Source organism: Pan troglodytes, chromosome 3 (assembly GCF_028858775.2).
Source record: "Pan troglodytes isolate AG18354 chromosome 3, NHGRI_mPanTro3-v2.0_pri, whole genome shotgun sequence".
Taxonomy (NCBI): domain Eukaryota; kingdom Metazoa; phylum Chordata; class Mammalia; order Primates; family Hominidae; genus Pan; species Pan troglodytes.
Window position 1 is genome coordinate 88,780,396 of NC_072401.2, and position 144,179 is coordinate 88,924,574.

The window sequence follows — 144,179 nt, forward strand, 5'->3', positions numbered from 1 at the left end:
TAAGGGGAGAGAGAGGAGGTGGTCTTTCACTTAATTCAGCAGGTAGAGCCAATGGGCTAGTAAAACATACTTTTTTCAGTTTCCCTTTCTTTTCTTTAATTTCCTCCATTTCCTGTTCATCACATTCAGAATCTGAGGGTAGTTTTTTACACTCATCCTCCTCTTCCTCATCTGAATCTGCCTCATCATCTGTTTGAAATGGCTCAAGAGCTGCTTTTATTAGCGCCCACATTGACCAGACCAGGACTGGAATTTTTGCTCGACCTTTATACACTTTTTAAAAACCTCCACCAATTCTCTCCCATTCATCCAACTCCATAGTCCCTTTTTCTGGGAACTATGGGCAAAACTGCTTTACTGCATTAAAGGGTGATAACAAATTCTGAGTACTAACTTTCACTCCTCCTCTTTGTAATAAATGCCTTAAGAAATTTAAATAACTAGAATGTCTGCTTTTTCTTTGTCCCGTTGTTACCCTCGTTCTTCACAGTGCTCAGCTTTCCTGCCGAGCTTCTTTTAGACATCTTTGGGTGTCCTTTGATGATGCGTCCTCTGCTTTCACACACTCTAGTGTTCCTTCACCGGGGTCTTTGTTGCCCCATGTTGGGCCACCAGGAATGTTGGGATGATTAGTCCCAACACCAGATCGTGGGGGCGACAAAGTCCGGCAGAGTCAAAGGATTGAGAAAAAGTTTGAGAAGGAAAGTGGACCAGAGGGCCATCGTGATTGTGGAGGCTGTGAAGGCCCTGAGCTCTGGGAGCCCAAGCTATTTATTGGTAATCCAACAAAGAAACAGGTCGTGAGAATGTGGGGGTCGAAAGGGCAGGTGCATGATCTACAGCTGTGATGGTTTAGCATTCATGTGGAACATCTTCTGCTACTTGAGATAATGGGAATACAATCGATCTAGGAGCCTAGGAGGGCTAGAAGCAAGGAGCCAGCAAGTCTAGACACATTCCGGAGGACATTATGTCAGACATGCAAGCCCTGCCTCAGTTTTTTTCCCAACACTCAGCTTTTTCCCAACAAGTAGTGGAAAGTTTCAGAAAACTATGATCGATAAATTCAATGACCAATAAGGAAACACCTTATTAGAAAATTATCTAAGTTTATACTCTAAGAAAATAAATTTATGAATGAGATCATAAAATTGTCAAACTAGCATTGGGAGTAGGTATATACCGTTACATTTTTTTCTGCCTCATAAGTAGACTAGAATTTAAACCTGAATATCTTATCTAATAATTTTGCTATGTAGAAAGTCCAAACTGTACAATTTTTAATCTGAGATTTGAAAGAGATTGAAATTAAACTCTGCACCTGAACTCAGTGCTGCTTCCCTCTAATTTATTTGCAGTTTTCTGTTATTTGGTGCCTCAGGTTAAACCTACTGGGAGAAAGTGGTTCTGAACCCTTCATATACTATCCACTTTTGTTTTGTTATCCTTGCTTTCCTCTTCAAGGCTACTGTGGATATTCATTCTAGCTTGATTTACTTCATGTAAAAATATTCCCTTTTGTGGAGATAAAGGAGTAAATAAAAGGGTATGCAGGTTTATTTGTCCTTGACTTATAACCCCGAAGAATTAGGGTGAATGTGCTTAATCCAGTTCCTTTTTCTTACTATTGAGTTTCCTTCATCATGAGTTGAAACCACTCAACACTCCTCCTTTTTTGCCACCTTTACTGTTTGCAGCCTTACAAGTCACATTTAGCCTCTTGATTTCCCTGGAGTTTTATAATGCTCCCAGAACACTTTGTCCTATGATCACTCCCATATGAATTATAGGTCTATTTACTGTGCGTTAACCATCTACCTACCAGTGATAACCTCTGAGTTCACTGCTCTTTCATAAACAGGAAGATAAGTCCTCCGAGAACTGCCAAGTTTATTGTTATCGTGCAACGGTAAAATAGTTACATATTGGAGACCAATGTGCAGAGAAGAGACTAGATAAGGCCAAAAATTGCTTGTTTGACTTGGCTTTTACTCAGTTGTCTTTATCACTCATTCCTGTGGCTATATTCATGACTTTGATATCCTCAGTTCTGCACAGCATCCCAATCTCAGCTTGGAACCTCCCCTTCTCTCACACCCCACCCCTCCCCCACTAGCCTTCCAGCCCACTCACTTGAGTGCACCCACTAGAGCAACTACTTGACTGGTGTCCTCCAATCAACTAACTTCTACTTTCCACTACAGATTACCTGACTCAGTTCCTCCCTTCTCCCCTTATTCAGCTTAGAACCCATGGCCCTTCATTAGAATCATTCTCCCGATGCTTGATCCCACTATTGGACTCTCCTAGCAATGCTCTAACCCCTAGTTAAACCCCACTCTCTTCTACTTTGTGTTTGCACCACGAAGCTGAGCATTCCTGAAACAAAACAGAAAACAGCCTCAACCATGCTGATTGAATTCACATACACAAATATCAAAGGATCGTTAAATACTCCCTGGGAGGAAATTTCCTATGATGTTTGCTTTCCCACTGTCTAAAAGAGATTATATCACACATTGTCTTGTCTCCTCATACTGTCTATACTCCCTTTTCTTCCCTCACCGTCAGCTGACCACTTTGTCTCCATTGGCATAAACAGAAGCAATCACAAGGAATGCCCTTATCTCCCAGCCACCAAATCAATCAAACTCTCTGTGGATGTATGTCCAGATAACTCTTGTCCTACTTCTTGCAGCACTGCTACTATACACAGTAATTTTTATTTGATGCAAACCCACAGTTTTCAGTTCTTTCTCCAGCTATAAATATTGATGAGAGGTTACTTATGGAACCTTACAGAACTCACCAAAAGGAAGAAAAATTACTAATTTAAAACATGGAAACTGGTAGTCTCAACGTGAGCAAGCTAGCATGGTGGCCTGCATTGTGGCGGGGTATGGGGTTGCAAGGAGCCTAGGCCGGAGTCTCCAGGCTCAGGGCTGGCCTCTGTTGCTTGCAGTTCTTGAGTCCCTAATTCATTCCTCCAAGGGGAAGAATAAATCTTCTGAAGTTTCAAATAGGAAGAAAAGTTATGTTAGAAAGGAGAAAAGTACTCCACATTCCAGAGTTCTATGTTGGAAGTATTCTTTGTGTTACTACAGCTGAATCATATGCCAGTGAAAAAATCAGCCAGTTTCTGGGGATTTGCATCTAGAGATCAGGAAAAGGACTTGGGGCTACTTTTATCCTTAGGAATGTTATTGAAGGACAAGGTGTTAAGATTTGCTTTCAACTTTATAATCCTCGAATCCGGGAGACTCAAGTGGTCAAATGAGAGAAATGGCTGGATGATAGCTTGCTGTAGTTACGAGATGCTTTTCCTGAATATGGCACTATTGATGTGAATATGAAGCCAGTAGCACAAGAGCCTAGCCAAGAAGTTCCTGTTAATAAGCTGAAAGTGAAAATGAAGCCTCAGCCCTGGTCCAAATGCTGGGACTGTCCAAATTTTAATATTTAAGGAATCATATTTGATCTTTGTTTCACTGAAGAACAAATGAAAGCAGCTTAGAAGTAGAGACAGCTGTGGCTTGAATTTGATACGATGAGGGAATATGATGCTTCAAAAATTGAAGCTGCAATATGGGATGAAATTGAAGCATCCAGAAAGTCCTGATTCTGAGAATGAATTTGGTTACTTGCAGAAGATATATTGGCTCTAAGAGGACATATTGAGAGACCAATTTAATTTCATTTATAAGAACACAGTCATTAAATGAACTAAGCATTCATTGTTTCATCAGTACTTTTTTCTAAAATAAAACTTGCACACCAGTTTATTAATCTAAAAAAAAAAAAGAATTATACATGCCAAATGGTCCAATATCCATTCCCTTACTGGAGGCACAGTTACAATAGGAGTCAGAGCATCACCAGAATGCTCTTTAATGAGCATGGAATCTGAGCAAGGGCATAGGTGGAGTGATCTTTTTTAAATTGTGAAATAAATCATAAGCACAACAATGTATGATTTACAGAATAATAAAATGGACATTTACATAACCATCATCAGGTTAAGAAATAGAACATTTAGGCCGGGTGTGGTGGCTTACGCTTGTAATCCCAGTACTTTGGGAGGCCAAGGCGGGCAGATCACTTGAGGTCAGGAGTTCGAGACCAACCTGGCCAACATGCGGAAACCCTGTCTCTACTAAAAATACAAAAATTCGCCGGATGTGGTCACGCATGCCTGTAATCCCAGCTGCTTGGGAGGCTGAGGCAGGAGAATCACTTGAACCCGAGAGCTGGAGGTTGCAGTGAGCCAAAATTGCACCACCGCACTCCAGCCTGGGTGACAGAGTGAGACTCAGTCTCAAAAAAAAAAAAAAAAAAAAAAAAAAAAAAAAGAAATATCTGAGAAGGTTAAGAAATAACATTGAATAAGATCTAAAACAAAAAAGGAAACTATTCCATATTTTGTTTTTCAACTAGCTGTTAAATCAGATAATTTTATTTTCTTTATATAGCAAATATCAGTTAGGCTGGTCCAATAGTAGAGGGTTATCAGAACTTATTAACATTAGTGTCACTAAAGTTGGTGTACAGCCCTGCCCCTGCCACCCCCCCACCCCGTGCCAGCTAAATTTGACTGGCTTAAAAAAAAAAACACCAAAAAACAGTCCATGAAAGCTTTGAAAACTACTTACTTTCAACTGCAAAAGCACATTTTCTGAAATTTCTTTCATGTAACACATGGTAACATTTGCAACGACTGTCTTTGAATAACTTTCTCTTGCCTAATAAACAATTTGAGATAGAATTAACAAGACCTTTTTTAAAAAAATAAATGTTGGCTGGGTGCGGTGGCTCACGCCTGTAATCCCAGCACTTCGGGAGGCCGAGGCGGGTGGATTGTCTGAGGTCAGGGGTTCAAGACCAGTCTGGCCAACATGGGGAAAACCTGTCCCTATAAAAAATACAAAAAAATTAGCCAGGTGTGGTGGCGTGAGCCTGTAATCCTAGCTACTCGGGAGGCTGAGGCAGGGAAATTGCTTGAACCAGGGAGGTGGAAGTTGCAGTGAGCCAAAATCGCACCACTGCACTCTAGCCTGGGCAACAGAGTGAGACTATTGTCTCTAAAAAAAAAAAAAAAAAAAAGTTCTGTTAAAGGATGGTTTGTTGGGGTTTTTCAAATGTCTTGACAATGTCTCAATCCCATTTTGGAACACACAGTATGTTGACAAAGGCTTGCTTTTTTTTTTTTTTTTTTTTTTTTTACAAACTAAGTATTTAATTTTTGGTTCTTGTCTTGATGGAGCAAGGTATATTAAAGATTTATCAAAATTTACACTGATGAACTATGACCTGTGAAGACAGATGTTACATGGACTACAGCACAGAGCATGAGTTAGGAAGACACTTAAGGAAACCTGTGTAGTTCTCTACAGCCCCATGGGAGTAGTTCTATGTCTGTTAGAATAAGACTATAGTTGCACCAGTAGATTCTTTAAGGAAGAGAGGAGAGTGGGAAGAGGGAACCTGATTTTCTGAGCAATTAATATGTGTCAGACCTTGTGCTAGCGGGACTGCATAAGGATTTTTGCTTGTTCTTCGTTTTATGTCTAGTGACCCCTATTCTTCCTTCAGATCTCATCTCAAGTGTTTCTTAGTATGTGGAGCTTTCCCAGACTTGACCAAATTTGCCTATCACAAATTCCTAGAGCACCATGTACCTCCTATCATAACATGCATCATAGTTGCAATTTGACATTTATTTGCATGATTATTTTTACCAATATCTATCTCCCCAGCGAACTTGTCAACTCATAAGGGCAGCCCAAATCAACCAGTGGTGATTGGTTTTGCTTCCCATTGTAGCCACAGTATCTGCCACAGTGCTTGTATGTATCAGGAATTTAATAAATATGAAGTGGACAAATGCATGGTTGAAATTTAAGCTTATAGTCATATAGATCTACATTTGAATCCTTATGTAGCAAACTGAATAAAACCTCAAAAGATATCAGGTCTTAATCCTTGGAACCCATAAATGTTACCTAACATGAAAAAAGGGTCTTTGCAGATGTAGTTAAGAATCTTGAGATGATGAGATTATCCTGGTGGGCACTAAATGAAATCACAATTGTCCTTATAAAAGAGCAGGAGAGGCTGGGTGCAGTGGCTCATACCTGTAATACTAGTGCTTTGGGAAGTCAAGGCAGGTGGATCACCTGAGGTCAGGAGTTCAAGACTAGTCTGGCCAACATGGTGAAACCCCATCTCTACTAAAAATACAAAAATTAGCTGGGCATGGTGGTGCATGCCTGTAATCCCAGTTACTTGGGAGGCTGAGGCAGGGGAATCGCTTGAACCTGGGAGGCGGAGGTTGCAGTGAGCTGAGATCGCACCACTGCACTCCAGCTTGGACAACAGAGAAAGACTCTGTCTCAAATAATAATAGTAATAATAATAATAATAATAATAAGAGAGGGAGAGGAAAATTTGATTCAAACAGGAAAGGGGAAGGCAATGTGACCACAGAAGCAGAGATTGGACTGATGTGGCCACAAGCCATGGAATGTTAGCAGCCACCAGAAGCTCTAAGAGGCAAAGAATGGATTCTCCACCAGAGCCTCCAGCGTGAGCATGGTCCAGTAGACACTTTCATTTTGGCACAACGAAATTGATTTTGGACTTCCAGTCTCCAGAACTGTGAGAAAATAAATTTCTGTTATTTTCAACTACTAATTTGTGGTAATTTATTACGGCACCCATAGAAAACTAATACCTCTGACTCTAGAAATTATTAGATAGGCTTTGTGAAGTTGGGCAAGTTATTTAACTTTTCCGAGTCTGAATCCTTATCTCTAAAATAGACAATCACACCAACCCTCCTGGGGGTAACTGTCAGCTCTAAATGTGGTAATATGTGTAAAGTATATAGCCAATTGTAGGTATCACATTGCAAATGCTTGAAAAAAATAATTACAATTTTTTGTTAGACATTTTATAAAACTTATCTTCTTTAATTCTTATAGCTGTATGGTGTTGATTACCGTATCTCCTCATCGTTATAGGTAAGGAAACAGGCATAGAGAAGTGAATGTGCCCAAACTATGTAGCCAAAATAAAAAAAAAAAACCACCATGAGCATAAGATTTTTGAAATACTTTTAGATGTTTTTATATTTGAGTATCTTATTGCCCTGAGGCACTCCATCCATTGAAATAATGGTTTCTGTGCTTTAGGGGGAAGAACAGATATGAATAGGAACAAAGAAGCAACTGTCAAATGGGATTTTTGAGTCTCCAGCATAGGATTAATCTTGAAAGCCAGGCTTTGTCAAGTGAGAAGGGGTTTAAAAAAATCCTTCTGCATGCATTAACTTATCAAGAAGCAGGACTGGTGAGTGTGAAGGGTTTCTTTAACTGAAAAAACAGAAGATATGACAAAAAAATTTTTTCCATAAGGAAAGAGAGAGAGGGAAGGAAGCTACTTCTGACCCAGTGAATTGTGGGAAATAAGAGGGAGATGACAGTAGTAGAACCAAGTATTAGTCGGGTGTGGTGGCTCATGCCTGTAATCCCAGCACTTTGGGAGGCTGAGGCGGGTGGATGACTTGAGGTCAGGAGTTCAAGACCAGCCTGGCCAACATGGTGAAACTCCGTCTCTACTAAAAATACAAAAATTAGCCAGGGGTGGTGGTATGCGCCTGTAATACCAGCTACTCAGGAGGCTGAGGCAGGAGAATCGCCTGGACCTGGGAGGCGGAGATTGCAGTGAGCCGAGATCGCACCACTGCACTTCAGCCTTGGCAACAGAGTGAGACTCTGTATCAAAAAAAAAAAAGCAAGTATTAAGAATCCAGTACCCTGATCCCACACAATGCCCATTTGAATGCTGCTGTTTATCCAGTTTCAATGTTTATAACATCTACTTCTCTATGTTGTGAACAATAAAGTTTGGTGGAGTTTTAATGGCTTCTCATTGCACTTGGGATAACATCCTAATTTCTCAGAACGGCCCGTAAGGCCTTAGATGTTTAAATCTTCAGTCAGGATTTTTACATAAAATTAACACAATCATAATGATAGGGTTTATTTCCTTGATTAGTCCAGAAGCCAGCTGTCCAGGGCCAGTGTATCTACTTGAGGAAGTCATAAAAGACAGGCTCCTTCTTGCACCCAACTCTGCCACCCATACCGTGTGGCTTTTGTCAGTATTGGTGTCAGGATAGCTCCTCCTTCTCTAGGAATTATGTCCTCCTTTCAAGCTGGAATAAAGGAAGGAGGCGAAATGGCAAAGGGTAAATGGTGCTTATGAAATGAGCTAATTCCTTTTTACCAGGAAAACAATACCCTTTCCGGAAGACCCACACAGTAGACTTCCACTTTCATCTAATTGACCAGAAAGAGCCACATGGCCCCTTTAGCTGCAGAGAGAACTAGGGAGGTAAAAGTTAAAACTAGGCATATTTCTACACATAATGTGGAAGAAAGAATGAATGGGTATTGGGAAGCACCCAGCAGTGTCCACCATACTGGCCTTAGTACAGATTTTTATGCCCCTAGTTTACTATGCTTTAGTTTATTGGCCTTTCTATTCCTTGATTATTTTATTTTATTTCATTTTTTTTGAGATAGAGTCTCGCTTTGGCGCCCAGGCTGGAGTGCAATGGCACAATCTCGGCTCACTGCTACCTCCATCTCCCGGGTTCAAGTGATTCTCCTGCCTCAGCCTCCTGAGTAGCTGGGATTGCAGGCAGCACTACCACGCCCAGCTAATTTTGTATTTTTAGTAGAGAAGGGGTTTCACGTTGGTCAGGCTGGTCTTGAACTCCTGACCTCAGATGATCCACTTGCCTTGGCCTCCCAAAGTGCTGGGATTACAGGAGTGAGCCTCTGTGCCCGGCCTCCTTGATTATTATTTTTATTTCTTTCCTACCTCAGATCTTTTTTTCAAGGTACAGTCTTATCTGCCTTGAATGCTCTTTTCCCAGCTTTTTCAATGACTGGCAGCTTCATGTCCTTAGGTCTCTGCACAAATGTGACCTCATCAGAAAAGACATACTTCCCCTGCAATCTAAAGTAGTCACTTCTCCCTCAACTATCCTGTCCCTCAGCAGTTATCTATTTCCTTCACAATACTTTTCCTAATCTGGAATTCCTAGTTTATTGGTTTACTTACTAATGTTTATTTCCCTCTCATATAAAGTAAGCTTCATGAGAGTAAGACCTTGTCCATTTTGTTCACAACTGTATTCATGGCACCTGGGGTGGTATGCTTGGTAAATAGTATTATTCGTCATTATGGTATAATGTGAATAAATGCAAACCTGAAAGAGGCAATCCTTTAAGATGGATCCCACGTGGCTAACAAATTTTAAACAGAGCCAAGTGGCCATTTGCCTACTAAAGGTCACCCACATACTCTGAGTTCACTGAAAACTCACACCTCTATTGAACTTTGGGATTTACAGAGCTCACCTGAACCAACCAATAAGCTCAGCTGTGCCAACCAATCAGAATTAAGCTAGCTTGAATCCCTCATTTGTGTAAACAGACCTAATTAGTAATCTGGGTGGCAATTTTGGTTATAAAATCCAAACCGTCTCTCTGTTCTCTGGAGCACACTTCTATTTTACCCCAAAGCCTGTGTTTCCCTGGTTTGCAAACTGTTCACTGGAATAAAGTCTCTTTCCTCCAAATTCCTTTTCAGAGAATGTTTGTTTACAATGACTAAATAAATGGAGAAAAAAAAAAGAGAATGTGTTAGGCCATTCTTGCATTGCTATAAAGAACTACTTGAGGCTGGGCACGGTAGCTCAAACATGTAATCCCAGCACTTTGGGAGGCCAAGGAGGGCAGATCACGAGGTCAAGAGATCAAGATCATCCTGGCCAACATGGTGAAACTCCATCTCTACTAAAAATACAAAAAATTAGCTGGGCATGGTGGCATGGGCCAAGTAGTCCCACCTACTCGGGAGGCTGAGGCAGGAGATTCGCTTGAAACCCAGGAGGCAGAAGTTACAGTGAGCTGAGATCGCGCCACTGCACTCCAGCCTGGTGACAGAGTGAGACTCCATCTCAAAAAAAAAAAAAAAAAAAAAAAAAAAAGAATAAAAGAAAGAAATACTTGAGACTGGGTAATTTATAGAAAAAGTGTTGTGGGAAGTCAGGGACCCTGAACGGAGGGACCGGCTGGAGCCGTGGCAGAGGAATAAATTGTGAAGATTTCATGGACATTTATCAGTTCCCAAATAATACTTTTATAATTTCTTATGCCTGTCTTACTTTAATCTCCTAATCCTGTTATCTTCGTAAGCTGAGGATGTACGTCATCTCAGGACAACTGTGATAATTGTGTTAACTGTACAAATTGATTGTAAAACGTGTGTTTGAACAATATGAAATCAGTGCACCTTGAAAAAGAACAGAATAACAGCGATTTTTAGGGAACAAGGGAAGACAACCATAAGGTCTGACTGCCTGCGTGGTTGGGCAAAAAGAGCCATATTTTTCTTCTTGCAGACAGCCTATATACAGACGTGCAAGTAGGAGAGATATCACTAAATTCTTCATCACTAATATTCCTAGCAAAGAATATTAATATTAAGACCCTGGGAAAGGAATGCATTCCTGGCGGGAGGTCTATAAATGGCCGTTCTGGGAATGTCTGTCCTATGCGGTTGAGATAAGGACTGAGATACGCCCTGGTCTCCTGCAGTATCCTCAGGCTTACTAGGATTGGGAAACTCCCTCCTGGTGAATTTTTGGTCAGACTGGTTCTCTGCTCTCGAACCCTGTTTTCTGTTAAGATATTTATCAAGGCAATATGTGCACCGCTGAACATAGACCATTAACAGGAGTTCTGATTTTGCCCTTGTCCTGTTTCCTCAGAAGCATGTGATCTTTGTTCTGCCTTTTGCCCTTTGAAGCATGTGATCTTTGTGACCTACTCCCTGTTCATACACCCCCTCCCCTTTTGAAATCCTTAATAAAAACTTGCTGGTTTTGCGGCTCAGGTGGACATCATGGTCCTACCAACATGTGATGTCACCCCCGGCAGCCCAGCTGTAAAATTCCTCTCTTTGTACTCTTTCTCTTTATTTCTCAGCTGTCTGACACTTATGGAAAATAGAAACAATCTACGTTGAAATATTGGGGGTGGGTTCCCCCAATAGAAAAGAGGTTTAATTGGCTCACGGTTCTGCAGGCTGTACAGGAAGCATGGTGCTGGGCATCTGCTTGGCTCCTGGCGAGGCCTGAGAAAGCCTACAATCATGGTGGAAGGCAGAGGGGAGCTGACATTTTGGCGAGAGTGGGAGCAAGAAAGAGGTGGACGAGGTGTCATACATCTTTAAACAACCAGATCTTGCATGAACTCACTATCACAAGGACAGCACTATCACAAGGGATCCACCCTCATGACCCAAACACCTCCCACCAGACCTCACCTCCAACACTGGGGAATACATTTCAACATGAGATTGGAGGGGAGAAATATCCAAACTATATCAGGGAAACAGTTGGGATTCTGAATTACTCTTACTTTTAACATACTCATCAATTCTAATAATCGCATATGTCATTTTCCTATTTAAAAATTCTCATTTCTCAGTGTTCTTGGTCTGTCTCACCAACTATTGCAAGATGCCCTTGAAGTTGGTATATGCTTCATAAATTTTTAAAAAGTCCTTACTTCTCCTTAAATTCTGATGACATCTGTTTAACTAATTTAGGATGTGGGTAATTTGATGAGGAGATGTTTTGTTTCTACCCAAGAGCAGGTTGCAGAACATGCATTCACTACACCTGAGCAGACGTGGAGTATGCATCCCTGAAGGGAGGAACCCAGGAGATCTGGCTGTCCCAGCTAATTGCAGTTTTGTTTCAGTGCCATGGAACTGGTTTTGTTTGTACAGTTGTTTGCACAGGTTCATCAAACTAAGTTCACGCTAGCCTCCCCTTAGGGAATATGGAGTTATAAGACTAGGGTCTGAGGAGCTTCCTGTGAGAACTACTTTCTGTTGCTCCCTTTCTTTGATTGTTGACTTTGTAACTCACTGCTTTTCTCCTGTCTTCTCTCGTGACTAATTTGTCAACAGACTTTGGACACGCTGAACTTGATGAACAGAGCCGGTCTAATACATTTCCAGTTTAAGCAGTGATTAACAACACTGAGAGCAAAGTTTATCTGACCAGAGGAAGCCGAGTACTGATATTTATCTTTAAAATGCACATTTCAATAATAGTACTTCTCAACCTGAGAAAGCAGTCAAAATAAACAAAGCTGGACACTAGTTAAAGCAGTAAGGACAGACTTTATTCAGTGATGCTAGTCCAATAGGGAAGAGAGTGTAATACAAACTAATCCCACACTTCCCTGAAACAAAAGGCTGTGGTATGCAAAAAGGAAAGGCACAAAAGGATCTTAAGTTTTGGGGGGTGGCAGGGGGGCACGGTGGTTTGTTGATTGATGTGATTAGGCCATTTGGGTTTGTTAACTGGCTCTTATCCAGAGGAGAAACAAACTTCTATCTTTATGATAGGAGGCAGTGGTGCTAGCTAAAGCAAGGTACCGGTCTTGTACAGGGACTAGGAGCTAGAGTGAGTTATCTTTCTGAATATTTGCATTTCAAAGAGATGGCTCCCAAGTCTTTGAGGAAACTGTGTTGGGTGGTAGACTTACATCACCAAGGGTAGAGAAACAAGCTTTCTAAAGTGACTGCTCTAAGAAGGGGTTCAGGGACCTATCTGCCTATCATCAAGTTTTGGCTGGAACAAACAGTAAATTCTCCAGGCATTGAGTTTTGATTTCAGGGAAGCATTTTAACGGGATCTGAGGTCAGCCTAGGGACAAGGCCTTAAGCTACTGGAAGCTATGCTAGAGTATAATCAAATCTCTCATTGCCGAGAAAAGAACTTTTATATGAGGAAGGTGAATCCTTTTAAATTATCAGGCCCAGAGAGACATTAAAATGAGACAGCAATTACATCCTACTCCCCACTTTGTTATGCATTCATCTCTTTAAACTGCTTGCTATAGCCACAAGTAGCTAAAAATTAACCTAATAATGGTACACTGGACACTGTAACTCGCACCCTATAGCTTAACGTATAGCCAACCACTAACCAATGCTATTTCTACAAACCAGTAATTCTTTACAACTTTGTATCAGTCAACTCCCTGTCCCCTTTTTGCCTTTAAAAACCTGATTGTAACAAAGGTGGACAGGAGTTCACATTTAAGGTTACTTGGGTCTGGGTCTTCTGGGCAGCTGTCCTCACTTTGGCTAAATGCTTTAAATTCTATTTCGTGCCTCAGCGTCTAGGTTGACAGTGTAGTTTGAACAGTCAATACCTGTCAAGAGTTCTGCAGTTTTCAGAACAATGGTTGTTAAAATTTGATTAATCTGGCTTTTAAGATGGTCAAAGTTTTGTAACGTCGGTGTATTGGAACCACACCACAGAAACAGCGGATCATCTCAGTAAAAGTCAAATATTTGCCACATCAATAAGCTAATATAAATGAGGTAAGCCTGATTACAAGCTGCTTTGGACAGTCTGGGTTTCCAACTTTGTTTGTCGGTTTGGCTAATTTTTCCCTCTCAAGTTTATTATCCAGTATTATGGGTGTTGCCCTCTGTTCCTCCTCCAGCATGTGTGCCTATTTTCATAGCTTTTCTCCTCCACGAGTTTCCAAGGGCCACAGCTGGTCCTAGCAAAGCCTTGTGAATGAAATCCAGCAATTGGAGCAGACAACTTGGTTAACAAAACAAAAACAAAAAACCAAGAAACGCTTCAAGATACGAGCGCTGAGTCTCTGGACTATCTCCTCTTGCTGTAACCGCCCAAGGGGTTCACCTTTCCCGCTTCCTAGACAGAGCTGATTCATCAAGACAGGGGAATTGCCATAGAGAAAGAGTAATTCATGCAGAGCCAGCTGTGTGGGAGACCGGAGTTTTATTATTACTCAGTCTCCTTGTGCATTCAGGGAGCAGGGTTTTTTTTTTTTTTTTTTTTGATACGTAGTTTCACTCTTGTCGCCCAGGGTGGAGTGCAGTGGTGCGACGTCGGCTCACTGCAACCTCCACCTCCCGGGTTCAAGCGATTCTCCTGCTTCATCCTCCTGAGTAGCTGGGACTACAGGCGCGTTTACCACCATGCCCAGCTAATTTTTGTATTTTTAGTAGAGACGAGGTTTCACCACGTTGGCCAGGCTGGTCTTGAACTCCTGACCGAAAGTGATCCCGCCTCGGCCTCCCAAATCAGTCATAATTTTGCAAAAGCGGTTTCATTCCCATAACCAAGTATTATTCAAAATATGGCCAAGACCTGCGTCCTTCCGCAACAACTTACTCCCTAAAAAAACTAGGACAGGGCCAGGCGCGTTGGCTGAGGCCTGTAACCTCAGCACTTTGGGAGGCCCAAACAGTTGGATTATTTGAGCTTGAGAGTTGGAGACCAGCCTGGGCAACATGGCAAAAATCTGTCGCTACAAAACATACAAAAATTAGCCAGGTATGGCGGTGTGTGCCGGTAGTCCCGGCTACGCCGGGGGCTGAGACAGGAGACTCGCTTAAGCCCAGGAGGTTGAGGCGGCAATGAGCTAAGATCGCGCCCTTGCACTCCAGCCTGGGCGACAGAGCCAGACTCTTGTCTCAAAAAACAAAAACCCAGGGCAGCAAGTCTCTCTCAAACCCCTTGGCTTCTTTCCCACCTATTCCCGTTCCAGTGCCTCGTCTGTTTCACGTTTCCTTTCCTCTGACACTTTCTTGGTAGCTCCCTGCGTCCCCAAGTAAGCCTGCGCAGACTGGGAAGTCTGGGAAGTCGAAGGAAGGCGCTGCGAAGCCGGCAACGCACGACCTTTGCTTTGCGGCGCGGCCGTAAAGCGCCATTATGCACAGAGAAAGTTACGAGGTTCGTGGCCGCGGTTCCCCCAGGCAGCTGGCGCTGGGGGCTTCGGCGTCACGTGCTGGTCTGGATTTTTCTCGATGCACTGGGGAAAGCGGTGGACTCTTATCGTGGGAGGGCTCTTGATCTGTGATTTATAGATAGGCACAGCTACTCCCGTTCGGGAACCCAACGGCAGACAGGTCCTAGTGCCCATCAGATACCCGCGGCCGGGACTCGGAGCTGTGGGGTGTGGGGAGGCGGAGGCACCAACTAAGAGCGACCTAGCATCGCAAAGCCGCCCTCGGGGCGCTGATGGCCAGACGCCTCCTGGGACAGGCTTTAGCCGCAGTGTCTCTCTCTCTGGCCTTGGCCTCTGTGACTATCAGGTCCTCGGGCTGCCGCGGCATCCCGGCGTTCAGGTATTCCACCCTCCTACTACCGGCTCCTTTGCCCTAGACCTTGAGTTGGGGGTGGGAAGCAGCTTTTTTTTCTGGCGTTTTCTGTAGGCTTTGCTTTGCCTCCCGGGTTTTTATAGTCATATACAAGTTTTCAAAAAGGCTCTAAAATGTTTTATCTGCCTTTTGAGGAAAACGAGTGGCAGGGACCCTTCTTGACCTCTGATTTTGAAATTTGCCATCCTCCGTAAATCATTGTTAGTATCACGAGAGAGTTTAAATAGCAATTGTTTGGGGTGGTGGTGTCCCGTGCCATTTTTTTATGGTTAATACTTAAAACATTATTATTAGTATTAATACATGTACTTAGTTAAAACAACTTGAAAATGTAAAATGAAAAGTAAAATCACTATTCCCCCTGTCCCCTTTCCAGGGTGGACAATATATTATATTTACTATCTACCTCCTTTTTTTTTTTTTTATAATTTGTCTATTGTGGATAAATTTAGGGATTTATGGTGTCTTACACTGCCTCCTTCTGTTCTTCCCTTCTCCAGTTTTTATTCTTTGAGTTAGTAAACACAGGGTCCTAGGTGCAGCAGCCTTTTCTTATTTTATAGATATTAAAAGTCTTGAATCTACAAAGATGATAATTAGAAAAAATATCTATTTCCTAAATAATTTACTTACTGTTGGTCAATTGTTCTGTGTCTTTTTGGTCCTGTTTCCTTCTGTTGCTTTTTCTCGAACATGTGATGGGCACTGGTTATCTGTCTATATTTTGATTAATATGAGTAATAGGTCTTGTTTTCAGTACATGGGTCGCTAATTGACTTTTGGCTCTGTACCAGGTTGCCTAGATAGGAAGGTTTCAGTTGAGGGCATGTGAGCAGGTACCAGATGGGTAGACTGGGAACCTGCCTTTTGCTTCAGGCTTTGCAGTAGTGGTGGAGCAACTTCTCTACAGAGTATAGCTGTTTATTTCCTCAGTGTGAACTGTAAAATTATTAAGGCTAAGTTTCTGCTGTGTACTCTTAACACCAGTATTCACAGTAGGGGTCCTACCCCTTCATTTCTAAAAAAACTTTTGATTTTATCTTGGAGACAAACATAACTATTTTGGACTTTTTGCTTGGAGATTGGGGAGGGAGGAGGACTGAGTGATTTCCATGGTTATTGTCGCGCTGCCAGTTTATGATCCTTGGGCCCACTGACTTCAAGCTTGAAACCTCTAGCTCGGCTCAGCTTGTAGGAATAGCATTTCTCCCTAACCTTTTGGTGCGTTTTTTTTTTTTTTTTTGAGAAGGAGTTTCGCTCTGTCGCCCAGGCTGGAGCGCAGTGGCGCGATCTCGGCTCACTGCAACTTCCGCCTCCTGGGTTCAAGCGATTCTTCTGCCTCAGCCTCTTGAGTAGCTGAGATTACTGGCACTCGCACGCCCGGCTAATTTTTTTGTATTTTTAGTAGAGACAGGGTTTCACCATCTTGGTTAGGCTGATCTGGTCTTGAACTCTTGACCTCGTGATCTGCCAGTCTCGGCCTCCCAAAGTGCTGGGATTACAGGCGTGAGCCACTGCGCCCGGCCTTGGTGCATATTCTTATTTTACTTTGTCCTACTCTGGTTTGTAGGTCAATATTCCAACTACTTTTAATTTTCCTGAAGTTGGTTACCATCTGTCATTCACTGGTGGCATTTATTCCTTCTCCTGGTATGGATTTTATTTCCCTTTATCTTTATCTTATTTTAGTGGGATTTGAGGAAGGAAGGAATACACGTGTGTGCTCTCTGGAAATCTCTAATGCTCTTTTTGTTAGATGCCAGCAGAACAATGTAAAGTTGCTTGGCAGTTATTCTTCGTTTTTGTAACTCTGGGAACCCTACATGAGGCAGGTATATCCAGAACCAGAGACTGTACTGACTTGAAAGAAAAAGCCAACAGTTAACAAATGTGCCAAGTACCTGGTAACTAATGTGGCAGAATAGCTTGAACCGGGGAGGTGGAGGTTGCAGTGAGCTGAGATCATGCCACTGCATTCCATTCTGGGTGACAGAGTGATACAATGTCTCAAGAAAAACAAAAAAAGAATTTTATGGCCACGCACAGTGGCTAACACCTGTAATCCCAGTGCTTTGGGAGGCTGAGGCAGGAGGATCGTGTGAGGCCAGGAGTTTGAGACCAGTCTAGGCAACTTAGCAAGACCCTTGTCTCTAAAAAAAAAAAAAACGGGGCCTGGTGGCATGCATGTGTAGTCCTCACTATCAGTAGGATCAGAGTAGGCTCAGAGACTACTAAGTGATCAGTAGGATTGCTTGAGCTCAGGAGTTGAGTTTGAGGCTGTGGTAAGCTATGATCGCATCACTGCATTCCAGCCTGAGTGGCACAGCAAGAGCCTGTCCCTAGTGTTCTTTTCCTTTTTTTTTTTTTTTTTTTTTTGAGATGGAGTCTTGCTCTCGTTGCCAAGGCTGGAGTGCAGTGGCGTGATCTTGGCTCATTGCAACCTCCGCCTCCCAGGTTCTAGTGATTCTCCTGCCCCCGCCTCCCTAATAGCTAGGATTACAGGCGCCCATCACCATGCCTGGCTAAGTTTTATATTTTTAGTAGAGACGGGGTTCCACCATGTTGGCCAGGCTGGTTTTGAACTCCTGACCTCAGGCAATCTGTCTGCCTTGGCCTCTCAAAGTGCTGGTGATTACAGGTGTGAGCCTCCACGCCTGGCCAAGACCCTGTCTCTTTAAAAAAAAAAAAAAAAAAAAAAAAAAAAGAATTTTACCAGTCTTTGATAATTTGGAAAAACCCAGAAAGTGACAGTTTTGCACTTAGTTTTTGTGATTACTAGAAGGTTTCCAATGTTCATTTTCTTTTTTTCTTGCTCTGTCACCTAGGCTGGAGTGCAGTGATGTGATCATGACTCACTGCAGTCTCAACTTCCTGGGCTCAATGATTGTCCCAGCTCAGCATCCTGAGTATCTGGTACTACCGGTGCGCACTACCAGGCCTGGCTAATTAAAAATTTATTTATTGTTTGTAGAGATGGGTCTCCCTATGTTGCCCAGGCTGGTCTCAAACTATTGGGCTCAAGTGATCCTCCTGCCTTGGCCTCCTAAAGTTCTGGGATTGTAGGTGTGAGACACTGCTCCCAGTCATCAAATGTACATTTTCTAGAAAAAAGGTAGTATATTACAAAGATGTAGTGAATGCTTTTACATACCACAACATAACAAATCTTCCAGAAGGATCTACTGGTGACGTGTGTAGAATATTGTTTTATTCCTGTGAATGCATAAAACATATGAATGAACTAAAAATGAAATAGAGATAGTAAAACATAGTGTTAAGAGCCTGGAATTCTAAGACAGCTTGCCTAGGTTTGGATGCTGATTTCTACTCTCAATTGTGTGACCTTGGTAAACTTATTTACCTCTCTGGGTCTTAATGTTCTTATTTCCTTTTTTTTTTTTTTTTGAGACAGTCTCTCACTGTCGCCTCAGCTGGTGTGCAGTGGTGCAATCTTGGCTCTCTGCAACTTGCGCCTCCAGGGTTCAAGCGATTCTCCTGCCTCAGCCTCCTGAGTAGCTAGGATTACAGGCGTCTGCCACCATGCCTAGCTAATTTTTTTGTACTTTTAGTAGAGACGGGGTTTCACTATGTTGGCCAGGCTGTTCTTGAACTCCTGACCTTGCGATCGCCTGCCTCGGCCTCCCAAAGTGCTGGGATTACAGGCGTGAGCCACTGCGCCTGGCCTTAATGTTCTTATTTATTTAAAAAAAATTGAAAAAGGATAATATGGCCTGGTGTGGAGGCTCACACCTGTAATCTCAGCACTTTGGAAGTCCGAGGCAGGAAGATTGCTTGAGCCTAGGAGTTCAGGACCAGCCTGGGCAACATAGAGTGAGACCCCATCTTGACAAAAAAATAAACAAAATTGGGAGTTGCTCAGCCTACCCGATTTACCAAACGACTCCCTTGCCAAAAAAAACACAAAAAACTAAACCAAAAAAAAAAGCCGGGTGTGGTAGCACATGCCTGTAGTCCCACCTACTCAGGAGGCTGAGGTAGGAGGATTGCTTGAGCCTGGGAGGTCGAGACTGCAGTGAGCCATGATTGTACCAATGCATGCCAGCCTGGGTAACAGAGTGAGGCCTTGTCTCAAAAAAAAAAAAAAAAAGTTAAAAAAAAAAAAAAGTACCTGAACTCAGTTGTGAGGATCAAGTGAGTTAATTTACAGTGCTTAGAACACTGTCTTACACATAGCAATCACTGTATACATTTAGGTGTGATTATGACAATGATTGTTGCAGATTTTATTTCAAAGCACCATGTCAGTATTGCATTTTTAAAAGTTTACCAGTCTTAAGAATTGGTTTTTGCCATGTAAATGGACCTTATCAGCTACTTAGTTCCCATTTGCTAGGCCAAATATATTTCTTGCACTTGTTCAATAATACAATACAAAGGTCTAGGCTGTATATGTGTGTATTACAAGTATTCTTTTTTCTGGTACCTTACAGTGTATCACATTTAAATAGCATATATAGATAGCAGTGTTAGCACTTCTTGATGTGATAAGATGTATAGCCTGAATTTTTGCACAATTAAATTTGTTTTAGAAAAGTAAATAATCCAGTGTGTAAATCTGCCTGGTCAAGTAGGTAGATTTGTGGAATTCCATAAACATTTTATTGCTAAATCGGGGAACAAAGAGCCTTAAGTTATTTAAACATTTTTGGTACGTGGGTGGGATGGAGTGGAACAGGATTAGTGTTTCCTGTTGGGTATTTAATTAATGGCCTTAACTTTTTTCTTGCCCTACTCCCAAACTATGAAACATAACTCATTTTGTAATAGGGTTCAGTTAGAGATTAGGGTTCCATATGTTAAAATTTTGCTTTTTAAAACACCTGAAGTCTGTTTGCTAATTTTGATAAATGTGTTTCATATATGTATTCATTTTTTATTGAGTATGGGTTTAAGGTGAGTGAGGGAGACTTTATTTTCAGAATATTCATTGTGTAGGTTTCCTAAACTGTGGCAGCTGAGGCAAGAAAGTCGTCATAATATGAAAGTGACTGAACCTACTGCTTTTAGTAAAGTTAGTCACAAATCAAATACTCGCTCACGTTACACTAGTTTTCAGCCCGTCTGGGGATATTAACTTCTTTATTAGTTAGGTTTTCCCTCATTTTTGGGTGTTTTACAACACTTTACAGATGTAAAGTGAGTGTAAAATGAAATAGTCATTGTTACAGAGTCTTTAAATGTGATGAAAGAGAACAGCTTGAATAGTATATAAAACTGTAGACACACAAGAATAGGAAAGAATGAAACCAGTTAAAAATCCAACTGAGTTTGTCAGTTTCTTACAGAACTCAACACTTATAATTCAGCAATCACACTCTTTGGTATTTACCCAAATGAATTGAAAATTTATGTCCACACAAAAACCTGCACACGGATGTTTATAGCAGTTTTATTCATAACTGCCAAAACTTGGAAGCAACCAAGATGTTCTTCAGTAGGTAAATGGATAAATAAACTGCGGTACATCCAGACAATGGGATATTATTTAGTGCTAAGAAGAAATGAGCTATCAAGCCATGAAAAGACATGGAGGAATCTTAAATGCATATTATTAACTGAAGGAAAGGCTGTATGATTCCAACTATATGGCATTCTTGAAGGCAGAACTGTGGAGACAGTAAAAAGATCAGGAGTTAGATGAATTGCGGTAGCACAGAGGACTTTAAAAAATAGTCATTTTTTTAGAGCAGTTTTTAGGTTCACACCAAAATTGAGCTAAAGATAAGAGATATCCTGTATACCTCCTACCTCCACCCATGCCTAGCCTCCCGCATTGTCAACATCCCTACAGAGCCACGGAGCCATACGTTTGTTAAAATTGAACCTACATTGACGCTTTATCACCCAAAGTCCTGTGGTTTATGTCAGGGTTTACTCTTGGTCTTGTACTTTATGGTTTGGACAAATGTATAATGACATGCATCAACTCTTATGGAATTGTACACATAAAATTCACTGCCTTTAGGGCAGTGAAACTTGCGTATGATACCTAATGGTAGGTACATGTTTACACTATATACACCGAAGAGGGACCAGGAGGAAGTCTAGTAAGCAGTTCTTGTAAGTCAGGTTAAGAATTTTAATTTAAAAAGTTTCTTATTTTTTTAATGAGTCAGGATCTCACTATGTTGCCCAGGCTGGAGTGCAGTGGCATGATCATGGTTCACTGCAGCCTTGACCTCCTGGACTCAGGAGATCCTCCCACCTCAGCTTCCTGAGTAGCGGCAACTACAGGCACATACCACCATGCCTGGCTAACTGTTAAAATTTTTTGTAGAGATAAGGGTCTCACTGTCTCACCTAGGGTGGTCTTGAACTCCTAGCTTCAAGCAGTCCCCCTGCCTTGGCCTCCCAAAGTGTTGGGATTACAGACATGAGCCACCGTGCCCCACTGAGAAGTTTCTTTTTATAGATATATAATTATGTAATTTGCCCTAATTGCATAAATTTGATCAGGCATACCTCACTTTATTTGGTATATTTGGGTAGTCTTTTTTCCTTCTCTTTTTTTCCTTGTTTCCTTTTCTCCTTTTTCTTCAGTTTTATTTCTTATCCTTTTTAAATTTGTTTTTCTTTCTTGTTCTTTTTTTTCTTATCCTTTCTTGCAACTCCCTTTCCTTTTCTCCTTTTCTCTCTCCCCTTTTCCTCCCCATCTTTGCCACTGTCTCTTCTTTCCCCCTCATCTCCTTTTTCTTCTCTCCTGTACTCCCCTTTCCCCCTCCCTTTTCTTTTCGTTCTTCTTCCTTTCTTTTCCCTCTTCCTGTTTGCCTCTACTTCTCTTCACATCAGCACCTTATTTCCTAGCCCATATTAAGAACCTGATTATATGGCTCCTTCTATATATGTTTATATAGTAAATAGTAGAGACAGTTGTGGTAAGCAGAATAATGGCCCCCCAAGTATGTCCACATCCTGATACCTGGAACCTGTGTATATGTTGCCTTACATAGCAAAAGAGAGTGCAGAGGTGGTTAAGGTTAAGGACTTTGAGATGGGGAGAGCATCCTGGAAGGTGCGCCTGATTTAATTGAGAGTCCTTAAAAAATGGCCTGGCCGTGATCAAAGATATGATTACTAATAAATGGTCAGAGATTTCTATGTTGCTGGCTTTGAAGATGATGGAAGGGGGCCATGAGCCACAGAATGCAGGTGGAATGAGGATTCCCTCTAGAAGCTGGGAAAGTATGGCAAATGGATTTTTCTCTTGAGCCTCCAGAGAGGAATGCAGCCCTGCTGATAAATTGTCTTTAGCTGAGTGAGACCTGTGTTGGACTTCTAACCTACAAAACTGTAAGACAATGAATTTTTATTGTCTTAAGTCATTGAATTTGTGGTGATTTGTTGTGGCTTCAGTAGAAAACTAATACATTATATACATGCACTGAAATATACTTATTTATTTTTTATGTCATTGCTTTATAAAAATAGTACCATATTATAGGACTTTACTGAATCTTTTTTCAGCAATGCCTTACAGAAATACAAATTGTTTGATGTCATTTTTTTTATTAGCAAGTAAATTTCTCCACATCCTTGCCAATACTTATTTTCTGTATTGTTTTTTTGATAGTGATCATTCTAATGGGTCTGAGGCAGTATCTCATTGTGGTTTTGACTTGCTTTTGTCTAATAATTAGTGATATTGAGCATCTTTCCATGTGCTTATTGGCCATTTGTATATCTTCTTTGGAGAAATGTCTATTGGAGTCCTTTGCCCATTTTTAAATTGGGTTGTTTTGTTGTTGTTGTGTGTAGGAGTTCTTTCTATATTCTGGATATAACCAACCCCTTATCAGACATGTGATTACCAAGTATCTTCTCCTGTTCCATGGGTTGCTTTTTCACTCTTGATTGTGTCTTTTGATACCCAGAAGTTTTTCATCTTGATGTAATATGTAGTCCAGCTTACCAATTTTTTCTCTTGTTGCTTGTACTTTTGGTGTCATATCCAGAAAATCATCGCCAAATCCAGTGTCATGAAATTTTGTCAGCATGCGTTCCTCTAAGATTTTGATCATTTTAGGTCTTATGTTTAGGTCTTTGACCCACTTTTAATTAATGTTTTTATATGGTGAAAGGTAAGGGTCAAACTTCATACTACTTTTGCATGTGAATATCCAATTTTCCCAGCACCATTTGTTGAAAAGACTGCCCTTTCCCTGTTGAAATGGTCTTGGTACCTTTGTCAAAAATTATTGTGAGGATTTATTTCTGGGTTCTACTTCTATTCCACTAGTCTATATGTCTTTCTGTATGCCAGTATCTCAGTGTTGGGATTACTATAGCTGTGTAGTAAGTGTGAGACCTTGAACTTGTTTCTCCCTTTCAAGATTGTCTTGGCTATTTGGGGTTCCTTGAGATTCCATATGAATTTTAAGGTAGAATTTTCTCTTTCTGGAAAAACATCATTGGGATTTTGACAGAGATTGCATTGAATCTGCAGATAACTTTGAGTAGTATTGACATCTTAATATTTTTTTCCAGTCAATGAACATAGGATGTCTTTTTATTTATTGGTGTCTTTAATTTCTTTTAGCAGTATTTTGTAGTATTCAGTGTATAAGAGTTTTGCTTCCTTAAGTTTATTCCTAAGTATTTTATTCTTTTCTATGCTATTGTAAGTAGAATTTTCTTAATGTTCCTTTTGGATTGTTAATTATTAGTGCTTTGTTTGTTTGTTTGTTTGTTTTTGAGATGGAGCCTCGATCTCGGCTTACTGCAACCTCTGCCTCTGGGGTTTAAGCGATTCTCCTGCCTCAGCTTCTCGAGTAGCTGGGATTACAGGCACACATCACCATGCCCGGCTAATTTTTGTATTTTTAGTAGAGACAGGGTTTTGCCATGTTGGCCAGGCTGGTCTTGAACTGCTGATCTCAGGTGATCCACTAGCCTCTGCCTTCCAGAGTGCTGAGATTACAGGCATGAGCCAGTGCACCCAGCCTGTTAGTGTTTTTTAATGTAACCATTTTTGTGTGTTGATTCATACCTTGCAACTTTGCTGAATTCATTTATTAGTTCTAACAGTTTTTTCATGAATTATCTTGGGTTTTCTACATAAAACATCATGCGATGTGTAAATACAGGTTGAGTATCCCTTATCTAAAATGCTTGAGACCAGAGCGGTTTGGATTTCAGGTTTTGGAATATTCGCATACACATAATGAGATGTCTTGGAGATGGGACTCAAGTCTAAACACAAAATTCATTTATGTTTTATATATACTTTAAACAGGTAGCCTGGAGATACTCTTATACAGTATTTTAAACTTGTGCCTGAAACAGTTTTGGTTGTGACCCATTACATGAAGCCAGGTGTGAAATTTTCTATTTGTGGCATCATATCAGCACTCAAAAAATTTCTGATTTTGGATTTTTGGATTAGGGATGCTCAACCAGTTTTACTTCTTCCTTTCCAATGTGGATACCTTTTCCTTTTTTTTTCTTTCCTAATTGTTCTGGCTAGAACTTCTATTTCTTTCCTAATTGCTCTGGCTGAACTTCCAGTATTATATTGATTAAAGTGAACATCCTTGTCTTGTTCCTGATCTTAGAGGAAAAACTTTCAGTCTTTCACCTTCACACCATTAGCTGTGGGCTTTTCATATATGGCCTTTATTATGTTGAAGTAATTTCCTTCTATTCCTAGTTTGTTGAATATTCTTAAATCATGAAAGGGTGCTGAATTTTGTTAGATAATTTTTCTGCATCAATCAAGAAGATTGTGTGTTTTTTTAAAAATTTTGTTAATGTGATACATTATGTTGATTGATTTTCATTATATGGAACCATCATTGGATTCCAAGAATGTCTCCCTTGGTCATGGCATATAATCCTTTTCATGTGCTGTTGAATTCTGTTTGTTATTATTTTGTTGAGGATTTTCACATCAGTATTAATCAAAGATAATGGTTTGTAGTTTTTTTATAGTGTCTTTGTCAAGCTTTAGTATCAGGATAATGCTGGCCTCAGAGTGAGTTTGGAAGTGTTTACTTCCTCTTTAGGTTTTTGGAAGAGTTGAGGGAATATTGGTGTTGATTCTTCTTTAAATGTTTGGTAGAATTTATCAGTAAAGCCATCTGGTCCTGGGTTTTTCTTTGTTGGGAGTAAATAGATACTTTAAAAAAATTCACCTTTTAAAATTATTTATACAACCCCATCCAAACTTTACTACCTATCCTGCAATGTTTATTTTTTCCTTTATGGTCATCAGCCCATCCAGGATCATTGATTGCTTCTAATTGTCATGTCTTTTTAGTCTTAATCTATCTGGAAGAGTTCCTGCACCTTTCTCTATCTTTCATGACCTTACCAATTTAGAGAGTACACACCTTTATTCTGTAAGATGTCTCTTAACCTGGGTCTGTCTTGTGTTTCCTAATGTCCAGATTCATGTCATATATTTTTGGGAGAAATACCTCCAATGACTGTTGCGTGCTTCTCACCGTATGAGATCAGGAGGCACATGCTGTTGACTTATTCCACAACCTTGGTCAAGTGGATATTTGCCCCGTCAATCATTTGTCTTAAGAAGGGCAAATTGACTGGTATTGTGAGAGCAGGGGAAAGGAGCTATCATAATTTTACCATGTCCTCAGAATCTCCTTTCACACTTTAGATGTCCTAATTTAAGGTCATCAAGAATTCGTATTTTATTTTAAGAATAATGAGAAGTCATTTAACTTTTTAGGCAAGATGAGATATGAAAAATTTTTGTATATGCTGTGTGGTTAGGGTGAAGGTTAGTTGGTTTTTCTTTTGCATATGCTATCCAGTTATTTCATGCCTGTATATTTTATTTAAATTTTGCTCTAAAGGTTACAATTTGTATATTTACCACAGTCTACCTTCAGATTATATTACATTAGTTCATTTTCAGTGTAAAAAATTTTTCAATAATTTCTATTTTCCTGTTTTTCCTTTGAACCATTTTTGCCATACGTTTTATGTGTATGTTAGACTATAGGTGATTTTTAAAAAATATATTCGTTTACATAGACTTTAAACAGTTTTCTTTTATATATATATATTTTTTTGAGATGGAGTTTCACTCTTTCACCCAGGCTGGAGTGCAGTGCCACAATCTCGGCTCACTGCAACCTCCGCCTCCCGGGTTCAAGCAGTTCTCCTGCCCCAGCCTCCCGAGTAGCTGGGATTCACCACACCTGGCTAATTTTTGTATCTTTTAGTAGAGACAGGGTTTCACCATGTTGAGCAGGCTGGTCTCGAACTCCTGACCTCAAGTGATCTGCCCTCCTTAGCCTCCCAAAGTGTTGGGATTACAGATATGAGCCACCACACCTGGCCTACACTTGTTTTTATGGTTTGAGTTTTCATAACAAACTTCCCCTTCCACAACAGATAGCACACAAGTAAGTTTGTGTCCTTTTTTTTTTTTTTTTTTTGCCTAAAATAAATTCAGTGAGTGGGTTCCAGCTAATAAGATTTAGCTGTATGTTAAAAAAATGTATATTTGAAAATAATCTCTCATAGATGTTGGACCTTTAGACTAATATGCATCATATTTGAATTTTCTGATTCTTAAAGGTTTTTGAAATTGGAAAGTATGTTTTTGGGTCTTTGAATTAGGTTCTTTTTTTTTTGCTTTTTTTTTGAGATGGAGTTTTCGCTCCTGTTGCCCAGGTTGGAGTGCAATGGCGCGATGTTGTCTCACTGCAACCTCTGCCTTCTGGGTTCAAGTGATTCTCTTGCCTCAGCCTCCCAAGTAGCTGGGATTACAGGCATACGCCACTGATTTTGTATTTTTAGTAGAGACGGCATTTCACCATGTTGGTCAGGCTGGTCTTGAACCCCTAACCTCAGGTGATCCACCCACCTCGGCCTCACAAAGTGCTGGGATTACAGGCGTAAGCCACTGCACCCGGCCTAGGTTCTTTAATTAATATGTTTTTTGGTATTTATGTAAAATGTTTTTCTTTTTCTCCCCCAGAAACTCGTTTTCATCTTCTTGGTTTCATCTTAATACCAACGTCATGTCTGGTTCTAATGGTTCCAAAGAAAATTCTCACAATAAGGCTCGGACGTCTCCTTACCCAGGTTCAAAAGTTGAACGAAGCCAGGTTCCTAATGAGAAAGTGGGCTGGCTTGTTGAGTGGCAAGACTATAACCCTGTGGAATACACTGCAGTCTCTGTCTTGGCTGGACCCAGGTGGGCAGATCCTCAGATCAGGTGAGCAAATAAGACAGCGTTAGCTGGGAATAAGACTTTTAGAGAAGGTAATGGTTTTATTTGTAAAGTATCTTTTTGACACCTGAAAATAATTTCAATCCATGCTTAGCTGTGTTATAACTCAGTTTCCACATTTGCTTGAATTCTTGCCAAAGATAAACAGTTCATATTTGTTTATTCTTTTGGGGGTTTTATTGAGGATACTTCCAAATAGTTAAATCTGTTTTGATTTGAAATAACAAATAACATCAGCTATATGTTATGAAATAACAGCTAGTACTGTTATATTTGTTTTGAAATAACAGCTGATGGTATTTGTTTTCATGTGTTCTATTTGGGTTATCAATAGAACATCCTTTGTGGTTATTTTCCAACATAGCTAGACTTGTGAAAATATTTTTCGGAAAATTCTCCAGGTTACTAAGAACAGGATGATGATAAACCAGTGTGAAAAAATAGAAAAGGGATGGATAAAGGGGAGTGAGAGGGGGAGAATGAGAGAGAAGGGGCTCTCACTAAATTCATAGAAGTGCCGCATTGATTAACATTTTATGTTTATGTTTCTTTTATATTTTCCAGCTTTATTGATGTATGATTGACAAGTAACTATATATATTTAAGGTGTACAATGTGATATTTTGACATACATATACATTGTGAAGTGATTACCACAATCAAGCCATTTAAAATAATCTTACATGGTTACCTTTTTTGTGTGTGTAGTGAGAAGAGTTGAGATCCACTCTCAGCGAGTTTCAAGTATACAATACTGTATTATTACTATTTTTGAGACTGGTGCTCTCATTCTCTGTCACCCAGGCTGGAGTACAGTGATGTGATCACAGCTTGCTCCAACCTTGAACTCCTGGGCTCAGGTGATTCTCCTGCCTCAGCCACCTGAGTAGCTAGGACTATGGGCATGTTCCACCATACTTGGCTAATTTTATTTTATTTTTTAAGTAGAGATGGGGTCTCACTGTATTGTCCAGGCTGGACAAGAACAGTATTATTAACTGTAGTCACCACACTGTACATTAGATCTCTAGAACTTACTCATTTTGCATAACTGAAACTTTGTACCCTTTGACCATCATCTCCATTTTTCCCATCCCTTTATGTTCCTTTTCTAACCCAGGGTGGAATGCAGTGGTGTGATCATAGCTCACTGCAGCCTTGATCTCCTGGGCTCAAGTGATCCTCCCACTTCAGCCTCCTGAGCAGGTGGGACTACAGGTGTGTGCCACCATGCCTGGCTAACTTTTAAATTTTTAGCAGAGAAGAGTTCTCACTGTATCGTCCAGTCTGGTCTCGAACTCCTGAGCTCAGGTGATCCTTCTGCCTTGGCCTCTCAAAGTGCTGGGATTACAGGCATGAGCCGGCACGCCTGGTGATTTTTTTAAAAGGGTGAATCTCTAGAGTCCCAAGGGTATTGCAGCTCTGGTTTTATAATTTCATGGTTTTTATCATTTAATTCTTTTTATTTGCATGTTAGATGGCAGATTGGTTAGAAGTCTTAAGAAAATGTATGGATCATTGAAATTGGAAATTATTCCCCAAACAGACCACAGATATTTCTTTGCTCACTCAATGGAATTAAAGCAAGAAAAAAGTGAAACCTGTGTCAGAACTGCCCATGAACTATCCAGTGCTATGTAACTCTTTATTCACTGTCAGTGCAATTATGGCAGGGATTTTATAGTGGTGAGGAGAGTAGTTTAGTTATGTCTGTTTAAAAATGTTTTTGTTGGGCTGGGCACAGTGGCTCACGCCTGTAACCCCAGCACTTTGGGAGGCCGAGGCGGGGCGGATCACTTGAGGTCAGGAGTTTGAGACCAGCTTGGCAAACATGATGAAACCCTGTGTATACCAAAAGTATAAAAAATTAGCTGGGTATAGTGGCATGTTCCTGTAGTCCCAGCTATTCAGCAGGCTGAGGCAGGAGAGTCGCTTGAATCTGGGTGTTGGAAGTTGCAGTGAACCAAGATAATGCTACAGCACTCCAGCCTGGGTGACAAAACGAGACTCCATCTCAAAAAAAAAAAAAAAGAAAGAAAGAAAAAATAATTTTTTTTGTGGCATGATATAAATATAGTAAAGTGCGCATTTCTTTATTTTTATTTTATTTATTTATTTTTTGAGATGGAGTCTCGCTCTGTCGCCCAGGCTGGAGCGCAGTGGCGCCATCTCGGCTCACTGCAAGCTCCACCTCCTGGGTTCACGCCATTCTCCTGCCTCAGCCTCCCGAGTAGCTGGGACTACAGGTGCCCACCACCATGCCCAGCTAATTTTTTGTATTTTTTTAGTAGAGATGGGTTCCACCATGTTAGCCAGGATGGTCTTGATCTCCTGACCTCGTGATCTGCCCACCTTGGCCTCCCAAAGTGCTGGGATTACAGGCGTGAGCCACCATGCCCGGCTGTAAAGTACACATTTCTTACATGTGAAGGTGTGCAGCTCAGCAAAATTTTACATTTACATAGCTCTGTAACCACTGCCCAGATCAAGATCTAGAACATTTCCAGCATAGTATGTCTGTTTTTAATTTACATCATATTTATTATGCAGCTTGTGGGGCAAATTCACTGCTTTGTGGGTTTACTCTGATAAGAATATTAATCAGTGTGCATTTGAAGAAATTTAAATTATTTTGAAATAGTAGAAACATCATCAGAAGAAATCTTATTTTTGGAATTACATGGGAGCAAATAGTTTTCATATTGTGCCCACAAACAATTCCTTCTTGCTAATAGACCTTCTTGTAGCATGAGGTAGGAGCTCTAGCTTTTCTGCTGGTAGTCCTTCCTGGAGGGGTTAGTAAGTTTAATAATAATATATATCTTTGTACTGTGTGGTGTTTTGGTTAAAACTTTTTTTTGCCTTAAAAATTGTTTTGAAGGAATAAGATGGATTTGTGAAAAAAAAAAACCCTTAAAAATTTATTGTTTCAGGAATACTTCTTATGGATAACAGATTGACTTGCATTATTAAGCTGTTGGTAGTTTTGAATCATTATTTCTTATTTTACATTGGTATTCTCATTACAGTGAAAGTAATTTTTCTCCCAAGTTTAACGAAAAGGATGGGCATGTTGAGAGAAAGAGCAAGAATGGCCTGTATGAGATTGAAAATGGAAGACCGAGGTAGGTACTGGGAGCAGAGCATCTTACAATAATGAGTCACCAAAAAGTATAAAAGATAGTTCATATTTATCAAATCCTTGTATGTGCCAGATGTTGTACAAATTTATTTACATATGTGATGTAATTAAATCTGCACAATAACCCTGTTGGTGGATATTTTTAATTGAATTTTACAGATAAGGAAAGAGAGTATAAGCAATTTGTATACAGCTAGTAAGTGGCAGAGGCAGCGTTTGAATGCATCTTTTTGTAATTGTATCTTGGAAACAGAAATAATTGAATACATTAACAGAAAGAAAAATTGGTCAGCAGATATTTATTAAATGGTATAGTATCTTAAAGTAAGAATTTATCCAAACATGTAAGAGTAAAAATAAAGATAACCCAATAATTCGGGTCTTTCTATACTTTTTAAAAAATAATTTTTCTATACAACTCAAAAATTATCCATTTTCCTTAAGATATTATAAAAGTGTATCAGCCTGTTCTCACAGTGCTATACAGACATACCTGGCCGGGCACAGTGGCTCACGCCTGTAATCCCAGCACTTTGGGAGGCTGAGGTGGGCGGATCCCCTAAGGTCAGGAGTTTAAGACCAGCCTGACCAACATGGAGAAACCCCATCTTTACTAAAGATAAAAAATTTAGCCAGGCATGGTGGCGGGCACCTGTAATCCCAGCTACTCGGGAGGCTGAGGGAGGAGAATTGCTTGAACCGGGAGGCGGAGGTTGCAGTGGGCTGAGATTGCACCACTGCACTCCAGCCTGGGCGACAGAGCGAGACTCCATCTCAAAAAAAAAAAATAGACATACCCAAGACTGGGTAATGTATAAGGGAAAGAAGTTTAATTAACTTACAGTTCTGCATGGCTGGGGAGGCCTCAGGAAACCCACTGTCATGGTGGAAGGCAAGAGAGAAGCAAAGGTACATCTTACATGGCAACAGGTGACAGAGAGTGAATAAGTAAAGGGGGAAGAGCCCCTTATAAAACCATCAGATTGGCCAGGCACAGTGGCTCACACCTGTAATCCCAGCACTTTGGGAGGCCAAGGCGGGTGGATCACCTGAGATCAGGAGTTGAAGACCAGCCTGGCCAATATGGCAGAACCCTGTCTCTACTAAAAATACAAAAATTAGCTGGGCATGGTGGCGGGCACCTGTAATTCCAGCTACTCGGGAGGCTGAGGCAGGAGAATCGCTTGAACCCAGGAGGCGGAGGTTGGAGTGAGCCAGGATTGTGCCGCTGCACTCCAGCCTGGGCAACAGAGTGAGACTCCATCTCAAAAAAACAAACAACAAAAAAACCATCAGCTCTCATGAGAACTCACTCACTATCATGAGAACAGCATGGAGAAACTGTCCCCCATGATCCAGTCACCTCCCACCAGGTTCTGCCCTCAACTTTCGAGAATTAAAATTTGAGGTGAGATTTGGGTGGAGTCACAGCGCCAAATCATATTAAAAAGTTAGAAAGAAGTGTAAAAATTAGCATGTACCAAATAAAACCAAAGAAGGATCACAGATTTGAAATCATGGTTATCATCTTATAAAAATGTTACACTTTGTATTCTTGGTGCCTGTAAGACAAGGAAATGGTAGTACTCCTCTCATCTCAACCTGGTCCTTCAGTTTTGCTAAGTTCTTTCTTTGGTCATAACTTATTCACCTTTCTATGATATTGAGTCTTTTTAAGTCAAATTCTCCTTGCATTTGACTGATTCCTTAGGTTCTTTTATAGATACAATTATAAAAATATTATGAAAAGATAGGTAAGATATATAGATGGAAATGCAAGATAGATTGTTCTTTTAATCAAGTCTCTTTGACTAATAGAAACTAACTTTAGCTTGCCTGAGCAAAAGTAAAATTTATTTTAAGGCTATGCTATAGGAATGTCTCAAGGAGCTCAAAGCAAAAATGCAGCTAACTTGAGGAAAAGATGGAATTCGAAATCCATCAGGACTCTCTCTCTGCTTCATTTATGCTTTTGTCTATATTTTTGGCTTATTACTCTCTCTTTGCAAATAACCATCTGTGCTTTTCAGGTTTCAATATAGTCTGTGTGTCCATTCCAGTTTCCTGTTTCCAAGTTATGGTCTTGGTCATCTATACAAACTAATCTGTCTCTTTATGGTGGCCTTGATCACTTGTGTTCAGGGGTGTGTGGTTACATGGAATAAAATATGGTTGCAGGCCGGGCACGGTGGCTCACGCCTGTAATCCCAGCACTTTGGGAGGCTGAGGCGGGTGGATCGTGAGGTCAGGAGTTTGAGACCAGCCTGACCAACGTGGTGAAACCCTGTCTCTACTAAAAATGCGAAAATTAGTTGGACGTGGTGGTGCATGCCTGTAATCCCAGCTACTCAGGAGGCTGAGGCAGGAGAATTGCTTGAACCCAGGAGACGGAGGTTGCAGTGAGCTGAGATCATGCCACTGCACTCCAGCGTGGGTGACAGAGTGAGACTCTGTCTCAAAATAAAAAAATGCATATATATATATATATATATATATATATATATATATATGGTTGCTGGCCACTCTGCCCCTCCTCCTGTGAATTTGGAAAGAATTATTGTCAGCTGGGCAGGTGTCTTGTCTCTTCTTTCTGTTGCTATTTGCAAGTCTTGCTGAAATATTTCTGAGTCTAGTACAAAAACAATATAAAAATTCATTCAATTTTAATAACAGTCACTGGGAAAAAAGAATAAAAAGAGATGGCAAAAAGGGAAATTTTGGCAAGTTGTTTATTTACTTTCATATAGTGGGAGGGCAAGAGATACAGCACCATGAAGTAGAATTACATGTTAGAACATTTTAGTAGTACATAATGAAAGTTGAACATTTAAAGAATGTTTACTGAAATAAAATGACACAGGCATGAGTATTGATAGGTTTCTCTGACAAATTTTTAACACTGGATTGTGGCATCAGGTTAAATAGTTGGCATTTTTATAAAATTGTATTTTAGTCTACTTGAAATCTATGAAATAGTAATACTAATACCTTATCATATGCTACAAATATATATTATTGATAATAAAAATCCAGAAACCATTGAGGAAAAAGGGATTTAATGTAACAAGGACAATTTTAATAGGAAGGGTTGTAGGAGAGTAGAGTAGGAAATGAGAATAATGAGAAAGTGAAGAGAGATCTAGGTGTTCCAGAAGAAACCAGGAAGGTTCCAGTTTGAATTTGGGAGTATAGGTGAAAACTGAAACAAATCATCACATTGTAGAACCACTTGGGGTATGAGAGCCTCTTTCTGGATCAAGTTTAAAGCATATCACATGCACAAAAGAAAAATTAAATAGCAGTGTCATGAAATACATGACTTCAGCACCAGATATGTGATAGTTCCATTGGATTTGTAAGGACTTATTCTGTCTTACTGCTTATGTTCTCTTCTTTTGGGTTATATCAAATCAGGTTAAAAAGATGAACACATTCAATTGATTTTATGCTTTTTTTGTTTTTCCAGAAATCCTGCAGGACGGACTGGACTGGTGGGCCGGGGGCTTTTGGGGCGATGGGGCCCAAATCACGCTGCAGATCCCATTATAACCAGGTAAGAACCAATAAAAAGCATATCAGTAGCAAAGAGCTAAGTGATAGAAAAATTGCAGACTGTAGCTATGTTTGTGTATATATGTATACCTGTGTGTATATACATATGTATGTGTTTGTATATATATGTATGTATACAGTCATGCATTGCTTAACAATGAGGACACGTTCTGAGAAATGCATTATTAGATGATTTTGTTGTTGTGTGAACATCATAGAGTATATTTACATAAAACTAGATTGTGTAGGTACAATTGTATAAGTAGTATACACCTATGCCATATGCTATAGCCTATTGCTCTTAGGCTACAAGCCTGTACAGCATGTTACTGTACTGAATACTATAGGCAACTGTAACACAATTGTAAGTGTATGTATATCTAAACATAGGGAAAGTAGGTAAAAACACGATATAAAAGATAAAAAACCATACACCTGTTTCGGGCACTTACCCTGAATGGAGCTTATAGGACTGGAAGTTGATCTGGGTGAGTCAGAGTGAGTGGTGAGTGAACATGAAAGCCTAAGACATTACTGTCCCCTATTGTAGAGTTTATAAACACTGCATACTTAGGCTACACCAAATTTATAAAAAATATTTTCATTTTGTTAATAATAAATTGACCTTAACTTACTGTAACTTCTTTATAAACTTAAACATTTTTAAAACCTCTTTGGCTTTTTTATAGTAACAGCTTAAAACACATCATGCAACTGTACAAAAATAGTTTCTTTTGTTACCTCCTTATTCTGTGAGCTTTTTTTAATTTAAAAAAAGTTGTTTCTTCTGTTTGTTTTTAAACTGTTTGTTAAAAACTAAGGCACAAACACACACATTAGCCTACGGCTATACAAGGTCAGGATCATCAATATCACTGTTTTCCACCTCCACATCTTGTCCCACTGGAAAGTTGTCAGGGGCAGTAATATGCATGGAGCTGTCATCTCCTATGATAATAACACCTTCCTCTTGAATATCTCCTGAAGGACCTGCCTGAGGCTGTTTTACAGTTAACTTTTTTTATAAGTAGAAGGAATATACTCTAAAATAATGATAAAAAGTGCAGTATAGTAAATACATAAGCCAGTAACATAGTCACTTATTATCAAGTATTATATACTGTATGTGATTGTACTCTTATGACTGGCAGTGCAATAGGTTTGTTTACGTCAGCATCACCACAAGCATGTGAGTAATGCATTGGGTGAGGATATTGACAATGGCTTATGACATCATTAGGTGATAGGAATGTTTCAGCTCCATTGTAATCTTATGGGACCACCGTTGCATATGTGGTCTGTTATTGACCAAAACATCATTATGTGGCACGACTATACACACACACACGCCTGCACATGTATATTCCATAAATATGCATGCAGATGTATATATAATTGATATTTTAAAGGGACTTTATATAAAATCATAGTGATGCAATGTAAGTATAAAGCTGTACTTATATGAGTAGGTTAGGCATTATATAAAGAAGGTTAATTCTATTTGTGCATCTATTTATTGAACATCTATTTGTTCTCAGCATTGAGTAGACACTTTGGTAAATATAAAAAAATCTAAGAATCCTAAGTTGGTTCTCTGTCACTGAAGAGCAATGGCTTTAGTTGCAAGATGGAAAATGTGAAGTAAGAAAACACGTTAAATGTGATCAAATAATATGGGTGATTCAGGATGCTTTAGAAGATTAGAAGATTGGATGTGGGTCATGACTGTGGTAAACTAGAGCACCCAAGAAAGGCTTTATAAAGCAGGTAGATTTGAGCTGAACTTGAACCTTGGGTAGGGAGACAGCAGGAAGCCTAAGAAAAGGGTTTGTAGTAATATCTGAGTAGAGACCAGCTTGGTTGAAACAGAATATTCTTGTAGAAGAGTAGTGGGCGAAAAATGAAACTTAAAGTTAATTTTTGTGCAGTTTTATTGTGGAGAATTTTAAATGCCAAAGTTAGGAGTATGGACTGGAGCCATTGAAGGTTTCAGAACGGGGGAGAGGCATTCTCTTCCTGAGGCAGACCTATGTGGTAAGCCAAATCATATTCCAGTCTCTTGATGAGCATGAATCAGAATTAAGAAGGTCAGTAAATCTAACGTTTAGATGTGCTTAGCTATCTCCACAGGAATCATCTTTCTAATGTACCTGAAATATTGTCATATTTGTCATCCTTTTAATTTTTATTTTTTTACTTTTAGAATTTCTTTGCTGACCATCTGTCTCCCCACGTGGAATTGTCATGTTCTTTCTTTAAATAATGCAAATATCCTCATATTGTTACTTTCTTAGTTTTGATATTTTGGGGGCTTTTCTTCAAGGAGACTCTGTTTTTCTTTGATCTGAGATATAATAATAATTTGATAGTTTAACTCTTTATATATTTTTTTATTTTCAAGTTACTGGAAGAGGCACCCATACTCACCCGGTCTTATTTTTTTACTTGCCCTCTTGATTCTCCTGCCAAAAAGGATCTTTACCCAACCCCAAATTTTATCTTCCCTCCATCCATCCATCCACTTACCCACCCATTCACCTACCTACTTACTTAACTACTGATCAGCCTACCTCTCCATCCACGTACTGTTAGAACCTCTATGGTTTAAATGAGATGGAAAGAGTTAATAAAAAAAAAATTAATGGCAGTGTTAGTTTCTGATTTTGGTGAAGCTGGCTAAAAACAGGAAGGTATGAAATGTTTGAAACAGGAATGTAATGCTAGTAAGGGGACAAGAGCAGAAAAGGGAAGCCAGAGTTTTGAAAGTTAGAATCTAGTTAGCTTATCTTTATCTATGGTGGACCAAATAGTGGCTGGGAGTATACATGGTGATTGTGTATCAAGTTGTTTTGAAATGGTAGACTTTTTTAGCTTAACTCTGTCATACAGATAAGAGAACTGAAGGCTTAGAGATGGTCCGAGGCTATAAGAGAGCCCACAGGTGGCAGGGTCTGGCTTTCAACTGTACTCTTAAGTTGATGTTCTTTGTTATCTCAATAATGCATTAATTAATAATAAATAGTAATGCATTAATAAATTGATGAGTTCCTCTAAATAGATGAGAGGCAGCAGAAATGGAACAGAGAAGAATGAAAGATGTTGAAGGAAGATTCAAGCCTTAGATGAATTGTTAAAAGTATTCTACTTTTAGACTAGTCTATTCCAGGCATCCTGTCAGTGCTATCATTAGTTTTTCTATTTGTTTTTCACAGAAGCCCCTCCAAGTAGGTATTGATATATCTATTTTGAGGATTTGAAAATAGAGACTCACTGGGGTTAAGTTACTTGCCTAAATGTTGTAGATCTGACATCTGAATCAGGGGTAAGTGGCTTTAAATACTGTACTTTTTCTGTTACACCACTAGTGAGTCTTTACTATACTGTACTTTTTATCATTGTTTTAGAGTATATTCATTCTACTGGAGAATCACCCAGGCACTTTCAGAGCCAAGATTTCACCCCCCTTTCTTTCAAGTATGCACTTCATGATTCAAAACAGCGTTGTTCAGGATTTCATAAACTTTTTCAGAAGCTCCGGGGCAGGTGTTAAATTTTCAGATTCCCAGGCATCTCTCCTAGAGATTGTCCAGGTACAATTATCAAAAGTTTCTTCAGATCCTCTAGAGTCAAAATGAGTTGGGAAGTGTTAATATATTATTGTGAATAAATTCAGGTCAAACAATTGATGACAATTTCATTTTCTGTTCACTTTTGGTTAAAGACAGGAAGGTACATACTGTTAGAACTGGGGAGGGAATAGCAATAGGGCATAGAAATATTACTGCTATTCAGTAAATGTTTATTAGGTTCATCAATTAAAATGATGTATTAGTTCTGTTAGATCAAGAAATTTTGTTTTAAAATTGGTGATAATGTATTTAATACTAATAAATAATATAGCAAGAAGCTACTCTGCTTAAAATCCATACATTTGTCCTTCGGAATAAAATCTGAGAACATATGCAAGCTGCTGATCATCTCTCTGATCCTGCCTTCTCCCCAGTAGCATCTCTCTCTTTTTTTTTTTTTTTTTTTTTTTTGAGATGGGTCTTGCTATGTTACCCTGGCTGGTCTTGAACTCCTGAGCTCAAGCAGTCCTCCCACCTCGGCCTCCCAAAGTGCTAAGATTACAGGCAGGAGCCACCACACTACACCTGGCCAGTGGCCAGCATCTCTCTCTATTCTGTTTCTCATCCTTGTTTCATAGTCACAACTGGCTGGCTGAAGAGCAGTGGCTGTATTGAGTCTTTGTTTTCCCAGCTCCTTGCATGTGATGTGTAGTAGGTGCCAGTAAATGTTTATGAGTGAACATAGCCACCATTTGCCTTCTTATCTTTCCTTTTTTTTTTTTTTTTTTTTTTGTGAGACAGATTCTAGCTCTGTCGCCCAGGCTGGAGTGTAGTGGTGCTATCTCGGCTCACTGCAACCTCCAAGTGATTCTCCTGCTTCAGCCTCCCAAGTAGCTGGGACTACAGGTGCACACCACCCCGCCCAGCTAATTTTTTGTATTTAGTAGAGACAGGGTTTCACCATGTTGGCCAGGATGGTCTTGCTCTCTTGAGTTCGTGATCTGCCTGCCTCGGCCTCTCAAAGTGCTGGAATTACAGGCGTGGGCCACTGCTCCTGGCCGTCTTTCCTCTTATCTAATTAGTGTAAACATTCTGCTTGTTCAGTTTAAGTAGATAGTATAGTAATTAAGAACACAGATTCTGGAACCAGATTGTCCAGGTTCAAAGTTGTGTTTACGCCCTTGTTAACACCGTAGTCTTGGGGAAGTTACCTAACTGTTTTGTGCCTCATTTTCCATACCTGTAAAATAAAGATAATAAAACAACTATGTTATAGGGTTGTTTTGAGGCTTAAATGGATAAATACATTAAAGCACTTAGAACAGTGTTTTATATATATATATAATAAATGCTATCTAAATGGCTTTTAGAAAATAAAAATAAAATCCATACTGTCTTCTGTCCTGTCATCATCTTTTACCTGGATCATAGTAGTAGCCTCCCAGCTGATCTTCTTTGAGTCCAGTCTTGCTTTCCTCCAGACCAACATACATGCTTTTGTCAAAGTGAGTGAGCTTTCTAAAATACAAACTGGTTATGGTTTTACCCTGCTTAAAAACATTCTCTGGCTCTCTAAGTAGACGAATTAGATGAATCTTGTCGTATAAGCCAGTTGCCCACTTTTCTGGTCTATCTTTTCCCTCACTGATGCCCATGGTGCTAGACCCCATATGAACATTCAGTTTCTTGAACACATTATTTTATTTTATGACTTTGTTTCTTGCTTATGTATTCCCCTTTCTGGCATTTTAAAAACAGATGTGCCCTCTTGTACTAATTATTATTTCATTTCTGTTTAATATACTCATCAAACTATCACCCTTCTGCTAATTTAGAGCCACTGCTAGACTATGAGCTCTTTCATGGGAGGAACTAGATATGGTAGATATGGTAGTCAGCTACTATATAAGGAAATTTGGAAACTCATATCCATACTAATATTTTATTGGGTTTCATCCAGAGTAATACTTATATCATAGACCTTCTTTTTTGGTTTAGCATTGGAAGTTTTTTTTTTTTTTTTTTTTTTGCCTGAGAGATCATTAGGACAATTCCTAAAATTGGGCTGGAGGTTGATATGGAGGTGAGGAAGGGGAAGGGGAGATTTATTAATATCAACATCTCTGGCAAAGAGAGTGTGGTTAGAAAAAGTGTATTCTGAAACTAACATTGCCTTGATACTTTCTACAAAACCCATAAGCAATTCAATTTAAAATATAAAATAAAAGGATAGAGTTTTTTTTGTTTATCAAATCAGAGGGCATAAAGATTGAGAAGCAGGGCCGGGTGCTTACACCTGTAATTGCAGCACTTTGGGATGCCGAGGTGGGAGGATGGCTTGAGGCCAGGAGTTCAAGACCAGCTGGGTAACATAGCAGGAGACCCCATTTGTAAAACAAAAAAAATTAGCTGGGCATGGTGGCCCAACGCCTGTAGTCCTAGCTACACAGGAGGCTGAGACAGGAGGATTGCTTGAGCCCAGGAGTTTAAGGTTACAGTGAACTATGATTGCACCACTGTACTCTAGCCTTGGTGACAGAGCAAGACCCTGTCTTTTAAAAAAAAAAAAAAAAGATTGAGAAGTACTGCTTTTGACACCAGCTAAACTGGGTCATATAATCTGCTTTTCTCTTAGCACAGGGTGAACTGTTAAAAGCAAATTTTTTTTTTTTTTTTTTTTTTTTTTTTTGAGATGGAGTCTCACTCTGTCATCCAGGCTGGAGTGTAATGGCACGATCTTTGCTCACTGCAGCCTCTGCCTCCTGGGTTCAAGTGATTCTCCTGCCTCAGCCTCCTGAGTAGCTAGGACTGCAGGCACCCATCATCATGCCTAGCTAATTTTTGTATTTTTGTAGAAACAGGGCTTCACCATGTTGGCCAGGCTGGTCTTGAACTGCTGACCTCAGGTGATCCACCCACCTTGGCCTCCCAAAGTGCTGGGATTTCAGGTGTGAGTCACCACGCCTGGCCCAAAGCAAATCTTACCATGCCTTTTTCACTACCAGTAATTTTTTTTTTCTTATTTTTAGATAGGCCCTCTCTCTGTCGCCCAAGCTGGAGTGTAGTGGCACCATCTTATCTCAGTGCAACCTTAAACTCCTGGGTACAGTGACCCTTCTGCCTCAGTCTCCCAAGTAGCTAGGACTATAGGTGCATGCCACTGCACCCAGCTAATTTTTTATTTTTTGTAGAGATGAGGTCTTCCGTTGTTGCCCATCCTGGTCTCGAACTCCTGAGTGCAAGCAATTCTCCCAAAGTGTTGGGATTACAAGTGCGAGAGACTGTGCCTGGCAACTACCAGTAATTTTTAAAAGGGGATTCATAAACTTATTTTTTAAAAAACTTTGATAACCTTTTCTTTAAATTCTATTCTGCTACTTCTTTTTTTGTTAATACTTTAAGTAGTAAAAATTGTTTATATCCTGAATTTTCATTACAGATAATGTAGTGACTTTTATGTAATGTAGACATTTGTCCTGGTTTGTAACAGTGATGAATATAGAATATTTCCAGTAAAAATCAATAGTTTTAAATAAAACTAGCTGATTTGAGATAAATTTATATATACTCTGCTTTAAAGAAGAAGTCCTTGTAACTTTGTCTCAAGTTTGAGATAGAACCTTAGTTTTTGTTGTAAATCCGTTATGATTTTATATTACTATTCACAGATGGAAAAGGGATAGCAGTGGAAATAAAATCATGCATCCTGTTTCTGGGAAACATATCTTACAATTTGTTGCAATAAAAAGGAAAGACTGTGGAGAATGGGCAATCCCAGGGGTAAGCATTAAAATTAGTGTTTAAGTTCCTTTTAGTTGCTTTACTTACTACAGGGTTATTGTTTGTGAATCTTTTCTATTCCATTTTCCTCTATTCCTTCCCACTTCAATTAGTAATTCTTATGTTTTTCATCCCTGCATGAAGTGTCATTGTCAGCAACAAGTTTAGGATAATCCAAGACTGTTAGAATCTGCGTGTAATTCTGACACCTTTGGGAAATAACGTGGGCTTTGAAGTTAGATGTAGGTCTGTGTTCTGGCCGTTCTACTTGCAGCTGGGTGATTGGGAGTTCAGGCCCTCATCTTTAAAATAAAGAGATCTATTTCACAGGATTATTAGAGATCACATTTAATAGGCATTCATTATGTTGGGTCCCATTTCAGAATTTAACCTCCACTCCAAGCCCAAGGTAGTATTTTTAAGCACTTTTTGGTTGAATTCTGATAACTTTTGACAATATTTAAAAAATTAGCTTTTGTTATTTACTGTTCCGTGTAGTTTAAATAATTTCTATAATGTTATCAAGATGAGTATACTTTTGTTGGCTTGTAGTTTGAATTTATGGCAGTGGTATATTTGAAGTGGCCATTTATTTTTTATTATTTATTTATTTATTTATTTTGAGACAGAGTCTCACTCTGTTGCCCAGGCTGGAGTGCATTGGCGCAATCTTGGCTCATTGCAACCTTTGCCTCCTGGGTTCATGCAATTCTTGTGCCTCAGTCTCCCAACGTAGCTGGGATTACAAGTGTGCGCCACTATGCCTGGCTAATTTTTGTAATTTTAGTAGAGACAGGTTTCACTGCGTTGGCCAGGCTGGTCTCGAACTCCTGGCCTCAAGCAATCTGCCTGCCCCGGGACCTCCCAAAGTGCTGGGATTACAGGTGTGAGCCACCACACCTGGCCTGAAGTGGCCGTTTAAAATGTTTATGTGTGTGGTAGAGGGTTTTATATTTTATACCATATTGTGAAATGGAGATAGTTTGATATGAGGATGACTCTTTATAAAAACATACAGTTGTCTGCAAGAATGTTTTTTTCTGTGTAGAATAAAAATGGAGTGGAAATAAGGATCTCAGCCGACTCTGATAAAAGTTTAGGCTAATTTCTTTTTCTTTTTCTTTTTTTTTTTTTTTGAGACGGAGTCTCACTCTGTTGCCCGGCTGGAGTGCAATGGCATGATCTCAGCTTACTGCAGCCTCCACCTCCTGGGTTCAAGCAATTCCCTTCCTCAGCCTCCCGAGTAGCTGGGATTATAGGTGACCACCACCACACCTAGCTAATTTTTGTATTTTTAGTAGAGACAGGGTTTCACCATCTTGGCCAGGCTGGTCTTGAACTCCTGACCTCGTGATCCACCCACCCTGACCTCCCAAAGTGCTGGGATTACAGGCGTGAGCCACCGTGCTTGGTGAACTTTAGGCTAATTTCTGTGAGCCAAATAGTCAAACTTCACTTAGGTTGAAAGCAATAACGTAATAATGATTTCATCATAGAATCTTGCATTTTTATTGTTATTTAAAATTCTTATCAGGAAACTGCTGTCATTGTTATTTTGACAGTTATTCATCTAATCAGTGTATTTTTAGTATCTTCCTTTTGTCAGCTAATATTTTAGACACTGAGAATACAACAGAGCAACATGAACAAATAACCTCTGTCTTTTGGTGCTCCCATTCCAGTTGGAGAGACAGATAATATAAGATACATAAGTTAAATATATTGCATGTTAGAAGGCAGTAAGTATTAAGAAACAAAAGCAAGGTAGAGGACTAGGAAGTGTTTGAGAGTTTGCGATTTTAGACAGGGCAGTTAAGAGAAGGACCTCCCTGAGGAGGTGCATGTTAGGTAACTATCTGAAGGAAATGAATTAGTGAACCATGCAGATATCTAGAGAAAAGCATCTTGGATAGAGATAATAGCAGGTGCAAAGGCTCTCAGCGGGCAGCATGTTAGGCAGGTCCTGGGAACATTGAGGAGGTCAGTGTGGCTGGAATGGAATGAACAATGGGGGAAGAATCAATGTGCTGTGTTATTTCTAACCTCCAGTCCTTTTTCCTTAGTTCGAGTTTGGCAAGTACCAGGAAATTGGTTTGATTGCCATAGGCTAACCTTGGACCAATCACTGTGGCCAAATACATGAGGTATCCTTATTGGCTCCTTCTACTAGCAACAGATGGTTTAGAGAACAGTGTATCACAGAGAAATGGGGATCACTATTATAGGCAGATTGAATAATAAATGTTCACTCTACTACTCAATAAATATTTGTTGAACAAATCAAAGCTGATCCCTTTTTTCAAAATTTTTAATGTGACTCTTAGGGGATGGTGGATCCAGGAGAGAAGATTAGTGCCACACTGAAAAGAGAATTTGGTGAGGAAGCTCTCAACTCCTTAGAGAAAACCAGTGCTGAGAAGAGAGAAATAGAGGAAAAGTTGCACAAACTCTTCAGCCAAGACCACCTAGTGGTAAGAAATAGTGTTTCTGGGAGGGATTTAGTTCTGTGGATTGATGAAAATGACTTAAAAGTTGACCTGGAAATCTGTATGTCCTTCTCTAAATAAAGTGGAATACTTGTATATTTAAAATATATTCACAAAAACAAATTACAGATCTTCACTGTAAATAGGTTTCTATTTAAAGTTTTATAGCCCAACTTTAGGCTATATAGGCTAAAATGATATATATTTAGTTCATTTATATCATTTATTATAATAACTTTTTTCTTCTTAGTTTTTCTTTCTTTTTTTTTTTGAGATGGAGTCTCACTCTGTCACCCAGGCTGGAGTGCAGTGGCACGATCTTGGCTTACTGCAACCTTCACCTCCCAAGTTCAAGCAATTCTCCTGCCTCAGCCTCTGGAGTAGCTGGGATTACAGGCTTCCACCACCACGCCCGGCTAATTTTTGTATTTTTAGTAGAGACAGGGTTTCACCATGTTGGCCAGGCTGGCCTTGAACTCCTGACTTCAGGTTACCTGCCCACCTCGGCCTCCCAAAGTGCTGGGATTACAGGCGTAAGCCAACACGCCTGGCCTGTAAACTATTTTCTTTCACGTTGAGTACCCATCCAACAGAAAGCTTTTTGTATGTGCATGAATTCAGCTCTCTCTGAAAGAACATTTACATTTTAAATTATGTCATACAGAGATTTTTCTGGTTGATAATCATATAAGTCTCATGTCTGTTTTGTCCATATACCCTCTGTGATAGGGTCTTGCTCTGTTGTTCAGGCTGGAGTGCAGTGGTGTTATGGCTCACTGCAGTTTTGACCTCTTGGGCTCCTGTGATCCTCCCACCTCAGTCTTCTGGGTAGCTGGGACCACAGGCAAACACCACCGCACTGGGCTAATTTTTTGTTTTTTGTTTTATAGAGATGGGGTTTTACCATGTTGTCCAGGCTGGTCTTGAACTCCTGGGCTGAAGGATCCCCCCACCTCGACCTCCCAAAGTGCTAGGATTACAGGCGTGAGCCTGGCCTTCCGTGCTTTTAAAAAAATACCTTACAAGGTATATGCACACTAATAATAAGGAAATAACAGAGTTTTTTTTTTTTTTTTTTTGAGACGAAGTCTCACTCTTGTCCCCAGGCTGGAGTGCAATGGCGCGATCTTGGCTCACTGCAACCTCTGCCTCCCAGGTTCAAGTGATTCTCCTGCCTCAGCCTCCAGAGTAGCTGGGATTACAGGCATGTGCCACCATGCCTGACTAATTTTTGTATTTTTAGTAGTGACGGGATTTCACCATGTTGGCCAGGCCAGGTCTTGAACTCTTGACCTCAGGTGATCCGCCTGCCTCGGCCTCCCAAAGTCCTGGGATTACAGGCGTGAGCCACCGCATCCGGCCTTTTTTTGGTCAGTTTTTATTTGGATTGCTTGTTTTCTTTTCAGAATTGGGATTTAGTTATTTATGTTGTCCAGATTTTTTTGAGTTACGTTTGTGCTAGATGAATAGATCCAAATATCTTCATATATTAATAGCTTAAGTAGTAATCTTTAGTTTTATTTATAGATCTCCTTTGTTTAACTAGAAGAATCTACCTTTGTATTTCAGAAACTATAATCACAGAAAAATACTTAAGTGATGGACTCTTAAAAAATCATATTGCCCAAATCTGACTGTTCTCAGATTCTGAAATTAGAGTTTGAGGTGTTGAGGGTTTCATGATTTATTTATTTGTTTTGAGACAGTGTCTGGCTCTGTCACCAGGCTGGAGTGTAGTGATGCAATCTCGGCTCACTGCAACCTCTGCCTCACGGGTTCATGCGATTCTCCTGCCTCAGCCTCCTGAGTAGCTGGGACTACAGGTGTTCTCCACCATGCCCAGCTAATTTTTGTGTTTTTAGTAGAGACAAGGTTTCACCATGTTGGCCAGGATGGTCTTGATCTCTTGACCTCATGATCCGCCCACCTCCGCCTCCCAAAGTGCTGGTATTACAGGCATGAGCCACCACGCCTGGCCTGAGGGTTTCATGATTTTTAAAGCTGCCTCAAAAGAGAATATTGTTCTTTGGGAAATTTGAAACAAGCACATGAAGTACTACATTAAAAGTTTTATGATATTTACATTTCTTTCTTTTTTTCTTTCTTTCTTTCTTTTTTTTTTTTTTTTTTGAGACAGAGTCTCGCTGTGTTGCCCAGGCTGGAGTGCAGTGGCGCGATCTTGGCTCACTGCTACCTCCACCTCCTGGGTTCAAGTAATTTCTCCTGTCTCAGCCTCCCGAGTAGCTGGGACTACAGGCACCTACCACCATGCATGGCTAATTTTTTTTGTATTTTTAGTAGAGACAGGGTTTCACCTTGTTGGTCAGGCTGGTCTCGAACTCCTGACCTCAGGTGATCCACCCGCCTCAGCCTCCCAAAGTGCTGCGATTACAGGCGTGAGCCACCGCGCCCGGCTATTTACATTTCTTTAAAAAAATTTTGATAGAAACACATAATGTCAAATTTACCATCTAAACTGTTGAATGTACAGCTCAGTAGCATTAAGTATGTTCATGTTGTTGGGCAACAGGATATTTACATTTCTGATGCTAGTGAAGGTAACATGCTCTGCTGTACTCACTACACCTTGGACTTTTAAAAAATTTGTCTTCTTTTGAAAATAGATATATAAGGGATATGTTGATGATCCTCGAAACACTGATAACGCATGGATGGAGACAGAAGCTGTGAACTACCATGACGAAACAGGTAACTTTATATTTATTAAACTGGCTGGGATTAAAGGATCAATTTAAGCCAGTAGCCCACTAAGGCATGATTAAATCTGGACTATTTTAGCATCTTAAACCAATTAACTGTTGATTGTAGGACTGTAGTTATATGAAAGCAAAATTGTTGGTATTAAAGGAATACATAGAAGAAATCTTCAAAACTGTTATCACCAGTGACTAAATTTTCTTTAATCCATTGGTAACATTTGAAATTAAGGTTGAAATTATGGGCTAAAATGATATGCTTTAAAGATGTCAGATTATTTATTGAGTATAGTTCCCTTTTTTTGCAAAACAAAAGCAACTGGGATTTGGGTAGGAAGTATGGCAATGATAAAGGAAATGGGATTTATATCTTACTATTTCAAATATTTTTATAATAATCTTGGATTGTTAATACACAAAGCAATAACAAAAAATTCCAAGTACTGAAAAAATTTTAAATGAATGCTGTTTCTGGTGTATGGAATTTAAAATTTTATGAGGAGGGTCCAACCTGTTATTACAGAAGGAGAAAGGAAAAATCTGCTGTCTTAAAAATTAATTTGGTCTTAATGTACACATTGAATGGCTCCCTTGAAACATATTTTATTGCTAAATTTGATTTGTTTTTATTTGTAGCATAAAAGTGGGGGCACCATGCTAGAGAAATGAAATGAATGTTCCACTCATAGTTCTTTCTGAGCTGTGTAACCTTGTACAAATCATTTGTCCTCTTGGACTCAGTTTTTTCACTTACAAAATGGGCTAGAACTAGATCTGTCATTTCCATATCCTGTGCTTTTGCTTGTTGAACTTGGAGGAAACTCCTGGGACCATTTTCTATTCCTGTATTTCCACTAAGGTGTATTAGAAGAGTTTATCCTAGTTTGAAAACTTAGAAGAAATATGCAGATGTAAATTAGAAGCAGGTCTGTACAACTTTAGTACTGATAAATTTGTTAACTACTTTAAAGTTTTGGAGTTAAAAACAATGACTGATCCTCCAGAAGTTGATTATAGAGTTTATGGATTGTTCACTGTTTTTACCCTATCTTTTTCTCTCTTTAAACTTAAAAAATTTTGTTTTGATAATTCCAAAATCTCTGCCATATTTGAGTTCGGTTTTAATATTTGCTTTGTTTCTTTAGGCTATGTTTTTTGCCTTTTAGCATGCTTTTAGTGCTTTTTTTTCTTTTTTCTTTTTTCTTTTTTTTAACCCCGAGATGGAGTCTTGCTCTGTCACCCACGCTGGAGTGCAGTGGCATGATAACGGCTCACTGCAACCTCTGCCTCTCGGGTTCAGGCGATTCTCCTGCCTCAGACTCTCAAGTAGCTGGTACTACAGGCATGCACCACCATGCCTGGCTAATTTTTGTATTTTTAGTAGAGATGGGGTTTCACCATGTTGGCCATGCTGGTCTCAAACTCCTTACTTCAGGTAATCCACCCACCTTGGCCTCCCAAAGTGCTGGGATTACAGGCATGAGCCACTGCGCCTGGCTGTAGTGCTTTTTTGAAAATTGACCATGATATAACTTGTAAGGGAACTAAGGCAAATAGTTCTTTAGCGTGAGGTTTTATGTTTATCTGGCTAGGAGTTAGGCTGTGTTTTTTGTTTGCTGTCATTGTATGTGTCAGAGGCTAAAATTTCCTCTGGTTTTGGGTTTCCCTGGAGACTTATTAAATGAGGTCGGAAGCATGCCCTTCTTTCAGCTGTCTTCCCCTTTTATTAAACAGGAGTCCTATTGATAGATATGGTGGTAAATTCTAGAGGAAGGGGAATCATAGGAGAATATATGGTTAGATGTCAGTCTTTTAGTGAGCCTGTGGCCCTGGACTGTGACCCTTCATATGTTATTCTCAGCTTCCCTCCTTCCTCCCCAATCCTTAGGAAAGACAGGAAATCCAGCGGGGGCTGGAGTTGGGTATTTCCTTTCCCTCAGGTTGCTTAGGGCTTGGTAAAATAGTTTTCCTTGAGGGCAGAGTGATCTGGGTGTATTTGAAATTGGTTACCTTTCCCCTCTCCATGTTAGAAAGGAGAGAGGATTTTTCTCCAGTCTTCACCTGGTGGCTTTCTTGGAGGTAAAGCTCACTAAAATGTAGGCCCCCTCTTCATACTGGTATGGCTGACCCCCTAGGAGATTTTATCTTTCAAGCTAGTCCAAAGGTCAGCTTTCAGCAGTTAGTTACCCTTTAAGTGTTCCTACCAGGTGCTGACTCCAGCGGTAGGCTTCTCTCCCTGGTCAGTTGTGATTCTCTGTATTTGCCTTTCTCTCCAGTTTTTGGTATGGCAGTGTGCTCTCTACTAAGAATACAAAAAAGTTAGCTGGGCGTGGTGGCAGATGCCTGTAATCCCAGGTACTCAGGGGGCTGAGGCAGGAGAATCGCTTGTACTCAGGACGCGGAGGTTGCAGTGAGCCGTGATTGTGCCACTGCACTTCGGCCTGGTCAACAACAGCGAGACTCCATCTAAAAATAAATAAAATAAAATAAAATATTTAAGTAATGTTGCCTTGAATACTTTAATAGGCTTGTCTCTATTTCATCAGAATAAATTCTTCAAAGAGGAATTACTGGATTGCTTATTGTATCTTCAGTGCCTAGTACAGAGTCTGGCACACAAGATGCACTCTGATATTTACAGAATGAGTGCTTGTCAAAGAAAACTTACTTTTTAAAAGCTCTTGATAAACATTGCCAAATTTCCTACAGAAATATGCCATTTATATTCCCAGCAGTGATTGGGAGCACTTATTTTTTATTTTTTTGATAATTTAAATTTTTTTTTTTTTTTTTGAGGTGGAGTCTCACCCTGTTGCCAGGCTGGAGTGCAGTGGTGTGATCTTGGCTCACTGCAACCTCCACCTCATGGATTCAGACAATTCTCTTGCCTCAGCCTCCCAAGTAAGCTGGGACTGCAGGCATGTGCTACCACTCCTGGCTAATTTTTGTATTTTTAGTAGAGATGGGGTTTCACCATGTTGGCCAGGCTGGTCTCGAACTCCTGACCTCAGGTGATCCACCCGCCTCAGCTTTGTTTATTTTTTTACATTTAAATCTCTCATCCCTCTTGGACTGATTTTGATGTAAGGTTTCATATTCATATAATATAATCTCTTTTTTAAGGATAATCTTTTTAGAGAAAACTCTTTGTGTTTATCTAAAATTTAGGGACTTGGTTAAAATTTGGACATTTTGGAATACTCTAGTTTTTTTTCTTTTATTCATTCTGCTGACCAGGGATGGAATAGTCTAGTTTTTAATTCACTTGGCCGGCTAGTACAATGATGATTTAAGATTATTTTAAATAAGAATACTTGACGACATAGATATGCTAAAACAGAAATGAGTTTTTCTTGGTGATGGTTTTTCTTTGGCAACCAGGTGAGATAATGGATAATCTTATGCTAGAAGCTGGAGATGATGCTGGAAAAGTGAAATGGGTGGACATCAATGATAAACTGAAGCTTTATGCCAGTCACTCTCAATTCATCAAACTTGTGGCTGAGAAACGAGATGCACACTGGAGCGAGGACTCTGAAGCTGACTGCCGTGCGTTGTAGCTGATGGTCTCCGTGTAAGCCAAAGGCCCACAGAGGAGCATATACTGAAAAGAAGGCAGTATCACAGAATTTATACTATAAAAAGGGCAGGGTAGGCCACTTGGCCTATTTACTTTCAAAACAATTTGCATTTAGAGTGTTTCGCATCAGAATAACATGAGTAAGATGAACTGGAACACAAAATTTTCAGCTCTTTGGTCAAAAGGAATATAAGTAATCATATTTTGTATGTATTCTATTTAAGCATGGCTTAAATTAAATTTAAACAACTAATGCTCTTTGAAGAATCATAATCAGAATAAAGATAAATTCTTGATCAGCTATAACTTCTGTTTCATCTAGTTCTTGTTTGTCAATGCCTTCCCTCCCGCTCCCCATCTTCTGAGGCCTGAAGGATGTTCCTGCCACATCAAACTCCTTTAGGCAGAGTACCGCCACTGGATGTATAGTTTAATGTTTCATCTGATTTTTCTTTAAATTATTTCCTTCACATTTTGCTTCACATGATCTTGTTGAAGCTAATTTTGAAAATGGAAACTATGTTTTCTTGACTTTAGAAGCATTAGTTTTAAGAGGAAATTTCAGCCACTAGTCAATAGAGATCAAAATCAGTGAACAAGAGCTGATACTCTCATTTTCAAAAATTCTGAATTAAAAAAAGTCCAGGAAGTTAGTAATTTAAATCAGTATGTTCATTTCACTCTAGTGAAACTACTATATGTTGTAAATTAGTTAAAAATGGATGTTCAGAAAAGAATTGAAATCAGGACAAAAAATTACAGATGCTGGTGAGGTTGTAGAGAAAAAGGAATGCTTATACGCTGTTAGTGGGAGTGTAAATTGGTCCGACCATTGTGGAAGAGAGTGTAGAGAGTCCTCAAATATTTAAAGATATTTGACCCAGTAATCCCATTACTAGGTATATACCCGAAGGAATATAAATTGTTCTATTATAAACACATACTCACGTGTATGTTCATTGCTGCACTATTCACAATAGCAAAGACATGAAATCAACCTAAATGCTCATCAGTGATAGACTGGATAAAGACAATGTGGTATATGTACACCATGGAATACTATGCAGCCGTAAAAAAGAATAAGATCACGTCCTCTGAAAAGACATGGGTGGAGCTGGAGGCCATTATCCTTAGCAAACTAATGCAAGAACAGAAAACCAAACACTGCATGTTCTCTTATAAGTGAGAGCTAAATGGTGAGAACACATGGACACGGGAACAACACATTCTGGGGTCTATTGGAGGGTGGGAGGAGGGAGAGGATCAGGAAAAATAACTAATGAGTACTAGGGTTAATACCTTGGTGATGAAATTATCTGTACAACAAACCCTCATGACACAAGTTTACCTATGTAACAAACTTGCACATGTACCCCTGTACTTAACAACAAAATAAACACAAAGGAAAATGTTAGCCATGTGTGAATTTTAAAATTCTTGGTAGTCACGTTAAAAATAATGAAACAAGTAAAATGGTTTGTAATTATTTAATCCATTATATCCAAAATATCTTAATATGTGATCAATATATAATTATTAAGTAATTATTTTGGTTTTATGAAAACAGGAACAGAGGTGGAAGTCTCTGTGAGTTAGTGTTTTTTTGTTAGGAAAGAAATGTTAAAGATTGAAATAGATTTTTGAGAAAAGCATGGTTAATGTTATAAATCCCAGAGGAAAGGAGGGGGTTGGTGCTTTGGGGGTTTTTGAAAGCAAGGAAAAGGAAAGAAAAGTAGTACTGCCTTGTCTTAGTGGACATGTTTATCTCATTCTGGCTAAGGATCTCCGTTGGAAAGCCCTGTGATAGGAACTCCTATCCACCTAAGTAGGGTTGGGCTATAGCTGGAGCATCTCAGGAAAAGCTTTAGGGGAGACAGACATGATTGTTTTTCCTTCAGATGTTTGAAAAAGATTAGGCTTACTCTGTAGCTAGAGAGCAGAATTACGGTTAAGGTAAAACAAAGTGTTGTTCTGTTTTTTATTTCGTTTATTTGATGTCAGAAGTTTTGGTGGTAAACCTGAATTGAACTGACAGGAGGCTTTTTTCCCCTTAGTTATGACTGTAGATTTTCCTGAAAAGCATTAGAATGTTTGATTTCAGGATACCTCGAACCCTTCTGGAGTAGTTATAAATAGGGCTTATGTATGTATTAACTTCTAAAAATCCATAAAATCCTGGTCCCTACGGTGAGTAATAAGGGATTGATACTTGATGAGGATGACCTGCTCAAGAGGTTAGATGGCCTTCCTGCATGGAAGAGTTGGCTTCTAATTTCACCATTTGGCAGGAAGAAATTGCTTCTTCCTGTCACTGAATGGAATTCTCCAAAATTGAAGCTACTTGTTTACAAAAGCTCTTTTAACAGTTTGAGCAATTTTCTGAAAATTTTGGCCTTTACTTGTGTGTCATAGTATTTTGAGACAGGGTCTCATTCTGTTGCCCGTGATAGCACCACTGGAGTGCAATGGTGCTCTTATGGCTCACTGCAGCCTCAACCTCCTGGGCTCAAGCAATCCTCCCACCTCAGCCTCCTAATTAGTTGGGACCACATGTGTGCACCACCACACCCAGCTAATTTTTTTATTTTTATTTTTGTGGAGACTGGAATTTCCCTATGTTGCCCAGGCTGGTCTTGGACTCCTGGGCTCAAGAGATCCTCCCACCCCAGCCTCCCAAAGTGTTGGGATTACAGGTGTGAGCCACCCTGCCCAGCCTGTTTAATAGTTTTGATACATTTGAACTGCCATTAATAAAGACATTTGGTTATATTAAAGGTTTATTTAAAGTATGACTAAAGCCCATGGTCTAGATAAATTCTTTATGGTTTTTTGGAGTTTTCACTGGAACATGCACAAAGTATGCAAAATTATAAAACTACCATCAACTATAGATAAGATAGAAGTAGATACTCTTCTGATAACTGTAAATATCCAGCACCATCTATAATAGGGAAAAAACAAAATGTTAGTTTCAGATATTCCTAGAGGAAGATCTATCTGCTGTATCACTAGGTAATATTCCCTTCATACTTATTTTCCTTATGTCTTATGTAAAATGAATGTTTTTTATTTTAGAGACATTTAGTAAAATAATAATATTTGCCATTTACTGAGTATCTGTATTATATTTCTTAATTCTATCCACATCCTGTTAGGTAGTAGTATTCCCATTTCACAAATGAATACATTGATATTTAGAAAGGTTGCCCGCAGTTTTATTTGCTAGTAGAGTTGGGATTTGAATCATGGTCTGACTGGGTTGCAAAGCTATTCTGTCTATTGTATTCCCTACTAAGGTTAAGAGTCTTTTATGATACATTATTTAAATATGCAGCTTGGAAGATTATGTGTTACATAAATAGTACTCATGTTTTTCATAGTATTGCAGTTACGATTTGTGAGTTGAAATTTAAGGGCCACACCTGATTTGGCTAGCATTGTTGAAGTTGTTTGTGTAATTTTGGCCCAAAGATAGTTTATTTGATGATAACCTAAGGATAAAGGGCCACAGTCAGTATTTGTTTTGTCAGCAGGTGTTCTTGAGCTTTTGAAAGCATTTCAAACTGAAATAGAAGGATATGCAAAGTTTCCTTAGGATCATAACTACTTTAAATATTTGGTGGCTGAAGGGGGAACTTGAAAATTCTGAGCACTTCGAGAGGCTATTCTTATTTAACAGTATGTTTTCTTATGCTTAGGACTTCTGGTGGTGGTTATTTTCTAAAATATTTCTGGAGTTTTAATAAATAAACTGACTTTAAAATACATCCTTTGAAGAAAGCATTTGTAATTAATTGGTCTTGTTTACACCTATTTTCATCATATTATTAATTTACCGTTGTGGACACAATCAGAGGCAATTAAACTCATGATAAAAATATTGAAAAGGATATAAATGCTTGAAAGAATTTGGAGATTTTACTAACCATACGTAACTTCTGGCATAGTAGTGGGAGAATTATTTCTGTCAAAATAGATAATACAGATTATAGTTATAATTTATTATATGAAGATATTTTCACCACAATTCCTTCTTCACCCATGCCTCCCATTTTATGGTTATTTTATTGCTGGTGTGTTAATATTGGTATAATCATGTATGTTGGAGGTGGAAAATAATGTGGAACTGTTAAATGCTGATAAATTGAATCCTTAACTGTTTACAGCATAGAGCTTAATCTCTCCCACTTGGCCTCAGATAGTCTAAGTATTTGAAATGGTAAAAGGTACTAAATAAGCACTTCAGGGCAATGTAACTTGTTAGGAGAGAAGCAGTTGGGTGGAAACCCAGTTTCTTTCTCCAAGGCTGTAGTACACTATGATTGGGCCCGTGAATAGCCTCTGCAGTCCAGCCAGGACAACATAGCAAGATCCTGTTTCTTAAAAATATTAGAACAACAAAAGGGATATATACCTTTTTGGTCTCCACATTTTTCTTTCTTTCTTTCTTTCTTTTTATTTTGGTATGTATTTTACATGAAAGCAAACTTCAGTGAAAGTCAAAGTAGAAGTCAAAGTTTGTAGCCTTTGTATCCAGCAAGTTAATGCTTTTTGTTAAGATGTGTTACCTTGCCTTGAGATCAGTCCATTTCTAGGTGTGGCAGTTTTACAGTAGGCTTTTCTCATTATTTACTATGAATTGCCTATAAGACAAAAATAAGCCTGAAAGCCTGGGCACGGTGGCTCACGCCTGTAATCCCAGCACTTAGGGAGGCTGAAGCGGGTGGATCTCTTGAGGTCAGGAGTTTGAGACCAGCCTGGCTAACGTGGTGAAACCCCGTCTCTACTAAAAATGTAAAAATTAGCCAGGTGTGGTGGCACATGCTTGTAATCCCAGCTACTAGGAAGGCTGAGGCAGGAGAATCGCTTGAGCCCGGGGGGCAGAGGTTGCAGTGAGCCGAGATCACGCCACTGCACTCCAGCCTGGGTGACAGAGCAAGACTCCTCAAAAAAAAAAAAAAAAAAAAAAAAAGCCTGAAGCAAACTTTGTTGTTTGAAATTTCATATTGCATATATGCCTGTAAATTTAAATTTTTTGAAATATCAAGGACATTATTAAAAAATAACTTTTTAGACTGGCAAAAATTTTGATGTGAAGATTTTGGAGGAAATGAGTTTATAACTTATGAGTTCTAGTTTGGTAGATCAGTTGAGGTTGACTCTCATATATTTTTATAGTTACAAAGAGTTTCTCTTACCTTTCGTGGCATTGAATATAACTTACCTTTATCAATTTAGTCATGGAAATAAAATCTTACCCCAGAGAAGTTCCAAAAGTTAAAAAAAAAAAAAAAGAAAAAAAATTTAGTAAGATGTTATCTTTAGTCTATTAAGTAAATGTGTAGTTTATCATAGCATAAAAATAGAGCCTTACCCCTAGTTGGTTCAAAATAGCAATGAGTAACTGTGAAGGAAGAAAAATTGATGATCAGTGCTGTCAATAGGTTAATTTTTAAACCTACATTTAACTTATTACATATGCAAGTTAGTATACTTTGTATACAAAATCTATTTTATTGAAAAATTCCATTTTATTGCTTAGTATATTATTTATATGATACAAGATTTTAAAATGACAATATCTGGATTTAAATACCTTTAATTCACAGAAATATTTTCTTTCTACAGCTTTGTAATGATATTTACCATATTTGAAAGTTAGAAAATTGATTTGAATGGTTAAGAAACCCTCTGTGTACACTTCCATACAAGTCCCATCTTTCATAAATGATTCAGATTCCCTGTGTGAATGATACTTGAACTAAAATTTTAGGACAACTATGAATACTTTGTTTTGAGAACTTGCTTATACAAGCAGTTTTACTGGAAAATTGTTTTGTAGCATCCACATGGTCCTGTTTTAAGATTCTGGCAGCTTGCTCAAGAAATTGACCAACTCCGTCTAAAAGGTGAATCTCTTTACTTGTTGAGCTGTCTGTCTCAGAGTGTATGCAGTAATATTTAAGCTAAACACTGTCCCAACTGTGACAGATCTTAGGCACGAACAATGCCCTCAGGTAGCGTTTGTTCTGTTAGGGTGCCTTTCTCTGCTCCCTACCTTAATTGGGACCATTGAGAGATGTTGAATGTAGTATTTATATAGACTTTATAGAATAACAGGGCAGAATATATTTACCGCGATAAGATCATTAGGTGTGAGGACCTAGAATAAAGGAAACAGTCAAAATAAGGAGTTGTAATTCAGCATTTCATCTACTTTTGTATCTTATATATTTTATATTAGCTTGGTAAATGAGAGCATGCTTTTTAGAATTCTCATCATTTCTAAAGTTCAATTATTAAAATTCACTAATATTTTAAGTACCCCCCCCACCCCAAACCTATCTCTGGAAACATGTAGTCTGTATTTTCTGTTGTGGGCTCCAGACATAGCAGTGACTTCTTGGAAAGATTATTAAACCTATGATTATTGGGTTTGAAAAAGACTATTTTGGGATCACCTCTTTCTGAAAGAAAACTTTAATAATATTACTTCCTATAATCGTAATAGGAGTGCTGGGCATGGTGGCTCACGCCTGTAATACAGCACTTTTGGAAGCCAAGGGAGGAGGATCACTTGAGTCCAGGAGTTCGAGACCAGCCTGGGCAACATGGTGAAACCCCATCTCTACAGAAAATACAAAAATTAGCCCAGCGTGGTAGTGCGTCCCTGTAGTCCCAGCTACTCAGGAGGCTGAGGCTGGAGAATCACTTGTACCTGGGAGGTGGAGGTTGCAGTGAGCTGTGATTGCACCACTTCCAGCTTGGGTGACAGAGCGAGACTCAGTCTCAAAAAACAACAACAGAAAATCATAATAGGAGTATTATTACTTGGAGTTAATATGCTGAAATATACATAACTTTTTTGTATGTTACTGAATCCGCCTCATCTTATGTATTTATCACTAATTCAGTAAAATCTTTTCAAAAGTAAAATTTAAGCAATTCCTTTATACCATGACTGTAACCTTAAATCTATTTCAAATGCTTCTAGGATATATTACATTTCAATAAGAATGCATTTTACCCCCACTAATGACAAATGTAAGCATAAAATTTTAGAGGTGAAATGGACTTTGTAAATCATCTGTTGTCACTGTTTTATATTCTAGAAGAGGATAAGGGTCACAGGAGTTAAAGATAATTCCAAAGTATTAAAGGGCAGACATGGAGCTTACATCTCCAGATCATTTAACTTCAAATTAAGTGCTTTTTCTACTGGTTGGTCCCTGGGTTTATTCTACACAAATAAGGAAAGTTTCAGGTCTTAGGTAATTCAGTTTTCAAGGATATGTGAAATTTGAACATTCAATTACTCAAATCAAACAAAATATCAATAACTAATGGTCCCCCAAAGAGAATGTTAGCCAGTAATTATTGGTATCAAATTCTCCGCAATTAAATCTAAAGAATTTTCAAGTTTTTGTTTTGTATTAGTTTAAGTATTTCCTAAGAAAGCTTTAAGTATAACCACCTGATTTGGATTGTAAGGAAAAGGAATAGAAATCTACAAAAAAAAAAAAAAAAGTAAATTGTGAATGAAACTGTGAACACTTTCTCTTGCTTTTTCTCATTTATTCATACATTCACTCATCCTTCCACCCATCTATCCATCCATCCCTACAATATTTACTGAGCAATTATTCTATATCTAGGGTTTAGGGATAGCAGTAAATGACACTTAGAGAGCTCACCTTCTATTTGGTGGAGATTAGAATCTAGTGGGTTCAATATAATATTTTCTTTCAAGAGGTATGGTTGTTCTTCTTAATTCATCTAACTTAAAGTCCAGGAATCTGTCTTAATGTGTTGATAGTTTTTACAAATCTACCACTTTCCCTACAGTAAGTGTTACTTTCTTTGCTTGCTTTGAAGATACTAGTCTGCCATCTGGTGGTAGGAAGAGTTTCCATTTCACAGAAGAGTGATTCTTTTAATTGTCATATAGATTTAAATAAATTTAAATTTAAATGTTAACAGCGATTCCTAAGTTCTAATCATAAACCAAGACTCCAAGATTTTGCATCAGTTTAAAATAAATCTTGCCAGGGCGCGGTCGCTCATGCCTGTAATCCTAGCACTTTGGGAGGCCGAGGCAGGCAGATCACTTGAGGTCAGGAGTGAGTTCGCCCAGCCCAACTAACATGGTGAAACCCATCTCTACTAAAAACACAAAAATTAGCCAGGCATGGTGGCTACACGGGAGGCTGAGGCAGGAGAATTGCTTGAACCTGGGAGGTGGAGGTTGCAGTGAGCTGAGATTGCACCACTGTACTCCAGCCTGGGCAACAGAGAGAGACTCTGTCTCAAAAAACAAAAAAACAAAAAAACCAAATTTTAGCAAACAATAGGGAAACAATGCACCTAGTCCTGACTAGAACCAAAATAATTAGCAATTAATTATAAGTGCAAGAATAATATTTAGAATTTAACAGCTGGGATTCAATCAGAACAAGTAAAAACATTAAAGGAGAAGAAATGTTCTATTGAGGACTAAGTTTAGTGACAAATTTTTAAAAGTTGAGAGAAACACAGTTTGAAATTAAATGCAAGCAAAGGGAAGGTGTTTATTAAATTTAGATATAAAAACAGTTACACAAAATCATGTTTGTATATTTAAAAATATTTAGGAGATCAGACAATATTAAGCAAGATGTAGTTTTAAAATGTTTGTGAGCTGGGCATGGTGGTGTGCACCTATAATCCCAGCTACTGGGGAGCCTGTGGGAGGTGGGAGGATCACTTGAGCCCAGGAGTTTGAGACTAGCCTGGGTAACATAGTGAGGTCCTTGTCTGTAAATAAGGGGTATGTGAAGTTTTAAAATGTATGTGATTTTTAAAGAAAAAAATCATTGCTTAAATACTTATCCAAATTTAACAAGGCCCCAATCTGTGTTGCAGCATCATTATTTTAGACTAAAATAATTTTCTACCCCCAAATTGCCTTGTGCTTTTCAAGTCTGCAGCCATGCACTTGCTGTTCCTCTGCCTGAAATGTTTCATCCATTTGTCTTCCTTCAAGACCTGGTTCAGATACTGTCTTCTCTGAAGTCGTTGATCCATAGCTTTGTATTTGTGTCTCGAAATACTTATCAAATTACATTGTAGTTTCCCTTTATGAGTCTCTCTTCCTCATCAGATCTGAACTTATACTGTTTGTACCTCAAGCACTCACCGTTGACTCTATAATGTAGTCGACTTACAAAAGTGTTATATATAGAATAAAGGCAACTCTATTGTGTATTTAGCATTGTTCCAAACTTTATTGAAAAAATGTTTTAAGAATCCAGATATTAGGAGAGCCTGGAGAGAGTCCAAACAGAAAAGCAAAATAACTATTTTGCTTGAACTTGGGAAAAAGTTATAGAAAGCTGGGGGAAAAAATCTTCTTAGAGAAAGAAAGCAACAAGGTGAATTTGAAAAAGCAAAAGAATGGATATTATAGAAAGAAGTATTCTCTTCATAAAGAGTAAGCTCGTAACGGTCAAAGTAATTCAGCACAAACACCTTTTTAATAGTAAGTGCAGAGAAACACTGCGAGAGGGCACTGAAGATTTGGAGGGAAATTTGCTAGCCCCTTGTCACGTTCCACTATAAGCTATATGGGAGAGAAGTTTGAATAACTGATTCCTGGGGACTGCCTAAAGCCTCATATTTCAGTATCAAAATTTGGAAAGTTTCATAACCACCATCCAACAAATAAATCCTTTTAGCTATTTCAGATTCCCCAAACCCATGCTTACCAGGGGCGGTTGCGGAGGTAGGGGAAACAGGACCTGAGGGAAAAATGGTGGTACTTGTGGTGGGTAAAAGATAAATCTCTGTAAAAAGAAACATGATGTCAGTCATTTCAGACAACGGCAAACTTTTAAAATGATGAATGCATTATTTAAAAATACAATTAGAAGTTCACCTGTTCACTGGAACTTTCAGCATATTGTTCGAGCTTGCAAAACAATAACAGCAACAAGGTAAAGCAGCATATGGAAATACATTATCCACTAAAGAGAGGTTTTGTTCTAAAGGAGAATAAGTAATAAGCCACTATAGAGCATTATACCCATCAGTAATGTAACTTCACTTCTGAAATAAAAAGCAGTCGGATATCTAATAGGGAAAAGTTTAATTAATTTTGTGCAATGATTTGGAAGACCAAGGCTTTTTGCTTTTAAATTTATATCCAAAGAATGCTTTTATTTACATTTCTTAAGATTAATTCCATATTACATGAATATTTCCTTTTGTAAATCTTTGAATGGTGTTCTTGATTTAGTTCTCAGTAGTTATAAACTCAAAGTGAAGGGAGTGTGGAAATGTACACTTAAGTTCTGCACCCCAAACACAAATTTTGAAAGCTCCCTCACTTCTTCAAAAGCTCCTTTGATACAAAGTGTGCAGGGGAGAGAGTTTCTTGCCTACTTGGTGCCCTCATATTCAGACTAGTAAACCCAGATTAGACTCAGTGGATCTCATTTGTATATAGTCAGTTGATGACAAAATGTCTATATAGGTGAAGTTAATGATGTTCTGGGATTACAGTATTTCATATATTCTTAGATGCTATCATTGTCAAAAGCACCATTATTTCATAAATTACCAAAAAAGAAAAGCACTGCTGTTAAGCTGCCATGACACTTTATCAAATTGTGTTTGTAAGACACAGCTCAATTTCAGAGCTGCTAAAATATCAAAAAGTACATATTAGAATTAATGAAATATGTATACTGCAACATTCCCATCAGCCTAAAGAAACAGGCAATACAAATTGTTTGGAATTTTAGACCACGATACTTGCCAGCTTTGGCAAAAAGGATTGTGGTCTAAAGAAACAAATTAGGTTTGTTATCAAGGGCACTATAGATGAATGTAGCTTTTTATCCAAATCTGGTTTTCAAAAATTGGACTTTAAAGGTGTGTCTGTATGATCACTCAAATATAATTCAGGCATAAGTTGTTTTTATATTCATAATTTAGTAATCAATGTAAGTTATCTTAAATATTTCCTTCTTTAAAATCAAATCTACAGTGAGGTAGATAGTCCTTTGGTGTCAGAGCATTTCCATGTAACAGCCTTTTAAGAAAACATGAGATGGTTTGGGGCAAGGGCATTACAAATGAAACTCAATTCAAACTGCTTAATTTAGACCTGGGTCACTGCAGAATATTTGTTCTATATCACTGAGTTTATTGAGAACATCCTATCTTTCAAATAGGACCCTTCTCTGCCTTAGATGCGTTAAAAAAATCATCTCCATGCAACTCTGAGGTGTTCCTAGGACTCATTTTATAGACAAGGAAACCATGGGTTAGTTCAAAGTCACACAGCTAGCACATGGCATATGAAGCTGAGATTTGTACTGGGCAGAGTCTTGGACTGACAAAGAGTGGTGAACTCCTAGTTCTATGACTTTCCTGGGTTCCGCTTTCCTCTTTTGTGAAATGAAAAGCTAAGACCTGCTTTCTAGCCGAGAAATGCGATGACTCTAAATCTGAAATTGAGTCAGCAGCTGAGGAGGGTGTACTCACGGGGATGGGCAGAGCAGTGGCAGTGCTCAAAAGGCCAGCCAAGATGAGAAATTTCATTCTAAAGGTCGACCCTGGAATTGAAGGGGCAGGAGATCATTTCGAGTTTTTTTCTATATAAGTCCTATTCCTATTTAGAGGTGTTGAAATAGTGGTCAAGATAAATCCTGCCTCCAAACAGGTTTTGTAAGCCTACAAGAGTGTTTTTAAAAGCTTTGAATTCCTTAGACAAGACATGCACTGTTTAGCTCCCAACATAGCCCATTACTTTCTACTTTCTTATAAAGTTACAGTTCGGCCTATACACTGTACATGTTTGGTCCCTGAAGTTGCGTTTGTGATCTCTACACACAAATCTTTTTTTTTTTTTTTTGAGACAGGGTCTTGCTCTGTCACTCAGGCTGGAGTGCAGTGGCACAATCCTAGCCTCCTGTACCCTCGAACTGCTGGGCTCAAGTGATCCTTCTGCCTCAGTCTCCCAAGGAGCTAGGACTACAGGTGTGCACCACCACACTTGGCTAATTTAAAAAAAAATTTCTTAGAGATGGGGTCTTGCTATGTTGCCCCCCTGTTGCAAGGCTGGTCTTGAACTTCTGGCCTCAATCGACCTTCCCACCACAGCCTTCCAAAGTGCTGGGATTACAGGTGTGAGCCACTGTGCTCAATTCTACTCACAAATCTTTAAACACCAGTGTTACATCATGCTTATTATTAGTAATTGATCACTACTGGCTAAAATGAGAGGAAAGTTTTTATGTAATACACAAATAAATCCACCTGAAGCTTATACCTCTGTGAGACTTACCAGGCCTTCATATAGTCTGGTTGCTGTTATTGCCAGTTATAGTTCTCGGGAAGGAAATTGTATGGGAAAAATTTTGTAAGATGTAATGGGTTGGTAGAAAATCAGCACAATATGAGTAAATTCAGATTCAATAAAGGAAATCAACTGGACTTTTATTGGTCCATTGGTTCTGAAAGGAGACATTTTTATGTTTTAAAAATCGCATTTAATTCAAATTAACTTACCTTATGAGTTTCAAACAAAATCACTGTATTCTGGAATTGGATTTTTAAAGAAAAACAACTTTATCATGTTCTTATTAAGACTTATCTCCAGCATTTGAGGCAAGTTATATCTATAAATCACACTTCATCTGTTATATATATCTAAAACCCAACTCTGATTTCAATCTTAGTGCTACTTTGCCTGAATTTAGGCAACTTATTTCCCTTCTTTTCCTTTTTCATGTTTTTTTCTTTGTATTTTTCTTCTTTCTGGATTCAAACACTAATTTCTTTCTTCTTATTAGAAGTGGACCTATTAGAAATCATTAAATTACCCAATACAAGAATATGTTACATTCTTTTATCTAGTGCATTAGAATCAGTCCAAATTATACTATATATCTCTTCAATTACCTTTGCTTCAGTGGCCCTTGGAGCAACAAATTCAAGAAGCAGTGTGATCACCTAGAATCTCTATGCCCATCTAGTATTTAAGCCATGTTACTAATGCCTTTATGGTTATGGGCAATATGAGTCACAAAATTCAAAGCTAAACTGAATAATTGCTTTCACACCAGGAGCTCCAACTTCCAAAATATCTCAATTACACAGAGGTAGACTTGCAGACTGATTGCTGAGAAAATAACTTCATCTCTTAGGTTGGGATTAGAGTATGTCTTTATCACAAACAACCCACAATTAAAAATTGTTACCACCAAGAATATTAACGTGCCTCTATAATAGATGAGCTAGCTGTACATGTAAGAGCCTTAAATGATACAGAAATTTAAGGTTTGAGATGTTCTCTTATTAAATATTTTTCATTTCAAAATGAATATTATTTTCAAACAAAATTTTTTAGTAGATATTGAGGTGGTTTCCTTACCTTGGTGTTAAAATCACTTTTCACTATTCTAAAATATTTTTGAAAGTTGTCTGAGGGTAAAAGATACTTTAGGCCTAATTAATACCTCTGAATACAACTTCACTGTTCCCAACAACCTAGTTTGTAATTAGCTAAGACCTTTTCAGCTTCATATAAAAACGTTCTGAAATTTGGAATAGTTCCTAAAATTATTTCTGTAGTTGGAAAAAATTACAAATAATACTTAATTCGATTTTGATTAATCAAATTGAACTTAATTTTTTAGAAAGGACATAGTATGATATGGTTCTAGTTAAGGTAATTGGCCAGGTATGGTGGCTCACGCCTGTAATCCCAGCACTTTGGGAGGCCGAGGTGGGCGGATCACGAGGTCAGGAGTTCGAGACCAGCCTGACCAACATGGTGAAACCTCGTCTCTACTAAAAATACAAAAATTAGCTGGGCATGGTGGCGCACGCCTATAATCCCAGCTACTGAGGAGGTTGAGGCAGGAGAATCGCTTGAACCCAGGAGGCGGAGGTTGCAGTGAGCTGAGATTGTGCCACTGCACTCCAGCCTGGGTGACAGAGCAAGACTCCATCTCAAAAAAAAAAAAAAAAAAAAAAAAGAATAAGTAATTTATTGAGCTATGAAAGAGATAATGAATGAAATTTTGAAATACTCAGAGAAGATTATTCTGATAAAAAAATAAACTATTCTGTAAATATCTTTCAGATAAAATTCCTAGGGGCATGTTCTCTCAGTGACTATCACAGATAAGGTTTGTAACAACAACAACAACAACACATTTTTGATTATTTGAAAAAATAGTAAAAGATAATTGTATTGATATCTTTCATTTCAGCTAGAAAAATATGTAAAAAACCATTTTCTTTCAAATAGTCAAATAAAGTGGGTGACATGTCCTTTTATTGCCTCACTTCAGAACTTGGAAAACTATATTATGATGTCATATTTTTGTGATCTAGCTTTTACTGTAATAGTTGCCAAAGAAGAGCGCAAATAAAAAGACAAATTTTTGCTTATGACAGGTTTTTCGCTATCAATTTACATTAATAATATTTAATCTCTTTCTACATTGGACAGCAAGACGCTTTATGGCCCTCTACCTGTTTTACCCTTACATTTTCTTTATTTTGAGGCAATGATTATGTGAAATTTTTGCAGGGCCGCCCTCTTCCCCAGCACACATGCTCAACTGCACAAAAAGTTAGAATTAGTTGGATCAAGCAGTGCATAATCTTTCACATTTTATTTTCATTTATTTATTTTTTGAGACAGAGCCTTGCCCTGTCACCCAGGCTGGAGTGCAGTGGCACAATAGCTCACTGCAGCCTCGACCTACTGGGCTCGAGTAATTCTCCTACCTAAGTCAACCAAGTAGCTGGGACCACAGGTACATGCCACCACGCCTGGCTATTTTTTAAGTTTTCATAGAGACAGGGTCTCTCCATGTTGCCTAGGCTGGTCTCGAAATCTTGAGCTCAAGGAATCCTCCCGCCTTGGCTTCCCAAAGTGTTGAGATTACAGGTGTGAGGCTCTGCACCCAGCTTGTTCTACATTTTAAATCAAATTTGGTAAAAAAGCACTTGATATTAGTTTTTTTCTGTTTAAACTTACATAATGATGAAGGACATTAATGAGCAGCTCTTATCTTACCACTGAGTATTTGTTTCCTGTAAGAGATGTCTCACCCTTTTTCCTCAACCACACACACACACACACACACACACACACACACACACACACTTAAGGTAGTAGGGTTTAGGAAGCACAATTATAATTTGACATGAAGTGTGAGTCTTGGGTTGATCTTTTACATTTGATTGTCTAAATAATAACTGGAAATACACTTGCATAAGCATTTGGATTTTTATGGACTCTTTATTAGGGTATTAAGATATTGAAAATAATACACGTAAACCACAAAAGAGTAGCATTCCATTTTCTTGAAGTGCACATGATATTATGAACAATACAAATGCATTATTTTTATCATTAATAGTTTAATCATTAATTATCTCATAAGTCAATGCAGAGAGTGAAATTACTATGAATTAAACTTCTGTTCACAATATACAGTATTTTGCATATGTTGACTTTACTAAATTGTACATTTTTGTTTCCAAAGTTAATGTTAAATACCTGGTGCATAGGTTATTGTCAAGCAATTACTCTCATTGTCTTGTCATACATGCTAACATTTTGCTAAATATAAGTCTACAAGTATCACAGCTGCATAAATTTCTGAAGTGGTTAGAACAGAGGAGGATGCTGGAAAGTTGAGTTCTTTAAAATCTTCATTCAAAACAAGAGATTTTCATCTATGTCCTCTATAAAAAAACAAGAAGCAAAACGACACTTTTAGAAAGTAGCCAGAGTAGTAGCACAAACAATATTAGAGTTGGGGGATTAGAGAAACCATCTAATAAGGCAGTATAATGGTGATCCTCAACTTTGGTAGGACATCAACATCACTCATGAACTTTTACAAATATATATTTTTAGGCCTCACCTCTGGACTCTAGAATCAGAATCCCTAGGGGTGGACTAATGGCATGTAGACATTTAGAAAACTCTGCAGGTAATTTGGCTGCAGGGTTGAGAACCACTGATAGAGGAAGAGCAGGTTAATGGGAGGTCCAGCCAAGAAGTGCCCAGTATACTAATCTAGAAGGTGAGCTGAAATATAATGGAAATAAATAGAAGTGTAGTGCTAGGTTATTCCAGTTTTTAATTGAGTATCTTGTGAAAGAAATTGTTGCCATACCTGTGGAAGAAGACAGCATCCTCTAGCAAATATAAGATCACTCCTTACCAACATGGCCCACCCTAACAAACTATTATACTACTCTGTGTGGGCACTAGGTAATTTTCCTGCTAATAATCTTTATCTAGCCCAGAGAATGGGAAAGATTATGGACTTTGATTTTTTTTTGAGTACTTGCTTCATATGTAAAATGGAGATAATAGCTTCATTACTTATACGTTTACTTATATTTGCACCCATAGCCTTTGTCTTCTTTCTGTTGCTCAGATAAGAGATTGTCCTTTTTCTTGACGTTAAGGCTAATTCCTCTACCTATGCTCAAGATCTCTTCTGACCTTCACAAGATTCTCCTTTTACTTTCCTCTTTTTTTCTTACATCCTTCTTCCACCTTTCCTTTTTTACTAGACCCTTCCATTAGCATTTAAATATGTTTCATATTTAGCCTCTAGAACAGTGCCTGCATTTATGTAGACCATCTGTAAAGATTTCTCTTTTTTTTTTTTTTTGAGACGGAGTCTTGCTCTTTCACCCAGGCCCGACTGAAGTGGCGCTATCTCGGCTCACTGCAAGCTCCGCCTCCCGGGTTCACGCCATTCTCCTGCCTCAGCCTCCCGAGTGGCTGGGACTACAGGCGCCCGCCATCGCACCCGGCTGATTTTTTGTATTTTTAGTAGAGACGGGGTTTCACCGTGTTAGCCAAGATGGTCTCGATCTCCTGAACTCGTGATCCGCCTGCCTCAGCCTCCCAAAGTGCTGGGATTACAGGCGTGAGCCACCGCGCCCGGCCTGTAAAGATTTCTTGAGCAAATGAATGAGTAAATGAAAGGAGTGCTCAAATCTCTTTTATTCTAAAAAATGCTCCCCTTTTTTAGAAAATGCTCTGTATCTTTTCTAGGTCTTTCCTGCACTCAAACATTCACTCCTTACCCTTTCTAATCTCCCTTTTCTTCTCAACCCATAGAATGTGACTTCCATCTCTACCATTCCACCAAAACTACTCTAACCAAGGCCACCCAGGATATCCTTATTTCTTTCATCTTCTTTGACATCTCAGTCGCATTTGGCACTGTTAATCTCTTCCTCCTCTTTGAAACACCTCCTTTGCATGGCACTATCCCGGTTTTCTTCCTTCATTTCAGGAGAAACTTCATTCTCCTTACTGAATTCTTTCTTCCTCCCCTATCCATCATCTAGATGTTGTTGTTTCTCAGTGCAGTGTTCAATCCTAGACCCCTTTTCATGTAACTCAATGAGTTTTCCTTGGGAGAATTAATTCCCTTCCCTGGTGTCAATTATTCTCTGTATGCTTATAATCCTCAAATATGCATTTCAGTTCCAAAACCCTGTCTTGATATATAAGCGGCCAACAAATATATATAAAGTTCCACGTTACTAGTCATCAGGAAAATTTAAATCAAAACCATCTCACAATAAGATGCCATTTCACACCAGTCAGAATGGCTATAATTAAAAAGTCTAAAAACAGCATGCTGGTGAAGCTGCAGAGAAAAAGAATGCTTAGACACTGGTAATGTAAATTAGTTGAGCCACTGTGGAAAGCAGTTTGAAGATTTCTCAAAGAACTTAAAACAGATCTACTATTCAACCCAGCAATCCCATACTGGGTATATTTATAAAAAAATCATTTTATTAAAAAGACACATGCACTCATATGCTCGTTGCAGCACTATTCACAATAGCAAAGATATAAAATCAATGTAGGTGCCCATCAGTGGTGGGCATGGTAGGGATAATGGTAGTTTTGATGGAGTGGTAGAGATAATGGCCAAACCATAATTACTTTTGCATGAAACTAACACTTAGGAGACAACCTAATACTTTACAATTCAACGTATCTAAAATGGAATTTGTCATTTACTCCAAATCCACTTCTGTTCTTGTGTTTTCTCAGTGGAAGATGCCTCTATTTACCTCTATTTACCCTGCCTGCTCTGAGCCAGGGACCTAGGCATTGCACTTCTCTTTTCAATCTCTCACCTGTTTGCTCTCGGCTCCCACATATTTCCTATCAAATATTGTCTTATTTCCACATGCTATATATTTGAGTATGCTTATATCTTAAAATATATCTTGAATATGTTTACTTCTCTTTTTTTTCCCCCTTTGGTCACTCCCCTAGTTCAAGTTCTCATCAGCTCTTGCCTGGGTTTACCACAGTATTCTCTCAACAATTCTTTGGCCCCGCCACAATGTAACCAGGGGAATCCGTCTTAAATACAAACCCAGGGAAATCACTGGCTTGTTTGAAACACTTTGGTGGCCCCCCAGTACTCTTAGGATAATGTCTTTAAATGGCTTAGGGGAACTTGCGTCATCTGAGTTGTTTACCCTGTTAGTCTCACTTGGAGGGTTTTCTGATGATTAGCATGGGTATGTGTCAATGCATGGTATGCACGGGCACAAAATAAATGAGGACTCCTGCACCTGTTACCTGAACCCCATTTTTACAGATAAGGAAAATGAGACTCACTGAGGCTAAGCAACATGCCCTAATTCACACAGCTAGTTAATAACAGCTATGTGAGGAATGTATGAGCACGTCTATCACTGGCAGTTAAAATTCAGGAAAACATTGGCTAAACTTTATCTTCTCCTGTAGATTTCTCAGCCTTGAAGGAAAGAAGGGTATACTTACAAATAAATTTGTTTTTCTTTAGCTACATTCCAAAGCAGTAAGTTGTTTACGTGTTCTGACTGAATATTTAATATCTGCTTTATTGGTTTATTATGTGATAATTTTTTCCTTTCTTCAAAATAAGGCAATGATGGCCAAACCACAGTGCACAAACAAGATCATTAGCAGCTTTGTAAATGACTGGATTTTAAGCCCTTCCTGCTCCTCCCAGACAACCGCCCAGCGGAGCCTGGGTGAGCTTACACACTGAAGAGCTGCCAGAAGCTTTGCAAAAGGAAGAATGAGATGCAACTGGTTTTCTTAAGTAAAATGGCCTCTGTTTAAATTTGCCTTTTTATCAGTCCTTTAAAATCACCTGTCATATAAACAGGCATCCATAAATACATCCTATCCCAGCTGAGTTTTCCCATCTAGATAATGGTGGGCAGGGCAGGACAGAAGGATACATTTGAATTTTTATAAGTACTCTGCTTGTATCATAGATGTTAGAAAGACAATTGACATCCAACCCCCTGTGGTCTCCTTCTCCTCCTCCTGCTGTAGCAGGATTGGTCAGTGTGACCAATAGAATGAGGCAGAAATCATGATATATAACTTCTGAGGTTAGGTTATAGAAGACATTGGGGCCTCAGTCTTGGCTTTTTCTCTCTTTCTGCATAGTCACTTGCTCTGGAGGAATCCAGATACCATGCTGTGGGCAGCCCTGTAGACCGGAGGCCTACACGATGGGATACTGAAGGCTCCTGCAAAGAGCCATGGGAGTGAGCTTAGAAGTAGACCCTTAGCTGCAGTCAAGCCATCAGATAACTGCCGCACTGCATGACCCCTTGACCACAACCTAATGAGAGATCCTAATCCAGACCCATCCAGGTTAGTTACTGTGAGATTCCTGACCCTTGGAAACCGTGAGAAAGAATTTAACCTGTTAAGTTGTGGGGTGATTCACTGTGCATCATAGACAACTAATACACAGAACTAGGTACTTACAAAAATATACATCCTTTCACAGAATGTTTATTTCACAGAATGATATTGCAAGGAAAAGGACTGACCCTCTCTGCTTACCTATTTATTAATAAGTAAATCCTCATACTTTCACCTCTTCCTCTCTAATTTCAAGGCATTCTACATATGCATGGGGGATATTTTAAAAATGAAGTTTGCACAAGTTATTTCTTTTTGGGAACTTCTGACATTTGATGAACTGACTTTCTTTAATGGCTTAGCTGCATGTTTATCCCAAGGGTATATTGTAAACATGAATGAAATCTCTGTTTCAGAGATTTGATGTTCACTGTTAATTTATGTTCTGTGAGTGGTATTTTTCTTATTTATTTTAATTGACAAATAAAAATGGTATGTATTTATCATGTAAAACATGACCTTTTAAAATATATATACCTTATGGAATGGTTAAATTGATCTGATTAACGAATGCATTACCTCACATACTATCATTTTTGTGTGTGTGTGGTGAGAATTGCGAGTAGATTTGAATGCTCATTGTTTGAACATCTTTCACTTTTTTTTTTTTTTTTGAGACTGAGTCTCACTCTATCACCCAGGCTGGAGTGCAGTGTTGGGATCTTGGCTCACTGCAAACTCTGCCTCCCGGGTTCAAGCAATTCTCCTGCCTCAGCCTCCCGAGTAGCTGGGATTACAGGTGTGTGCCACCAAGCCCGCCTAATTTTTGTATTTTTGGTAGAGGCGGGGTTTCACCATGTTGGCCAGGCTAGTCTCTAACTCCTGACCTCACGTGATCCACCCACCTCGGCCTCCCAAAGTGCTGGGATTACAGGCATGAGCCACCGTGCCCAGCCTTTCATATCTTAATTATTGAAAACATACCTGCCCATAAAATTCAAGCCTAACTTAAGGAAAGAAAAGGAAACATATTAAGACATAACCCAGCAAAACAAGCATCTAAATTTAATTTCCTCCACTGCAGGAGTAAAGAAAGAATACTCTGATCTACCCTCCCACAGCTCCCATTCATCGAGGATGAAGCCATGGGTGAGTTTTGGGTTAAAGGATTATCCCGGCACTAATTGTGATGTAAAATCCAGTCTTTAGTGTGTTGGTAATGGATTCTGAGATGTTCTGACATCTCCCATTGTCAGAAATGGGCTTGCTTTTTTATTCTTTACATGTAATTTTGAAAAGTTTGGCCCAAGGCCCAGGTTAAGGTAGGATATGAAATAAGGAAGGACACAAAGCCTGCTGAGATTTGGCCCAACTCTGGATTCACACGTCTTTCTAGGCTTAGCTGACTGTTGAGACCTCAATGCATGTTCACCCTTGCTACCCTTTGAAAACAGTGCCATAAAGGTAGTAAGAAGTGACTTCGCAATGACAGCATGTGCACCAAGGGAGTCCTATCTGGGAAGCTGCCACCTTGTTTCTAGCTTCCAATTTGAACATGTGGCAGGACCTCTCTATGAAGCATGCAGGGCTTAGGGCTTGTCTGAGGAAGAAGACATCCCTCTTCTTTGGCTGGTGATGAATTTACCTTCTTTAATTCCAAAGCAGTGGCCCCACTCCTTCAGGGTGATGTGCTTATCCTTGTTGGGGTCACACTCCTCAAAGAAACGGGTTATGCAGTGTTCCATGGGCACCAGAGATGCTCGCAGAGGAGCAAGTTCAGAATGTGTCAAGACTCTGCAATGAAATACATGGCATCCTATTAATTGAGTAGCTTGTGCATGAAGATTTAACTCTCAGGCTCACCAAGGACATTTTTCTCCCATAAGGTTGCTGTATATGTGATATAAATAGAATACAGATAAAAACTGCCAACGAAATAAAGTATTTGTGGGTAAGGTTGACAGCTTTTGGGATGTTGATTCACAAGGTTTCTGTCTTCACAGGAACTGTCCTTCCCCCACCCTAAATCTATAGGGGTGTACCCAGCAGTCATGTTGGTACAACCTGGTTCTCATCCACTGGCCATACCTGATTGTTTTAGATGTAGTCACTTGACCCACATTGGGCCAATCTTGGGAATTTACGATCAAGAATGAGAAAGTTGGAGGAGTATCTGTGGGAAGCTGGACCTTAACATGTAAACTTGGGAGCTGTGGTGTAGCCATATTCTGCTATCTTCACAGCAGCTTTTTTTTTTTTAATGAATATTACATAACTTTGATAATTGTGATAAGGGGACTTCAAAAAGTTCATTGAGAAATGGAATTAAAAGATAAAATTATAAAACATAAACTTTATCAACATAAGCTCTATCAAGTTTCAGACTTTATTATTATTATTATTATACCTTAAGTTCTAGGGTACATCATACACAGCAGCTTTGTGTTTAGACTCCTAACCAGGCATTTCAGTATTCTAAAATGGAACTGGGAAATGTCCTAAATCTGTTTAGATTTTCCTTTTGCATAGATATGTAGATATTTTATCAGAGAGATAAATCTAGAAATGGAAAGGTAAAGAGTTCTTACCTATCCATAGGGTGTTGGTCAAGTTCACTAAACTGCCAGTGCACAGGATACACATACATGTGGTAGTTTTTCTTAAAGTCCCTTAAGAGAAGGTCAATGGGATGGTCCCCAGCCAAGAGCCTCTTTTCATCCAGGTAAATTTTCTTGACCTGGGATTAGGAAGGCAGAAGACTGTCAGAGAATCAGACAAATGTAATGGACTCGTCACTTGCTAAACTTTACTTGAAGAGTGACAGTAACACGATAGGGGAAAACAAGCTCAGGACATCATGTGCAACCAAATGAAATTCCTTCCAATCAATACTACAGGCCTTTCTCATGTCTACACAGAATAGCACCTGATGTAAGAAACCTCTGGTTTTTAGAAGAAATTTAAATTCTTTTTTAAACTTTTAAATATTTTAAGTATTTTTTGCCTCTTTCTTTTAACCAAGTAATGTTCGCTGCTTTTTTTTTTTTTTAAACTATGAGGTTTTAATGAAAAGGGCTGAATTGACTAAGGTGATTAGTTAGTGAAAAGTGCTGCTCCTTCCCCCGATGACAGAGTCCATTCTTAGTCTTCTAGGTCATCCATCCAGTGCCCACTCAGTCTTGCTTTCACCCTGGTGTGTTATTGCTTGGCCAGCCCCATTGAAATTTCCCTGTTTCATAGCTAATACCCTCAAGGCTCTCTGTGACAAGGTATTCAAGACGGGGGCTAGAAATTATTCTTGAGCAGTGCCTGTGAAACTCTCAGCTTGTGATGTTGCCTCTTATTTCACTGAGTAATTGGAAGCAAACAGGACCTCCACCTGCTCCCAGAACCACAACTTTGCTCCCTGCGACCTTCCTGTGCTCCTAACCTAAGTACAATCCCTCTCCTCTGGGTGGGACATGTATCAAAGAACGCCCTCTGGCAGTTGTGTGCATTCTCTGCTCCCCACTAATATTTCCTTCTTGACTGGGTTATTTCCAGAAGCATGCAAACATCCTCTACCATCTTCCACTGCTAGGTGGGACTCTTGAACTCACTTTCCACTCCAGCTGCCACCCCATTTCTCTTTATCTCTTCATAGCAAAACTCCTTGAAAGGATTGTCTATACTTGCTGCATCCATTCCTCCTAGTCTCTGTTGAACTCTGTCCACTGGAGCTTCCCTCCTAAAACATGCTCCCACCCCAGGAACAGCTCCTATCAAGGTCAACTATGACTTTGACATGCTAAATCCCTGGCCAATTCTCAGTCTTCAACTCATAACCTATAAACAGCATCTGACACAGTTAATGCACACCCTCCTTCTTGTTTTATTTGTCTTCACACCATGTTTAATCCCAACTGACATACTTATACATATATTTGCTGATTTGGTTACATTTACATAAATGCTTATTTTACTATATATAATTGCATATATGCATATATATGTATATACAAATATATGCATATACAAACATTACATACGCACACACATATATACTTATTTGTTTAGAGTCTGTCTCTTCACCCAGAATGTAAACTCATGAAGGCAGAGATTTTCTTTTCGTTGCTGTATCTCCAGTATTTAGGTCAATTTCTGGCACCCAGGATACACTCAATAACTATCTGGTGAATGAATTTTCTCTGGAAGCTTTTGGAATCAATGTTCTGTACTTTTTAATCTTAATATATTACTGATATTTTGAGTAATGGATTTACTTTATATCATACATCTATGTCTGGCCTATGAGAACAAAACAAATGCTTAGATTTAAATAAGATGTTTGGACTGACTAGATCAATGCTAAATTTATATTAACTTTGCTCAACCAGAGCTTGCTCTAGGTAGGAATTGAAGAGCCCTAATTCAGGCCACTGACCATTGGGAAGAATGGGGCGGTTTGGTGGTGTCTGAAACCTTGTGGCGTGAATGGTGACATCTATTATTCTGTTAAGCCACATGGGCTAACCGGGCATGGGGAAGCATAGTGGGCTTTTGCCAGTATGCAGAGGTAGGTAGCCCCCCCACCACGTCTTTCTTCCTCATGCCCTGTAGACAGACATTGAAGAAGCTAACCTGTGGATAACTTACTTTATTTCTCTGCTTCTCATTTAGATAACCAGCGTGTTCAGAGTTGGCTTCATAAAGCTGCATGAGGATATTCTTGAGCCAGTCTCTCATCCGTAGAGGAAACTGAATCACTTCAAAGTCCGTACAAGTAGGAATAGCTGTTACAAGCAGAAAACGTACTGTAATCTTTCGGCTTATTCGTGTCCTATGGCAAGTCCTCATAATAGGAAGCTTAACGACTTCTGGCAACTGACAGAGCTTTCTCAGGGCCCCATTATTATTACAGTGGTCTTCAGCCCTGGCAGCAGCACAACAAAATTGCCTGGGGTTTTAAAAAACATACCAAATGCCAGCTTCCAATCAAGTAAATTCTGATGTGATTGGTCTGGCGTGAAGTCTGGGCATCAGGATGTTTTTAAAGCTCCAAGATCTATTTGGATGTGCAGCTAGGCCCCAGAATCACTGCTGTAGAATCAGAGTTGAAATTTGTAGGTGGAGGGCACAAGTGCTATTGAATAGAGAAAAAGGTAGCTATTAGCTGATACTACGGTAAGAAATAATGCTAAATCTCAGTGGCTTAAAGAAACAAAAGTCAATTTTGCAATCCTGCTACAAGTCCAATACAAGTTGGCAGGAGGGCTCTGCTCGTTGCAGTCTCCCCAGAGCTCAGGATCACTGCCGTTTTTTTTTTTTTTTAATTATACTTTAAGTTCTGAGATACATGTGCAGAATGTGCAGGTTTGTTACATAGGTATACACATGCCATAGTGGTTTGCTGCACCCATCAACCCATCATCTACATTAGATATTTCTCCTAATGCTATCCCTCTCCTAGTCCCCCAGCCCCTGACAGGCCCTGGTATATAATATTCCCCTCCCTGTGTCCATGTGTTTTCACTGTTCAACTCCCACTTATGAGTGAGAACATGCAGTGTTTGGTTTTCTGTTCCTGTGTTAGTTTGCTGAGAACGATGTTTTCCAGCTTCATCCATGTCTCTGCAAAGGACGTGAACTTATCCTTTTTTATGGCTGCATAGTATTCCATGGTGTATATGTGTCATATTTTCTTTATCCAGTCTATCACTGATGGGCATTTTGGTTGGTTCCAAGTCTTTGCTATTGTGAACAGTGCTGTAATAAACATATGTGTGAATGCATCTTTATAGTAGAATGATTTGTAACCCTTTGGGTATATACCCAGTAATGGGATTGCTGTACCAAATGGTATTTTTAGTTCTAGATCCTTGAGGAATTGCCACACTGTCTTCCACAATGATTGAACTAATTTACTCCCACCAACAGTATGAAAGCATTCCTATTTCTTCACATCCTCTCCAGTATCTGTTGTTTCCTGACTTTTTAATGATCGCCATTCTAACTGGTGAGAGGTGGTATCTCAATGTGGTTTTGATTTGCACTTGTCTAATGACGAATGATTATGAGCTTTTTTTCATATGTTTTTTGGCCGCATAAATGTCTTCTTTTTGAGAAGTGTCTGTTCATATGCTTCACCCACTTTTTGATGGGGTTGTTTTTTTCTTGTAAATTTGTATCTGTTCCTTGTAGGTTCTGGGTATAAGCCCTTAGTTAGATTGACAGATTGCAAAAATTTTCTCCCATTCTGTAGGTTGCCTGTTTACTCTGATGATAGTTTCTCTTGCTGTGCAGAAGCTCTTTAGTTTAATTAGATCCCATTAATCAATTTTGGCTTTTGTTGTCATTGCTTTTGGTGTTTTAGTCATGAAGTCTTTGCCCATGCCTATGTCCTGAATGGTATTGCCTAAGTTTTCTTCTAGGGTTTTTATGGTTTTAGGTCTTATGTTTAAGTCTTTAATCCATCTTGAGTTAATTTTTGTATGAAGTGTAAGGAAGGGATCCAGTTTCAGTTTTCTGCATATGGCTAGCCAGTTTTCCCAGCACCATTTATTAAATAAGGAATCCTTTCCCCATTGCTTATTTTTGTCAGGTTTGTCAAATATCAGATGGCTGTATATGTGTGGCATTATTTCTGAACCATCTGCTCTGTTCCATTGGTCTATATATCTGTTTTGATACCAGTACCATGCTGTTTTAGTTACTGTAGCCTTGTAGTATAGTTTGAAGTTAGTTAGCGTGATGCCTCCAGCTTTGTTGTTTTTGCTTAGGATTGTCTTGGATATATGGGCTCTTTTTTGGTTCCATATGAACTTTAAAGTAGTTTTTTCCTAATTCTGTGAAGAAAGTCAGTGGTAGCTTGATGGGGATAGGATTGAATCTATAAATTACTTTGGGCAGTACAACCATTTTCACGATATTGATTCTTCCTATCCATGAGCATTTGTTTGTGTCCTCTCTTATTTCCTTCAGCAATGGTTTGTAGTTCTCCTTGAAGAGGTCCTTCACATCCATTGTAAGTTGTATTCCTAGGTATTTTATTCTCTTTGTAGCAATTGCGAATGGGCATTCACTTATGATTTGGCTCTCTGCTTGTCTGTTATTGGTATATAGGAATGCTTGTGATTTTCATACATTGATTTTGTATCCTGAGACTTTGCTGAAGTTGCTTATCAGCTAAAGGAGATTTTGGACTGAGATGATGGGGTTTTCTAAATATACAATCATGTCATCTGCAAACAGGGACAATTTGACTTCCTGTCTTCCTATTTGAATGCCCTTTATTTCTTTCTCTTGCCTGACTGCCCTGGCCAGAACTTCCAATACTATGTTGAATAGGAGTGGTGAGAGAGGGCTTCCTTGTCTTGTGCTGGTTTTCAAAGGGAATGCTTCCAGCTTCTGCCCATTCAGTATGATATTGGCTATGGGTTTGTCATAAATAGCTGTTATTATTTTGAGATATGTTCCATCAATACCTAGTTTATTGAGAGTTTTTAGCATGAAGGGGTATTGAATTTTGTTGAAGACCTTTTCTGCATCTATTGAGATAATCATGTGGTTTTTGTCATTAGTTCTGTTTATGTGATGGCTTACACTTATTGATTTGCGTATGTTGAACCATCCTTGCATCCCAGGGATGAAGATGACTTGATTGTGGTAGATAAGCTTTTTGATGTGCTCCTGGATTTGGTTTGCCAGTATTTTATTGAGGATTTTCGCATCCATGTTCATCAGTGATATTGGCCTGAATTTTTTTTTTTTTTTTGTATATCTGTCAGGTTTTGGTATCAGGATGATGCTGGCCTCATAAAATGAGCTAGGGAGGAGTCCCTCTTTTTCTATTGTTTGGAATACTTTCTGAAGGAATAGTACCAGCTCCTCTTTGTACCTCTGGTAGAATTCAGCTGTGAATCTGTCTGGTCCCCAGCTTTTTTTGGTTGGTAGGCTATTAATTACTGCCTCAATTTCAGAACTTGTTATTGGTCTATTCAGGGATTCAACTTCTTCCTGATTTAGTCTTGGGAGGGTATATGTGTCCAGGAATTTATCTATTTCTTCTAGATTTTCTAGTTTATTTGTATAGAGGTGTTTATAGTATTCTCTGATGGTAGTTTGTATTTCTGTGGGATCAGTGGTGATATCCCCTTTATCATTTTTTATTGTATCTATTTGATTCTTCTCTCTTTTCTTCTCTATTAGTCTGGCTAGCTGTCTATCTAGTCTGTTAATCTTTTAAAAAAACCAGCTCCTAGGTTCCTTGATTTTTTGAAGGGTTTTTCGTGTCTCTATCTCCTTCAGTTATGCTCTGATCTTAGTTATTTCTTGTCTTCTGCTAGCTTTTGAATGTGTTTGCTCTTGCTTCTCTAGTTCTTTTAATTGTGATGCTAGGGTGTCAATTTTAGATCTTTCCTGCTTTCTCTTATGGGCATTTAGTGGTATATATTTCCCTCTAAACACTGTTTTAGCTGTGTCCCAGAGATTCTGGCCCGTTTTGTCTTCATTCTCATTGGTTTCAAAGAACTTCCTTATTTCTGCCTTAATTTCGTTATTTACCCAGTAGTCATTCAGGAGCAGGTTGTTCAGTTTCCATGTATTTGTGCAGTTTTGAGTGAGTTTCTTAATCCTGAGTTCTAATTTGATTGCAGTGTGGTCTGAGAGACTGTTATGATTTCCATTCTTTTGCATCTGCTGAGGAGTTTTTACTTTGAATTATTTGGTGAATTTTAGAATAAGTACAATGTGGTGCTGAGAAGAACGTATATTCTGTTGATTTGGGGTGGAGAGTTCTGTAGATGTCTATTAGGTCTGCTTGGTCCAGAGCTGAGTTCAAGTCCTGAATATACTTGTTAATTTCTGTCTTGTTGATCTGTCTAATTTTGACAGTGGGGTTTTAAAGTCTCCCACTATTATTGTGTGGGAGTCTAAGTCTCTTTGTAGGTCTCTAAGAACTTGCTTTATATATCTGGGTGCTCCTATATTGGGTGCATATATGTTTAGGATAGTTAGCTCTTCTTGTTGCATTTATCTCTTTACCATTATGTGATGCCCTTCTTTGTGTTTTTTGATCTTTGTTGGTTTAAAGCCTGTTTTATCAGAGGCTAGTATTGCAATTCCTGCTTTTTTTTTTTTTGCTTTCCAATTCTTGGTAAATAGTCCTCCATCCCTTAATTTTGAGCCTATGTATGTCTTTGCACGTGAGCTGGGTCTCCTGAATACAGCACGCTGATGGGTCTTGACTTTTTATCCAATTTGCCAGTCTGTGTCTTTTAATTGGGGCATTTAGCCCATTTACATTTAAAATTAATATTGTTATGTGTGAATTTGATCCTGTCATTATGATGCTAGCTGGTTATTTTGCCCATTAGTTGATGCAGTTTCTTCATAGTGTCGATGGTCTTTACAATTTGGTATGTTTTTGCAGTGGCTGGTACTGGTTTTTCCTTTCCATATTTAGTGCTTCCTTCAGAAGCTCTTGTAAAGCAGGCCTGGTGGTGAAAAAATCTCTCAGCATTTGCTTATCTGTAAAATATTTTATTTCTCCTTCACTTATGAAGCTTAGTTTGACTGGTTATGAAATTCTAGGTCGAAAATTCTTTTCTTTAAGCATGTTGAATATTGGCCCCCACTCTTTTCTTGCTTGTAGGGTTTCTGCAGAGAGTTCCACTGTTAGTCTGATGGGCTTCCCTTTGTGGGTATTCCGACCTTTCTGTCTGGCTGCCCTTAACATTTTTTCCTTCATTTCAACCTTGGTGAATCTGACAATTATGTGTCTTGGAGTTGCTCTTCTTGAGGATTATCTTTGTGGTGTTCTCCGTATTTGCTGAATTTCAGTGTTGGTCTGTCTTGCTAGGTTGGGGAAGTTCTCTCGGATAATATCCTGAAGAGCGTTTTCCAACTTGGTTCCATTCTCCTCATTACTTCCAGGTACACCAATCAGATGTAGGTTTGGTCTTTTCACATAGTCTCACATTTCTTGGAGGCTTTGTTTATTCCTTTTCATTCTTTTTTCTCTAATCTTGTCTTCACGCTTTATTTCATTAAGTTGATCTTCAATCTCTGATATCCTTTCTTCCACTTAATCGATTTGGATATTGATACTTGTGTATGCTTCACGAAGTTCTCGTGCTGTGTTTTTCAGCTCCATCAGGTCATTTATGTTCTTCTCTAAACTGGTTATTCTGGTTAGCAATTCCTCTAACCTTTTTTCAAGGTTCTTAGCTTCCTTGTATTGGGTTATAACATGTTCCTTTAACTCAGAGGAGTTTGTTATTACCCATGTTCTGAAGCCTACTTCTGTCACTTCCTCAAACTCATTCTCCATCCACTTTTGTTCCCTTGCTGGCAAGGAGTTGTGATCCTTTGGAGGAGAAGAGGCATTCCTATTTTTGGAATTTTCAGGCTTTTTGTGTTGGTTTTTCCTCATCTTCATGGATTTTCTGCCTTTGGTCTTTGATGTTAGTGGCCTTTGGATGGGGTTTTTGTGTGGATATCTTTTTTGTTGATGTTGATGCTATTCCTTTCTGTTCATTAGTTTTCCTTCTAACAGGCCCCTCTGCTGCAGGTCTGCTGGAGTTCCCTCAAGGTCCATTCTAGACCTTGTTTGCCTGGGTGTCACCAGCAGAGGCTGCAGAACAGCAAACATTGCTGCCTGTTCCTTCCTCTGGAAGCATCGTCCCAGAGGGGTACCTGCTAGATGCCAGCCAGAGCTCTCCTGTATGAGATGTCTGTTGACCCCTGCTGGGAGGTTTCTCCCAGTCAGGAGGCATGGGGGCCAGGGACCCACTTGAGGAGGCAGTCTGTTCCTTAGCAGAGCTTGAATGCTGTGCTGGGAGATCTGCTGCTCTCTTCAGAGCCGGCAGGCAGGAACATTTAAGTCTGCTCTGCCCACAGCCGCCCCTTCCCCCAGGTGCTCTTTCCCAAGGAGATGGGAGCTTTATCTATAAACCCCTGACTGGGGCTGCTGCCTTACTTTCAGAGATGCCTTTCCCAGAGAGGAAGAATCTAGAGAGGCAGTCTAGCTACAGTGGCTTTCTGGTGCTGCCGTGGGCTCCACCCAGTCCGAACTTCCTAGCAGCTTTGTTTACACTGTGAAGGGAAAACCGCCAACTCAAGCCTCAGTAATGGTGGATGCCCCTCCCCCCACCAAACTGAAGCATCCCAGGTCAACTTCAGACTGCTGTGCTGGCAGCAAGAATTTCAAGCCAGTGGATCTTAGCTTGCTGGGCTCTGTGGGGGTGGGATCCACTGAGCTAGACCATTTGGCTCACTGGCTTCAGCCACATTTCCAGGGAAGTGAACAGTTCTGTCTTGCTGGCATTCCAGGTGCCACTGGGATATGGAAAAAAACTCCTGTAGCTAGCTCGGTGTCTACCCAAATGGTGGCCCAGTTTTGTGCTTGAAACCCAGGGTCCTGGTGGTGTAGGCACCCGACGGAATCTCCTGGTCTGTGGATTGCGAAGACTGTGGGAAAAGCGTAGTATCTGGGCCAGAATGCACCGTCTTTCGCAGCACAGTCCCTCACAGCTTCCCTTCGCTAGGGGAGAGAGTTTCCCGATCCCTTGCAGTTACTGGGTGAGGCAACACCCCACCCTACTTTGGCTCCCCCTCTGTGAGCTGCACCCACCGTCTAACCAGTCCCAATGAGCTGGGTACCTCAGCTGGAAATGCAGAAATCACCCTCTTTCTGCATTGATCTCACTGGGAGCTGCAAACCAGAGCGGTCCCTATTTGGCTATCTTGCCAGCCACCAATGACGTTGCCATTTTTTGAGGCCACTATCTCAAAGAGAGTTTGTGGTGGCAAAGGAGCAGAGGATGGAGAACCATACCCCAGCTCTTGAATGCTTCTGTCCAGAACTCACATAGATGACTTTTTTCACATTTCATTGGACAAAGCAAGATATATGGTCATACCTAACGTCCAGGAGGCTGACATGTTTCATCCTCTCCTGTGTCTGGAAGGGGAGGAGACCCAGAAACATTAGCGAGCACTGCTAATGTGGAGAATCACTTAGTGGTAAGGGGAGCCAAACACAATTGAGAATATCCTGGGGAAGGAAGACAGCCTTAAAATACTTCTGGAAAAATGTGTTGTCAGAAGACTTCTTGGCAAAGGCTTAACTTAAATTGGGAAAAGGGCAAATAATGTAGCAAAATCCCAGTGATTCAACTCTGTGATTAAGTGGATAGCATTATCATAGTGGTTCTGAGCCCTGGCTGCACATTAGAATTGTCTAGGTTACTTTAAAAACAAATAAAAAAAACAATGTCACGATTCCAACCTAGTTCAGTTAAATCAGAATGTCCTACGGTTAAGGCCTGAGAGTTCTTATTTTTTAAGTTTCTCCAGTTGATGATTTTTGTGTTCAGAACTACATCAGCTTTTCCCTGTTTGCATATAGATAATTCAGGCATGTCCAGATTCACCCCAAGCCCTCTCAGAGATGATGGTTGACAGGAGGGACATAATCTTACATTTGCAGGCTCCAAAATAATCCAGCTGGAGTTGATGCCCCTTTTTGGTCCCCTCCAATCTGCATTTAGTAGCGAATAGATGACAGGAGCTAGCATAGGTCTGATTGTCAGTGCCACAAACCTATGGAAGATAAGTAGAAGAAAAAGCTGATAGAGCCAAATGCTCACTGGAAGACACTCTGCTCCTTAAAGCTCATATGCTGATAACAGTGCTGTGCCAAAGATGCGGTCAGGTAGGTGAGACTATTAAAATCGTAATTGTTCCATTTGGCATCAAAAAAATCAACTAAACTGTACCAACGGTGATGACAATTTAGCTCTAGATAAGCTCAGTAGAATGAAAACTGCAGATGTTCCAAATATCCCAAATAACCAAATGATAACCTAGGTATCTACCTTTTTTAAGCAAAAATTTCAATGGCAAATATTTTTATTTCAGTCACTAACCTTTTGGAGCCACTTAAAGACTATTTTGCAGAATACTTACTTGATCAAGGGGTTTTGTTGGAGGACAAGTCACTGGATCCTGGCAGACACAGTGAGGTTTTCCCTGTTGGTCTGCCTTACAGATGTGGCCTCTTTTACACTGGAAGCTCATGCAAGAATCTAGCAGAAAAGATTGGGCAGGAAGCATGGACAAAGTTAAATTGAGTATGTAAATACAAATTCACTCAACTAGTTTCATTTTCACTAATGGGGGGAAATTTTGAAGTCCTTGAAATTTGCAAATTTGGAAGTGGGAAGACATTGGAATCCTCTTTAATTGATGTGTTAATGTCAGATGGAACCTTCTATTTTACATGATAATTTTACAGATTATTTTACATGATAATCTAGATTTCCTCTTGCAGCAGTTTGGATTGGAGATGTGCAAAGAACAGACAGCTCTTCTATGCCTGAGACGGTCATAGTCTGAAGTCCTTAGTGCAACGTTGTGCAAGCTGGTCAGAAGTGAAATAAGGCTGAAATTCAAAATGTTTGTGATAGGGGGAGGAATAAGGTCCTTTATCAAGTATGGGATATAAATTCACCAGCAAGTTACAGATTTGAGAATAAATAAGATAGAATTAAGTCTTTTCAGAAGCAAAAGGATTTAAGGAAGAACTCTAGCCCTTTCACTAATATCTCAACAGGGCTTCCAGTTTGCAAACACATTTACCCATAGTTGTATATCAAGTATGCACAAGAAAATGTCAACAATTTATGGGAGCATTTCCTTGGGGAGGACTGGGGAGAGAAAAAATTCTGTGCAGCATTCACAAAGGATGGAGGGGCAAGCCCAAAGTGGCAGATTCCATTTCTTCCTTGATACAGTCACAAACAGCTTGCTTCATGCATACTTACCCACACCATGCACCCTCATGTTGCCTTCACTTGACGTTTCCTCCTCATTTGATGAGTTCTCTGCTTTCTTGGCCTTTAGAATAACAAGAGCAAAAGTTAAAATCTACTAAGAGGAGAGCCATTACTTAATTTATATTTCCACTGTGCATACTTTCACAGAGTATTTTTCATGCTCAAATCATTTCAAATCTCAGAAAGGGAAACCAGGCTGGGTGTGGTGGCTCACGTGTGTAATCCCAGCACTTTGGGAGGCCAGGGTGGGAGGATCACTTGAGCCCAGGAGTTTAAGACCAACCTGGGCAACATAGGGAAACTCCATCTTTACCCTAAAAAAAAAAAAAAAAAATTTAGCTGGGCATGATGGTGCATGCCTGTGGTCCCGGTTACTCAGGAGGCTAAGGTGGGAGGACTGCTAGAGCCCAGGAGGTTGAGGTTGCAGTAAGCTGTGATTGCATCACTGCACTCCAGCCTAGGAGACAGAGCAAGACTCCATCTCTAAAAACAAAACAAAACAGAAAAAAAAGAAGAAATGGAGCCTGTAATCCCAGCACTTTGGGAGGCTGAGGTGGGTGGATCACCTGAGGTCAGGAATTTGAGACCAGCCTGACCAACAAGGTGAAACCCTGTCTCTACTAAAAATACAAAAATTAGCTAGGCATGGTGGCAGGCGCCTATAGTCCCACCTACTTGAGTGGCTGAGACAGGAGAATTGCTTGAACCTGGGAGGCAGAGGTTGCAGTGAGCCGAGATTGCGCCACTGCACTCCAGCCTGGGTGAAGGAGTGAGACTCCGTCTCAAAAAAAAAAAAAAAAAGAAAAGAAAAAAGAAAGGGAAATCAGTCACAACTGTGGAGGTAGACAGTAACCCTTGGAGAACAGGACCCATTTCTATCTTTATCAATGAGATTTAGTGCGTTATCTCTGGGGATTACTCAATAAGACTTGGAGTCTCTTCTTTGGATTTGAGAAAACACTAGAAATGTAGTATTATCTTGTGATTTTGTAGTTAATCCAGAGTTACATTGGAAATCTCTCTGAATTTGTTGGTAAAGCTTTCATACCAGGCTTTTAAGGTATAAGAAAACTTCTACGTTAGAGTGGCAGCAGAGTTCTCAGTAACTGAGGTTACCATTGACCTTGTGTACCAAAATCTGTGCCAAGTCCTGCTGGTGGGTGGCTGCCAGGATTTTGAATGAAAGCTCCAAATATGCTTCCTCCCTGCCCCGATCCTGCTGTAGTTTCCAGATTATCATTTTGGTATGTGTTTGCTTAATAAAGTAGGACCTTAATCTTTATAACTAATTCAACAAACATTGTTGGCTCTTTTGTTATGTCAGAGACATTTTGTTGGACACTGGTGATTCAATTCGAAAACAATATGGCATCTGCTTTCAAGGCATTAGAGCAGCAGTTGCCAGTATCTCCTATCCTTCAGATCTGTCATAATTTATCATTCCAGCTAGTTCCAGGGACTTTCAATGGCCAATATCTGCATTTCCGTGCCTGAAAAATCATGGAAATTGACCTGGCTCACTCAAGGGACAGGCTGGAAATGCTGGGAAATTAATACCCCTCTAGCAATCCTCAGCCAAAAGAAGTACCCTAGCTCCTTCAGTCGCCAAATGGAATAATTCTGAGAAAATGTCTTTACATGGCTTGAATGATGTTCCTTTTATTAGCTTCCTTTCCTTCTTGTGTTACTTCTGCACTCCTCTTTGTTCCCTGTGCTTCTTAAATAAACAACACTCAAATCCAAGATCTGCATCTACGGGAACTCAAATAAAACAGGCATTCTCAGCCTAATGATAAAGATAGACCTAAAAAGAAATAACTGTAATATATTTTAGTAATGTACTAGTAGACATCCATACATGACACTGTGAGAGCACAGAGAAAGGTCATGACTGTTTATTGATAATGCTGGCTTTATTGGACAAGGACCATTTAAAATAATTTTACCTCTTGGTGCTCTCCAGGCTCACTGGTACCTATATTTTCATTTTCATGTACTTTTTCTCTTTGCTCCTCAATTTTGAGGTGATAGGCAATGGATTGAGCTCTCTCGGCCTCCAGAAAGGCCTGGCTTGGGATGAAGTAGTCATCACTTGCACTGTGCCTGGGGCCATCAGTGCCGCCATCATCGCCATCATCATTGCCATCATCATCAACTCCATGATTTCTGGGCGTGATATTACCATCATCAGTAGGTTCCATGAGCAGAGCCTCAGAAACAGTCTTTTCATCTGTCTCTTTGTGGTTGCTGATAGCTTCCAGGCCAGTTTTACCCTCTTGACTCTGCCATTCAGTTTCTTGAATGTGCTTATTGACGTTCGATGCATTTTCCTCTTCCATTTCTGCATTGGAGTTATCTTCTTGTTCTTGGTTACCCTGATCAAATTCATCCTCCTGCATCTTGCTTACTTGAGTTGGTTGATCAGACTCTTCCAAAATATCATCAGATTGGGTATTGTCTTCCTCCTGCTTGCTGTTAGCATGCTCCCTGGGCAATTCTGTCTTTCTTTCTTGGTTATCATTGTGGGTACCAACTTCACCTGGCCCTTTTTCTTCTTCCTCTTCTCCATTGGAAATATTTGGATCCTGCTCTTGGTTTCCTTGATCCCTTAGGCCTTGGCTATGTTTACTGCTCCTGTTCAACTGATGATGTGAATAATTTCTAGGTTGTTCTTGGTTTTCCTCTCTCTTTGTGATACTTTCTTGTTGGTTAGAATCTGTGAAGGAACTAACACCAGGAGCCAAAAAATCAGTGTTCTCTGAGAGTTTTTTCTCCTGAGGCTCACTCATATCTTCTTTTATGTCCAATGTACCTTCAGTTGGTGCATACTCCAAATTCACACTTAAGTCACCATCACTGTCCTCTTGATCCTTCAATCCCAGCTCTTGGCTAGAACTCTTGCCCTGTTCTGCTGACTGTTCATGGCTTTCCTCTTTTGACTTTAGTACTGATGATTTTTCAGCCTTAAAAGAAAAAAAAGTTCGTTCTTCAAACAAATGATAATGTAACCATATTTATGCCTAAGGTAACATTTAATATTCATTATTCTTTTTCTTCACACACTATCATGTAAACATGTTTATAATATTCCTCACACTCTGTAGCCACAGGTTTAAACTGAATTTGGATTTTATAAAATGAAACAAGTATACAGCAGCTCAGCCCAAGTAGTAAAACTCATTAATCCTCATCATTCTTCTAGTGATTGGAGGCAGTTGAGGTGATCATCATGTTTTAAAAAAATTAAACTGAGACATAAATAACATAATCTCTTTTACCATGCTTTGAAACTAAGACCTTTGGAGAATTAAAAAATTGTATTAATATAAATGATGTTACTTTTACCTTACGTTGGGAATCGTCTTCTGTGGATACTGCTGTTTCTTTTTCATTTTCTTCGTCTTCAGCCCTTAAACTGGGGATTGCAGTGTCGTCGGGTGCTACCGTTTCAGCAGTTGGTTTTGAATGATCAGATAATAATCTTCCATTTGTCTGAAAAAATTAAAAACTGGTTTTTTTTATTCATGTCTGGATGCTAATTTACAAATTTGCTAGTTACTCTTGTTGTCATCATTATTAGTAGCAATATACTTCATTTATACCAACAATTTAAAAATATTCTCTAGAGTTTTTGAGGATATAAGCAAATGCCTAGAACAGAATGTTAAGTGGAAGCAGAATCTCAATTGTGTTTAAGAAAAAGTTATTTATGCAGAGACTGGGTGAAAATAAAACAAAATGCATTTAAATAATGGTAACTTTGAGTTTTGAAATTATTTTCTGTGTTTTTTAAACTTTTGCAAAGCATTTGTACTTTACAATTTTGGAAAGTGTTGTTTAGCAGAAAGTTGAAGTCAAATAAAATTAACCATAGGATATAGTATTGTACATTTGCCTAATTTAAGTACCCACTGATAATTAGCAGAAAAGTTTATAAACTTTTTATCAATATTTATTTGATTTCTTAACGCCATTGGCCTTAACGTTGGTCAGGAAATCTTAATGGGGCTGGGCATGGTGGCTCACGCCTGTAATCCCAGGTCTTTGGGATGCCGAGGTGGGTGGATCACCTGAGGTCAAGGGCAGGAGTTCAAGACCAGCCTGGATAACATGGTGAAACCCCGTCTCTACTAAAAATACAAAAAATTAGCTGGGTGTGGTGGTGGGTGCCTGTAATCGCAGCTACTCGGGAGGCTGAGGCAGGAGAATCACTTGAACCCTGGAGGCGGAGGTTGCAGTGAGCTGAGATTGTGCCATTGCACTCCAGCCTGGTCAACAAGAGTGAAACTCCATCTCAAAAACAAAAAAAAATTAGAATTAATTCAGACTGTGTGAGACAGGGCACTAAGCCTAAGTAGAAAAGGGCATGTCTGGAGTATTAATTTCTATTAGAGGGATGGTCCTATTTCTAGCAAGATTGGAGACTTGGATAAAGAACTGGGCAGTGATGCATGATGGGGAAGTTGAACAACTGAACTTGGAGGTAAGAGGCCTCCATTCAAGTCTTGCCTCTGCTATTTACTTTCTATCTGTGGTTTGACAGGTCGTTAATATTTTTTATTAATTAAAAAACATTAATAAAATTAATTCATTATATTAACTTTTTAATTAATTAACTCCAGCCTCTTCCCCAGGGTGGAGTTCAGTGATGAAGTCTCGGCTCACTGCAACCTCTGCCTCCCAGGCTCAAGCCACCCTTCCACTTCAGCCTCCCCAGTAACTGGGACTATAGGCACCACCATGCCTGGGTAATTTTTGTATTTTTTGTAGAGACGGAGTTTCACCATGTTGCCCAGTCTGGCCTCGAACTTCTGAACTCAAGCAATCTTCCTGTCTTGGCCTCCCAAAGTGCTGGGATTACAGGTGTGAGCCACCATGACCGGCCAAGGTCATTAATTTCTACCCTGCCATCTCTCAAGGTGGCAAGAAATATCAAGTGAGCAGAAATATCAAAATAAGATTATGTATAAAAAATATGTTATAAATTTTAAGGAGTTGCCCAACTGAAAATTACTATTTCTAGTACTAATGTCACACTGTGTCAATAATATAAACTGCCCAGTATCTGAGGCAGATATTCACCATGGATCTTTATTAGAGAGATACTCTGGACACTCAGATGGCCTATCCAGGTGTAAGTATGAAACTGAGATTCTATTTGGATTAACTTATTTTTATTCCATTAGCAGGTCCTGTAGTGCTGACTGTGTAATAGTCATGGAGTACAGGATTTATTTTTTATTTTTAAATTTTTTTTTGAGACAGAGTCTCACTCTGTTGCCCAGGCTGAAGTACAGTGGTGATCTTGGCTCATTGTAACCTCCAGCTGCTGGGTTCAAGCAATTCTCATGCCTCAGCCTCCTGAGTAGCTGGGATTGCAGGTGCCTGCCACCATGCCCTGCTAATTTTTGTATTTATTTATTTTTTTAGTAGAGACAGGATTTCACCATGTTGGCCAGGCTGGTCTCGAACTCCTGGCCTCAAGTGATCTGCCCACCTCAGCCTCCCAAAGTGCTGGGATTACAGATGTGAGCCACGGCTTCTGGCCAAAGTACAGGATTCATATTAGGTTTGGTTTGCTCCTTTGCTTCTTATCTCCTTTTCACCTAAGATGGGTAATGAATTTGAAAAAGTTTATAAAGAAGCCTTAAAGAAGGGGGAAAAGGAGAAAGAATGGTGGCCACTTTGGTAAGCTGCCAGCAGGGGGCATCATAGAAGGCAATGGATGGGGGAGATTTTAGGCTTATTAGTGGAGAACTGGTCACTCTCTCTCCCCCTCCATCCGCCTACTGCCCAAGCACACAAAAAATGGCAGCTCTTTTACTTTCAGAAATATTCTGCAATTGAAATTATGTTTTATCATTATGGGCATATTTCTATTTATTTAACTCTGGAAATCTATTTGGAATCTCCCAACTACACAGAATCCATTTACATCTGGAGAATTCAGGCAGGCAGGGAAAATGATACAAATTTTTAATAGGTCATTTCTATGAGAAGATACTTAGCTTTCTAGCAGTTTGGCTAGGTTTACATGATATCAAATTGTCCCAGAAAGGAAACATCTGGAATGTGTCTAAATGCAAGTGTGTCATTCAAACATTTGGTTCAAACACTTTTTTTGTTTTTTGAGGCAGTCTTGCTCTGTCACCCAGGCTGGAGTGCTGTGTGCGATCTTGGCTCACTGCAGCCTCGACTACCCTGGCTTAAGGGATCCTCCCTCCTGTGCCTCCCAAGTAGCTGGGACTACAGGCACATGCCATGGCAGCTGGCTAATTTTTTATTTATTTTTTTGTAGAGACGTGGCCTCAGTATGTTACCCAGGCCGGTCTTGAACTCTTGGGCTCGAGCGATCCTCTGGCCTTGACCTCCCAAAGTGCTGGAATTATAGGTAGGAGCCACTGTGCTTGGCCCAAAGACACTTTTTAATGTTTATTTACATAACAGCAACAGCCACAAGGACAAAGCACATTTTCAGGAGAAAACAACGGTTTTGTGGGAACTCCTTTCAGTGTTCAACATTAACTTGCCCCGCTTTTGTAATTTCAGGGTGTAATGTATAATTTCAGCTAGAGTAGCTCCATACTACTTAAGCATGATTCCTGATGGTGGGCATAAACTCTGTCTTCCAAGAACAGCTTGATCTGGGTGCCATGGAGTTTGTTTTTGCTGACACATTTGTCAACCAGAAGCTAGCTAACAACTTACCCAAAAAGCAAGGACAGAATTTTAGACCTAGAGAAGAAGGGAGGAAAGGGACAATTGAGAAATTGTTTTGTCTCTTTAAAGGAGGCTGATTCCTCCATTTGGTGAAAAAGAAAAAAAAAATATGGCACGAATCCTTTGGTTTAATGAAGGATTACATGAATCATTTGCGGAACATCTCCAGTGGTCATTCATGCTATGGTTTCATTTGTTTTTTAACTTTCAGTTTGTTTTGAGGCCACTGACACGGTTTCAAATGATCTGATTTGTGTATAGCTGCTTTATTGCTGTGCAAATGGGGCCAATATATCTGACCATGAAGAAGAGAATATTCTAGTCCTGCCTACTTTCAGCATACTTGCTTGGACAGCCTCCCAAGGATGAATTAGGAGCTGATTTATGATTACCATATCGTTTCCTGCCTAAACCATTGATTTCTGTTTTCATTATAGACTCTCAAAATTTCTCAGCCAGCATCTATTTGATCTTGCAGAAAATGCTGCTGGAGACCGTGGATATGCACCCTAAGTATTTTTTTTTTTTCAGACGGAGTCTCACTCTGTTGCCCAGGCTGGAGTGCAGTGGAGTGATCTCAGCTCACTGCAGTCTCTGCTTCCTAGGTTCAATTGATTCTCCTTGCCTCAGCCTCCCGAGTAGCTGGGATTACAGGTGCCCGCCACCATGCCCGGCTAATTTTTGTATTTTTTAGTAGAGACGGGGTTTTGCCATGTTGGCCAGGCTGGTCTTGAGCTCCTGACCTCAGGTGATCCGCCCATCTCAGCCTCCCGAAGTGCTGGGATTACAGGCGTGAGCCACCGCACCTGGCCTAAAATCTTGGGTTTATAATAACAATGTGATGAGCTTCCCTGGGAGAATTTATTTCTTCCTGTCTCTTGTGTATTTGGGCTGATTCTATGGCTAATAAACTGATAGCCCAAACTTTCTGGGGCATATTTATTGTGTCCTGTAGAACCTGATAGTTCTAAAATTTTTTTAAAGTACCTTATCTTGAGTTTTCCAGTTATTTGTTTGTTACTTGGGCAATAAAGAATATAATTAAAATAAAAAGAGATTTCAAACCATTATATAAGAACATTTTCTTTTAAATGGAGGATTTCTACATTAAATGTCAGGAGAAAAAGATGTAATAACAGAAGAAAGGAAATTTACCGGGATTGCAGCTGCAGTTCCCAAGAGACATAGGAAAAAAAGCCCAGTCTTCATGCTTTCCAGATCTGTGAACCAAGAAGATAATTATCAGTGGCAGGGAAAAGTTTCCTCATGAAAAACTGAAAGATAGTCTTAGCAAATACTGAGCTTGATATTGTCCTTGGCATATAAAAGTGATTTCTATCTTTGTGGATTAATATGTCTGAAAAGACAGATTGATGGCAGTTCTTACTCAATTGTGTACCTGTGAAAATTGCTCCCTGATTTTTTGGTCCGGCCATGTTCGGCAGAACCTATCTCTGTTTATGACAGTACTTCTTCGAGTAAAGACTCTGTGCAGATCTCAGGTCTTAAGATTCATGAGTATTCATAATGAAAAAAAAAAGTCATGAAATGAAGTAACGTGGTATGTCAAGGTTGAGTAAAAACACGCTGCCTGTTTAGTGGTAAAGAAACATATTCATTCAGTGAAGATTTTTAGTCATGCAGCACTGCACTGCCACAGAGTAATAGACCTAGAGGGTATTAATGTTCATCTGATTTAGAGGTCTTTACTGGCAATCTGTGAGTTGGGGGTGGCCTGCAGATAGGTTTGGTTTGGTAGGCACTGTGCATTTTAAAACAGTATTTTAAATTCCAGAGGTTTCATGTCGAAATCCAAATTTCCAGTTTCTCTTGAACCATCTGACCTCTTAGCAACAACAGCTCTTCATGACAGCAGTTGGCTGCATCTGAGTTGAGACTGTCCTCTGTAAGGGATGCTGGCGTTTGTGCTTGATCTGTCTCACTTTTGGTATTTGCCTTTCATTTGAGTTTAGTTAGTTCCGAACGAACTCTTTAAGTTTAGAAATGAGACAAGTGAGGCTCAGAGAGGTTAAGTAAGTTGTCTCCAGATGAACTCTGGGTGTAAGGCTTTTCCCACACACCAGTTATATTATTGTGGTTCTTGAAAGTAGTGGGCAGCCTACATTTTTTTGCAGGATATCCCTAAGTCTGGTAGTCTGACCTGTAACTGGGATTAGGGCTACAGCTTTTAGTATTTAATAGAGGTTTTATGGATCGCCCAGAAATACTAGATGACTCCTTTAAATTATTTTTTGCAAACATAAACACATTCACAGAGTTTTAAATAAGACTTTGAGGTTTATAAAGAAACTGAGCAGTTTCTTCTGCTACTTATTCCAATATTTCTAAATAATGTGCTTAAATGGATATTTTAAAATATATTAAATATTACTCTAGGGATTTAATATTGCAACAACTATCACTTCACACACACGTACGCGCGCACGCACATACGCGCGCGCACACACACTTCTCTTCCTCCTTTCTCTTCCTAAAATAATTTTATCGTAATTCTTGTTTAAATTTTTATTTAACATTCATGACAATGTAAATATTCTTCACAGCTGAACCAAGTAGTCATTTCATGTGTTGAACCACACTGACATTTATTTTCTTGAACGATATTTTGGTTTTGTTTTGATTTAAAAATTGCCTTCCTTTTAAAGCTTTTTACGTACTTTTTTGTGCACCCATCACTTATTCTTCCTGAATTTTCCAACAAAATTTAAAATTTCCTCTTAATATGGTAACAACAATAACAACAACAGAGCTACATCAACAACCCCCTAAGGAAATCCCTCGTGTCCATTTCGCCCCTTGGAAGTGGCACTCCCAGAGCCTCGGAGTTCTTGCTTCCTTTGGACTGGTGTATCCCCGGCTGCTGGGCAGCTTTTCTCCTGGGGTCCATACCTGGGGTCACCACACCCTGGTAACCCCCTTTGTCTTTTTTCTTCTGTTTGATTTCTTGCTTCCTAAGTCCCATATATTTTTCTTTCTTAGTTTTCTCCCTCATTTTGATGAAGCACATACTTCATCAGTTTCTTGAGAAACCACACACAGGAGACAGAATTTTTAAGGTATTGCATATTAGAAAAATATCTGTATTTTACCCTTTACTTGATACATAGTTTGAATAGATATAGAATTCTAGATTGGAATTTTTTTTCTCAGAATTTTTTTTAAAACATTGGTCTATTTTCTTATAATTTCCAGTGTTGCTAGTAAGAACTCTGATGTGAGTTTTTCCCCAATGTTTTTATGAACACAGTATTTTTTTCTTCTTTATGGATGCTTTTATGTTTTTACATTTGGCCCTAGTCTTCTGAAATATTACCATCTCTGCCTTAGTTTGGATACTTTTACATTTACTTTAGGAACTCATTAGGCCCTTTGAATTTGGAAATTTATATATTTCAGTTCTGGTGAGCATTTTATGTGTTAGTTCCTTAATGATTTTTGCCCTTCTATTTTTTGTCTTTTCTTTCTAGAATTTATATTAGTTAAATATCAGAATTCTGGGGTTGATTCTCCGATTTGCTAATCATTTTTGCTCTTCTCTTCAATAGTGTGTCTATCATTCTGGGAAACTTTCTCAATTTTACCTTACATCTCTCCTATTGATTTTTTTTTTTTTTTCCTAGAGATAGGGTTTCACCATGATACCTAGGCTGGTATCAAACTCCTGAGCTCAAAGTGATCTGCCCGCCTCAGCCCCCTAAAGTGCTAGGATTACAGGGATGAGCCACTGTGCCTGGCCTGTCTTATTGATTAAAAAAAATTATACTCTTATACTTCATTTTCTTTTTTAATTTTATTTTTAAATTGACAAATAACAATTATACATATTCATGGGGTACATAGTGATGCTTCACTACATATAATGTATAGTGATCAGATAAGGATAATTTGCATATCCATCACCTCAAACAGTTATTATTTCTTTGTATTGGGAACAGTGTCTTCTTTCTAGCTATTTGAAATATATAATATCCTACAGTGGTATAGGGCACTAGAACTTATTCTTCCTATTAGCTATAGTTTTATGTCCTTTAACAAATAGCTCCCTATTCCTTTCTTCTCCTCACCCTTCCCAGCCTCAAGTATCCTCTGTTCTACTTCTTATTTCTATGAGATCAACTTTTTCGCTTCCATATGAGTGAGAATATGCTTATATACTGTTAATTTTTTATTTCCTGAAGGCTTCTTTTTAATATTGTCCTGTTCTTTATTAGTGTGACATATATTCTTGTCTCCTTGAGGATATTAATCAAATATTTTGAAAATTTCCTCTGCACCCTGCATTTTCTGTTTCCTTCTTGTTCCTTTTTTTCCCTAGTTAGTTTGTTTTGATCTTTGTTTTTCATGTTGAAAGCTTTTCTCTAATGTCTGATGTATTTGGCTGTCCATTAATACTTCGCAGTGAGTCACTAGAAAGCCAATTAGAACTTTATGGACAGGGCTTGCAGGGCTTCCAAAGAATAGTTCCATGGAGCATTGGAGGGCTTCCAAGGAGCAGTAACCCGACAGTCTTGATGGGGCACCCCAAATGTCATTGACAGATATTATAGGGAGATTTTCTTTTCTCTAGAGGAGAAATTCATACCTCTTACCTTGAGAAGCAAATATAAACCTGGTTGCTAGCATTCTGTGAAATCAGTGAAGAGACTGGAGTTCTCTCAGTGCACACACTGATTTTTCACTTAGTCCCTAGGTTTCTGTATGGCTCCACCTCCCACCTGACATTGTGCTTATTCCGAGTGCAGAGCCAGAGAATAAGCTTTTTCCTGTTTGTGTTGAAACATGGAAGTCCCCTGGCTGTGCAGGCAGGAGGAAGGATCTTGAATCTAAGAGTTAATCTGATAGGCTTTCAACCAATACTCCAGATTTCAGCCTCTATCCTCACCCTGCCTTCCAAATCACCTGGTGCCTCCAATTCTGGAAACTTGCATGGGTTCTTCAGTGTGAATGGCTTCCTTCTTTGTCTATGGCATCCTTCTCTGCAGACTCTTAGGTTTAAGCTTTCCCTGTTCTAAGTCAGTCTTCCATCTTCTAAAGATGTGTTGACACTTGTCTTCTTTGTCTCCTCTTCTTTTATCTCAGTCACTGTGAGTCTATATTATTACTATTCTTTTCCTATCATTATTCTGGAATTTTAGCAGGGAGTGGCAACATATGTATATATTTCATCTCCATTTAACAACAGATGACTTCCATTTCATATTTTCTTCATATTTTCCTCCATCATTATCATCATCATTTTTAGTGTGACACATAGGAATTCCTATGGGTCTTTGTGGGTCTTTGGTTCTAACTCAGCAAATGAAGTTTTTTTTTTTCCTTTTTTTTTTTTTTATACAGAGTCTTGCTCTGTTGCCCAGGCTGGAGTGCAATGGCGCAATCTTGGTTCACTATAACCTCTGCCTCCTAGGCTCAAGTGATTCTCATGCCTCAGCCTCCCAAGTAGCTGGAATAACAGACATGTGCCACCATGCCTAGCTAATTTTTGTATTTTTAGTAGAGACAGGGGTTTCGCCATGTTGCCCAGGCTGGTCTCGAACTCCTGGCCTCAAGTGGTCCACCTGCCTCGGCCTCTCAAAGTAGCAGCAAATGAAGTTTTTATTGAAGAAAACAGGGCTATAGCATAGACTTCCTCATCATGTTGGGAACAAGAACACATTTTTACCTATCTCACTATTCAAATCCAGGTGGTCCAGGGTTGGCCACCTGGACCAGGGAACAGTGAGTTGGAAGAATGGAGAGTAAAGCTGCACATAGAAAGGGATTTGGTATTGTGTGTGTGTGTGTGTGTGTGTGTGTCTGTGTGTGTGTGTGTGGTGGGGTGGGGGTGGGAGGGTTGAATCAGGGGTGTGGGGAGAAACTTAAATCATTTATAACCTTACTAGTCTGGACTAATCAATTCCCAGTTTTAATGAAAATGACATGTACTTGGAGACTCAAGTATAATTCTTCTAAGTGATCCTTCTGAAAATGACTACATATAACAAGGAGAAATTTAGAATATTAACAATGGAATGGGTGTTTATTTAGAACGGGTAATGGCATATAAAATATACTTGACATTTCTATTGCCATAGTGCTTTGGGTTTACCAAATAAATTTACAAATGGGATATTACCTTATTTGATCTTCACAACAACCCCAGGATGTGGCAGATGAAGAACAGGCCTAGAAAGCCTACAGTGTGACATGCTGGAGATCACTGAGCTCTGTAGAAGGGGAGCTGGGATTGAAGCTAGATTTCCTGGCTCCTACTCCAGCTTTTTTCTAGCTATTTTGCAAATTCTCCATTTTATCTCTTACACAAAGGTGTAAGGAAGGGGGACAAAAACTTTAAAAATCCCAAAACAAACAAAAAAACCACCACTGTGACAAATTGAGATTTCACTTTGAGTTTGAGTTTTTAAACAAAAAGTTCCAAACATTTTAAGGAGTAAGATGGTACGTACTTGGCAAAATGCACTTCTTTGTGTTGAAGGAAAAGGCTTATCTTAGAAGGTTGGTTGGATTACTTGATACTGAAAGTTTCTTTCAGTAAAACATCTTATGGCAAAACAAGGCAAAAAGCATAGGAATTCAATTTTCCATGAAAGAAAAATGTATTTAAGTAAAAACATGGAGCAACCTCCCCCCGCTGCCCCAAAACTCTAATACATTGAAAAACACCTTACAACAAGAAAAGCATTAAACTGTCAAGAGAGCTGGATTCTGGCTCTAGCAGTGTCCCTGACTGCCAGGAGACCTTGGGAAAGTCACTTGCCCTTTCTTAGATACAGTTTTCTCAAGTGATGAACAATGAAGAGTGAGACCTAGATGATCCTCTAACCCTAATATTTTAGGATTCTAAAATTGAAAATAATTCCATTAATTGTGTGAACCCTAAATTGCTGCTATCTTTTCCCCTTAAACTACTAAACCCACTAAAATATATTCCATGATTTTTATTGTATTAAAATAAAATATTTTACATATAGTAATTCATGCTTAAAGTAAATATGTGGACTCTATTAGCGATGATAATTTAAAACATTCTATCCTCTTAGTGAATGCTAATTGTAAAGAATCATTGAAAAACGCAGTTTCTTTCCTCTACATTTTAAATTCAATGTTTACTTATTTATTCATTTATTCCACAAATATTTATTAGAGTTATGGAACTATAGTCACTTATATTTTATTTTATTTATTTTTATTTTTGAGACAGGGTCTTGCTCTGTTGCTCAGGCTGGAGTGTAATTGCAATCATAGCTTACTGCAGCCTCCAGTTCCTGGGCTCAGGTGATCCTCCTGCCTCAGACTCTCAAGTAGCTGGGGATATAGGTGCAAACTATTATGCTCGGCTAATTGTTTTTTTTTTTTTTTTGTAGAGATGGGGTCTTTCCATGTTGCCCAGGCTGGTCTCAAACTTCTGGCTTCAAGCATTCCTCCTACCTCAGCCTCCTAAAGTACTGGGATTACAGGGATGAGCCACTGTGCCTAGCCTTATATTTTAGATCAGTATGTTATTACTATTCTACTGGTTTTGAAAACTATAGAAATACAAAATAGTATGGTTTAGTGCAGGGTTTCTTTATCTTGGCACTGTTAACATTTTGGCTTGATGATTCTTTGTTGTGGGGGGCTCAGTCTCACAAGACATCTTCCCTTTCCCAGATACCAGTCACAAGATCAGGCCTCCAGAACTTCTGGCTGACTGGTTTCAAGTTGGGCTTCCATGACTCCCTCTTGGGGTTTGATTAATTTGCTAGAGTGCATCACAGAACTCAGGGAAACACCTATTTAGATTTACTGGTTTATAATAAAGGATATTACAAAAGATACAAGTGAAGAGATGCAAAGGGTGAGGTATGGGGGAAGGGGCACAGAGCTGCCAAGCCCTCCCCAGAACACACCCTCTAGGAACCTCCACAGGTTCAGTTATCTTGTAATTTCTTCAAACCTCGTCCCCTTGGGCCTTTTATGGAGACTTCATGAAAGGATAGGCACCATTGACAACCACATAGAAATGTGTTTAGACAAAAAGGGTATGCTTTAGTACTCAAAGGCTGAGTGGGGAAACCCGGTAAGGCCCATCTGTTCAGATTCTCTCTGGCCTCTTTTTTTTTCCTTTGAGGTGGGTCTCACTCTGACTGTGAGGCTGGAGTGCAGTGGCGTGATTTTGACCTCCTGGGCCCAAGCATGCTCCCACCTCAACCTTCCAAGTAGTTGAGGTTACAGGTGATTGCCACCACACTTGGGTAATTAATTTCTTTTTTTCTGTAGAGACAGGATCTTCCTATGTTGCCCAGGCTGGTCTTGAACTCCTGGGCTCAAACGATTGTCCCATCTTGGCCTCCAAAAGTGCTGAGATTACAGACATGGATCACTGTGCTGGGCCTCTTCTTGGCCTCTCCATGCAACATTCCTTCCTCCAGAATATGGGGCAGAACCCCTTCTGAAATGGGGCTCTTATGACCTACAATCACACAAGGTAGGTAAAGGCAGGGGAAGATTAGAGTCCTGCCTTGGGAAGAAAAAGTAGCAGGTAAAAAAATAGAAGATTAGAGAGAGAGAAATCCTGTTATTCTGAGGTCCGCTTATGAGGCCTAAAATGTGCCAACATTATAACATTATAAAAAGGTCTATGGGAATTATGAGACAGGAACCGTGGATGAAACATATACGTGTGTGTGTGTGTGTGTATAGATACATATATGTATGTAATGTAGATATGTATATAGATAAATATATACATATATAGATACATGTATATAAGTATATATATATAGTATACATATGTGTATATACTATGTATGTGCACCTGGAGATAGTGTCAGATCCCACAGGTTGAGGGCTAAATGTATACTATATGTGTATATATGTAATCTATATACTTATATACATGTATCTATATATGTATTATATACACGTATCTATATATGTATATACTAATAATGTATCTATAAATTTATAATATATTTATATAAAATCATATAGTGTAATGTGATGATTATGTACATAATGCAATGGAAAGAGAGATAGGAAGCATTTTTAAATTAGGTAGTTGATAATAGCTAACTTTACTACATCCAAAGTACTTAAGTTCTAGGCACTATTCTAAGAGCTTTGCACACACATATTCTTTAAACCTTCTGAACAGTTCTATCAGGTAAGCACATTATTGTAATCATTTCACTAGTAAGGAAACTCGGGCATAAAGATTAAGTAACTTGTTCAGGGTTACACAGCTAGGAAGTGGCACAGCAGATATTTAACACTTCTGTTTGATATCAGGTCTGTGTTCTTAACTACAGTGTTCTTAACTACTGTATAGAGATGACCTCCAGAGAAGGTAATTCTTGATCTGAGGTTTGAAAACTAATAAACAGTAGTTAGCTGTATGGAGGATGTTCTCACACAGCTAGATGTACTCTAGAGGGTGGCAGGCAGCAGCATGGGGTGAAGTTGCAGAAGCATCGAGTCTCTAGGATGTTAATATTTGGGTCTCTAGGCTGTCAATAGGGGAAGTGGGCTGGGGTAGAGAAGGCTCAAAAGTAAGCAGACAGCCATATTGTAAAGGTCATAGTGCATTAAACAAGGAATTAAAAATTCCAGCCATAGAGCTATAGGGACCCAAAGAATTATTGTAAGTATCTGTGTGTGCACGCATGTGTGTATGTGTGTGTGCACACATGTGTGGACAGGGGTGATGATATAACCAGATTTGTATGTGTGACAGCTGTGTGGAGGACAGACCAGTAGCATGACCTGTGAGAGACAATTGTAACATCAAGGTGAGGTGGTCAGAGCCTTACATTTGGGCTGTGGTCTTAGGAGTGGAGAAAAGAGGGATAGATCCAACCTGTACTGGTTTGTGAGAGCTGTTTGTTACATTTCAAGACTTTTTTGAGTTGGTTGTTAAAGCCATCAATTAAAAATTAAATTACATACATGTATAATTTAATTATGTTAAAAGCAAAGAAAATAAATAGTAAAAACTCATCACTTCATAATTATTTTACTATTATCTACTCTTTTGAGGTTATTTACATCTATTATATCTGTTGGTGGAAATACTGTATAATATGTGTTCCGCATATCTCTTCCCAATTCTGTTCAGTGGCGTCATGTTGGTAGCTTAAAATTGATAGCAACAGGAGGCAGAGAAACTGTAGACATACAGGGGCGGGTCCCTGGCAAAATCCCACCTTCAAGCCGAAAAGCCTGAAACCCACAGCCCAAAGTGAGAACTTCCATTCTCTCCCGATTGGTTCTTTCTGAATAATGTCTTTTTACCAATTGAATATTGCCTTTTCCAAAACTACCTACGGCCTGCCCCGTCCCCATCCTGTGCCCATGAAGACCCCAGAACTCAGCCAGCAGAGGGAAGAAGCAGCCTGATGTTGAGAAGAAGCGCCTGGACATAGGAGAGAGGTGGCTTGACTTCAGAGGAGAGGGATCTTCCCTTCCTGTTCCCTTTCCAGCTCACCTCTCCACTGAGAGCCGCTTTCGTCACTGAAAAAAAAAATTCTCCACATTCGCCATCCTTCAATTCATCTGTGTGACCTCATTCCTCTTGGGCACTGGACAAGAACTCGGACACACTACGTGCAGGTACCCAAAAAGGCGGTCGCACTGGCCCTTTGCCCTTGCTGGCGGAAGGCAGCTGCCCCACGTGATGAGGCAAAGGGCTCACTGAGCTGATAACACACTGCTGTCTGCGGACGGTGGAGCTAAGAGTATGGTTACACGCCCTCTGGGGCTTGGCGTGGCTGGTGCCCACACCTGGACGCTGGTGAGGGGCCCACATGGACTTTGCTCCTGCTGGTGCCAAAGTGGCCAGTTCCTGCCTTCGCTCGCTCAGGTTCCTGCGGTCATTCGCTTGCGCACTCCCTCCTGCAAGGGATTGAGCAGGGCGGGCTGAGTAAACAAGGCACCCCTGCCGCGAGTTCCGTGAAGGGGTCAAGAAAATATCCTGCATCAAAATCAGTTGTGGTGGGAGGATCAGTCACACCATGAAAACCATCAAGTGTCACCCACCTCTCCCTCTCTCAGAGAATGGGTTGCTCATTTACCAAAACACAACTGGATAGTTCTAAGAAATAATTAAAAAAAGAACAGATAAAACTTAATGACCAATTAGATATTGTAGGAATATGAGAAGGAAAAGTCTTGAGTCACATTTCTCATATGAACAACTTAGTAAATGGTGGTATTAATTACCAAGGTGAAGGATTACAGGAGGAAGGTTTGGTTTTAGAAGAAAGACGGTGGATTAGTTTTGGGCTTGTTGAATTTGAGTAGAGATATCTAGTAGATACTTGGGTAGATAGGTCTGGAGGTAAGCATGGAGTTTGGGGTTACAGATGTAGCTTGCATGCTGTAGCATGAGCAGTTATTCAACCAGTTGAGCAGAGAGCTGGAGCCAGAACCCTGGGGAGTGAAGATCATTAGGCACCGTCAGAGGATGGGACGAGCTAAAGATACAAACAGTGAGAGAAAGAAGAGTCACATGAGAAGAGGGAAGTGTTAAATGTCACAGAGTTCAAAGCAAACAAGGTCAGGAAATTATCCATTGCCTCTGGAAGTGCAGAGGTTATTGAGGATCTCAGGGAGAGCAGTTTTGTTGCTGTGGTGTCGGTGGATGCCAGCCTGCAGTGACTGGAGAGTGAACAGGCAGTGATGAAGTGAGGGCAGTGAGTGTAGACCACTCTAAAAATGATTGGCTGTGCAAAGGAGAGTAACGTGGTAACTTAAAGGGAATGTGCAGTTACAGGAAATTTATATTTGTATTTGAATGTGATCATTCAGATTCCTTTCCTTTCCTTTCCTCTTTCTTTCTTTCTTTTTTTTTTTTTTTTTTTTGAGACCGAGTCTCACTCTGTTTTCCAGGCTGGAGTGCAGTGGCGTGATCTAGGCTCACTGCAACCTCCGCCTCCAGGGTTCAAGCGATTCTTGTGCCTCAGCCTCCTGAGTAGCTGGGATTATAGGCATGCGCCACCAAACCCAGCTAATTTTTTGTATTTTTAGTAGAGATGGGGGTTTCACCATGTTGGTCAGGCTGGTCTCAAACTCCTGACCTCAGGTGATCCACCTGCCTCAGCCCCCTGGAAGTACTGGGATTACAGGCATGAGCCACCATGCCCGGCCCCAGATTTCCCTTCTGTGCTGAAGGGAAAAGACAGGTAAATAAGGAAAAATTGAAGACAAAGGGTAAGAGAGGAGATATGGAAAACAATGATGACCCCCAGTAAACCACAACTTCTGGGCTTCATTTCCCTATGATGTGGGCCTTAATCTTGTGATTTGCTTTGACCAATGTGACATTAGCAAGCATGATGCCAGCAGAAACTTGGTAAACCTTTGCACATTGGAGTTTTTCCTCTTGGTGGAAGCTATCAGCCATGCTGTACAAAAGCTTGACCCAGACTATTGAATGATGAGAGACCATGTGGCCGGAACCTTGCAGGATAACAGACCCTCCTGGATGATTTGGCCCCAGATGTGTTCCTAGCTCACTGAAGCCAAATGAATTAACTCCAGACAAAATCAGCAGAAGAATCATGTGGTCGAGCCCAATCCAGATTGGAGAATTATGAGCAAATACAGGGATGTGATTTTAAGCCATTTAATGTGAGAGCATACTGTTTTACAGCAACCGAAAACCAAAACAAAGCAAAACAGACCAGTTGCCAAAACCATTAGCAAGACAATATTTCATAACAATTAAAGGCATAAGTTCTGAAACAGGATGTCATAGGCTCTAATACTTAATTTGCGTAAATGAGCAAATTGTGTAGCTTTTGGGGGCTTCAGCTCATTGTCTATAAAATAGTATGAAGATTAAGTGACACAATACCATCTTAGTAAATCCTGGATACATATTTACTGGTCTACTATTAAAGCACATGTGAAAGGTTTAACTCCAAAGAGAAGGAGGAACTCTTTATTCTTTAACACAAAAGGGAGGAAAGTTTAACTGTAAGGATGTCTTGAGGCAGGGTTCCAAGGAATATTAACTTATTAAGATGGATTTAGTTATACATTCCTTGTATTTCCTTAGCATTTCAGTTTATAAAGTGTTTTCTTATATACTGTCTCATTTGATTCAATGAAGAAAGGAGGGAAAGAATTTTTAAATGTAAAGAAACAGAAATTTGAAGAGTCTAAATTATTTGGCCAAATGTACAAGGCTTAAGAGGTGGGCAATAATTAGAAACGCTGAGCTTTGGACTCAGTATCCAATATTCTCCCCAAACAGACTAGTGAACAGGCTACAGACGAGAAGCCAGAAGTTCTGGCTTTGGGCCCTGGCTTTGCCAAGTACTAAATACTACCTTGAACAAATTACTTTCTCTCTCCAAACTTCATCTATAGGATGGGAATACCAGTTCCTTCCGATGTCAAAGGTAGCTCCTTGCAAGGTGAGGTGAGGAAGCTCTTTGCAAACTCTGAAGTACCTTACACATGCAAATGATTATTATTTTCATTGTTCTGCCTGCTCCCTGTCATCAGTAATATCATTAGAGTCATTTATATCTTGTATTAACTACATATGTCTTGTATTAAGTGTGATATAAGGGAAAAGAACCTTAGTGTTTCTCCTCCCCCTTTCCATATCTTCCTCCCCTAGAGGATTTCAAGCTTCCCAGGAGCTAGTTCCAGAACATATTTACCTTTAGTTCACTCATTAAACACAAACTCACCTATCCTATATTCTATACTTTTAAATCGTTGTTTTTTGCATGCATCTAAACCATACCGAGGAAATAGGAATATTCCTGAATTAGGGCTGGGCATTGTGGCTCATGCCTGTAATCCCACCACTTTGGGAGGCTGAGGCAGGCAGATCACTTGAGGTCAGGAGTTCGAGACCAGCCTGTCCAACATGGTGAAACCCCGTCTCTACTGAAAACACAAAAATTAGCTGGGCGTGGTGGCATGAGCCTGTAATCCCAGCTACTTGGGAGGCTGAGGCAGGAGAATTTCTTGAACCCAGGAGGTGGACGTTGCAGTGAGCCAAGATTGAGCCACTGCACTCCAGCCTGGGCAATAGAGTGAGACTCCATCTCAAAAAAAAAAAAAAAGATTATTCCTGAATTAATGTATTTCTATTCTCAGGTAAGAGGTATGTTCACATTGTTCTTAACCCAAAAAGAGCTATCGAATGCTGAGAATCCTGGCGTAGCTGTATGGAAGATATTTTAAGGCATAGAACAAGTCTAGGGATTGTCATATAACCTCGGATGGCCACTTGTGCAGGCTTTTTGAGAGCCAACATTTACTGAATGGTCCCTGATTTTTACTGAGTCCAAAGATGGAACTATTTTTTAAGAGTTTTTTTCCATCCTGTAATTGAAAACAAAATTTAAACGCAGAGTATGGTCATGTCATTTAGAATGATCCAAGCAGGAAACCCCTTCAAGTTTCAATTATAAAGAAGATGCCTGTGTTTTATTTTTGAAGGACCTTGTGGGACAATCCAGTATCTAGACTTTAAAACGCCTTGTGTTCTTCTGTTGTGTTCCACGTTGTCCTTTAGACTAGTCACTGGGCATTTTTGTCTCACTGAGCTAATTGTATTTGCCACATATTGATCAAAAATAATTTCATGGCCTTTAGCTTCTTATTTTAAGAACTGAGCAAATGTGCTGATTGTATAAATAAGACAGAATGGAGAACTTTCCTGGGAAATGAGAGATATTTTGAAAACAACTGTCACACTGAAGACTCAGGGAGGCTTAATTAGCTGATGCTTGCAAAGTACTTTGAAAAATCAAAACCATGATGTCCTTGCTAAGTATGATGAATACCATTTATTCTTGGATGAGTAAAAAGTCATTTATTTTGAGACATTCGAGTTTGGTGTGCACTGACTACAAAATACAGATTATTTTTGCAGAAATAGAAAATAAAACTCCAGATGAAAAATGCAAAAATGAGACAAATTTTGGAATTCACAGAATTATTATTCTCAAAGACTTAAATATGCAGTATTGATGTGAAACTAAATAAATATTCTTTTGCTCAAATACGTGAGCTTATTCAAAGGCAGCTGCATAGTTTAAAGGACAGTTGGTACGGAACTGGAAGATCTAAGTTCCAGACTTAAACTGCCTTTTACCAGCTAAGAGACTTTGATCAAGTCACTGGTTTCTTCATCTACAAAACAGGAAAAGTAATATTACATTTTCTTATCTATCTTCTGGAGTTGTTTTGAGATTCAAATGTGATCCTATAGTTATTTGGTAATTTCACCAACTGTAAAAATGAAATGAAAGATGTTATCATATCTTTGAAACACGCATAAGGCAGAAAATGGCTTAATAACCCCAATAATGAATAATTCAGGCACTTTAATTCATCCCTTTACTAGAGTCCTTAGGTTATTTCTTTCTTTCCTTCATCCCACTGTTTCTTTTTATGGATTTAGAGAGGTTAAAGATGAGGGATGATAGGTAACTGGAAGGAGAGCCCTTTCCTTCTGTTAGGAACAGGGTGTCTCATTACCAAACTTTCAGGAGAACCTCAGCTGGAATTTTAAAAGATGATAGCTAGACAGCATTTTATAGAGAACATCCAGCATTTGAATTTCAAATGCCTAGAGTTTTTCTATTGGCTGACCCATGTACCATTAAAACAAATCTCCAGAGGAATCATTTGTCATGGCAGAAATAGGTCTCCCATTAAGAGCCAAACACCCACAAATGTCAACTCTATTCTAACTCACATGGGTAACTGCAGATGATTTCTTACATTTCTTATTTAATAGGTATAAATATTGTGGTAGAGATTGCTGTAAATTCTTTGCTATTTCTCCTATTGAGAGGTGGAGTCTAATTCTCCTTCCCTTGAATCTGGACTGGGTTTAGTGACTTACTTGGCCAATTGAGATAGAAATGATGTTCTGGGACTTCTGAGGCTAGGTCATAAGAAACCTTGGAACTTTTACCTAATCTCCTGGAAAACTCATTTTGGGAGCCTTGAGCCATTTTCTGAGTCTGTCATGTCACAGAAGACACTTCAACAGTTCTACCAATCCCAGCTTTGCATCTGTCCTTGCAAATGCGCAGGACACGTGAGTGGAGAGATCCTGTGCCACTCCAGATCAGCTCATCTCCTAGCTGGGTACCTCTGAGAGGCCTGCCCAAATTTCTGACCCACCAGATCTCGAGACATTATGAAACAGTTGCTTTGAGTCACTAAGTTTGTAAAAAGCCATATATAATTGGCTGTAAACATTAAATATTTTTGTGTGGAATAGCACTCAAGTGTACTCATTAGTAGTAGAATCACTTATGGTCATCAAAGTATTATTTTATTGAAAAAGTACATTTTTATCTTAGACCATTTAATAGTAGCTCATTCAATGGCAGATACATTCCTGAGATTTTACTATATGCCAGGTTCTATGCTAAGCACTTCACCTGTGTACCACCCATGCACTCCCATCTGTGACCCTCACCTCCATTTCACAGAACTACCATTCAGTGAGTGCTTCCTGACCATCCCTCTTTGCCACTGTGCCTGGTCAGCAGTGAGGAGCATGGAAGCCAAAGGGCACCTGGAGGCACAGCTTTTCAGACACATTCTTAAAGGTCTGTTTCTTTCTTGCTCAGGCGAAACTAGTCCATTCCTCCTTTTCTATAATGTGTAATTGAGGGATTACTTTAATTATATTTAGAGGAACCCCCAGGCTTATCTTACCCAAGCTTGTGCAATAGCCACCTTTCACCACCTCTTAATCATGCCTTTCAGAGTTTCTCATCTTATCATACCACTCACTAATCTCACTGTGTCTCATTCCAGAGCTCCAGATGGGATGGATCCATCCAGGGAGACAGTTGCCTGTTCTTTTTCTCAGACATTTGCCAATCCTTCAGAAAGGGTCCACCACACCCTGCCCTGTGTTATAGTGGGAGACATTATTTTGGCCATATTTATTTTTCTTTGCTCAAGTCCTACTATGGTATCTGTGCTACTATTTTCTCTTTCTCAGAGAAAGAGAACACAGGATTTTCTCATATTTACATTTATTTATTTTTCTGAACTTTTTGTTGTATTTGGGGTATAGACATTTGAATATGGCCAGGATAGACGTGCCATAAAACTAGGAAGCTTGAGTTTCAAGGCCCTTCACTTGTGCAGCCTCCATACAAAGTTCTAGACTTGATTTTGACTTTTATATTTTTAAAAAAGAAGGTCCCAAACATATGTATAAACTCTTGGCTTCACAAACCCTGAATCTGCTCTTAGGATGGCTCACCTGAAGTCCTGGCATTTGTGACGTTGCAGTAACTTAATAATATCTGAATGATTGGCTTCATGTTGTTAATAGTAAGACAATACACCTTTTAAAGCCTAGCCCCTGTAATTATCAGATAGATTAATCCTCTGCTTTTTCTGCCTTTAACTCTTCTCCCTACCCCTTAATTTATTTGTTTCTCTACTACCCCTGTAATTTCTTTCCCCTGAATGCCTAGTTCTTGGCTTTATCCTCTGACTGCTCTTATTTGAATTTCCCTTATTAGTTAAACTCTACCAGTATAATATAAAACTCCTTTGGATTCAGTGGAAATTGTCTCTCTTTTGCTAACAGAGTAAGTCAGTTGTTAAATTCTGCTAGTTGGGAGAGGAATTTCAAGTGCTTTCAGCTCTGTGAATGGACCAAGAATTATTTATTGGGGGGTAGTTCTCTTCCAGGATTAAGAAAAACAACAAATAATACCAAAGAACAGTTCCAAGTAGCCTCATTCTCATGGTGTTGGGACCTTCTGGGGAATAATGGTGTACTTTGATGAGCGTTTAGTTCTTGTGTGAACCGCTAATGCAAGCATTCAGTCCCAGCAGAAGTCCCTTTAGGATTCAGATCATGGTCCAAGCTTCTCATGTACCTTGGTGAGGGCCAACACATTTAATATGGGAAACAATTGCTTGCTTACCTCAGTGGTGCAAAGTTACTTATTATCTACCTTTTCTGAAAGAAGCAGATGTAATAAACCCTAATGGATTTTAAGGCTAGAGTTTGAAAAGTTCTTTGAAAATAGGGTGAAAACCTGGAAGCTTATTTATGCCTTCAGAGAGAAAACGTTAAGAAGATGCCTTCAAGCGAGGAAAAGACACAGCTTGCCCACAGCTGGTCTACAGCTGTTAATTCTTCTCCTCCCACCATGGGAAAAGATTTTTCCCCTCAAGCCAGGCTTAATGGCTCGTGCCTGTAGTCCCAGCTACTGAGGAGGCTGAGGCAGGAGGACTGCTTGAGCCCGGGAGTTTGAGGCTGCAGTTATCTCAGGCTATCATAACCTTGAATGATCCAATCCAGAGTGTTTTTCAAAGTATAATAAAACATTTGCTTTTGAAATCAATGGCTTCATTTTCAGATTGTAAGAAGACATCAGCTGTTTTTATCAGTGAGATGATGCTGATACTTCTCTTCCCCGCCTATGCCTATCCAAAAAGCTAATGAGTACAAGATCAATACGAGTACCAAGGTTTCAACCAAGCATTTTTCTATTTTATAACAACATCTTCCACTATTTTCTTCTCCCCATATTTTAGGAAATTATTGAAAAGTTTTTCTAGTAAGACATTAACCTGCTTCCCATTATAAAGTCCTTAAAACCCATTAGCTGGAGTTGGGCAACAGGGAAGAAAAAGAGAGAAAAAGAAGACACTTAGGGTTAAGAATTTGTGCTTTGTTTCTTCTGAATTCTAATAGTATACTCCCTTGATTTAGAGAGAATTAGCTCAAAATTGTTTGGTCCCCAGTAAAAGGTTGGGAGGATCCACTGAACTAATGGCTTGAAAGTTAAAAATGATTTCAATGAGCTAAGACAGCATGAACATCTGACCAAACACATCATGAAACCATTTACATGTTTTATTTACCTATCATAAAGGTCAATTCTTCTGATTTTTGTATATCTCAGGGTACCTTCCTATCAGGTCCCTATCTTTTTTTTTTTTTTTCTGAGATGGAGTCTTGCTCTGTTGCCCAGGCTGGAGTACAGTGGCTGATCTCTACTCACTGCAACCTCCGCCTCCCGGGTTCAAGCAATTCTTCTGCCTCAACCTCCTGAGTAGCTGAGACTACAGGTGCACACAACCACGCCCGGCTAATTTTTATATTTTTTAGTAGAGACGGGTTTTCACCATGTTGGTCAGGCTGGTCTTGAACTCCTGACCTCAAGTGATCCACCTGACTCAGCCTCCCAAAGTGCTGGGATTACAGGCATGAGCCATTGTGTCCGGCCTGGGTCCCTATCATATTATATAGGCAATTAGATAACTCAAGTTGAATCAAATAATGTAAAAATGCTTTGCTTTCAGAGCTATTTAGGGCCACTTTGAATGGTGGGTTCGTTAACTCTGTAGGCATAGCACTTTTATTTGAACCTAGGGTAAAGTTTGTCCTAAGTTTTGAAAAAGATAACCATTTACCACTCCCCACTCCACTAATCTTCAATTAAGAACCTATTAGTTGACTGCATGATTCTTCTGAAAATTTGCAAATTTTTTCCCTATAAGCTGCAAATACGTATTTTACACACATTCAGTGGAGTACAGTGATTATACAGAAGTGACAGAGATTTGAATAGAATGTGGTTAGTAATTTTATTATTAAATATCTCAGCAATTATAGACTTGTGTCAAGTACTCATAAAATATCTATTTTCATAAATTACTGTTTTGAGAACTGTTTCCGTTTATCTCAACCAGGTTTTAGGAATTTAGGATGACCCCTCTCCAAGCAGTACTACAGTCTCACTAACCTCAAGCAAACAGGTTGGCTGAAAGGGTGACACACAGCATTGGATATCACAAAGGTATCAGAAACAGGCCAGGCACAGTGGCTCACGCCTGTAATCCCAGCACTTTGGGAGGCCGAGGTGGGTGGATCACTTGAGGCCAGAAGTTCAAGACCAGCCCGGCCAACATGGTGAAACCTCATCTCTACTAAAAATACAAAAACTAGCCAGGTGTGGTGACGGGTGCCTGTAGTCCCAGCTACTCAGGAGGCTGAGGCAGGAGAATCACTTGAGCTGGGTAGGCGGAGGTTGCAGTGAGCCGAGATTGCACCACTGCACACTGTACTCTAGCCTGGGTGACAGAGCCAGACACTGTCTCAAAAAAAAAAAAAAAAAAAAAAAAGTTGTTGGGAACAGATTATGGGAGGATATTGGCCTAAATAATTCACTAATTTATTTATCAATTAACATGGCATTCCAAGTTCAATAAGAAAAGTCATCTTGCCGGAAAAAAAAGTGTGTGGGAGGGAGCAAGTGTTGGCTCAAAATTTGCTTTGCCTGACTAATGGATCCTTGAGGAAACTCCCCAAACTCCTGGAATCAGATATGAAAACGTTTTTCCTTTTTCTGGGAGCAGGGGGTAGAAGATTATGACTTTTGTTCCTAAGCAAGGCAAGCCAAGGTCATTGCAACCTTCCTGCATAATTGCCAAAGTGAGAAGGCAGAGCACAAGCATATCCCCTGCCTGAAGCCCTTTTGTTTAGTTTCCTTTTGTATCAAAAAGATTGGCTTTCACCATGGGAGAGGTTGTAATTGGATTTCACCATGAAAGGAAGTTGTAATTGGATTTCTCAGCACTCTACAAGCTCTGTCCCTGGAAAAGCAAGGAAAAGGGGCCTGAATATCCTTTCTGCTAGCTGGAAACAGCCCAGCCAAGCCCTCAGAGATTGACCTGAAAGGTATGGGCAGAATGGGCCATGTGTGTGTCAGCTACCCCCATCTCTGATGAAAAGCTATGTGTGTAATAGCTAAATATCACTCCTGAAATTTGTATCTCCTAGAAAAGAGGAGGGTGTCTAAAGTTTGGCATACACTAAAACACAAAAACATCATTCTCCGTCTAGATTTATTAGGGAACCTACACAAACGACCAGAATATGTTTTTATTTTTGGTACTATGGTTTATTTTGCATTCTTTTTCTGTAATTGGTTCCACTTCAGTTTCTATGATATTTCCTAGAAACTTAAATTACAGTAAGATTAGGTCGAAGTAGATATTTGTATTTGATTTATTTTCAGTTCCTATAGTTTTTTAGAACATTAATTTACATTTAAATTTTAAAAGATAAATTTTATTTTTGAAGTTCTGTATATTGCCATGCCACTTAAATCAACTTAGCATACCTGCTCCCCTGGGCAGTTCTTGCCTTGCTGTACTTCTTCTTTCTATCTTCCTTCTCTTTCCTTTTCTCTTAAGCATTAATAAGCTGTCTGAACACTGAACCAGACTGTAAACGCAGTCATCCATACCTCTGAAAGAAGGAACAGGATTCCTCTTTCATATCGGCCACATCAGTGACTCCCTGGAAATTTTAGTGCTGGTAGTTATTGCTTCAAGTCTTTCTAATTGAATTTTCCTTGTGTTGCCTAGCATTGCCCTGGTTTCTGAACCCTCCAATCTGAACCCTCCAATCTGAACCCTCCAGTGGTTAGCTCCTTCTGTGGCAGCCTCAGCAAAATTTACAAGTCCTCTTCCTTCCCTTCTGGGCCTAGGGAACTTGTTTCAATATTTTTTGGGTTTCAAGGCGGATGATGACAACTTGATCTGTTTATCACTTTGTCTAAAGTTTAATGAACTAAGAAAGACATACCATGTGTACTAGAAAAAGGAGAGGTTTGTCTTGTTACTTTCTTTTTCTTATTACTCTTGGCCTATCATTTCCTGGAGTATGTACATCCATGCATCCAAATAAGGCCAGGTATCTTCTGTTGAATTTGTTTATATCAGAGGAAGCCTGTAGACTGCTATTTTTAGGAATTATTACAACTATGGAAAAATTTCCTTTCTGGGAAATGTAGTAAACAAAACAGTTATTATAGGTACTTTATAATCAGACTCAGAACGTTCCTGTTCACCTTGTTTTTACATAATAGTCAAAGGCCTTGTTATCAGAGAGCAAATCTCTTAGTCATATTTTGGCTAACATATACGTGCTGTTACCTGATCCAGTGTTAACACTGATGCTTTAGAGCTTTTAAAGTATTAATGAGTCTCTGGGGAGAGCTCTATGGTTTGGCCCTAAAGTCATCTGAAGGATGAAAAAGACGTTCTTCTATTTTGAGTTCTCTGCTGAGTCACCATCTGACATCAAGGTGTCCCAGCCCTGTGAGTGTATATGATATACTCAGAGTCAATGACTTAAGACTTTTCTGGGCATCTGACCTTCAACTGCCCATCATCCTTCCTAATTGAACCTATCACCATAAGGGTCTGAGCTAGGGATAGACATGGTCATGCCTGTTGGGGCTTTGAGACTAACCAGAAATCCATCCAGACGTTAAAAGTATACATTAAACCTGAATCAAGCAGACGGCACATACATTTAGTGCTCAGGGAAGGGAGTATTATGGAGATTTACATCTCCCACTGCTCTGCCCTTGCTCTCGGGAGCTGGCTGCCTCTCAGTTCCTCAAATAGGCCACGATCCCTCTTGCTCCAGGGTCTTTGCACAAGTGTTCATGCTGTCAGAATTCTCTCTCCAGCACCCGCTCCTCCCAGCCACCACCACCAAACACACACACACACACACACACACACACACACACGCACACACAGAGTTAACCTCTATTCAGACTTCAGATCAAGGAAAGCCATTATTGACCCTGAGTGGAGGTCAGGATCCTTATATACTCTCTTGGAACAAAGGTGTTTTGCCTTCATAACACTTATTTCAGTGTATCATTATATATGGCATGTGTTCAAATAAAATGTGTTTTTTCTCACGCCACCAAATCCTGCCGTAAAAAAGAGGGATTTGACTTATATTCAAGTGCTTCCAAAGTTTCTTCATTTTGAGCAGCAAAGTACTATTCAAAAAAACAATTAGAAATCATCTCAAGCGCTGGGCACAGTGGCTCATGCCTGTAATCCCAGCACTCTGGGAGGCCGAGGTGGGTGATCACCTGAGGTCAGGAGTTCAAGACCAGCCTAGCCAACATGGCAAAACCCTGTCTCTACTAAAAATACAAAAAATTAGCCAGGCGTGGTGGTGCACACCTGTAATCCTAGCCACTCAGGAGGCTGAGGCAGAAGAATTGCTCCAGCCCAGGAGGTAGAAGTTGCAGGGACCCAAGGTCACACCACTGCACTCCAGCCTGGGTTACAGAATGAGACTCTGTCTCAAAAAAAAAAAAAAAAAAAAAAAAAACTCAAGCAATGCTTATTTTTATTCTTAGGAAGGTCACCTTGACAAAATGGATGAAAAAATAGATAAAGATATTTAAAGCAGGTTTAGTCATTATTCCTGAGGTATGACTTCATTATTGCAAGTTGGAATCACATAGTTTTAGAGCCACACTTACAGTTTCAAGTGGTTTTTAAATAAGCCCTTTAAAAAGCACTGGAAAAAACAATCTAGTAAGTAATGAAAGTGTGGAGAACATGACCACGAGTGAGGACTAATGCCTGGGGATTAAATTTGCAGCATCAGCAGATGTTTAGCAACTTGCAGAAGGATTGATGATGTGCTCTGTATTAGATAATTACAGCGTGGATCCAGTGAACATATACATTGGTGTTAAAGATGCGTATGAAGAGTTTTAACAAAATTGTTTCATGAAATGTGAGAAAGGAAAAAGTCATGTTAATAAGTATAATATATATATATATATATTTTTTTTTTTTTTTTTGAGACGGAGTCTCGCTCTGTCACCCAGGCTGGAGTGCAGTGGCACAGTCTCGGCTCACTGCAAGCTCCGCCTCCCGGGTTCACGCCATTCTCCTGCCTCAGCCTCTCCGAGTAGCTGGGACTACAGGCGCCCGCCACCACGCCTGGCTAGTTTTTTTTTGTATTTTTAGTAGAGACGGGGTTTCACCGTGGTCTCGATCTCCTGACCTTGTGATCTGCCTGCCTCGGCCTCCCAAAGTGCTGGGATTATAAGCGTGAGCCACCGCGCCCGGCCATAAGTATAAAATATTTAAATTAAAATAACATATTAAATATGTATGTGAACCATAGATTAAATATCCCAAGTGTACATTACAATATATTACCCATTTGTACATGCTGTTTGGCCAAACACTTTGGTTGAGGATGTTCTCACTAGAAAGATGAAGATGGCGTTGTATTTGGGGGCACCTTATGTTTGGTCCTATGCAGTTTTCATTATTGTGATGGTTTGATTAATGACCATTTTCATAACTACATGGTAAGCACCACAAGAGCTCAGCCCCTCTCTAGTTTTGCTCCTTGCTGCATTTCTGGCATTTTGCATGGGATAGAACACTGAATACATTAGTTGTTTGAGATGTAAGAAAAAAATGCTAACTTATTTTCATAATTGCATGACCTAGAAAACACTGGAGGAACTGAAACAGAAACGTAATAAAAATTTAATGAAAGATAAGATGTTTTAATACTTTTTACCCTGGTGTTAATCAAGATGAGATGAGTCTTTATAAATGTAAAAAGTCACAATTCTTTTTTTCCCCCTGTAGAAATCAAATGGTTCACATTTATGCAATGATAATTCTGAGGCCTCTATTCATTATATTTGACTCACTGGGAGATTCTAAGTTCAAAAAGGCCATTCATGTCAGAGTTAGATCAAACTGAAACTTACCCAATAGTCCCACAGACAGATCTTTTTGAAAAACATAGAAATTGACCCTCCTGGTCTTAAAGTGTGAAACTTATATTTGTTTTATCTAAGTTCCTTCCTCAGGACAGGACCTTCAGGCTTCTAAAAAAGTATAAAAGAATGGAAACTCACCAGATCACTGCAGCAGATGCCTGACCGCTTATTCACCATGATTGTTTCCTTACCCCTACCTAGTTCTTATTTTCTTACACATTGTTACATTTTTTCCCTGCTATGTAAACCCCTAGTTTTAGTCAGTTAGTGAGATGGATTTGAGACTGTGCTCCCATCTCCTCAGCTGCAGCACCTGATTAAAGCCTTCTTCATTGGCAATACTTGTTGTCTCAGTGATTGGCTTTCTATGAAGTGAGCAGCAGGACCTAGACTGGAACCTTGCTGTTTCAATAACAAAACCATGAAAAAGAATTGTAATAACTACTACTTATTGAGCCTGTACATTCATTATTTTAGTTAATCATACAATGATCATCTGGGCATGGTGGCTCACACCTGTAATCCCAGCACCTTGGGAGCCTGAGGCAAGCAGATCACTTGAGGCCTGGAGTTTGAGACCAGCCTGGCCAACATGACAAAACCCCATCTCTACTAAAACAACAAAAATCAGCCAGGCATGGTAGTACATGCTACTCAGGAGGCTGAGGCACATGCATACTCCCAGCTACTCAGGAGGCTGAGGCACAAGAATCACTTGAACTCAGGAGGTGGAGGTTGCAGTGAGCTGAGGTCATGTCACTGCACTCTAGCCTGGGCAATAGAGCAAGACTCTGTCTCAAAAAAAAAAAAATACAATGATCTTATGAATTAGCTGTTATCCACATTTCATAAGTGGGGGAAACTGAGGCTCCTGAGCTTAGCAGCCAACCTTTACCATGGGTTAGATACTGTAATAAGTGCCTTACATGCTCAATCTCATTCAATTCCCATGACAATTTTATGACTGTTATTATATCTATTTCACAGATGAGAAGACAGAGGCACAGAATGGATTAGATTAAAACAACTAGAAGGTATGAGTGCCAGGATTCAAGTCCAGGCAGTCTGCCCCAGAATTCCCTTCTATAACCACTACACCATAGCACATCGTGAAGATGGGAGGAAGCAGTGGGAACTTGAAAAATGGATTTATTGCAGGGTTTGCTGCAGTATGTGTATCACGTGAGGCCATTTGTATTTCTCTTTCTTTGCCTTCCCAGTTGTTTTTCCCCTGTATGCCACAGTAAACTAGCCACTGTTTTAGCAGCTCTCTTGTTGATTTTTAAAATACCTATTCACTAAATCTTTAAAGGAAACATTTAGCTACTGCAATGGGTGTACATAAGTTGGTTGTATAATAGGAAGGAAACAAGCCAGGACTGGAGACTTCATTTCTAAAGAAGGATTTTAAAGCAGACTAAGAGTTATTTCCCAGAGCAGGTCATGAAGCAGGAGTCTCTCTACACCCTTTCATTGCTATGACGACAGCCTGCTCCTGCTACATGCAGCCAGAAAAAGCAGCTGACATTTCAATGCTAGGAACATAGGGGAGAGGTTTACAAAAACGCCAAACAAAGACAAAAAAACAAAAAAAGACTCTTTCACTTGAATTTCAGTTAGAGAGGAAAAAATATCCCCTGGAGCAAGTCAAAAGCCCTATTCTTGCCTTTAGAAGAGATAAGAAAGAAGAAATGTTGGGGGCCTTCCCTCTTGTCCAAGTGGGCCAATAAAACAGAATTGACAGCAAAGCAGCATTTCTTCTCACTCTGTGTAATGGCAAGCTGACATAGAACACTTTCTTTGGTTTCCTTTGACTCAGCCATTAAGAAGCTACTAACTGATGCAGCAGTGAAGTCTCATAGTAATAAATACCTCGTGTTGAGGCCCCTCCACCAGGGGAAAATAGTAGTGTCCGATTTACTTTTACATTTCTTTGGATAAAAAAGGCAATTCAAAGAATATTTCCTTCTTGATCTCCATTGTTACTACCAGAGAAATCATTGCAAGTAGGTAACAGAGGCCTCACTGATATACGAGATTCCTTATGAGCAACCAGTCAACTTTCCTATGTGTTTACTTCTCTGCCAGGTGCTATACTTGGCATTTAATAAACATCACATTTCATTCCTACAACGACCTCATTTGTGTGTATTATTATCCCCATTTTGCTAAACAGATGAGTAAACTGAGTCATGCAGGTGGGAAGTAACTGCCAAAGCTTACACTGATTGTAAGAAGCAGAGTCAGGATTCTAGCCCAGATGCATTGGACTCTGAAGCCCATGCTCTGTTCACTCTGCTGTGCTGCCTCAGAGGCATACACCTGGCATTCATATTTTATTATAGAGCAAAATGTATAAGTACAAGGAAGAAACCCTGAGAAAATATCTAGAGTCAGTTCCCGTTCTACGGAGTTTCAATAGGGACATATAGTTAGTCCAGTACTTTCATATTATCTATGATTGATTGATTGCTTTAATGTACCAGACATGGCTCTTTTCTTCACTTAATTCTTACAACAAATCTCTGAGGTAGCTACTGATTTTATAATCCCATTTCCATGAATGAAGAGACTGAGGCACAAAGAGATGAAGTTGTTTGCCCAAAGTCACAGAGCTATTTTGTGGTAAAGCTTGGATATAAACCACGGTCTTATATAAACAAGGTCCATATGGTCAGATATAAACCACAGGTCATGGCCTTATTCACTTTATTAGATTGCCTCCCCACCTTTGGAACAATCATCAAGACCATGCACTCTGTTTTTCAAAGTTCTATCCATCTTTTGATGACTAAGACAAAAGCCAGGCTAGCCCTAGGTAGTGCTATCATCGCTAACTCAGCCTTTGGCAGAAGATGCCCTGTGAGCCCCGTAAGAAACAGACCCTGGCCTGGTTGGACATCTCTCAGGAAGCCAGGCCTACTGGGAAGTTCTACTGGATTTATTTATGGGGGTCTCCTTCTCCACTGAAGATCATTCTAGAGGGATAAGTGAGGACTACATGCACTTCAGATCTTCTAACAAGTTGTTTATGCCCTTCTTGGTAGAAAAATGTTCCCAACCAGTTCTGGATATGGTGCTAAACTTAAGTAAAACAGCAGTGTTTAAGTCAACTGAGTAAAAAGAACAGTCAAGAGGAAATGAAATAAATAATGTTTTCAAGTTGTCCAGATACATCACTATTCATTTTATTTCTGTCATCACTATTATTTTTACTTAGTTGATATGTGAATCTGTGCCATGAGAAGCTATTGGGGATTAAATCTCAAAAGACCTAGGAAGGAAATGCCAGCACTCTAATTGCTCAATGGCTGTGTGAAAAATTCTCTGAAAGAAAAAGGCAAGGTTCATAAATAACATGTGAATATTCTTCTCCAAAATGTGGAAAGTGGCACTAGTTGATTGGACGATAAGTAGATGAAATAAACTGCTCTGCTTTGCTAGATCTTATTAAATGAACAGAAATATTAACTTAAATCTTTCCAAAGAGGGTGTTTTTAATAAAAAAAAATCATAGTTAACAATAGTCACAACCATCAGGTTTGACTGAGTAAGCTGTGAACTGAAAAAAGCTGGTGTCTACGAGAAAGGGGAGAATAAAAAAAAAAAAGATTTCTGCTGACTTGCACTGAGTGAACATTTCTATTCAATGTGCTTAGGCCCTGGGCCAGAGGAGAGCTCAGATACAATGCCAAGGTGACATATTTAACCTCTTTGCAGATTAAAGGCAGTGCAAAAGAGATACTCTTTCTGCAGTACCTCTTGGTGTACTGTTTCAACAGTATTGATCTGCAGTTAAAAGCATGTTTTTTTTCTTTTCTTTTCTTTTCTTTTTTTCTCTTGCAGAGTGACCTTTAATACCTGGGAAGGATGAATAAGCACAACCTACATTATTGCTTTATTTTAGAAAAGAGAGCCAGAAATGGTAGTACATTATAATATGAGTTACCATAATCTCTTTAGCTCTTTAATTCTCCTCTCTCATTTTTGCTTTTGTAAATAAGACATTATCAAGAATTAGAGAAATTTTAGGTCTATGTGTGAGCATCTTAACAAATGATAGTAGGAGGCAAAAAATAATTAGTTATAAACCTGTAAAAGGGAACCAAGAAAGGGAAAATAATCGCAATAACTTAAAAATAATCAAACAAGAATATAGTATAAAAGGAGAAATTTTCCTACCTTTTGGAAAAGCAAAAAGTTCCGTTTCTACATTGCTGTTAGGCTCAGGAGATTGAATAACTTTAGATAATTTAAACATGGAAAACATACAAATTATTTGATTTGAAATTTTTTTTAAAAAACTACCTTCTTTATAGTTTATTTCATATATGTAATAAAGTACTTCTACAAAACACATTTCAGGATTCAGGCTTCACTAAGATCTGAATGCTACTGAGGCGATCAACAGTTCCACATTTCTATTCTTGGTCTTCACTAAAATCACCATCATTTATTAGTACTTGCTATTTAATTTCGCAGGAAACAAGAAAACATGAATACAAATGGTAAAATTCTCTATTAAGTATCTTTTCTGTAAATCACACAAAACTTTTTTTGGTAAATAAATGGCTTTGTATTATTTAGGCAAAAATATTTGACAGCTTTATCAGATCACGCAAATCAGCTTAACAAATGCAATTAGATAATGCCGTAAATTTATTACAACTTACCTTTAAGTAAGGGGCTGGACCCAGAGCCGCTGCAGAAAAATTGAAGTTGAATCCCCTCTGCACACAGACAGGGAATAAAAGTTTGACAAACACCCAAGAAAAACTCTTTAAATCCCTTTCCTCGTTAGCTCTGCTTCTTTGCCCAGAGGCACATTCAAGTCTACTGGAGTTGAAATTCTGCTGCTCTGTCAACTAGTGGGGGTCTGAAGTGACAGACGAGAATTTGGAGGTTGGCACCAGAGAGTATTTCAGACTGTCATCGTTTTTGTTGCAGATTCCTGGATTTCCCTAGCAGGCTGGCCTCTCATGCGAGGGCTTTATAGGCAGTGCTTGCAAACCAAAAGGGAAAGAGCTAATTCTGGTGGCGTGGATGGGGTTAACAGTCTTCCCCTCAAGCTCTTGTTCTCAGAGCCTCATAACTTGGCCAGAATATAAGCACTTGGCTCTTTATGCATTTTTTTTTCTTTTTCAAACAACTCTGAAAGGTTTTATAAGCAGCATCCCTTTTTTGGAGATTTTTATTTTAAGACCTTGAAAAGAAACTCCATGCTGTTGTTTCTTTCTAAAGGAAATTGGGGAGTAGGCATTAAAGGAGGGAAGAAGAGAAATGGCAGCAGATGCATTTTTACGTTGCTCAATTGGAAATTGTTCTAGCAAATACAGTCTGAATTTTAATAGAAGGGTACTTCAGATACCTTAACCTTCTTTGAATGAGATTTGGAAATGGACATATATAAAAATGATTGCTCCTTATATTATAGATCACTTGTATGCTGATTCAGAAATGTTGCAGTTCTCCCCTCAACACAGCTCTCCACTGTAACTCCATGGTTATAATGGTTGGTCTCTAAGAAGGAGGTTTCCCATAAAAAGAATGGAGGTGTGCACTTATTTTTGGCCCGGGATTCTGGTTGTTTGTATGTGTGTCTAATCTCTTCTACTGCTACTTCTACATTTATCACACATTTATTATGTGTCAGACACTGTGCTAACAGCTTTTTATGCGTTATTATCAGTTGATCCTCACTACGCATGGTAAGTTTTACTGTGTTCCCATTTGAGGGGTAGTGTCATACAGTGGTTGGATTGGCAGAATTTGAGGCCAGCCAGCTTGGATTTGCATCCTATCTTCACCAGTTCCTAACTATGACCCGGGACAAGTTATATAACCTCTTTAAAGCATCAGTGCTTTTATCTATAAGACAGGGATATACATATGGAAATGATGATAATATCTATCTCGGCAATTGTTCTGAGTTTTAAGTTAGTTAATATGATAAACTTCATAGAACACCCCTGCCACGTAGCAGACACTCAATAAATGTTAGCTATTATCATTTACATAAGAGGAAACCAAAGCTTAGTAAGGGTGTTTTTTCTAGGGTCTCCAACTGTAACTTACAGGATGGGATTCCAAATCAGCTACCATGGCTGACAGCCACACTTGTGTAACTTATCTATAATCCCTCTATTATGTGATATAGACACATATATATATCATACCTGCTTCTGAGCAAGCTGTAAACTCCTTGAAGGAAGGGGATGTGCCCTTTCTGCATTTTCCTGGTGCCTAGCACAGTGCTTTGCATCCTGTAAATGTTCCATTATCATCAGATGAATAATTATAATTTAATTTAATTTAATTTAGATTTTCTAAATGCATGCCAACGTCTGGCCAAAAGCAAAAACACTGACAAAAACAAAATAAAACCAAAATAAACCAAAAACCCCCACCTACAATTCTAGGCAAATATGCCCTCAGCCAAATCTCTCAAAACACTTTAGAATTATTTGCCCTATTTATTTTCAGAACACTGCAAGAAAAAGGTAACAAGGATTATCTCTACTTTGCAGTTGGAGAAATTTGGGAGCAGAGGAAACTGGGCACTTTGCCTAGGAGCCAAAAACAAGTCACGGTGCAGCTGGGAACAATCTCACATCTCTAGAATCAGGATAACTTGTTCCAAACCGCCTTTCCCAGGACAGGATGAAAGGACTTGATGTCTTTTTGCCTCAGACAATAGGATGTTTTTCCTTAGCCAAGGTCTAGGGGTTGAGCAATCTCCTCGGAGGAAGGATAGAGGGGTGGGCAGTGTTTGACCATGCTTCTCCCTGGTGTGCATATCCTCTGTGCACATCTGCTCTGAGAAGTGTGGAAGACACAGACCATTTTTCCAAGTCTCCCAAGGGGCGCAGGAGCAGTGAGACTATTGCAGAATATGTAAGAAAAGCATTTCTGAGGATTTGGCCTTAGTTGGCTAAAGAAAATTTTCTTGGGGACCCAAAATATTAACTTCTTATTCTAACAAGCATTCCCCATTTATTTAAGATGGCTTTGTAAGATTGATTTCAGGTGATTACATCAATTCAACGAGAATGTACAAAAAAATTTCATTTAAAGGGCTCTGGAAAAAAAGTTACCCGACTAAAATTTTTTTCTGCTAAAATTGATATTTTATGCTTCTGTAAAATGATCAAAATAAATTTTCTTATGTAACTCTGTGTTAACCTAAAAAGTAATTACTTAAAGCAAACTGGATTCATCTCTTAAATGTAAATAGGTACCTAGAGAGTTCATTTGTAGGTGGCAAAGCTTGAGAATTTTGACTTTCAGTTTTATTGGAGGTCTTATTAATTTATAACATGATTAATAAAGACCCACTGTATTTCTTATAACAAAACAAGAGAGAAAAATGAATTAAAAAAGGCCTTTGAATTCGCGGTGTCTTTTCAGTATAGCTTTATTTGGAAATGTTTGTTGGCAGATATTCAAACTCTCATTGTTTCTGAAGCTGTTTTTTCTAAAATAGTTTACAGTTCAGAAAGCTGAGGACAATGAACCTGCAACAATACTCACCTAACAGATGGAGCTATAGATCAGATTTAGAAAACGTATGAGACGTCCAAATGGGTTGGGAAAAGTTTGACAAAAAGCTCATTATGTTACTGTACATGAAGAGACGTAACATCAGTGTTGGTCAGAGGATGTGACAGATGTCAATATCTAAGTGGATTTTCTTTTTTCTTTTTTTTTACCTTTTAGTGTTAGGATTCCCTTTGAGAATCTGATGAAAGCTGTGGGCAAGCTCCTAAAACCCATCTATGAACCCCCCCCCCAGTATCCTCTCAGGGATTCTATGAAGTTAAAAACCCCTAATTCAGGGGAAGGAGCAGAGAACACGTTAATTAATCCTCAAGCATATACAGAACTTCTTTGTTACATATAGCAGAAGCCTCTGGGTGATATGAAAGAAATGTAGTTCCTGCCTATTAGGAGTCCAAGAGCCAAGGCATACGCTCATTGTCAGAAGGTCACATGATTCTTTTGGAATAGTGGAGATCCCCAGGAAGGAGGTAAGTATGGGTGAGTGAAAAAGCTGCAGTAAAAACAGAGTGTCTGTATTGATCTTGGCCAGGACCTGGCCTGTAGGACCCTCTTCCTTGCTTACCCAGTGTATTAGTTTCCTAGGGCTGGCGTAACAAAATACCACAAATTGGGTGGCTTAAACAGCAGAAATTAATTTTCTCACAGTTCTGGAGGCTGGAAGTCCAAGATCAAGGTGCCAGCAGGGTTGGTTTCTCCTGAGGCCTCTCTCCTTGGCTTGTGGATGGTCACTTTCTCACTGTGTCCTCACACAGTCCTTCCCCTGGGCATGTGTGCTTCTGGTGTCTCTGCCTCTTTTTATAAGGACGCCAGTGCTGTTGGATTAGATCCTCACGTTTACGTCTTCATTTAACCTTAATTTACCTCTTTAAAGGCTCTGTCTCTAAATATAGTGACAATGGGGGTTAGAACTTCAATTTATGAATTTTGGGGGAAATAATTCAGCCCATAACACCCCATTACATTTAAAATATTTTCCCCATTATGTTTTTAATACCTTGATATTTAGTTCTCTGTGGGTCTTGCTTCTGGTACCCATCTTGAGGTCTCAATTCCAGGTGAGTTACTGATCTCTGCCTGTGGAATTTCCTTACGCCCACAGTACCATCATAACTTGACACTGAACCATTTCAGATCTCTCAGTTCTGTGTTGATTATTAACCCTCTGGGTCATTTTCTGACTATGGACTCTTGCAGGAGTTTATTCTAGCTATCCTTTCCCAGGCCAGCCCTTCTATGGGTTTAGTCATACCCTCTATTTGGTCTTAGGCATATGCTTGATACACAGAGAGCAATTAACGAGTAAGACAGTAGCAAAATGTGCACAATATTTTGTTAAATATAATGTGGACATTATTATGTTACACATTACACATTATGTTTATACATTACACATTATATTTCACGAAATTACACTACATATTATATATTTAACAAAATTAAATATAATGTGTAATGTAATTAATTGCTTTTTTTAGTAATAAATTTTGAAGCAAAATAAGTGAAACTAAAAGGAGAAAGATAGGTTAGAACTAGTGGATTTTATTTTATTATTTTTATTTTTTTTTTTGAGACAGAGTCTCACGCTGTTGCCCAGGCTGGATTGCAGTGGCCCAATCTCGGCTCACTGTAACCTCTGCCTCCTGGGTTCCAGCGATTCTCCTGCCTTAACCTCCCAAGTAGCTGGGATTACAGGCATGTGCCACCACGCCTGGCTAATTTTTGTATTTTTTCACCACGTTGGCCAGGCTGGTCTTGAACTCCTGACCTCAGGTGATCTGCTTCGGCCTCCCAAAGTGCTGGGATTACAGGCATGAGCCACGGTGCCCAGCCAGGACTAGTGGATTTTAGATATCAGGCTAAGCAGTTTGATCTTTATTCGTTAGATAAAAGGGAGATCTGGAAAGTTTTCTCATTGAATGTTAGGGAGTGTAAGAAGAACATGTTATGCTGTAGTAACAAGTAATCCCCAAATATCAGATGCTTACAACAACAAATTTTTTTTTTTTTTTTTTCTATTCTTGCCACATGTTTATTGCAGGTCTGCTGCAATTCTGTTACATGTCTTTACTCTGGAGTGTAGGCTGATGGACCAATTCCCTTGGCAGAAGAAAAACAGATACAGCAAAATATGCTTGGTTTGTGAAGCTTCTGCCTGGGTGTAATACTTATCATTTCTGCCTACATTTCATTGATCAACATAAGTCATTTGACCACAGCTGACTTCAGTGGGATGGGGAGATATATTCCTCCCATCCAGAGGATGGACCCTGTATAGGCAAGAGAACCAGAAAATAGATTTTCATCAGGAATGGAAGGAGACCCTGTTGAGAAAAAAAGTATTAGGAAAAAGGAAGAAAAGAAGATAGAAGGGGCAGAGCAAAGTTTTAAGAAAAGCATGGCGGGGCAGATATGAGACATAAAGGGGGGAAGGGAGAGAAAATTAGGGCAAAAATAAGAGGCAGCCCTATAAAGACACAAATAATTGAGACAACTGGGATAACAGAAATATAAAGGGTTAGATTATCTTAGTGCCGTACAATCACGTGGTTCTATAGAGCCACAAGAGGTTTGCATTAGTTTCCTGGGGTGTCATAACAAATTACCACAAACCGGGTGGCTTAAAACAACAGAAATGTATTTTCTTGAAGTTCTAGAGGCTAAAGGTCTGAAATCAAGGTGTCAGCAGGCACCTGCTGCATCCCAATGCCATAGGGAAGAATACTTTCTTGCCTCTTCCTGACTTCCACTGGGTGGCTTCCAGAAACACCTGGTATTTCTTGGCTCATAGCCACATCACACCAGTCTCTGCTTCCCTCTTCTCATGGCCTTCTTTCCCTGTGGGTCTCCTGTGAATCTCTGTGTGCCCTCTTCTTGTGAGGACACCAGTCATTGGATTTAGGGTTTACCGTAATCCAATGTGACCTCATCTTAACTTGATTACATCTGCAAAGACCCTATTTTCAAATAAGCTCACACTCACAGGTATGAAGGATGAAGACTTGAACATACCTTTTTGGGGAGCAATTCAACACATTATAGTCCATTCTCTGGTCCCCCAAAATTCATGTCTTTTCCACATGCAGAATACATCCATCCCATTCTTAACCCATTTCAAATTTCTGAACCTATTCTGGCATTAACTCTAAATTCCAAATCTCATTTAAATACCATCGAGTCAAAAAAGTCCTAAATATCATCATCTAAATCATCTAAATCAGGTGTATGTGAGTTTCTTGGTATGATTTATCCTGATTCCTCATCTATGAAACTAGAAAACCAGTTACCTCTCCCCAAATACAATGGCATAGTATAAACAGTTTCATTCTGAAATGGAGAAAATGGAAGGAATACATAAGTGGACAAGGGTCATTTGTTCCAAGCAAGTTCAAAACAGAGCAGGCCAAATTCCATCATATTTCAGGCCTGAGAATAATCCTCTGTGGCTCAGTGCGCTGCTCTTTGGCCCACAGAGGCTCTGCCCTCGGGGCCTGCAGGAACCCCACCGGTTCCTGAACTATCTTCTGAGTTGTATTACTTTGCTAGAGCTGCCATAGGAAAATACCACAGGCTGAGTGGCTTAAACAGAAGAAATTTATTTTCCTCCCAGTTCTAGAGGCTGGAAATCCACGGTCAAGGTGTCAGGAGGGTTGGTTTCTCCCCAGGCCTCTCTCCTTGGCTTGCAGATAACCACCTTGCTGTGCCCTCACGTGGTCCTTCTCCTGTGTGTATCTGTATTCTAATCCCTTCCTATAAGGACACCAGTCATTGTGGATTAGGGACCACTCTTATTACTTGACTTTACCTTAGTTACTTTAAAAGCCTTATCTCTAAATACAGTCACATTCTGAGGTATTTTAACATATGAATTTTGAGGAGACACAATTCAGCCTATTACAGGAGTCATTTATTCATGTGTGAAAGGAAATTAAATTTTGGGACCTCAAACTCATTTACAAGGGAAAAGTCAAGCTGGGAACTGGGTCACGCAAACCTGCCTCCCCGTTTTGGTTCCTAAATAAGATGACTACAAGATGAAAAGCTACTTGCCCGCCTTATATTTTGCCCACAAGGAAATTCATAGTGAGCTCTTATAACTTTACCATGGCAATGCAAATTGATAGCTTATCTTTACAGGTGCAGCCGCTCTGGCCCACCAGACACAAATGCTTATCTGACTGTTCCCTGACCCCATTTTGTCCATTTTGTCTGTGTTATCTGATATAAAATGCAGATTCTCCACATTTTTCCTCTGCCCTTTTTGTTTATGTCATCTTATGTAAAAAAATGTAGATTCACGGAGCCAGGAAAAGGCATAAATGACGATTTTTCCCTAACCCCTCTTACATGAAAACTGTGTGCTTCTCAATATCCCACCCTTTCCCCTTTAAATTTGGAGCCCTCAAAATCATCTTCAGAGAAAAGCATAGACCTATCTCCCGGGCGCGTCCTTAACTTCAGTAAATAAATCTCCTAAAATTATTGAGACTTGTCTCATCATTTTCCTCAATTGACACGTTTTTATTTTTATTTATTTATTTATTTAATGAGGCAGGATCTCACTCTGTCACCCAGGCTGGAGTGCAGTGGCATGATCTTGGCTTATTGCAACCTCCGCTTTCCAGGTTCAAGTGATCCTCCCACCTCAGCCTCTGGAGTAGCTGAGACTACAGGTGTGTCCCATGGTACCTGGCGAATTGCTGTGTTTTTAGTAAAGATGGGGTTTCACCATGTTGCCCAGGCTGGTCTCGAACTCCTGGGCTCAAGCAATCTGCCTGCCTTGGCCTCCCAAAGTGATGGGATTACACATGTGAGCCACTGTGCCCAGCAGGAATCATTTTTTCTTTTCCTTGATGGATAACACATGTTCGCAGTCATATAGAATTTTGAAAGCCCTACAGCCTTCATTTTATCCTGCCTCTGTTTCTTGAAGCCCAGGTTGGCAGTATTTCTGCTGATATAACATTCTTAAAAACATTATTGGTTTCCTATGCAATTCATGGGGATCTGGGCCATCAGACAAGAAGGTCCTGCACAGATTTTTCCTGGATAAACCCACTTGTATTTCTGGCTCCTGCTGAGAAGGTTGACTGAATCCATGGGTCACACTCGCATACCTAATCTCTATAACAAAAGGCTGTTTAGCCAGATTCTTGGTGTTCTTCCCAGAGCATGCTTTCTCGCCATTTGCATTCTGGATAGGCTGAGAATTTCCAAAGTCATCAAGTTCTGTGTTGCTTAATAGTTTCTTCCTCCAATTATCTCTTTCCTCTCATTTTCTACTATAAACAGCAAGAGAAAACCAGGCCACATTTTCCACACTGTGTTTGGAAATCTCATCAGTTCAATATCCAAGTTCATCACTTATGAGTTCTGCTTTCCACCCAACAGTAGAACATAATTCAGTCAAGCTCCTGCCATTTTATAACAAGAATCGCCTTCCTGCCAGTGTCAAATAACATGTTCATCATTTCCTCTGAGTCCTCACCAGAAGCACCTTAACATTTATATTTCTACCAACATTCTGTTTGTGACAATATACATGTTCTCTAAGATGATAGACTATTTATCTACAGTTCTCCTTACTTCTTTCTGAGCCCTTCTTGGAATCTCCTCTAACGTCCACATTTCTACCAACAATCTTTTCAAGGCAATCTAGGCTCTTTGAAACCATGTGTCTAGGCTGGGAGTGGTAGCTCACGCCTATAATCTCAGCATATGGGAGGCCGAGGTGGGTGGATCATTTGAGCTCAGGAGTTGGAGACCAGCCTGGCCAACACGGTGAAAACCCATCTCTATTAAAAATATGAAAATTAGCCTGGCACAGTGGCATGTACCTGTAATCCCAGCTACTTGGGAGGCTGAGGCATGAGAATCGCTTGAACCTGGGAGGTGGAGGTTGCAGGGAGCCAAGATTGCACCGCTGAACTCCAGCATGGGTGACAGAGCCAGACTCAGTCTCAAAAAAATGAAAAAAAAAAAAGTGTCTAAAAATTCTTCCCACTACCACCACTATCCAATTCCAAATCCACTTCAACATTTTTAGGAATTTGTTATGGTGGTATCCCATTCTCAGTACCAAAATCTGTATTGGTTTTCAAGGGCTGCCATCACAACTTACCATAAACTGTTTGGCTTAAGACAATAGAACTTTACTTTCTCAAAGTTTTGGGGGCCAAAACTCTAAAATCAAAGAAGCAGGGCCATACTCTCTCCAAACTCTGTAGGGAAAAATCCAAAAGAATCTAGCCTGATGGTATTTGCTGTGAACATGTACTGCCAGGTTTATTGCCAGAGTGCTAGACATGTGCGTCTGAGTTCCAGCCCAAAGAGTTATGTATATCCAGTGCTTTGATTCAGAATTGGTACATTCTAAATTGAAGGACATTTGGAGTTGAAGTTCACTGCCTGTTGTTTTCTTAACCCTTTAATCCTTCATGCTACCTCCCTATCAGGTGCTAGGCTATCATAAGACATAAAAAAGGCCTGGGGAGTTTTGCTAATCACTGATGCCACTGAATACTACCAGAAATAAGTTCTATTCCTCAAGCTAAATTACACCAATCAAGCCCTCTAAGGAAGGAGAGTGTATTTAAAATCCTTGCTCTTACTGGAGGAAGTATAGCAGAAAATTGATGAGTCAGAAAGACCTGAATTCAAGTTCCAGCTCTGATGCTTCCTAGCTGTGTGATGTTGGGCAAGTTACTTAACCTCTCTCTCTGTGTCTCATTATCCTCATGTGTCCAATAAGGATGATAATAAAACCTGTCTAATAGGGTAGCTGCGAGGAAAAGAGATGATGTTTGCATAGTGCTTTGCCCAATTCATGACTAGACTGGGGTTCAATATATGATAATAATGGCGATGATGATGAAGGCCAATAAGAAAGCCGAATATTCACTCTGATGGTAGTTTCTTTTGCTGTGCAGAAGCTCTTTAGTTTAATTAGATCCCATTTGTCAATTTTGGCTTTTGTTGCCATTGCTTTTGGTGTTTTAGACATGAAGTCCTTGCCCATGCCTATGTCCTGAATGGTAATGCCTAGGTTTTCTTCTAGGGTTTTTATGGTTTTAGGTCTAACGTTTAAGTCTTTAATCCATCTTGAATTAATTTTTGTATAAGGTGTAAGGAAGGGATCCAGTTTCAGCTTTCTACATATGGCTAGCCAGTTTTCCCAGCACCATTTATTAAATAGGGAATCGTTTCCCCATTGCTTGTTTTTCTCAACAGGCAACCTACAAAATGGGAGAAAATTTTCGCCACCTACTCATCTGACAAAGGGCTAATATCCAGAATCTACAATGAACTCAAACAAATTTACAAGAAATAAAAAAACAACCCCATCAAAAAGTGGGCAAAGGACAGGAACAGACACTTCTCAAAAGAAGACATTTATGCGGGCAAAGTACAGGAACAGACACTTCTCAAAAGAAGACATTTATGCAGCCAAAAAACACATGAAAAAATGCTCACCATCACTGGCCATCAGAGAAATGCAAATCAAAACCACAATGAGATACCATCTCACACCAGTTAGAATGGCAATCATTAAAAAGTCAGGAAACAACAGGTGCTGGAGAGGATGTGGAAGAATAGGAACAATTTTACACTGTTGGTGGGACTGTAAACTAGTTCAACCCTTGTGGAAGTCAGTGTGGTGATTCCTCAGGGATCTAGAACTAGAAATACCATTTGACCCAGCCATCCCATTACTGGGTATATACCCAAAGGACTATAAATCATGCTGCTATAAAGACACATGCACATGTATGTTTATTGTGGCATTATTCACAATAGCAAAGACTTGGAACCAGCCCAAATGTCCAACAATGATAGACTGGATTAAGAAAATGTGGCACATATACACCATGGAATACTATGCAGCCATAAAAAATGATGAGTTCATGTCCTTTGTAGGGACATGGATGAAATTGGAAATCATCATTCTCAGTAAACTATCGCAAGAACAAAAAACCAAACACCACATATTCTCACTCATAGGTGGGAACTGAACAATGAGAACACATGGACACAGGAAGGGGAACCTCACACTCTGGGGACTGTTGTGGGGTGGGGGGAGGGTGAGGGATAGCTTTAGGAGATATACCTAATGCTAAATGACGAGTTAATGGGTGCAGCACACCAGCATGGCACATGTATACGTATGTAACTAACCTGCACATTGTGCACATGTACCCTAAAACTTAAAGCATAATAATAATAAAATAAAAAAAAAAGAAAGAAAGCTGAATATTGTTGAAGATTGTGTCAAGGAACCTCTGTAATAGGATATAGAACGCCTCCTCTTTTCACATGAACTGCTAATACTATCTGTGAAGAATGACGATTTTTAGGCAGAGGGGTGAAACATATCCCTTTAGTCAAGCTATGCAAACACAGCAGCTGCTCACATAAATCCCTTGAGTTTTATGCCGTTGTCTTTTCTCAGACAGAGCCCTCATTGAGTTTGGGAGAATTTGGGTTGGCTGGGTAATAACAGCGTGAGCTATGTAGCTACTCTTTCATTCTGACCTCACCTTGGGATAGACACAGAACCCAATGTATCAAATCGCCTGGTGTACAGATCTCTTGTCCAAGTGAGGTGCAGCTGGACTTTATATTTCTGTGCATTTGACTTGCAGGCTGCGTCTTATTCACCAAGACAGAAGTTTATACTTGGGCCTTCTCATGGGTGAGGTCACTTTGCTGTTATTAGCCAAACGCCGCTCTTCTCCAAATGTCTGATGTTTTCTTGGCTGTAGTGTTCAGTTCCCAGAGCAAGATGTTTTAGACTAAGAAGTACGGCTTCTGCAATGACGCAAAGCCTATTCTGGAAATTTGCTCCAATGGTTGTGTTTTCTTGTTGGTTTTGAGCAACGGTATTTGTATTTTTGTTGATATTTCCCTTGTGAAGGAGCAATGGGTTTGTTAGATTTTGCGTGGTCTGATTGTACAACGTCAGGGATGCAGCTGAGGCTTTGTCCCTAGCAAATGTTAGGAGAGCCAAATTCGGACTGTTTAGAGTCTACATTGGCATTAACTGGCTGGCAACTTGAAATGAGACAAAAATGAATGATTTGCACAATGCCTGTCCTCGCTAGCTCAGTATTTCTTAAAAATTTCTTTTCATTGTCACTCCCCCAAGGAGCTTTTTGAACATTTTTTTCCTAAATGTCTCCTCCCACCATGAAATTTTAATACTCCAGATACACTGTATATCTATTTATATACTATTATCTGTATCTGTGTTTTATATATAAAAGAATAGAATTCTAGCTACCCCTGAACCAATTTTGCCCTTTTGCTAATGATCCTCACCAATTGACTGAAACACATCTCATGCCTGAAAAAAACACAATTTACTATGGGGTAATTTATTGGCAATTACAATTTATAGCTGGAGAAACTGAGTCATGAATGTTTTCTAAGAACTTGATATAATATTTATAACAGCATTCATTACTCTACAAACATTTATAAAAGAACACAGAAGAATAACTTTTTGAATACATTACAGTTACTTTTTGGAGGAAATGCAGTAAAAATCTTTATAATTATAAGCTTTTTGTCCATGTTGTTAGCGCTTCTCATGTTGTGTGCTAAAGTTGGTTGAGATCTGTAAAAGCACAGGACAAATATTTCCTGCACATGCCCTTTTTCATTCCTATGCTCAAATCCCTGATGAAAGCCCCAATCACTTCACATCTGACTGTTTTCCCTACCTCTGGACTCACATTCACAAATGCAAATTGCCCTCAAGGGCCAGGGAGGCCACAGAAATTAACGAAGAGAGCCCGAAGTAAGAAAACGACACTCTCCCAACACAGGCAGGGATGACTGGCAGCTGACACATGGCCTTTGTGTTAGGAAGACAAGAGGGGGTGCATGGGACTTGGGAAATGGAAAATATGTAGTCCATCTGAAGGTGGCAGCCACTACTCAATTCTTGTAGCTTTATTGTCACAGGGAAATGGCAGCCCAACATTGTCTGATCATTTTACTGTTTTAGAGATAAACCAGAAATCTAACATTTTATGGGATTATTAAATATTGACCAATAGTCTTTGTGCCAAATAAAACGGGTCTGTGAGCTGGGCTGGGCCACTGAACACTAAGCTTTGAGCACAGTTCCAGAGACTTCCTTCTCTTTCCAACCCAATCTATCTTAAACACTATTTTAAACAATTTCACCCTCTCAAAGTGTAATTCACATCATGTTCCTCTCCTGCTTAAAAGTTTTCAATAGCTTCCCACTGCCTACCAAGTCAATTCTAAACTCGTGAGCCAGGCATTTTAAAGCCATCTGCCACTTTATGTAATATCTTCCCTTCACTTATGTGAACATCAACTTTTTCTCCTTTCCTTGACTTGCTTTGTAATTTTCTGCCTCACCCCTTTGACTAAGGTGGCTTCTTCTGCCTGAAACCTTCATGTTTAAATCTTACCAATCTTTCAAAGTCGAACTTTAGATGTCTCCTTTCCAAGAATCCTTCTTTGCTATATCTGATAAGAGGTTATTCTTTCTCTGAACTTCAATAACGTATTATTTTTGATAAAGTGCTTGGAACACTCTGCTCAGAGTAAGTGCGATAGGACTAGTTGGCTCGGAAGGAGTGGCTCATCACCCTCATTTGCCCTTCACTTCCCATCTCTGGCTCTGTCCTGTGTCATAGGGGAATAGCATATTCATTTAATTTTTTCTCTGGCATTTTTCACTTTTCATTGTGTAATACAGAGTCCTCTATCCCTTACTAGGTAATATTTTCAAACAGGGATTCTTTCTTTCTTTCTTTCTTTCTCTTTTTCTTTCTTTCTTTCCTTCCTTCCTTCTCTTTCTTTCTTTCTTTTTTCTTTCTTTCTTTCCTTTCTTTTCTTTCCTTCCTTCTTTCTTTCCTCCCTTCCTTCTTTCCTTTCTTTCTTTTCTTTCTTTCCTTCCTTTCTTTCCTTGCTTTTCTTTTTCTTTCTTTCTTCCTTCCTTCTTTCTTTCTTTCCCTTCCTTCCTTCTGTCCTTCCATCCTTCCTTCCTCCCTTCCTCCTTTCCTTTTTCTTTCCTTCTTTCCTTTCTTTCTTTTTCTTTCTTTCCTTCTCTCTCTCTCTCTTCCTTCCTTCCCTCCTTTCTTCCTTCCTTCCTTCCTTCCTTCCTTCCTTCCTTCCTTCCTTCCTTCCTTCCTCAGGGTCTTGCTCTGTCACCCAGGCTGGGGTGCCATGGGCCAATCATGGCTCACTGCAGCCTTGACCTCCCAGGCTCAAGCGATCCTCCTACCTCAGCCTTCCAAGTAGCTGGGACTACAGGCTTAAGCCACCAGGCCTGGCTAATTAAAAAAAAAATTTTTTTTTCCAGGGATGGGTGTCTCCCTATGTTGGTCAGGATGGTCTCAAACTCCTGAGCTCAAGTGATCTTCCCGCCTGAGCCTCCCAAAGTGCTGGGATTACAGACATGAACCATTGTGCCCCACCAGGGATCATTTTCTTGTATAACCTTGATTCCCCACAGTGGCAAGTACTTAAATATTTGTAAAACGAGCATTTGCAACTCTATTGATTGCTTCATTCACCAGATCATTCCTTCCCACATGCCCCAAAAATTCCAAATCTATGGATGTGTTACTTGAAGAGAACCAAATTGAGAGAAGGCAAACATACTTCAGGAAGGGTAATGTATAAGGAACCATCAGGATTCTCATGCATTTGCGTGATTTGTCTACCCTCTTTGGCCCAAATATTGAGCCTTTTAAACATTTAAAAATATTGACCAATGAAGATTTAATATGTTCAATTGACCCTCGTTTTAACATGCTGTTCAACATCTGCCAATTTCTAAAAACTGGTCTGACATTCTAGAAGGAAAAAAAGAATGAGCAATTCCTAGGTTAACTAACATATATAAAGGAATTTGATATCTCTTTTGCCTTACTGGGCTCCTGGGTACAGGCCAGTATACTTGGAAGTGGCCACAAGAGGGGAGTATGAACCACAGTCATCCTTAAATGAATGAGACCAAGGATTCATTCTTTCTCCAGCTGAATGAAGAAAGCTCCATCCTGAACAATAGTCAATTGAATTATCATTCCCTTTCCAGCTGACGATCAAAGACTGAATGTGGATCTGCCCTTTCTGTGTTCACAGAGACTGTAACCTTCACCTCTCAGCTGTCCAATCAGACCATAATCCTGACTGGAAGAAATACTTACAGAGCAGGGCCTGAAGGATGTGCAGTCCCTCTCGCTCAATTTCTCTCACATTGTTTTACCTTTGCATGAAACCAGAGCCCTGAGAGAACTGTGTTCCTGGATCATGTTGCTTTGGGTCCTGTAGAATTATTTCTACTGAATTGTGATTTGGCCTCCCTCAAAATCTTTGTACTGAGGGAAGCTTTAAGAAGCAGCTGTTTAAAATGTGTTATTAGGCCAGGCGTGGTGGCTCACGCCTATGATCCCAGCACTTTGGAAGGCCGAGGAGGGTGGATCACCTGAGGTCAGGAGTTCGAGACCTGCCTGGCCAACACGATGAAACCCTGTCTCTACTAAAAATACAAAAATTAGCTGGGTGTGGTGGCAGGCGCCTGTAATCCCAGCTACTCAGGAGGCTGAGGCAGGAGAATCACTTGAACCTGGGGGATGGAGGTTGCAGTGAGCCGAGATCGCACCACTGCACTCCAGCCTGGGTAACAGAGTGAGACTCCGTCTCAAAGAAAAAAAAAAAAGAGTGAAACTCTGTCTCAAAAAATAAAAATAAAAATAAAAAAAATTTAAAGAATAAAATGTATTATTATATCAACATAAAGATGTTGTCTACAAATTCATACAATGTTGTGTTTTTAAGGACCCATGGGAGAAATTTTGCTTAAAACTCAGAATGCAGGAAAAGCTGTTTGTCTTGATATATTGACTTTCTAAATATTTTAACTTATTATGCCTTTCTCTTTCCTTTGACTGCTGGGAGGCTTCATTTATTCAACCAGTATGTACGGAGTGCCTGTATGTGCCAGCTGGCTGCTGGAGATATGATGGGGAGCAAAAGGAGAAGGAATCCTGTCCTCACGAAGCTTCCAGTTTAGAGGAAGAAACAGATATTTATTTATTACTCAGATAAATGCACAAACTGAAAAGTGCTATGAAGGGAAGGGCCCTTGCTATGAGAACATAACAAGACAGGACTTCATTTGAAGAAGTCCCCTTTGGGCCCGAGGTGGTGTGAGTTTCCTAAGGGAAAGGACGTGGGGTGCTGGCATTCCTGACCTGAAGACAAACCACCTACTGGGGAGAAGACCTGCATTCTGGCAACTGGAAGAATTCCAGGGAGCTAAAGTGCACTTTATGTGGATGGGGAAAGTGTGGAGCAAGGTTTGAGTGGGGAGTGAAGTTTTGGTGCCCTGTATAGGCGTTTCTGCTTGCTAATCTTTTTTTTTTTTTTTTTTTTTTACTTTTATTTTAAGTTCAGGGGTCCATGTGCAGGTTTGTTATATAGGTAAACTCGTGTCATGGGGGTTTGGTGTACAGATTATTTTGTCACCCGGATGCTAAGCCTACTACCCAGTAGTTATTTTTCCGGATCCTCTCCCTCCTCCCACCCTCCACTCTCAAGTAGGCCCCAGTGTCTGTTGTTCCCCGCTTTGTGTCCATGAGTTCTCATCATTTAGCTCCCGCTTATTTTTATTTTTTATTTTTTTGAAACAGAGTCTCCCTCTGTCGCCCAGGCTGGAGTACAGTGGCGCCATCACGGCTCACTGCAGGCTCCACCTCCCAGGTTCACGCCATTCTCCTGCCTCAGCCTCTGGAATAGCTGGTACTACAGGCACCGCCACCAGGACCATCTAATTTTTTTGTATTTCTCACTAGAGACGGGGTTTCACCGTGTTAGCCAGGATGGTCTCGCGATCTCCTGACCTCGTGATCTGCCTGCCTCGGCCTCCCAAATGAGCCCGGCCTTAGCTCCCACTTACAAGTGAGAACATGCAGTATTAGTTTTCTAAGGATAATGGCCTCCAGCTCCATTCATGTTCCCATAAAAGACATGATCTCATTCTTTTTTGGCTGCATAGTATTCCATACAGAACAACATAGTATTCCACGGTGTATATGTACCACACTTTTAAAAATTCTATCTGGCCGGGTGTGGTGGCTCACGCCTGTAATCCCAGCACTTTGGGAGGCCGAGGCAGGCAGATCGCGAGGTCAGGAGATCGAGACCATCCTGGCTAGCACGGCGAAACCCCGTCTCTACTAAAAATACCAAAAATTGCCGAGTGCCTGTAATCCCAGCTACTCAGGAGGCTGAGGCAGGAGAACGGTGTGAACCTGGGAGGTGGAGCTTGCAGTGAGCCGAGGTCGCACCACTGCACTCCAGCCTGGGTGACAGAGGGGGACTCTGTCTCAAAAATAAATAAATAAATAAAAATAAAAAAAATTTTAAAAAAATAAAAAAATTCTATCTGTTGTCCCTGATGGGCATTTAGGTTGATTCCATGTCTTTGCTCTTGCAAATAGTGCTGCAATGAACATATGCATGTATGTGTCTTTATGGTAGAATGATTTCTATTCCTTTGGGTATATACCCAGTAATGGGATTGCTGGGTCAAATGATAGTTCTGTTTCTATATGCATGCTAATCTTACCCAGGCTTTTGTTTTACCCTATATCCCTTGATATGTTATCTTTTCATAAGAAACATATTTTGTAGAATAAGATGGAATAAATAAAAAGTTATTCAAAATTGCATTATAAGCAGACTCCATCTTGAATTAAATAAAAACAGATTTCACACCATGCCACCCGTGCCAAGACTCCCTCACGCCCATGGGTTCTCACTCTTGGACACAAGGTGTACTGTTCCACCTTGTGGGTGAGCCTGTGGACTTGAGAACATAGACTGGCTTTGCTCTGCTGGCATCTGAAGGCTCAAGGTATTTTTCCTTCACAGCACATCAGGATCCGGAGTTATAAAGTACTCGCTCCTAGATGGATTTATTGACAATTTAGAAATTATAGTCCTGCCTTCTGGTCCTATAAAAAGTTACATCCAGTTCCCTCTGAAAAACACTCCAGGAATAAACAGGCCAAGTGAATAAGGCAGTATTTTATAGTTGCTTTTCTGATCAGAAACCTTCATTCTGCTGGCTTTGCTGAGGATTAGAATGTGTTGGTAAAATGTTGCTAGAGGAAACCTCTGCAGTTAGGCGTTCTTGCCTTCATCTGTCATCTCTGTTCTCAGTGTTGATTTGAACCAAGGACTTAATGGGGACAAAATAGAACATATCAATGCCTCTTACATTTCCTAGGTCAGGAAAAAGCCTATTTCTGAGCCCTTACTCATTGTAATAACACATTTCATTTAACAGAAGGGGGTGCGGTGGAAAGGAAGAAAGAAGAGAATGAATTGTGATACCAGTGAGGTGGTTAGAAATAGGGTTGCCCATCATTCTGCCTCAGCCAGACAGAGCTCTTTGCTGAGCTCCAAAATGCACTGGACATATTGCTGCCACAGGACTTTTGCACTGGCTGCCCATCAACCTGGAATGCTCTTCCTCTATATAACCACAAGCTTGACTTGTTCACCTCCTTCTAGTTTTTGATTGAATATATTATCAACTTGATCATTGTATTTAAAATTGATGACCCTCTTGAACTCCTGATTCCCATTACCACATCTCAGGGGTTGGCAAATTATGACCTCTAACCACCTGTTTTTGTAAATAAAGTTTTATTGGAACATAGCCAAACTCATTTGTTGTTGTTGTTCTTGTATTTTACACCTTGAGTATGACTGCTTTTGTCCAACAATGGCAGAGTTGAGAGACAACGTGGCCCACAAAGTCTAAACAATTTACTACCTGGCCCTTTTCAGAAAATTTGCCAACACTGCCCTGTTTCATTTTCTTCTGTTTCATTTCTAACCTTCTAACGGTATACACATATCTATATATCTATATCCATCTATACCTATCTACATATCTATATCTTATTTTTATTTTATTCTGTTTTTTTTTTTTTTTTTTTTTTTTTTGAGACGGAGTCTCGCTCTGTCGCCCAGGCTGGAGTGCAGTGGCGCGATCTCGGCTCACTGCAAGCTCCGCCTCCCGGGTTCAAGTGATTCTCCTGCCTCAGCCTCCTGAGTAGCTGGGATTACAGGCATGTGCCACCAAGCTAATTTTTGTATTTTTAGTAGAGATGGGCTTTCACCATGTTGGCCAGGTTGGTCTTGAACTTCTGACCTCAAGTGATCTGCCCACCTTGGCCTCTCAAAGTGCTGGGATTACAGGCGTGAACCACCACGCCCAGTCCATCTTTTTTTTTTTTTTTAGTTTTGAGATGGAGTCTCCCTCCTCTGTCGCCTAGGCTGGAGTGCAGTGGCATGATCTTGGCTCACTGCAACCTCTGCCTCCTGGGTTCAAGTGATTCTTCTGCCTCAGCCTCCTTGAGAAGCTGAGACTACAGGCATGTGCCACCAAGCCCAGCTAATTTTTTTTTGTATTTTTAGTAGAGATGAAGTTTCACCATGTTGGCCAGGCTTGTCTCGAACTCTTGACCTTAGGTGATCCGCCTGCCTCAGCCTCCCAAAGTGCTGGGATTACAGGTATGAACCACTGCATCCGGCCTGCCCATCTTATTTTTAAAAATCTCCACAAGGGCAGAGATTTTTAATTTATTTTGTTAGTTCACCAATATATTTAAATATCTAGAACATTGCTCAGTAGATTTTGAATAATGATTTGTTGGATGAACAAATGAATAAGTGAATATAAAGTGTCCTACAAAGATTAGACAGTTAGTTTGATAATTATTATTATTTCAATATAACTGCAACTTATGAAAAGGGGAAGATATCCATTACACCAGTGTATATTCTCAACCTAACACGTAGAAAGTTGTGACTATTACAAGCTCCTCTCAGCTGCTGCAAGAAGCATGCTGTCACAGGCTTGTCTCTGAGCCTTATATACCTGCTTACTTCTGCTAGGACACCTACACAATCCTCAAATAAACACTAGAGGAAAAGGCTTTTTTATGAAAGTAAACATTTTTTGTCATTCTAAAAGTTTTGGCTTTTGTTGGGGAAGTGCTATTTTCATGTTCAGACAGAGGAATGCCTATTTTTACACTACAGCCAGACAAGACTCAACTATTGAGCCAAATGGGCAGGTGTGTTTTCAAACTATGTCTTTATTTCACTTAAAAGACGACGGGAAGAAAGAAACTCACCTTTTGATCAAGGAAATAAAAGGTTCAGCCTTCTAGTTCCTTTCAGCAGCTGGTAAAATTTTTCATATGGGTTACATTTCTCGATCACATAAACAAAAACCAATTTACATAAATTAGTCTTTTGTCAATATGAAATATCTATGTAGTTGCTGCAAAAACACTAAGGTTGGATAGCATCTAACTAGAATTCTGAAGTTTTTTTCTTATTTCTGCTGACTTTTTGATCGCCACTCCAGTGCTAGTTTTCAAAAGTACAGATATGTCAGTCTCCTTATTATTTTTAGGTGGGTTTTGAGGATTAGAATGAGGAAAGAGTTACATATGGCACAAGTAAGTCATACTCTGAGAGCTGGGCTCAATTGGGGGTGATTTTGCATTTAGCAAAGTCTGGAGACATTTTTGATGGTCACAACTGGGCAGGTGCTATTGGCAGTTTAGTGGGTAGAGGGCAGAGTGGTTGTTAAACAGTCTGCAGTGCCCAGGATGGGTTCTTCCCATCCCCATCAAGCCCCAACCTCCCAACAAATAATTATGCTGTCCAAAATGTCAGTAGTGCTGAGGTTGAAAAATCCTGTCCTGTGATCTAGTTAACATGCTGCCTTTTCCTTTCTCAGCCTTTTGCTTTCTTGTTGCCTTGGTGATGTCATTCCTTGCAACCTGGGGTTAATAATAGATGCCCATTTCTTCCTTCACTGGGAGGAGATAAACATGGTGAGCCATTCAAGCACCAAAAACACCTAAGGAAAAGTATTATTACTATTTTTTAAGAAATAATCGTATGTCTCCAAATGTCATGTCTGTATTTCTTCATGACTGCTTAAAAAAAGTTTAAATAATTGAAGGGTGCCTATAACCTATGTGTCTTCTGTCCCTTCTGTTGTAGAGAGAGGGTCATAGAACACAGGCTGCTGAAATCCACTTTAAAAACCTACAGCTGATGTGTTTGCTCCTTTTGGTCTTTTTCTGGCTGTCCTATTCCAGAGTGTCCTCCTTCCCTCTCTTTGTCCTTGTCCCCTCGGTGATCCCCTGACCTCCTTGTCTTTTTCCTTCACCTGATACACCTGAAGGGTATGACTGCTACAACCTCTTATTCCTTTCCCCTTAATTCACTTGATTCTTGATTCAGTATTTCATCAACTATTTTTTGTTACTCAAGCATTCCCTTGGGGTCTTGCACTTCACTCAAGTAGTTTTTAGCAATTTTTCTGAAGGAAATGTTCTCCATCTTAATATAAATTATATATAAATATTTACCCTTGAATGTTGAAAGTCACGGCTAAATAATATTACAAAAATGAGAACCAAAGAAAAGAATCACTTTACTTAAACATTAATTTGGGCTGGAAAGAACTTTGTGGCTTTAAACCAGATTCCTGATGTTTTAGCCATCTAAATCCCCAAATTTTTGTTAGAATAAATTGTATTTGTTCATTTTTAATTTTATGGAAGTCTTAGGTTCTCGAAGTCCTGGAGCTTGAGGACCCAACTGGCAAGCATGAAGGGCTGGAAAATCCTATTGTTAACTGACAAAATATCTTTTCACAAGAGTTTATGCAAGCTAAAAGAATATATCTGAAGACAGGATTATGTGCTTTTCTACAAAGTTTTCTTACAGTTTTTAAGGGGATGTTAGTGATTAGGATACAGCACTGGTCTTTTTGTTGTTGTTGTTGTTTGTTGTTTTCTTTTGAGATAGAGTCTTGCTGTCGCCCAGGCTGGTGTGCAGTGGCACGATCTTGGCTCACTGCAATCTCTGCTTCCTGGGTTCAAGCGATTCTCTTCCCTCAGCCACCCAAGTAGCTGGGATTACAGGCACATGCCACCATGACTGGCTAATTTTGTATTCTTAGTAGAGATGGGGTTTTGGCATGTTGGCCAGGCTGGTCTTGAACTCCTGACCTCAGGTGATTTGCCCACATTGGCATCCCAAAGTGCTGGGATTACAGACGGGAGCCACTGCACCCGGCCACAGCACTGGGTTTAAAGGAGATCTTAGAGAAGAATTTGTTCCCCTCAGCAAGCTGGAAACACTTAAGATGCAGGAGATTAACTTGGTTAGGTCATGGTCCTTCCCATTGTGTTATTTCTTAGATTTTTATATGTTTTCTTAAAAGAGGAGAAATATTCTGTCTATATTAATTAAATTGGGAGAAAATGAAATTTACTTTCTATTTACACCCAGTTTCACTCAGAGTAACACCCCAAGTCCTCACATTGGTCTCCAAGTTCTTGAGGCTACGGTGCAGTAACTGTGCTGACCTCATCTCTTGCTATTGTCCCCCCACTCACTTACTCACTCTTCTGCAGAACGCTGGCCTCCCTGCAGCTCTTCACACCCTTGAGACACACTCTTGCTGGGGAGCCTTTGTGTTTGCTCCTCCTGCTTGGAATGCTCTTCCCTAGTTTACCTACTTGGCTTACTCTCTCACCAACCTCCTCTTTATTCCAGTTTCTCCTCAATGAGACCTCTCTGCCCACATGGTTTAATTCTGAAAACCATACTTTTTCCTTCTTCCCTTAGGTCTTAATCCTTCTTCCCTGCCCAACTTTTTTCTCCTTTTTTAAAACATAGAATAATGATCTTTTAACAAACTATTTACTCATTTATAATGCATTGTGTTTATTTCCTACTTGCCCTTGCTAGAATGTAAATTTCTCAGGGGCAGAGATTTTTGTCTGTTTTATTTACTATTGTGTCTCAAGAGTCTAAAACAGTGCCTGGCTCTGTGTGAAGCCACACATCATTGTTGAATAAGCAAGTGGGTTGGTTAAGCATAAGCAGGGACAGAGAGGCTTTTATGAGGAATTTGTAGCTGTCAAAAGAATAGCTTGAAGGCCAGGTGTGGAGGCTCATGCCTGTAATCCCAGCACTTTGAGAGGCCGAGGCGGGTGGATCACCTGAGGTCAGGAGTTTGAGACCAGCCTGGCCAACATGGCAAAACTCCATCTCTACTAAAAATACAAAAAATTAGCTGGGCGTGGTGGCGGGCGCCTGTAATCCCAGCTACTTGGGAGGCTGAGGCAGGAGAATTGCATGAACCTGGGAGGTGGAGGTTGCAGTGAGCCAAGACTGTGCCATTGGACTCCAGCCTGGGGGACAGAGCAAGACTCTGTCTCAGAAAAAAAAAAAAGAATAGCTTGAAGACACCCACAAAAGTAGGACAGAAGGAAGGTAAAATGGAGATGGAGGAAACACACACAGATGATCCTTGACTACGAAGGTTCAACTCACAATTTTTCAACTTTATGATAATGCAAAAGCTATATGCATTCAGCAGAAACCATGCTTTGAGTACACTTACTGTTCTTTTTTTGACTTTCAGTACAGAATTCAATAAATTACATGAGAAATTCAACACTTTATTACAAAATAAGCTTTGTGTTAGATGATTTCGCTTAACTGTGGGCTAACATAAAGTGTTCTGAGTATGTTTAAGGTAGGTTCAGTTTTCTAAATGCATTTTTGATTTAGGATATTTTCAGCCTACAATGGGTTTATCAGGAAGTAACTCCATCATAAATCAAGGAACATTTGTATTGCCCTTACAATTTTTTCTAGGGTTTACCTTGCTGACAGGTATCTGAGGTATAGGAAAATGCCTGGATATAGCTGCTCAGGGGCGGCTGTTTCTAGTGAATTTTAGGGGAGTGTGTATGTGACAGAGACAAGAGGAAGAAGGGAAGGCATCGCAATGAATATAGCTAAGAAACATTCCATCACTCCCTTGATCTTTTATCCTTCCAGCCTTCGTGCACTCAACTTTTGTGCTTATACCTGCAGCACACCATTGGTTTTATTTTTATAGTCAGACAAAGATGACAAACATAAGATATCTCTGGATAGAACTTTAAATACCTCTCAGGGCCATAATGAGACAAAACAACTTCATTTTTACCAGACACAAGACAAAGATGACTGGCTTACCAGACCAAACAATCTACCTGCTCACCTGTGTGGAACTGTTTTAACTCGATATTCCAGTGTGCTCTTGCTGAATTAGAAGAAAGAATGGAAAAGCTACTAGAAGATGAAAAAGTCATGTTAGTTTATGCTTTCCCCAACAAACAGCAGATGCTGCTAGTAAGCATCTTTTATGTGCGCAGCTCAGAGCCTGAGCTCTGTATTTGTTTGGGGGATAGGAATCAGACTGTCTGGGTTTAAATCTTGTTTCCACTACTCACTAGCTGTGTGACTTAAGGAAAGTTATCTGATCTTTTAAATCCCGTTTTACCATGT

General features: G+C 39.6%; 2 protein-coding genes and 1 pseudogene across 4 annotated transcripts; 2 read left to right on the forward strand and 1 right to left on the reverse strand.

Moving 5' to 3' along the window:
* Positions 1 to 3,015: 3,015 nt before the first annotated feature.
* On the forward strand, positions 3,016 to 3,619 carry LOC100613778 (large ribosomal subunit protein bL19m-like; annotated as a pseudogene).
* An 11,132-nt stretch (positions 3,620 to 14,751) lies between these two features.
* Positions 14,752 to 50,649, forward strand: NUDT9 (nudix hydrolase 9). 3 transcript variants are annotated; one of them, XM_009447924.4, is made up of 8 exons: positions 14,752 to 14,866; positions 27,263 to 27,502; positions 30,547 to 30,642; positions 34,126 to 34,212; positions 41,449 to 41,560; positions 43,885 to 44,031; positions 46,671 to 46,755; positions 50,145 to 50,649. In XM_009447924.4, exons 2-8 carry the CDS (start codon positions 27,306 to 27,308, stop codon positions 50,321 to 50,323), a joined length of 903 nt encoding a protein of 300 aa, XP_009446199.1. In that variant the 5' UTR covers positions 14,752 to 14,866; positions 27,263 to 27,305; the 3' UTR covers positions 50,324 to 50,649.
* Positions 50,650 to 65,624: 14,975 nt separating this feature from the next.
* Positions 65,625 to 119,944, reverse strand: SPARCL1 (SPARC like 1). The gene is given in 11 exon segments (NM_001098566.1): positions 65,625 to 66,093; positions 71,697 to 71,845; positions 72,640 to 72,788; positions 74,687 to 74,823; positions 82,513 to 82,633; positions 83,000 to 83,118; positions 83,857 to 83,929; positions 85,815 to 86,831; positions 87,214 to 87,360; positions 91,744 to 91,808; positions 119,861 to 119,944. Coding segments are annotated over 10 exon segments (1,995 nt in total). The 5' UTR covers positions 91,798 to 91,808; positions 119,861 to 119,944; the 3' UTR covers positions 65,625 to 66,064.
* Positions 119,945 to 144,179: the final 24,235 nt, after the last annotated feature.

Bases quoted from the DNA above. Each gene is read 5' to 3' on its own strand.
- NUDT9 (XM_009447924.4), top strand. From the start codon at position 27,306: ATGTCTGGTTCTAATGGTTCCAAAGAAAATTCTCACAATAAGGCTCGG. The intron at 34,213-41,448 runs GTAAGAACCAAT...TACTATTCACAG, and splicing joins GCAGATCCCATTATAACCAG to ATGGAAAAGGGATAGCAGTG. The intron at 46,756-50,144 runs GTAACTTTATAT...TTTGGCAACCAG, and splicing joins GAACTACCATGACGAAACAG to GTGAGATAATGGATAATCTT.